The 144179-nt window shown below is 36.8% G+C and overlaps 1 protein-coding gene across 4 annotated transcripts; it reads right to left on the bottom strand.

Annotated features, from left to right (window-relative positions):
- Positions 1–35984: 35984 nt before the first annotated feature.
- On the bottom strand, positions 35985–135717 carry LOC145673741 (beta1,4-N-acetylgalactosaminyltransferase A-like). 4 transcript variants are annotated; one of them, XM_081743484.1, is made up of 6 exons: positions 135601–135717; positions 79334–80031; positions 66727–66963; positions 62637–62820; positions 58263–58481; positions 35985–53575 (listed from the first exon to the last, which is right to left on the bottom strand). In XM_081743484.1, exons 2-6 carry the CDS (start codon positions 79737–79739, stop codon positions 53443–53445), a joined length of 1179 nt encoding a protein of 392 aa, XP_081599610.1. In that variant the 5' UTR covers positions 79740–80031; positions 135601–135717; the 3' UTR covers positions 35985–53442. The 4 variants fall into 4 exon arrangements, with proteins under 4 accessions (XP_081599610.1, XP_081599608.1, XP_081599609.1 ...); XM_081743482.1 differs by lacking the exon at positions 135601–135717 and adding an exon at positions 112723–112776; XM_081743483.1 differs by lacking the exon at positions 135601–135717 and adding an exon at positions 112350–112683.
- Between the last annotated feature and the right edge of the window lie 8462 nt (positions 135718–144179).

Raw genomic sequence — 144179 nt, 5'->3', positions numbered from 1 at the left:
TAAACACATTGCATGCGAACGTATGATTTACATCCCTCTCATACTGTTACAAATAATAAGGATTTGAAAAATCAGAATGTCCATTTCGTAGTGCACAACAACTATATTTTTGGTGGAAACATGAAAGATCGACAGCATTAACTAATTCATTTTCAGAGCTGTAACCCTTTTCATATTTCTTTTGTTTTTTTCTTGTAAATAAAAACAGAAAATTTAAAATTGTAAATATATTTTTTTAAAAAAATCTAATCTACTTGTTTTTTTCTTTTTTTAGTATATTGGTTGCCTGGCTAAATACAATTTTAAAATTCTTTTTAAGATTATTCTTGTCAAATAATTTTAAACATGCTTCAAAAGATTAAATGGGTACAATATAATGAAGAAAGTATAATACAAAATACCGACACAAGATTGGATTTTCATCTTGATATGCGTCGCTATTTGTAACTTATTTTTTATTTAAATACGTTTTATTTATTTTGGAATAGATAATGCGAGGCTATCAAATTAACAACCTCTTTGATTTTCATCAATGTATACACATACCCAGTGTGATCCCGTAGAATTTGAACTGTCCAAGTTTATGATAAGTCCAGCTGATGGTTGTACTTTTAGGTATTCTGTCGAATTCGCAAATTCTATTGACATTTGCACCTATGAGTTTATCACAAAGTAACAGTTTTAATATGCTACCGGTATACATAGTTTCATTCACAGAATGTATGTTCTGATTTGTTCACATAAAGCGTTGGGGTGCATTTTTAAATATTCACCATAGAATAATCCTTCATTTAGCATACAATAGTATTTTGAAAATCGGTGTTTATAATGCGAACACTTGGATACATAGAAGGCTAATGATGAATACTTGGAACACTGCAAATCTTCGAGGTTTGTAACATCCCTCTGTAGAATGGCAAAATTTTTAACGAACTATGCCATAAGTATAAACGGTAGTAAGATTATTGTGAAGATGTGATATACTTTTTAAGATTATTATGAAGAATGCTACATTCTACGTCACCTTCATACCAAGGAAGCAAGTACGATGTATCTGCTAGGTGATGGTAGGATTGTATCTATGGCTCACTTAGTTCGTTTGTATCATTTGGGTGCTTGAATATCCAGTTTTAATGATAGTTAATTCTTTTATAATGAAATCAGTATTGTCTTCTTCAGTATGAAACGCAGGGAAGAGCACTACAATACCCGTACCCAACTGAAGAAATTTTAAAATGTATTGTCTGTATGTATATGTTTCGTTCTTTATTAATTTGAATAAGAGAATCAAACTGTGCATATATATAAGTTCATACTCAGATACGCATACCCATACCCTATTCTTTCAGTATACGGCCCTGTCCAGACCTGTAACCAGAAAATCAGTCAAACGTACACCAGATAATTGAAGTTGAAAGAAGTACGAGCGATAAATATTAACATTTATATTGCGAAAATAGTAGCCGAGTTACAAATCCGGAAGTTGCAGCCAGAAAATGAATTCACTTCTATATAGGTTAAACAATGATTTTAAGAAAAGAAAAAGAAATATTAATTGAGGCAAATTATAAGATAATAATAGACAAAAGCTTTACGCCCAAGATAGTGTCCCAGTGACACAGCCATGAAAAACAGCGTTTTTCTACTGTGCTGAGATAGAAATCAGAAGAATCCGGGTTTGACCCTCAGTCGAGCGCCGTGCATATCGGGAAAACTATGAAAGAAGAAAGTAGATTGCTAAGGATTGACACAGTCTGAGTTGTGCTTTGCTGTATAAACGCAAATGGAATTCTGGAAAATTGTATGCATGATTGTAACTAGTATGTGAGAAATGTCAGAGGTAATGGGTTAAGTCACTGGCGAGCTCTAAACAGTCCTAAACTTAATCTGGACCGGTTGGACCTGTGGTTTCCAAAATTTTGCGTTAGGTCAGAAATGAAATGCACAAAGTAAGGAATATCTCAGACAAGGAGAGACGAATATTTAAGTGATGGCAATCAGAATTGATGGCTATTTCTAATGTTTGCAGAGATAGGAAGAAATATGCTGTACTAAACGCTAATTGCACTACATGGATAACAGTTATTTAATTTAAATTCACTGTGGTAAACCTAACCTGATTGTTTTTAAAGAGTAAATCGCGACACCTCGGCTCGCGCGGGACCCCTATCCCGATTCTCATACAGTGCAATTCCTGCACGATACAGGTTTTGGGGGCTTAAAACTGGAAAACTTAAATAAAGCGCAGCCTCAATTAGGGGATGATGACGGAGGTAACGCATCTATACCCGAAGATGCGAGAACGGTGACAGAAAATACGCGGGAGACGGCAGGACTGATAAGCGGCGTGGGGAATGCGCTCACCCTGGTGTCAACCAGCCCGGCCGTGTAGGCCGCTCTCCTGTTAACATGCCTACTTTGGAATGTGATCATAACTACGACTTTCAATCTGCTACACTCACTTGTACATACAACATAGGCTCTTCAAAGGACAAGGAATCGCTTATGAACGAAGCAATTTCTCCAGATTTCCCAGAGAAAACTGCTCTTTCATCCAGGAATACGACACAGGACTTAACCTCCGTTACTACAATTTTAGGACGATTAAGGAAAAAGTAAAGAGAATGGAACCAAAAACATTTATTACGCGGTCATTACAAACAGACGAAGTAACGTGCAATTGTCCGGCAGGCGACAATCATAGATTCGTTAATGAAGTAGATTTTCAGATAGCGAAGCGGGACTTGGGCACAGGAGCCGAAAACTCTGAATCACTCGTACGTCCGGTCGCAGTCCGTGTGTGTGTGTGTAAAAGAAAAACTACCAGTGTTTCTTACCTGTGGGTTCGAAAACTATTTCGTTGTTGGTTTTCTAACAGAGTCTGGATAGTGATCTTACGAAGAAATCACAGTCAGGCAATGATATGGTAGTCGCGATTCCGAGTGCTACATTGCCGCACCAAGAGAACCCCGAACGTATCACTCCTTCGTTTGAATATTCCGTGAAGAACAAAGTGCTTGTGCGTAAATTGGAAATAACTGAGGGAGAAGTAAACAGCAAACGGCTCGTCGAAGCTTCGTACGCCGGTGCGGCGGGCCGTTGTATCCTGAAATTCGTATCAAGCCACCACGGGCATATGACATAGGTCTTTTCAGGTGATCCCGTGAACCCCCCGTAGCACCTCAGCCTGAAGAGAATGTTCAAGCATTACGGACTACTCTAACAAGTCAGCAAGGGGGGCAAACACTGGCGGATCTACGTGCGGCGCGACCGTTCCCCCCAAAACGTATTTTTTACTTCCAGCATTTATCTTTGAGAAATACAAATATGATCTTTTCTCTACCTATCCAATCTATGTGACAAGTCTAGCAGAGTCTAATCAAAATGTGTGGTACTTAATAGTATTTTATACAGACATAATTGAATTATGAATACTTCTGTCGCTAGTTCCTTGAGGCGGCCACAATAAGGCTCAAAGGAGTGAGAATATGATTCATTCGTCGAGGGTAAGACGGCTCACTCTTTGAACTGAAAATGTATATTTTAAAATTGTGTCCTAGAAAAAGGATGTAGAAATAGAATTCTGTTCTCGAAACTTCAGTTACTTTTACCTTGAATAAAGGGAAATATAGAATCTTCAGCGCTCCTTACCGAAAAGCTCTCTGAATCTGAGATGAGACTTTTCGGTTGGTTGATTGATTGATATGTATTTACGTCGTTTGTCAAAAGCGATTCTTTACAGAACGAAAACTAGAGTTTAAAGTTGGATCTGAACCACTGTAGTGTGTTAGATGCTCATTTACCGGGAATCAAACTAGGAACCTCATACATCAAAGTACAAACGTACGTTCGCTAGCTACTAGATCAACAAAGAGAGTCGCCAACACGGAAACATTAGAAGGGGACCAGAGATTCGTTGACACTTTTAATGGCATTCATCTTTTCTTGGAAAAGCTGTTATTGTAATTCCTATATAAAAGACGATGTCCTGATCTTCTCACAGGCCAAACTGTTTAAGCTAGAAGCTTGAAATTTGGACAGTAGATAAGATTTCTAACGTAGGATATCACTAAGAAAGGAAAGGGGTGGAAATTATTCTAATAAGATGATCATCTCTCCGAATCCCTTAAGGTTAGAGACTTGAAATTTGGTATTTGGATTTTTCATTTAAAATAATTTGACAAAGGTTTCAACATTTTTTAATCCTTTAGTAAAATGGAGGAGAAAGATGTGGCAAGAAAAAGGGGCGAGGATTGCAATTATTATAATAAGATATCAATATCTAAGAATCCTTGAAGGTTATAAACATGGAATTTGGTATAAGGACTTCTCACATACAATAATTCAATACGTATTTCAGCATTTTTGATATTTTGCATAGAAGGGGAAAAAGGGATGGGTATTATTATTATTATAAGATGACCATATTTCTCGATCCCTTATGATTAGAGACATTAAAATTATTACGAGTAGTTTGATTTGTCATTTAAAATAATTAAACATGTATTAGGGCGTTTTTTGTCACATAACGGAGAAGGAAAGGAAAAGAGTTGGGGTGGTTCACACTTTCGAGGTGTTTGAATTTCGTGATAGAGTTTTAACTCAATCCAATTCTATATTAAAGACACAGAAGGAAGAACGCGAAATATTGTGTCACAGTAGCACTTAGGAACTTTTGCTATATTGTGCGAGGCCGTATGCCTAGCAAATTGGGTGGCTGGGGGCGAAGTTCCACCTAGGCGAAGGCTAGTGTAATATAATTTTATTGTTGTTGTAAGCATATCTATAATTATACTATGTTCTAAAAGCTATATTTAAGAAATTACCTAATAGATCCAATTTCTACCTCCTGTTCCTAGTCGTGTCTAGAACGCTTTTCTTTACATACTCAATTATACCATTGCAAAAGCGGTGTATTTGGACAAAATATCCTATACGGTGCTCATGGTCCTGGGTTGGATTTCACTCTAATCAGTAAGTGCACATCTTATTTAGCCACCACGTCATTACCGTGGAACGTTAAACTCAAGCAACAAAGCAAAATACCTTATGCATACACTTTTGTAGCAGTGCCCTCATGTTTAAGTGAAAAATTCCTGAATGCACCAGCAATTAAACTCATGATACATTTATCTTTAAATGCATCAATTGAGTACAGTTGGGAGCTTTTCTTGAGAAACGAACAATTCCATGGACACATAACGTCAAGGTTTATCAGTGACTCCCAACGTCTTGTGAATCCTGGGTTCTATACCAATCATGGAAATATTTTCTTCACCTTTGATACATTACAAGATTTTGTTACGATTTACGTAGCCGCAAACTGTGCACATTTAAGAGAATGTCAATAATATTGACAAGCTAAAATCATGGTGAAATATTGAGTTTCACAAAACGAAACGTAACGGAAATCCAACATTTTGCCTTCAGGAAGTGTTCTTCACATAGCGCCATCAATCAAAGATTATGTCCCTTTCAAAGAGGACACTGAAAAAATGTCATGGTTAGGGATCGATGACTGGAAAATACCCTCGAATTCTATTGGATAGTGAAATCGAAGGATTTAGTCAAGTTTCATATTTTCTTGCGACCACTTTAGTGCAATAAAAGGAAGCTATATTTATCTACACTGGGAAGAAATGGAAGGGGTTTAGTAGCAGATAACAAAAGACAGATGGATGTCATCGTCAATGCAGTATTTTCTTTTGTACAAGTACTGTGCAACACAGCGTATCTGATATATCGCGGTGACTGTGTGTGAAGTAAATCGTGACACCGCCAAGCCCCTGAAAAGAAAGTACTATTTAATTTAAATCCACAGAGAGATGCGAATCACCAACCAAACGATCTTTCTGGATTCGCTAGTGGGGACAAATATTATTGAATTACCAACGATAACGAAACTTCAAATCCGAACATTGAAAATAATAACCAACCACCAGTTAAACATAGGGACGAGACCTCGTCCGGGTCTCCAGTTATGCACGACGAATCTAAACCAAAACTACGAAAGGAAACACCGCCTATACCGAGTCCACCGCCTTATCCAGATCCTCCTCGAATTTCAGAAATATGACCTAGTTAAGAGTTTCCTTGTGTGTACCCCGAATTGAAGTTAGCAAAATTTAATGGTTCTCCATTGGAAAGTGCAGATCGGTTCCTGAAAGTGTACGTAGCACGTATATATGGTTGGGATGAGATATGTAAAGTACGCTACGTAATTACTTACCTACCTCTGGTGCTTGGGGTCTCGGGTTCGATCCCAGCCCCCGCCAAGTGAGCTTTCTGGTGGACAAACACCGTGTGCGTGGGTTTTCTCGGGGTTCTCCAGTTTCCTCCCACTTTCTTCATTCTACCATTTCATTCATTACTCATCATCACCGTATCCTTTAGTCTAACCGGCATAACCGTGGGACGTAAAACTTAAAGATTTAATTTCATTTCATTTTTAATTACTTACCTCTCCGGAGCGATATTTGACTGATATTCGTTAGAAATCGAACCGTTATAATCCATCATTTAGGACGAGCTCTAAAGACGCCTAAGGGAATCGTCTCTGTTATGAGTACAAGGATCGTCTAGAACGAAGTATAAAGACGAGACAGTAAGCAAGCGGAGAATCGAGTCAAGCATTTATTTATCGATTATTAAGATATTTCCATAAATTAGATCGAAAACGATTGAATCTTGAAGTAAATTATGGATTTTTTTTCAGGATGCAAAAATCACAAACTGGAAACTCTGGATTCCTCTTTTCGAGAGAGCATGATCGTGGACTTCTTAAGTCCCTAAAAACTAAGTAAAACAGTGTGGTGTACACCTCGGATAGATGAATTAGAGGAGGGAGACGTTTTTCTGGAAGAAACAGTTCAGGACCATGTCCAAACGGGCAAGAATAAATGTATGAAAACGAAGAAAAAAGAACATGGCCTGGGATATCGATATGGGGTGTTGCCCACTATTCCAGATACGGATCGGGAGTCGCACGGGAATCGCTCTGGTCGATACTAAAACACAGTTTTGCATCCTGAATCCGAGGGTTTTGCTCCACCGTTTCCCTAACCCCGACAGTCTGCAGGGTTACATCCGAGTAAAGAGGGTTGGTCTATAGCTTTCAGATTACCTGCTGGTTATTCGGATGTTGCGTCTCTAAAAGAGTCGACCTGGTCTCTCGGTAAGCCGGTTCATTAACATGGCTTTACTAAACACGAAATCTCCCAACAGCAGCGAGCAAGCAAGCAGATTACCTATTTGAGGTGTAGACACCCTTCTCATACAAAACGCGAATGTTGGGCTGGAATGTAAGAAACGGGGCTGCTTTAAATGATCCGTCTCCTGTTGTCAAACCTCAGTTTGGAACCCTCAAAAACGATAGAAGGAAATTTGGTGGTTCCCGAAACGGGGCATTCAATAGATGAAGAAATAAACCTCTTCTTGCGAAGACATCGACACCAGTTCAGAACACTCCAGCATCTCAACTTAAGGGAAATGAAGAGAACTGGAATTAAAAGCAAAAAAGTGTATGGGTCAGGTAAACATGAACAGTGAGGCGTCATTAATGATAGTAGACATGAATTAGAGTAATTCAATCATATTTTTAGTGAGTAAATAATGTTATGATCTTATTACGTTACAGATTTATAGATATTAAGTACCAGTCATAATAAAGACTTATAATGATGGCGAACCATTAAACGCCATCAATCTCTGTTAGCGGATTCTATGATGCAAACAGTTAGCCTACAGATCGCCCATCTCTTAATAACTTGCTAATTTACCCGTTGGTTTCTAACCTTCAACGCTAGTCTCAGGAACAGTTTAATATAAGAACTAGATTTAGGCGGGACACCGATAATGACCAGCACACACACCTCATTTGTTTCCAGATTATGTCTATTGATGTTACGATCTTCTTGTTATGGCCATGGATGCCGATCTACACCGCTGCTGTACCAGCTAGTCATCTTCCAGTGCTAGCAAACGCAGGAATTTTCTGGCAATACTTTCGGGACAAGGTAGTATTTTATAAGTTTATGCATATTACTTATACACTGTCAATCTTACAATATGAGCTTCCTACGTGCAGAATTACAAACTTTTCGGGAAAAGTTTGCGTATGGGATACTGCGAGTAGTCGCGGAAAGTGACACGTCATTTCAATGATGTGTTTGACACCATGAACCATGAACTACATCTACAACGGACTATGGAAGCACAACTAGAGACTGAATATATGAACCTTACGCTCTTCCACTGATGTTGCAATCTTACTACTAATCAATTTAAAAATTATCTAGTTAACCAAAGACGATTGAATGAGATTACGTGAAAATTGGCCTTCCGATTACACGAGAATCACCAGGATATTTTGCTGTCTCGGGAAATTGCAAATAAATTTTCCATTTAAGTATATAATGCCTTTCACGGTCTACAATACCAGATTGAAATACTAGAAGGGTACCTCAAGTGAACTATTGGAAAAATTAGAAATCCGGAATCGGCCATCTAAGTCCATGTTTTAACGCTCACCAAACTAGAGGCAAATTTACAAGAGAACAGAGTGAATAAGAAGAGTCATACCTCTTGGGTTCATAATAACCTCCCAATTACTGCCGTTACCCCATGAAATTATAGCTAGATCTTGCCTTACTGGAGAGCAAGTTAGGAAGATATCAATTTTAGATTGCTCTATCCCGAGAAGAGCTCTTTCGTTACTATAACCTAAAGACCACCATGTGTCATTTTCGTGAAGATAATGTCCCCCTAATTGTCAAGATTCCTATCTAACGAGGTTCGGAACCATTCCGTCTTATTCTCTATTCGACCTATTCCATTTCATTATCATGGGCAAAGCTGTCAGTTAACTCATGAGGAGGTAATTTTGGCAACTAATCAGAAAAACAAAGTAATCTTAACTACGGAAGATGTGCAATATTCCCTAAAGAGGCCAGATAACCTATGCAAAATTCCAGAAGTAACTACTACCTCCTTTCAATTTTCGGATTGCCTGCCACATTTATGGAGAGCTTCTTCGCTTGTCGAGATTAACGAATACTGTAAATTCCACTGTCAAGCTCATTGTAGAACCCTAATAACACTGTTATAGAAAAATGAGTATATTATTACTAATCCACCCTGACAAATGGAGTTGGTTTGCCCAGATCTCCGCGAACAACTACAAGGTAGCTCTGCCACCCCAGGCACCTTTACGCCTTAAACGGTACTGCGAGTGCACACTGCTCATTGAGAATGAAGTAAGAATTCCAACACTATTTCCCTGAACAAAGTACTCTCCTATCGTGTCAACTCTAGTAGCAAAACTGCTTTCTTCGGTTAACAAAGGATGTCGCACTGGTACTAGAAACTGGTTTCTTAATTGGTCCCAGTGGTCATTATAATATTAGCTCCCCTGTGATGTAGAGGAGCCATGGTCGAACCGAGGGTGGTAATGAGACAGTTTTAACATCTTTTGGAAGGGTTTGATGTCCTTTGAATTTCTTTTCTCGATGTTCTCGTCATTTTGTTGCCCCTATGGAATTAAATTGTCTTGACCAGGATGGCCGCTTTTTAAAATATTCCCCCAGCGCCCCAAGACCCTTCTCAGTGTCCCTGGTTTAAAACAGTTGAAATATGCCCCCCAAACATCGTGTATATGCGCATGGGACATATTTTCGTAGTCCCTTCTCATGGCCCTCAGGGGCATTCAGGTCGCAGACCAGTGTCTCTCTTAGTTAGCATTGTCCCTGTAAGGATTCATTTGTTGTGAAATGGTTTGTATAATGTAATATTCATTAATCGTTTACTCGTGCATGTTTTGAACACGTGATCTCCATTGCCGCCCTTGCATCGAACTCGTAACCATGGAGGGTCATCTGTGCACCCACCGTCAGCGGAATTATTATTACATATATGAAATGATATTCTATGAAACACTTTTTTGCATAGACGATGTAAAATATTTATCCATTCATGCATAGAAAGAAAAAGTTTCGTATTGATTTTATTTGGCATCGTGAAATTGGTAAGGTATGAAAGCTTATACCGGTATATATAGCATTGAGAAGAAACTATAATAATAATAATAATAATAATAATAATGGAAAGAGATGGGACGGATAGAGAAAGGATATAATAAATATTTTTATTTAATCATCACTTACATTTGAAAAGGAAGAGCTTAATGCATCTGCTGTTTTCCCGACGAACTTGGAGGTAAACTAAGACAGTCATTTTGACCCTGGTACAAATGAAAGCGAAGGTGTTTCCGACACGCTCCTTCCCGAGACACACAACTAGCCAATGAGAGAGGGTCTTCCGTATGAGGCCCGTAGAATTCGATTCAGTGAAAGTTGAAATAGGTCTGACAGTTCTTGACCCTTTGCAACGAAACAGAGAAGAGTGGGGGAACTGATGTAGTAGTTGAAATGATTTTTCTTAATGTGACATGAGGATGATAAATGGACTTGTAGTCCCTAGCATGTAACTCAGAAGGGGGCGTGGTGGCTCAGTGGTAGAGCGTTCACCACCGGTGCTTGGGGTCCCTGGTTCGATCACAGCTCGCGCCTGTGGACTTTGTGGTGTACAAACACCGTGCTCGTGGGTTTGTCGGGGTTCTCCCGTTTCCTCCCACTTTCTTCATTCCACCATTTCACTCATCTCTCATCATCACCGTCTCCTTTAGCCTAACCGGCATAAGCGTGGGACGTAAAACTTAAAGATTTAATTTCATTTTTCATGTAACTTAGTCACTAGATTCGTTGAAAAAAGACGAATTTGATTTTGTCATTTGCAAATTGAACTTAGAGTGTAGATCTCATACATAAAAACCGTAGGTGAAATGTTACTAATAACTGATAAATATATCGTCTTGTCTGCAAAATATTGTGAACTGACAGAGCCTGTCTTGAGATGTAAATTGACAGATGGAGCCCTATTAAAAATAATTTAGATAAGGCAGAAGTATTGACACCTTTCCTGTCTTACAAAGGAACGCGTATTTTGAACATTGATAGAATAATTACAAAATTATCTTGAAAATATTTTACGGTCATTACAAGAGAAATTTTAAATAGTTTACTCTTGGGAATTTATTGTTCTTAAGAAATAAAGAAGAAATGGTTGTTGAAATATTTTCTAGAAAATTTGTTTACAGGCCAATGCCAAACAAATACAGAGTCTCTCGCACTCCTACTTCCTAACCTGTAATTAGCTGGACTCATGTCGTGTCTAAATGCAACACCCATTTTGTAAAATGAAAATGTATCCTATACAGGAATAAAATATATTGTACATTATGGTGAGAATAGCCTGTAAAAATAATGGCCTCTGCCCTCCCATATAGTGGAAATAAATGAATTTGATCCACATATTTGATTCCTTATTATTCCCTGCTCTGGCAGTTTTGTGTATAATTGAGGAGTTCTATGTAATAGGGTCATATACTGGCATAGGTCCTTTTAAGGGAGACTGCATGTTTAACCTTAACGAGTTTTCGTTACCATTTGGCTACACATTTTTTGATCTTGCCTTTTGCATTTGAAGAGTATTATTTTCAGGTATTGTTCATTGCGGTTATTTATATACATACTTTCCGCGATGGTAGAGCAGCTATTGCTTCCTGCTGACAATTTTGGTGAATTTTACGCGGGAAGTAGTCTGTGATATGTTGTTTTGCAAGCAGTGCCGGAAGCAGACAGAAAAGGTAGTGAAGCGTTAAGGGTTAAATTCTTTGGTAATAATTCTACACATCTGCAAAATTTCATTTTGATATCTTAAATCTTGATGTTGGTACAGTGAAGGAATAGAGGTCATCGTGAGACGAAAGCAAATGTCTGCTGCAGTTATGTTTGGTAGGAAAGTTGTTTGAAGAACGTTCAACACGTCACAAGGTGCTAGCACGAGTTCGATTATAATCTGAAGAAACAGAAAAGACAGTCAAAAGCGATCCTAATGCAAAGAAAGAGAAAAGGAACTTAAATGAGAGCTATACGACCATTAGGGGCAAAGATATTAACGAAACGCAATTTGCATTAGTGGACAGGTGCAGTAAAGGTAAATGTTGCAAGAATTTAAATGCTGGGGAACAAGAAAATTCGCTTGCCTAATTCTGGAAATAGTTCAAAGGAACAACAAGATGCCCTACTGTCACGCCTACTACAGAGTAGACGTACGGAGCCAAAGAACGATACGTATCTAGTTTATTCCCTTTTCTGGATACAGATGCTGTTGATTGGTATGATGAAATGTTCTGTCAAGCCCAAACCTTAAACCAAGAACCAAACAGTGGGGATGCAGAAGATGATCCTCACGGGTATCTTTTACAAGCCCTACATAATTCATAAACTGTTTCTAGTGTCCAGAACTGTTACATGTCCAGTTTCTACATAATACATAGAGTACTTTCATGTATTATTATTACACATATATTGTCCTGTTTACTTTAAACTCTGTTTCTTACTTTGCAATTACGTTTCTTAAATATTTGCACAATGTGGATCATACGACTGCTGCGATACATATACACGAGAATCCTGCCAAGTCGTTCTCTCTAAAAACGGCCTATGTAAACTTTTTAAAAAGAACATTCATACTTAAGTTATAGTCAAACAAATTGTTAGTTTCTTTGTGTTTTGTATGAGAAAAAGAACCAGTCTACGTTTCTCTTGTAGGGTGCACATGTACACACGTTAAATAAAAATGTATTTATATTTGAAATGTTTACACTCGATTTTCTCAGAACATGGTTTCTCGTTATGGGCCATTAAAACACAGAACTTCTCAATTGTGGAATGTGAGCTTTTTTTAAGTGCACTGTGAGATGTAATTTTGAGTTTTTTCTCTTATAATTATGTTTTGACATGCAGAACGCTACAAGTTACTGGTAATATTACTTTGATTGCTTCTTACGCGAACATCTTGTTAACTTTAGTTCCTTCGCTTCCTGGAGAGAAAGCTCTTTGTTTAAATGACGAGAACCTGATATGAAAGTACCGTAGCTTGGTAGTTTCCGCGCTGGACTCAAGTTCGCACGATTTCGGGTTCGAATTCGGCTTGAGTAATTTTTATTTTTACCTTTACTTCTATCTTTATTTTCATCTTTTATCTTTATATTTTATTTTTATCTTTTTAAAGTTTTGCTTTTTATTTATGAAAACATCTACACAGTTTCCTTAATGGTCTTACTCGTTAAAACAGATTTTAACTGTAACGTCTTAAAAATTGGAATGTATCAAATTCATTCAGTATGCAACTTATTTAACACACTCGTTCCCTATGTAAAAAAATCTTGAGAAGCTATGTTTCGAAGTGTTATATTAATCAAATTTATTAATATTTTATAAATATTAATATAAATTTTAATTAATTTTATTAATACAATTATATTAATAAATAATATAATATGTTAATGAGTAGTGTGATAATGATTACTTTAATAATTTTAGAGCTAGTAATTTTTAAGTGATTTTGCCCGTGCTGTATAGGTTTGATGGGTTTCGTCTCGTGGATGTTGTCTTGTTCGAGAATAATTGGTTAATAAATTTTATTACTAGTATTCATAGCTGGTTCGCCGCCGCAGTTTCAGTACAACCGAAAAGTTATAAACTGCATGCATGGACAGACATTACCTCTGCAAACCATGTTTACTGTTGAGAAACTGTACACAGACGAGAACTGCTTTTGAAAGCTGGAACTAGTTGTAGGAAGACGCATGCATGTTTTGAATGTTGATTTCTTTTTAATTTAAGAAAAAATGTTGTTGGATGTAATGCTGTGTGTACCTTATGGTATGATCTTTTCTGCATAGAGCACATAACTATAATATGTTTAATATTTTAAATAAAGTGTTCATCTTTATCGGATCCAAAACAAGTTTGACCTACAACTTTTTTCTTGAAAAACACGAAAATGTGAAAAGATATGATGGATAGAACTTCGCTTCAGTAGGTTTAACTGTTATTTATTTATACTTTGTGTTGAACTATTTGTTACTCAGTGTTAAATATTGGTGAAGCGTCTTTTTTCGGCTGCATGATGAATGCTATAGGCCCTTTCCAGCAAAAAATTCTGAGTGCATATTGTTTTTTAAAACTGTTGAATGTAAAATGGTTATTGGATATTTGATTTAACATTATTAGTTATACGCGTATAAGACACGAAAACAATATTTAGTGAGAAAATTCTCTTCTCGATACAGAAACCGAATATAAATTATATACTATTTCCCCCTCCTTGCTAGAAAGAAACGTAGCTCACTTGGTATTGTATAAATGTTTAACTCTTTCGCGATCTCCTTTCAAATAGAATCTCGTTAAGAGTTTAGTTGATTTTGGGTTTAATGTCCCATTCAGCAGCGAGGCTATATGAGACGTGAACCTACTGATTAACGTGAAATCCGAACCAAATGAGCTCCCGCCGGGAATTGGAAAATCTCGTTAAGAGAAACCTAATTTTATAACATATGGATTTTTGTGAAGATTAACCACATGCTTTTTTCATTGAACAATTAACATCCCAAGAATATTTTTGTGGTTTACTTGTTTCAAGCACTTGTTAGAGAAGTTTGTTGACAGTTACACAACGTGGCTCCCTGGAAGCGTGTCGGACTTACGTTCCAGAGGTCAGTGCTTCGAATCCCGACCGGATATATTTACTTGCTTCTTTCTATTCTTTATTTCTGTGTCGGGAATCTTCAACATTATAATTAATTTATTGGAAAAGGCCAAATACAGCCGCACTGGTTAAAAATTATTATTATCACCATTATTATTACTGTTTAAATAAAAGCTTATCGAGATAGGAAAAGCTGGATCAGTCGTTATGATAGTAGTACGGATATTGGGAAGAAATCTTTTGATAATATTTCTAGCAAAAGCGTCGGTGAACTTGACTACAGTGAATGTCTATATTACAGGGGGTGTAGGCGAAATTGTGGCCGCAGAATTTGCTTTGTACAGTTTGCCGGACTGTCGCAAAGGGTGTTGAGAGGACGGGTGCGGGCTATGTATGGCCCCTCTGGGAGGGAACTGGCTAGCCCTCTCGTAAACGTTGCTCGGACGATGCGGGAGGATGCGATGACACCTCCGGAAGGGAACGGGCTACCGACACCAGGAACGTCGCCCGGGACTTTCCGAGAAGTTACGCTTGACCCTCCCGGGCAGGGAAACATTAGGGAATTGGGATACCGGTCGGAGGGACCTCGCCCAATCACCCCACGTTTTGGAGGATGTTTTGCTTTTGTCAGCAACATTTTGGATGAGAAGATAAAAATTAGATGTATGATGGTGTTCTACATCAGGATTAATGGGTTATATACTGAATGTGTTGGCGTTATGTCTTGCAAAAAAAAACGCATGTAATGTTATGGGATATATGAATATCATATTGTTTTAATACTAACATTTAAATAAACATAACTTACATTTATAAAAGTATTACACGAAGCGGTATAGCACGCATGTCTGCCTTCACTCACTTTCAGAAGTCAACTGACAATTAGTTCATATTTCTATTGATAGGTGGCAGGATCAGCGCAACATTGCATGATATGATTTGATATAATGGAATTTGCTTACGTGTACGTATCAGTTTTGTCTACGTAAAACATATAGGAATATCTCTCCTGTATCCTTAGCTCTTTTTCATATATATGACTCGAACGCATTTTGAATTGAAGAATGTTACATTTTAGCTGCATATCAACCCACTAGTGTGCGTTGAAGAAGAAGCAGTAGCATCATAAGCAGTAGCACAGAGAATCATTTTTGTACTTAGAAGAAAGAAGAGTGCTATCCAACTCTCTTGTGGACCTTTGCGGCAGAGGTGAACAAAGACATTGACATCTATTTTATATTCATGTTAATCAACATTTATCGATTAAATGTTGTATATTTTTAGTCATAACGTATCTAAAATCGCGCACCCTTGTTCAAAATTATTTTATTTTCTCGCTTCTTTTGGAAATATGTTGATAATTAGTTATTCGTTCCTTTGTACTGTAAATCTGTAGAATAGGTTTCTTAAATGAGATTATAATAAAAGTCAGTTAAAAATTATACAGAGAAATCATTAAGGGTAGTTGTTTGGAATATATTAAAATAACAGTTTTGAATGTGCTATAAAGGGATTGTTATACCGTAAAAAATAACTGTGACTGGATAATTTAATATTTATTCTCTCGTATTAAATTAGTGATTGTTTACTTTGATCGATTCCAGTCTTTTCTCATATAATTTAACTTGATTAATTGCCCTGGAAACATGTTCTGAAAACTTGTGAATTGATAAATAGTTCAATTATTTTATTTTATTCATTTGTTTAAAACTTGATATTAAAATTGTTATACATACAACATGAAATATCAAAATAATTCTCCCTTTTTAGATGCATTTCTTCTGCCCCATCGAAGAATTGAACCTCATCGATGAGCTATACGTACCTCCAAGAGATTGTACGGGACCTGAACGACTACCGGCGTGTGTTCAGTGCTTGGAAGGGGTTGATGGAAATGCGGCGGCTGGGACATCGTGGTTCCGAAAGATATGGGGGAATGCTATGCGAATTACATGACAGTATTGACAGTATACAAGGTATTGACAGTATACTATTAGATCTTTGTGCATCTAGTACCGACATTCTAGATGTTTTATACGGATTCTTCTGTTCTTTCGAAAGTGATGATCGGGCTCAGGATACACATGTACGTACCTAGTGAGTTTTGGGGAACGTCAGCTAGAGAGGATAAAAGATACAGAGCTAACTGAATTATTAAATTTTGGAACGTGATTTTTTCGGCACAATACACAATATCATCTGATAATAATCCCATAGTTCATGACCCTCAAGAAAATCATAACTTGAAAAATAATATATCTAACAAATCTTGAAGATTTGACATCTTTAGATGAAGTAGATGGAGTTGGCAATCAAAATTCCGTTAATATACCATCTGAAGAAGAAACGGGGATAATGGTTGAAAATAGGATGCCGTTGTAGTTGAAACTACACAAATAATCTCGGGAAAAAATCATGTACGCAATGAATAGCAACTTCCTGAAAAGTGTGCATAGGATAATCATGACTCTGGGGCTTATTTCTTCCCTCAACCTGGACATCACACATAAGTGTAACACCAATGGTTGGACATGGTGGTAATGATAGTAGTAATGTTAGTAGTAGTAACGGTGTTTTTCGTTCAACAAATAGTAACTTCAAAGTTGTACGAGAAAGCAGAAAAAGGTTCCGTGAGTTTCATCTTACTAGACATTAAATTGTTTAGGCATGTAGGGGTACAAAATGCATGGAACCCAGATGCTTATATTGAAAGCCTAGTCGATTTTAAGTTGTAAAATGTAATTTCTGATGATAGGACATTGGATTATATCGGGCTAATATAGATAGTAGTAACAGTAACAGCAAGCCCGTATATATTCCATACCAACGTTCCACCAATATTTCTGCTGGTTCAATATAAACTTCACTCGAAAATGTATTAAAGTCGAAGGAAGCATTCCTGCTCGACGTTGAAATATTCTTTGTCTCCACATTGTTGATGCCCGTTTTGGTAGAGGGAAAAGTAATAAGACCAGGGCTGTTATTAAATATGCAAATATAGAAACCTTTTTAGAGAAGTGCGTCAAACGTATAGAAAACAAGGAAATATACTGCTTGCCCGTGGCCATTGTATGGGGCCAAGTAAAGCTCCACGGTACCAAAGATGATGTTTACAATTGAACAAGAAAGGATCGAAATACATGGCTTCCTAGAGCTTAAGCACTTTGTAATATGGCAGGCGTTAACATAATATTAAGGCAGACTGTGACTACAAATGTTGATACCTTCCAGACACATTTGAAAGGGGGTATCAAATTGTAATTTATGAAGAAGATTAAATCAAACGCAAATATATAGTTCGTTACCTTGGAGATCTTGATGAAAAGATGTTTATTTCTTATGAAAGAGGTAACACTGTTGCCCATTTCCAACCTCTTCGTAATATTGGAACCTTTTTTAATTCAGGAAAGTATTGTTATTGTTTGGAACCTTATGATGAGAGGTATCATAAACAATAGTTGTGAAAATTCAGTGTTTATCCTGCGAAAATAAATGCGAACGGAATTATTCTGTAATTAAAATTAAATGTAATGCTTGCAATAGAATGTTTGCTGAGGGGGTGTGTGTTCTGAGAATCATTTGGAACGTAATAAAGCTGGTATATTTGTATACGATAATGTTAAGGTCAGCATTGATTGTGGTCTCATGGGTAACAGGCCTCGAAATTCTGATCACGTGTGTGGTGAACATTTCTGCTAAACGTGTCGTCTTCATATTGATCCTCAACACACATATTTTGCTCAGACAGAAGCCTGTACATACCAAAGGTTTATGTACATCGTCTATGATGTAGAAACGATGCTGATGTGCGAATGAGCGTGGTGAAAGGAAACATAAAGTCACACTGGTATTCGCACACCATGTTTGTCATGACTCCATACACAAAGGCATCGACGCCTCGCCCTTGAAAGAAAGGTTATAAAATACTTAATATACACGAGATCTGGGAATTCGAACTTATGCATTCTGAAGAGTTGAATTCGGGTGTTCTGTTCGGGAGCTATGTGAACTCCAATCTTCAGATAAAGCAGGAAGCCTTTGGTTTTCCTGCTTATTGCAAAACTGAAAAAGACAAACAAAAATGTATCGAGGAATATTATGCTCATAGAGGCAAAAACTACCACTGAATATTCATCCTTAAATATCAACCTTCTTTAGCTTGATATGATTTATCGATCCTACAAGCAGGAAGTGATGTAACTGTAAAAAGCTAACATTACAGGAGAGCAAAAACAAGAAAAGTACACACACAGCTCCACAACGTTTTAAAGCACGTTATAAGACGTCTCTACCCGTGGGATCAGTGAAATCATATTTTTCAGTTACGTCACTTCGTGTTCCCAGGTTCAATTTGTCTGATCTTTGAACAACATTCCAGTAAACAAAAATTAATTATAACGTTGGGTGATATCTCATTAACCATACAGTGCATTGTCTTCTTGCTAGTGTCATAATGGAAAGCTTGAAGAGGGTATACCACAATACTGGGTAAGTCAAAAAATACTTTACAATTTAAAAGCATACAGAAATTTGTTGAGATTACTTACAGGAACGAGTGAAGTGTCAATTTGTAGCAAAACACTGTGAGTTTAACATCAAAGTTTCATTTTGGTTCGATGTGACTACCGTTGGATGGTAGCGTCGGAACATACACTAGATCTTTAACAAAACCACACAGGCAGACAACCATAGGTGCCAAGTCTGAGGAGCAAGGTGGCCATGCAATTGAACCTGCACTGCCAATCCACCGACGTGGGAAGTGAATATCAAGGAAATATAGAACTTCCTTGAGGAAATCAGAAGGTGCGCCGTCTTTCTGGTAATAATAAGTCATGTCTTGTTGTTGCTCGTCTTCATCTATCTCAGGATTTTTTAAATCCAACATATCGAGATATACGATAGCAGTGACAGTGTTATCCATGAAGAAAAAGGGACCGTTCACTTTATTTTTTTAAGAGCACAAAACATATTTACCTTTGGACGTGTTGAATGGTTTGACGTGGGTTCGCTGCTACAGATTCTACAGATGTGGGTGTTCACGATGACACTGATACGAAATGTACTCTCGTCGCTGAAGATAATTGTGTTCTAGAATATCTCGTCTTCCTCTATCCGATCCAACATTTCTACACAGAATTATCCACGAGCAACCTTGTCTACATCAGTAATTTGTTGTACCATTGTTAATCTGTATGGTTTCAAGTGTAAACGTTTGCTCGCCAAACTGGCTTTTGTTGAATGCCTTTCACGCGAGATTCACGCCACTTCGATTTTTCGGGACCACAGGCAAAGCTTTCCCCAATTTGTTCGACAACAGCAGCAGCAACGAGCGGGCGACCTGCTGATTTCAAATGATGAACAGAACAACCAGTCTCAACAAAGTTCTTCAGTAAATTGTAGGTTCCCTATCTTGCATGGAGGTTCCTTACGAAATCTACGCTGAACAGCCATTGAAGTTCGTTTCATGAAACAATAACACACACTGAGCACGCTCCGCTCCAGTGAAAGTCACAATTTTAAGAATGCACTATGGTGGCGTTCGCAGTGACGAAATGTGATACTACGACACTACGCGAGTCGAACTTGAAGTGTTTTGCCACAAATTGACATTTATATCGATTCTCTAACTAGGGAAGAGTCCGAATGGGATACTCGAGTTACCGAACGACATGCATCAGATATGAAAGAGTGTGAAACTATATACATATGCAAATTTCTAGCGCCTGAGGACAACATGGAGAAGCATGAGAGCAGTAAGAAATATGGCCGACCGTAGGAATCAACAACACAGAAAGCTAAGGAATCATTGAATGGCCACAGAAACGAAGCTCAAATGTTTAGTGGTAGATACATGATAAGATCTGCTATATGTTGGGGAATATGAACATCATGGCCGTTATATTAAAACAGCCGTCTTGAATTTGGATTCACAATGTAAAAGAGGAAGTGGGTTATGTGGCACATCAAATAGCAGTGAAATTTTACCATCAGTTTATTGGTGTTAGCCATTCTGTAGTAACTATTATGAGTTGAGAAGTGACATGCAAAAATCACGCATAGAAACTCTGTGAGTCTCACTAGTATGACGCAAAAACTAGAGCTTGGGGAACTCTGATTTGCATACAGACCAAAGGAAAAGTGTGTTTACATGCAGAATATTTGAGAGTAAGGGAAAGATCGTCAATTCCCTGCAAAGATGCCTGACATCCCTTCGAATATGAAGGCAGTTGCTAGAAAATCAGAAAATATGTGCGATGATGATTTGAATGCGTTGGACATATTCAATCTCTCGACGTTGGATTCTTTAGCACATTCAAACAGTACGTGAGATTCATCACGGATACTGCGTTACATATTGATGGGTTTCATGTATGGCATCGTGCCAACTTCACCCATCTCCAAGCGTTTACGTACTTCCAGTTTAGTGCTCCCCAGTCACCAGTTCCAAATATGCCTTCTACATGGCTGGATATCTTGAAGAGCATCCAGGAAAATTCCAGATTTCAATGACCTTTTATTTTGGTTTTAAAACATCATCGGATTGTCAGCAGCAACAGGCAATAATCAATGTTTCCTCAAGCGTTGACACTGTGAACACCTCTTGTGCTTTCATCACAATCTTATAGATACTCTTCATATCAACTGCCCTTCATAGATTGGTAATCACCTTTATCAGTATATTTGTTTATGTGATGATATACTTGTATGAAGGAACTAATCGTAATTGTACTTATAATCCCAGCTCTCATTTATTTTGTGTGTTTTAACGTGACTGTTCATCTTTAACACTGCAACATTACCAACTCTTTGCACGTACGAATACTCCTTCTACCCCTTTTCTACAATGTACATCCCGTGCCAACATGTTACAGATGGTTTAGAGCATATAGGATTTTCCACACGCTCATTAGAACACACTGGTGCTTGTCGCTTTTTTGCACGTGGATATTGCTGGTCATTTGTCTTGTATCTTGCCAATGCACCAAACGGCAAACAGGTTATTTCGACGTTTGTGCAAATAACCCCTCACGACTTTCTTTCACGTTACTTTTCAACTCACAACAGAGTTACTACAGAATGGCTAACACCAATGAACTCCTAGTAAAATTTCGGTCCTATTTCATATGCCACAAAATCCGCTTCCTCTTTTACATTGTATATCCAAATTTAAGATGGCCACTTTCAACATGGCGGCCATGATTTTCAGGTTCCCCAACATATAGCAGATCTTATTATCCATCTACTATTAAACATTTGACCTTCATTTCTGTGGCCATTCACGAACGGAACGAGTAATCCCTTAGCTTTCTGTGTTGTTGAGCCCTATGGTCGGCCATATTTCTTCCGGCTCTCATGCTTCTAAATGTTTCGCTCAGCCGCTAGAAATTTGCATACGTACATAGTTTTACATCCTCTTTCATACCTGATACATATCGTTCGGCAACTCGAGTATCCCATTTGGGCCCTCCCCTGGTAAGTTATTTCAATACATTTTTATATGCTTTCAAGGTTGTGAAGTCCTTTCGGACTTACCCTGTATAAGTTTCGGTTCTCCTACAGCAACAAATTAGGCTTACAATAATATTTGTATTTCTCAAAAACTACGCATGATGATTTGCATTCATTCATGTAACTTATCGTTTGGTATGCCTCACTTTTGGACATTTTCTTTGGTGCACTCTAATATTTTAGAAGTTACCACTTTTGAGGATGTAAGACTGGAAAAGAAGTTTTAGGACACACTCATCTATAGCAAACCCCCGTTGAGGAGTCACCAAGAAATCACTCAATATATCCGTTGGAAATGAACACACTCGTTCCAAAATACTTCCGAGGTAAGTTTTCACCGATAGTGCAATACAAAAGTTCACTCCGTCCTACAGATGGACATAATCGAGCAAAACGTCTCGAATATATTTATCGCTCGAAGTGTTCAAGAGGCTCCGTTCCAAATACTAGACCATAGTGTAGGCGTACTATCTTTCGAGGTAGAACTAATTGGTATAAAGCTACCTTTTGTCTTATTTGATGCAGAATTCATTCAAGGTTGCCACATTAAAAGTCCACTGCTATCCTAATAGGGATAATGTACACATGGCGTTCCAAAATTACTGAAATTACCATATAAATTGTACAAAATGTTGTATAAAATAACATTATGCAGAAAAAATTGACTCACATGAGGACTTTGATCCCTTCAAAATGGAAGACTGCACTGTTTTACATAAATACCTGACCTTTTCGTTCCTTTAAAGTTGCGTCATGCGCATATACAGAATGGCACCAAAAATGACAATGTTCTTTGAATGAAAACAGTTACTAATACCTTGAATGCTCTACGTCCACCTATCATGTGTAATTGAGCGAAGCTGATGACGTGTTCTGAAAGAGAATTTTGCAAGAGATATGTCTTTAAATTTTGAAGCCCAACCTTCACAGAAGTTGCAAATGTATTTCTATCTTTTGAGACTATGCTATAAATTAACATCTGCCATATGAAATGCCTACCTGGTGAGGATATTCAAACTTTACCTCATAGGTGGACATATCTCATAAGTTGCAGACCGGATGCCAACAAAAGAGGGATTTCAGAATGTGAGATCTAAAGCACTTACCACTTTTAACATTTAGTGAATGTCGGAATAATCATCTTACTCGTGATAGAATCATCACTACCCAGGAACTTGTTGGTGTTGCGAAAGTACGTTTCCGTGTTCCAACTGTTGATTCTATGACTAAATATCATCTCCTGCATTATCTGAATATCCAGACTCCCTATGCTCGCAGAAATTTCACTGTCCTAAAGTCTATACACAAGGTAGTCAATGGAGACTTAAGGTCTGAAGCCCTACTTCAAGAATTATCCCTTCACATTTCTACCAGTGTAGCACCAAGTACCTACCTCTTCCACCCTTCCCCGTTCTCGCCCCCTAGACTATCCATTATTCAAAGGTCCTTATTTCACAGAGCATAAATTTATATAATCAGATAACAACTGACGTGGACATTTTTAAAGCTACTCAGCTTTTGACAGAATTACACAAATTCAAAATAACTAAAAATGAATTACGAAATTTCATATTTGCTTTGTCTTCACCATCTTTTGTTTTATATTTACAATGGACATCGACAAGATTTACACTGCAGTAAAACTTTAATTTCCTGTAGACCTGTGGTTATATTAGTAATAAAATTTTATTCCAAATGCCACAGCAATAATTTAAAAAATAATTGGCTTATAGATTACTTATTAACCTCTACGGTCCCGAATTTTTTTTGCTGCACCAAAAAATTATTTCTGAATATTTTCTAGTTAGTTATATGTATTTCAGTGTATTAAAAGCAATTTCATATTAAAATGTGCCATAGGGGCAGAGGGAGGGCATGTGCTCATTTGAGTACTTTAGGGGCGTACTTCATAAATATAAAAATAAATAAAGGATGTTTTTGCTAGAAACGAAGCAAGTGTTAGAAGCCAGGTATGAATAAAGATTTAGTTGTTTTGTTTTGAAGCAAAATTATTTATTTGAACATCATTCGTGATATATTCAGTGTGAGTATAATTACTTATGAGAATTTAGTTGAATTCACTGAGTACCATAAACGACTTTTTGCAATTGTTAAGTGAAAAATCAAAAGTTAATGGCAAAAATATTGTTGCAGTGTTTACAACAAATTATACTATAATTTTGTAATGTATCTTAGCAAAATGAGAAATAAAGAAAATGTACTAGTTGTATATTTTTACCTTCAGTACCTTATAAGATAAGCTGCTAACATAATCATGTACATTCAATGTTTCATTAGAACAATCATGCATTTTACATCTCGAGAATAACTTTACATTTGCCATGTTTAATACTATCTAGCATGCACTGTTGTTTTCATAACATATAACCTTGCAAACCCGATGAATGGATTTACTTGGTGTGGAACGCAAGAAAACAACTTCTATTTTGCAAGCCAAGGAATGCTTCGCAGTTTATGCATTTAATCCTTGTTCTTTCTCTGCATTTTACAAACCTACATCGATATTGTGATTTACCAAGGACATGATCTGGCCAGTGATTTACTGAATCATACTTTACATGATATTGAGGCATAGGCATAACATTTTGTTCTCTTTTTTCACAGAAACCACATTACTGTTATTGTTACTTGGCCTGTCAACTTTGGGACTGTCACGCTTTCTGGGTCAGACGCTAATAGAGAATTAGAAATGTCTGATCTAAATTCTTAACAGATCAAAATCGTCTTTTTTGGTGTACCTGCAAGCTTACATCTATTTTATTCAAAATACAACAGCAAAATCCAAGAAATGAGTGTATACTCTTACAGTCCATTTCTTAGTCTTAATGGAGATTCTGTAGTACGAAATCAATCTATCTTGCAAATCTACACCCCAATTTTCTCATTATAATGTTTTACTGCAGAAGACCTAGGAACACAAACATGATACTTATCTTCTTTGCTGTATCTTAGGACTTGATCTTGTGGTAAACTACCAAAAGCCGTAGACAACAAGAGAAGACTCTTATTGTTCTTCCATTTAACTATAACTATTTTACCATCACTTCTACATACGACATCACTTTGCCTCTTACCATTTCCTTATCACTCTTCAGATTTTTAAATGCTCTTCCTGTCCTATTTCGCATTACTGTACCAGTACAATATGCATTTGCCTCCAACACTTTTTCAGCAGTGGACACACTAGTAAAGAACTTGTCAGTATAAACAAATTTTACAGAATCCATTGGTTCAACTAATTTTTTACAACAGCTCCTCCTACTCCATACACTTTCACTAACTCTTCAGGAAATGTATTTTTACCTTGATATTTTAAAAAATTTGAAACCAAACCATCACACGCTGCTAGAGCCATTTTTTTTTTTTAATCTCCAAGGATTGGGCTTAGAAGGAACATACTGCTTCACACCTTGAGTTATTTTCTGTCCTGAAAAAAGTATAACTTGTTCGTCGATAGCAACGGACTTTTGTTTGTGGCAGCAGGTTACAACCGTGTTGTATCTCATCAACTATTGGCTTCACTTTCCAAATTTTGTCTGGTAATTCGGAATCATGAGATAAGTTATGTACAAAATGAAGCATATTTATTTCTAAATGCAATTAAAATAAAACAAAACTTAAAATAGCTTTTGAAATATAAAAAAATATCTAGCAATATGAAAAGTACTCAAATGAGTACAGGGGAATAATATGTATACATAAGTCCCGAAGTACTCATCTGAGTACATGATAATTTTTACTAAGTTCTGAAATGCACAGAACGTCCAAATCACGAGTAATGTTTTTATATCAAGAAGTTTCTATTAAACAACAAGAAAATAATTTTTTATACCATACCGAAGGTAAATCAAATAATATACTCCCGTTTTTTTGTTAGGACTTTCAATCCCTTCCTCTCTTGCTGCAGCCATACTTTTGAATCTAACACTGTATGCTCAATGCTGCTATCTGATTGACCCAGAGTGCACTAAATTTGTTCTCGAATGAGTACTTGAGAAGCAAAACGTGTAACGGTGCGATTGAAATGAAACGACATATATTTACGTAATATTAAAATGAATGTACTCAAATGAGTACTGGGGGACCGTAGAGGTTAATACCATAGAGAGAGGCATTGGGAGTAAGTTTTTTGTATTTAATGCTTAAACAAATTGTAACAATGTGATCATGTGAAAAATCAGGGGTGACAAGGCTTCACTTTGGTTTGGGGAAGGAGATTATGGGAACGCAGCCATCTTTTAGGGTAAATATCTTAGAGCCCCCCCCCCCGCCTACTCAAAGACTACTTTACTCAGAGACAAAGACAATTCAGGAAGCAAGTCTCAGCAAAGAACATGAGCATAACACCAGACATGCATTCCTATTCCTATTCAAACTGTTCAGGATCTCAGTTCGAGTTGTCTCCCTGATTCGAGCATGAGCAGGAAGTCCGAGAGAACTGCTCGAGCAATTCACTCGATGTTTTCATAGCGAATGGGTAATTAATTATCATGACTCCTTGACTATGCCCATCTCTACTCTGTACAGTGTGTTAGCATCAAATAAAATGTCTAATTTAAGGTTCCTCAGTTATGTCTTTTAAGGTAATAATGATTATATTTAAGAAATAGCAGTTCTGGTTCTTCGCATATACGTGAAGTGTATTAACCCTAGAATTATATGGGAGGGAGTTCAATTTTGCATGCACGTTCAAGTTTTGATTTTTTTTTTTTTTTTCAGATAAACTGTTTCCTAAGAGTTCTTCGTTTGAAGGCAATGTTCACTTTTGTTAAGGGGTGAATTATAGAATGAGTTCCTTCTACTGTTTGACACTCATGTCTGTCTGTAATACGAATTCGGAGTGGCTGAAACATTGTAGGCTCACCGCTGAGTACCTTATGGATTATTATACAGACGAATTTCGGGCAATTTCTATTGTTGTTACCTTTTACTCTGTTGCGGCCTTTAAATGGATTGTTCCTACCGGTACTAGACAACGAGAGATGGTCAGTTATTAAACATTCTATGAATGATATATAGTTTGCCCCTTCGATAGTGGTTCCTTCCTCTTCTCTCTATATCGTTTTATTTTTACTAAAAGAAAAATCATTTGATATAAGAAGATTTGACCCCTGTTGGTACAAGATGTAACCCACCTTTGTTTTGCCAGGATTTCTTTATATTCTAAAACCTACCTTTTAAATAGCATGGTGAACTTTAATCTAAAACTCGTTGGGCCTTATGCAGAGTCATTTTGACGCATGATTAGTATCACACTAAAGAATTTGACTAATATATGTTGCCTGCTGTAGTCAGGCCTTTAGTACAACGCTAATCGTACGACAAATCGACTCTGCATAAGACCCATATTATTTTATTCTAAAATGTGGACGTTAGTACATACTTGTACAGCTCGCACCAAAAAATCTGCAACGTGATCGTGTTAGTTTATTGTGAAACTACGCCTAACAGCGTGGGTTCAGTGGTAGAGCGTTCACCTCCGGTGCCTGGGGTCCTTGGTTCGATCCCAGCTCGCGCCGTGTGGACTTTGTGGTGCACAAACACCGTGCTCGTGGGTTTTCTCGGTGTTCTCCCGTTTCCTCCCACTTTCTTCATTTCACCATTTCAATCATCTCTCATCATCACCGTCTCCTTTAGCCTAACCGGTATAACCGTGGGACGTAAAACTCAAAGATTTCAGTTCATTTCTTTTTACGCCTAACAGCCCAGGGAATCAACATAATGTGTAATTGGCACGAATCACGCCAGGACAAACTTCGGTTTCCTCCCCTAAACACACATTTTGGAGCAAAAGACTTCGTTGTTTCACAATAAACTTACATGCTCATGTTGCTTTTTTTTTTTTTTTTTGCTGCGGACTGCACCATCAATTCAACATGGAAGTTCAGATTGTAACATAATAAACGTTCGTGTCTTAATAATCTGAACAATCTCATTATATACTCCGAATGCTCAATGAATTGCGACCACCTACCTAATATTTTGTTGAGAGGATGGCCTGGACACGAGGTGACAAGAATTCTAGTAGTTGCTGATGTTTTCACGGGGATCTGACACTTTATATTCCTGATGGCATCTCACAATGGATCCACAGATGTCGGTGAGAACGATAGAAGAGGTCGTTCGACAAGATTCCATAAATGTTCTATAGGAGAGGATCAGGTGAGCTAGGGGGCCAACTCATATGTTACAGCTCCGTGGAAGTCCCTTAAGCCAAGCAAGCACAGTCCTAACTTGGTGGCACCGGGCATTGTCGTCCTGGAAAATACAGTCTTCGTGTGGGTAGGAGTGTCACATTGTAGGGTGTACGTGATCCTCTACTACATGCAGATACACAATGGATGTCTCATTGTGGTTCATGCACATTAAGATGTCCCTTATGCATACCCCCCCCCCAAAAAAAAAGAAAATCGAGATAATCACTGAGCCACCACTTATATTTTTTCATTTCCATACAAAATGAATTTGAGCAAAATTTCAGTTTGGTACGATAATAATTAGAGGTCGCTCAAGCTCAACAAAGTTTATTAGCTTTTCTCTATTGTAAGCCATTCATACAATTACAAGAGAGCCTTACCTGCGCAGGTCTATGTAACCGAATGGAAGAAAACATTTTATTCGTAATACATTTGGTGTAAATATCACTTTTTACACACACATTATATACAATACATAATTACACGCACTCATACATCCCTAGTGATTTTCTTTACTAAGAGTTTCTTTCTTGCAGTTGGGGAAATTTCGTCTGTGCTCTTGAACAACTTGCAGCAAAAACTGTCTTTGAGATTTATCACGAACAATCGCTCTGTTAAATTCTTGTATTAGAGCAACTGCTCTTTCAGCACTATCATTCACAACGTTCAAACGCCGAACAATTGCCAGTCCCATTTTAAAGTCTTCTCTTTCATCCCATGTACTTGGATCACTCTGCAGAAAGTTTGTAGGTATGCCAAACCACTGAAAGAACAGAATTGATTTTTTGGTCACAAATGAATCAATTTCCGCATGCAAATATTTGCTTGGGTCATCAATAATCTTGCGTTGAGACGGAGTATTTTCCCCTTCACGTTCTTTTAGAGCCTTTACCATTCTTCGTTTACCCTCTAGCGACAACGTTTGGTTAAAAAAAGCCAAAGCGACTAGCACCTCACTCAAATACCACAAATGTCTCATCAGCTTCTGAAGCGCAGCCTTTGCAACCCGTGGGATCTTACTCTTGAATTGAATAAGTCCTTGAAGTAGCTCCAGATCACAAGCGGAGCGAGTTCAGCATGCGTTGCTGTAAACCATGCTTTAACATAAAACACAGTCAAAAAAATGCAGACTTCTTGGATTCCCTTTTATTCCTGTTTGGTTATTGGAAGCTGGGAATTAAGCATGTAAATTTTGAAGCTGTATAGTGCCTTCGATAACCACCTGGCATGATGAATCGCACCTGGTCTTCTAAAGTGAACTCCTCTCTGTAGTTGCTGTCCGAGGAAAATTAATGTTAATTCTAGAAGTTCCAGATAATCATCTCTGTAATGATCTAACTGCAATTGACGTTGTGCAAAATCCAGAACAGATTCTACGTTGTTTCCCAGTAAATCAGATTTAACTTTAAGATATCGGGCTCACATTTGGTGAGATCGAGTTTGTCCCAAAATTGTTGTAATGTCTCAAACAATGCGACTTTGGGCTCAGTCGTTACACTACCACAAACGCAAATTTTAAATACATTAGCAAGCATTAATTTCAAAATGTGATGACGACATAGAACGTTAAGAATTTTTTTCTTTAAAAGACGCTGTAAGTGCGTGCAGGTACCCGATAGTTCCCTGTATTACTCGCAGTTGTGTCAAAACACAGTGCAGCTACTCTGTCGAAAATTTTCCAGTCCTTTAACAATTCAACAACTGCTGTAGTTTGTGCAAGACCAGTAGTTCTACGAGTCCCTAACAACCACAGGTAAACGTTTTGTTTTCTTATTGTTGTACTCGTCATCCATTAGTTTGCTGTCCCACTGAACCTGAAGTGGCCCCTCGGGTTGAAATTTGGCTTTCAACATTTCCGCTGATGCTTTACGATGATTTTGCCGACACGTGAAACTGTTGAGCGGTTTATAGCTAATTTAGTTGTATCATGTCCTGAGCTCTGTGCAGTAGCAGTTATTAAATACGCTGCTTTCCTAACGCTCACTTTAGTTCTATCTAATGTTGCACACAATTCAGAAGTAAACACACTCTGTCTTGCTCGTTTCTTTGGTGTTACCTTCTGTAGAGTTGGTTGAAAGTTGTGAGTAAAAGTGCCATTAGAAATTACATTTGAGTCGACACCTTCGATTTCAACAGAACAAATACTTGCATCCAAAGTCACCACTGTTTCCTTGCTTTGACGTTCCAGTTCTTTCTGTTTCATTTTGTTAAATCTTTCCTGTCTCTCTCTAGATCTCGACTCTCTCACGGCAAGTGTTTTACCCACACCACCCATTGTTCCTGGACGGCCAGGTTGTCGTTGCGCTATGAGGAAGTCTTTGTCTTCTTTATTCTTCATCACATTCAAAGCATTAGCACAAGCGATATCAAACATTTTTTCTAATTCACCCACAAACTGTTTTTCATTATTCACTTGTGTATTAGTTTTCCTACTGGCACTTTTCTTTAATTTGCACCACTTTTCAAGTAACCGTTCAACTTTGGTGACCGTGTGCTTCCTCGCACGAATTGGAATGCGTGCTCTTTCCCAAAATTCCTCTTCTTGCATTACACAGTGTGAACTTTCTCGTAAAGTCTTTTTCAACAATAGGTGATGATGGAGAAACAATTTCAGGACCTGTTTATTGGAAGGGAGTTTGCTACCTAGTATCACATGGTCTGTGCTGCCCAGAAAGTAAATTTTACTATTATTCCAAGTCGAGTAGGAGGTTTTCTTTTTCTGTTCCATATCTCACTCAAAATTAATGCACCGAAATCCTCTCAAACGCCTTACTGAATGATGGTATACCAAACACCACGATCTACTAGCGTACGAGATACAGTAGAACCAAAGCTTCCTTAACCAAGTTTAAATTCCCAGTTTGCACGTAAACGACAACGATAGTTTGGTTATATAATAAGAGAAAGACCTTAAAATTGATCTTTAAATATAAATTGGAACAAAATCCTGCACATAGATTAACAAGACGTTAAACAGCAAGGCAATTCTGTGCACATTGCACAACAAATTATTGTCAATGGCTCTTTTCTTTTGTTACAATAGTGCTGCTATCTGTTGGTCATCTCTTGAAGTATATATGAATAGCAACATTCTGTATACCTGATTTGTAAAGGCTTGAGCGACCAGTAAATATTTGAATATTAAATAAATTTTTGATGTGTAACCTATTCTAACGAAAATGAAAAGAAATAACGGGTGGCCCGCTAATTTTTCCAATTTTCGAAAATAAGGGACACCCTAATGCACATCAACGGTGCCAGTCCATAATAACAGAAGTATCTCCAAACCATACAGCGGCCCCTACCTACCTAGGGTTGTCAGATTTTATAAACGTAAAACCGCCAATCTCAGACTACATATATGATCAGGTTTCCTACTCGTTTGATCTGAGTCAGTTAATTACCTGTCTTTCCCGGTTACTACTCTCTATTCATAATTAACACAAACGAAGCCCTACAAGGGATGTATAAGGACTGTTAAAGGTAATATAAGAAGAGCTATCTGGTGTTCCTTATTCCGAATTAACAGGTGCTAAATATTGCGCCAATTGCGACACGCCCTCCCATTTATGATTGAAGAGATACTTTTTTCTTTGTTGCGTCATCACCTGTTAGAAACACAACCCGAAAAAGAATACAATTTTATCATTTAGCAAGAAAGAATATATTTAGGCTAAATTCAGAACGATAAAAAAAAAAAAAACTCTCTCTTTTGAAAGACTTACGCAGTCTCTCCAAGAGTTCGGCATAAAAAAAATCCAGTATCAAAATTAAACAAGACACACGTCTTTATGTGCTTAACTGGCACTTCTTGTACTAGAGTAAGTTGTTACGGAATTTTAGCCTGAACATTTTATCAGATAAAGGACAAAATATAAAACCAAAATTATTGAATGAGTGGTCAGTATCTTTAGAAATATTTAGCCACACATGAGAAAATATATTAAAGAAAACTCAGCTGTCAGAAGAAATTGTGCCTAAGACGGCACACATGACAAAATAGTTTAAATATGGTTAATATGCAGTGACTGAAAGCACTATCGCCATTGTTGATTGGAATTCCAAAACTGAAGCAGCTCTGCATTGTCAATTGAAATGTAAATAACTAGTCAAGTCCATCACAGAAAAAAAAAAAGTTCTGGTCCGGCGGTAAAGGGGTTCAACTCTGCATTTTGTGGCTAAAAGGTCACATTTCACACAAATATTCTTTGGGCTCTAGTCAACAATTTAAGGAGGAGGGCCAAGCTGAAATTATTGGTGGGTGGCTTTGCCAGGCATGGTTGTCTACCTACAGGAGTAGATCACTATTTGCAGCGTTTGATTTGGTATTGGGCATTCAAACGTATCTCCTACGATACAAAATGTATATCATCACGAGTCAATCATTAACTAAATCTACAAACGATGCCGGTGCCATTCGGTTAAAATAGAGGAATATTTATGGCGGATTGCCTACATTCGAGGATAATCTTTCAAATTTCAGCCCTAAAAGTGTTTGATCTTCACATGTTTTGTCAAATTGTATACCTGAGTTGGTAATCAGAAATCAATTAAACTGAAAATAATGACACTAGTGTCAGATTTCAAGAGTTGGTTCAATTATAGCATAAGAGTATCTTTAAAATGAGCAAAAAAATAAGTAAAATACCATCATTGTTGCTTTACAAGAGCAATCCATAGTTAATTGTCATTAACAACACTGTACGCTGACACAACGTTATTTACACTATAAAGTAATTGCTAAAAGAAAATACAGAAGCCAAAGAAGTTAAAAACAGTTCATTAGTTAGTTCGAAACAGTTCATTGGCAGTAACAAAGTGGTATACAGATCAATGAAGACTTCCGGCATTTGCATCGATTCTCAGAGAACATCCTCTTCCAACTATACTTAACCAACTCCAAACAGGTCTCTGCAGCAATGGGGATCGTGGTAACTTACCTTCATTTTCTTTCAAACTTCACGAAGTTTGTTGGGGAAGGTCATGGAGTGGCTTCAAACACTGAGCCCAAATCATAGACTGATAAGATGCTCTCCAAACATGTTGAATCAGAGTGTCTTGTGTTGGTGGGATTGATTTAATCGTTCTTTTCTTTGTAAACAAATGCTTCCTTACTTCATTTACAGAATCTATAATCGATGACTTATCGTATAGTAGCACAACATACTTCTCCAATGATGGAATCGCCTCATCTATGTCCTCGTTGGCCAGTGCAGCAAAAGCTCCAGTCACTTCTGGTACTGCGTTTTCTGGTCTCTTCTGTAAAATGATGTTATCACACCCCGTAAATGCGTGGAACATCGGAAGTGTTTCCGCCTTTGATAGTCCCAACGACCAGTGGCGTATTACGACTTTTGGGGCTCTGGAGCCAACTATTTCAAGGGAGCCCTAATTCCAGCGCATAAATTTCCTTTGCTGCCTTCCACAGGCTCATAGGCTTACCGAAACACCGAGAGCTATGCTGTAATATTTTAATAGGCTCCAAGTTTACAATAATTAGTTTAATTACATTCATTACTAACAGTTAAATGTTCATATACTGCAGTGTAATATACAAATGCCGAATGGTCAACCTCACAAAATAGGTATCGTGAAGACGCTGGTGAAAGAAGACTTAACTCTAGTGATACCGCGAGTGGAAAATAATTAACATGGGTCTTTCCCCCCTCCCCAGCTAAATCTGAAATGACGACGACCCTGAACCATGCATTTAAGAAATACTAAAAAACGACTGCACCCTTCACAAATGGATAGGTATAATCTAAAGAAAAATGTGAGAAGTATAACTTTTTAGCAACAAAATGCAGAATTCACCAAAATTTTGACTCGCCGAAATTTTCATTTTACTTATGTTTGTGCTATTTTTTAAACACATTCTTGTGCTATAATTAAAAAAAAAATCACTTGAAATGTAACAATAACATTATTTTAGTTTCATTTCTGATTACCTACTTATAATTCGACAAAACATGTGATGGATCAAACACTTTTAGCACTGAAATTTGAAAATCTATCCTCGAATGTACGTAATCCAACATACAGACTGCCTCTTTAAACCGAACAATGTCTATATTGTTTGTAGATTCAGTTAATGACAAACGCGTATCACTTTTACACATTTTGTGCCGTAGTGGATATGTCAAATACAGACTCAAATGCAGCAAATAATAATCCACTCCTATAGGTATGCAACCATGCCTGGGAATCCATCCGCTAAGAATTTCAGCTTGGCTCCCCTTCGAAAATGATTGGGCATAATCTGAAGAACATTTGTGCGAAGTGTGACCTTTTAATCACAAAATGCAGAGTTCACTAACATTTTGGCTCTTAATCACCGGACTATTTCTTTCCTATTGAAAGTGATATTCAAGAAATTATTTATGTAACATACGTCCCGTCTTTATTATCGTTTAAAATCCTTTTTTCCCCTCTGAAAGCCAAACAACACATAGGACCAGGGGCGGATCCAGGACGGACTTCTGCTACTTAGAGCTACTTTTAAGAGCTCCAAACTCTGGGATAGGTTTTATTTATATATAAAATAAGAAAGTTTCCTCTTCTGGGGGGAGGGGATTGCCTGCCTTCCTGGATCCGCCCCTGCATAGGACGAAAGAATGGATGTGATTTTCGAAGTCCTTGTTGTTTGTTTAGTAAAATTAACTGACTACACAAATATACCGAAAACCTTCCGTTTTTAGGTGAGATATTTTGAAAGTAGGTTTTTTTTTTTTTTTTTTTTTTCAATCTGGAAAAGGAAAACCTTTTTCGGGACAGTTAATTCTTTCACTGAAAACCGAGACATCTGGCAACCCTATACCTACCTGTACAGTAGGACCATTCATGAGGAATCCATAGCTTAGTGTTGTTGACGCGACACATGCACTCGCCTGTCTGAGAAAAGTAGCACAAACCGTGATTTATGGGACTGACACACCTTTTCGTAATCATCCATGGTCCAATTGGCGTGTTCATGTGCCCAAGTGCGACGAAGTTGGCGGATTGAGTCGTAAGGAATGGATCGTCTGCTGTGGAACTTCATGCGTGCCAGTGTACGCTGTATAGTTGCATGGGATGAGTATTGTGCGTCCACCATTGTATTGGTCACGTAATTCCCGGACACTGATGCTCCGTTGGGCTGTCACGGGCTGTTTAACGCTACGCTCATCCTACGTTTAGAAGTTTCGTACGTTTCTGCAGTTCTGTCTTTTGGGAGACCGTTGCCCCAATTTCTTCCCACTCCTTGTACACTTTCACTACATAGGAACAGGCGCACAGGACAAAGGTTTCCGGTCTGGTTATTGACACACCTATTGCTCGGGTACCCACAATCATGCCCTATTGGAATGCGGATAAATCCTGCCCAACTCCCATTATAACAGTGTGCTGTCTGCCAACATGTAGCCTCGAGTGTGTTTTTTCTCTGCAATATTACCAGTCGCGGTGGTCGTAATTGAGTGGGCACTCACTGTATGTAGCCATTTACGATAAATGTAAAGCACAATTACGCCAAAGGTTTCTATTTTTGGTTTAGTAAGAAACACTTGAAAAAAGCGCGGGCAAATTTAGCCCCGTTCCCCTGGGAACTACGAGTAGCAGATAGAGGTTTGGTAATTGTAAGGGTAACTTAAAAGAAAAAACTCTTGCAAATCAACGATGCAATAAGAGAACTAGGATTTATTCATATCTAAGCACACTTTGCATAAACCTGCACAGGCAGAAGTACAATATATATCACGGATTGTTCGCTGATCTACATTATTTCTCGATTTACAGGTACTACAACTACCGTACTCTTTTCTATAAAGAATTACAACAAACCTTTGAGGGTTACTGGAAGATCTAGCTACATATTGACACATTTTTTCTCACATAAAATAATGAAAGACTATGTCCAACTGGAGTAATATTTCTCTCAAAATATCACCCATAATATTTACCTATTTCTTCAGAAAAGAAAGATAAAAGTAAGCTTTAAAAGGAGTTTTAAAGTTTTGATATATATACATATTAAAGAGATCTATAGATAAAATGTCTATGTATATTTATATATATATATACAGGGTGTTAATGAACTATACCGACAAACTGTAGGAGGTGCTTCCTCACATCACAATAAGAGAAAAGTCACATAGGCGTGTGGGGAAAACTGGATGTATAATGAGTGTTGGCTGTCCCCTAACACTTCCGACTTCCCGTTGAAGCATCCCGTGTCCACTGTTGTCGAAGCTTACCCTCTGATGTAATATGCATTTTTGAACTGCGTATGTACGACTTTCTTCACATTGACATAGATCGCCACTCCACGTTTTCTCGAAATTGAAATAGCGCGTGTTGAAATGTAGCTTTTCGACAATTTTGGACAGCCCTAGCTCTGCCAACTACGCACTTTTCCCCACAGGCCCATATCAAGATTTTCTCTTATTTTGTTATGAGGACTCATCTCTTTCAGTTTGTCCATATAATGCGTTAACACCTTGTATATATATATAAGTATTAACACTAAATACAGCATTTTTGAGTATCTTTTCCTTATACACTAATTCAACAAGCCATCTATACATATGAACAATATGCTTAATACAAGAATTGTAACGAACACTAGCAAAATCACAGACACAACTAAAATACAGTAAACGATCCACACTCCTGAGCATTGTAGTCTCTAAACACCCTGTTTCTGATGGTTACGGATTTGAAGAGCACCTAAACATGAAATCAAGGCTTGACAATTGATTTCAGAGACTTGTCATGTAAAAGGATGATCCTTGTGTATAAAATGCAGGAACATTTAAAACCAATACAGACTATTTGTTCCCTTGAACACTGAGAGTTTGTTTTTGCCTTAATGTAATACAAATCCGTTTTTGGTACACGTAAGGGCAAAAGTATGTAAACATTTAAAGAATTTGTTTTAAAATCAAGTTCTAACTTCAATTTTGTGTGATTTCAGTTATTGATCTCTTTTGATTCAGAAAAAAATATAATTCCGTTATAACTAGTGTATAACCTAGTTAATCAAGACCATTGTTATTGTCTGAATATACAAACTAAATAGAAAACAATAAAACCCACTTCCACAGAGTTTTACTTACTCTTGCCCTGACTGTACCTATTTCATATACTGAAGTTCTCAAGATATTGCACTTACAAAATTCATTACGATTCACTTCATGTCTTCGAAGTATACATTACAAACGATATTTTGGCTAAACCTCCAACACATCTTTGTGCGCGTATTTACAATCTAAAATACTATATGAACAATTTTTGTTATAAATGCCTGAAAAAACTGCAAGAAGTCAATAGAGACAAGGATCCGTCTACCTAGACACGTACTTAACCTCGTGAAACCAGGAAAGTTATTACATGATTCAGATACGTTTAAAAATGATATTTAATTAGTAGTTTCTGTGGTAGCACCATTTTCTCGTAATCATTAATTAGTATTAAACATACATTTGGGTACTCAAACACACAAATAATGAATATATTTACATAAAAATTTGCACGTCTTTGTTCGAGTAGTTTTCAGCCATAATTTAACCTTTCTTATTCGTCTAACAATATTAATTACATTCACCTTCAATTTCGTGAATAATGCTCTATTGATTAACTTAGTAAATTGCATTCATATACAAACACATTACACACAAACGTGTTTCAACTGTTATGATTTTTACTTGTTTATCACTTTATAATATGATTATGATGTCATTTCTCTATTAGAGATATATCTTCTGGCAGTATTTCATAGTATTTTTTTTTAAAAGTAAAGATTGACAATATACGAGAAGCAGTCAAAACGTTCCCGGAATTTCGCTGTAACTATTTATTACCCCAGTGGCGTATTTAAGGGGGGCTTCCAGGCTTAAGCTCCTCCCCGAAATCTTACTTACTATAGTAAAGTATATGAAATATCTTGCAGAATTTTCACATTTTCAGGCAAAGTCCCTGCCCCGAAAGTTAGCAAAGCCCCCCCCCCCCCACGAAACAAAATCGTAAATACGCCACTGACTACCACAATATAGACACGCAGTCACTTAATCGCCTTCGGAATAGGCTTCTGCTGAAAGTCTTGTGTATCTACAGTGGCAAAACGGCTCGCAGAAACGAACATTCCCCTCCTCTACCAGTCTCCCTACTCACCGGATTTATCACCAGAAGATTTCTGGCTCTTCCCCAAGATCAAAAAGGGCCTCAAAAATAACGATTTTGCCACCGTAGAAGATATTGAAACCAACGCAACGGCTAAACTTCGGAAGATACCAAAACAAGACTTTCGGCGTTGTTTTCAGCAATGGCAGGAGCGGCGGAACAAGGAAGGTCATTGTGGTAATAAATTGCTACAAGAAAATACCGGAAACTCTTTGACTGCGCCTCGTATATTACATAAATTTATCTTAAATCATTGAAACTTCATGTAAGTTAAACAGTTCGTGCTGGAATAGGTTCACCGACATAATCCATCAAGGCTATACGACGACGGGATCTACTCCAAAAATGGGATCTTCACTGGTTGCGTTATCTGAAACTTGACACTCCACTAAGAATCAAACCTGGAACCCCGTTCAGAATGTTATATAAGCATACAATAATACATATAAAGTTCCTTATTTAAAAAAGCCCAAATTATGGAATTTGGCAAACGTATTTTGAACTTGTGGTAATTTTTAATACTTTGGTAACCCGGACACTATGATTCGCCCAACTAGTCAGGATTAATGTGTGTCATTCTTCTTTTTTTTTAAATTTGCTATTAATATTTGATAGATAACTGATACAATAAATCGAATTAATGTTGAACCGATAACCGTACGTACCAGTTATCGAAATATGAGACGATATATCATAATAAAAATATATCACTACCTTATAGAGTCAATGATGGAAAATAATATTGTAACCAGTGGCAGCTTTTGAGAAAATCACAGTGACAGAAAGTTAGAATTTTATCCCTACTTACTATACTTATTCCTGTATATATTACGTACATTTTCTTCCGTTAATTTGTAGCGGAAAATACTATTTTGTGGGACCTTGAACAAAGAGTTAGAAGTCTGCTCGGGTCAAGTCCGCAGGGTAGACTTAGGCCTACAAAGCATATATAACTTCGGGCCCGGGCCGCGCAGTAAATTTTAAATATATAACAATATTTCTCGAGCCTAACTTTGTAAATATACTGTACAACGATATATATTGTTCTTTCTGGAGAACTTTTAAAGCACAACTGCAAAATTAAACCCGTAATTACTTAATAAACACTTCTGACCAGAGTATATACACTTATTTATTAAAAACTAAATTACAGTGTAACAGTTTCGACAACGTTAAGTTGTCGAAACTGTTACACTGTAATTTAGTTTTTAATAAATAAGTATATATACTCTGGTCAGAAGTGTTTATTATTCCATTTAGTGAGTTCCAGAGTCGTGATGGATAAAGTTGCTCTAATTGCTGTAAATTAAAATACAACTTTGTGCTAATTATTAAGTTTCTGGAAATTGGGCTTATTTCGGGCTCATCTGATTATCACACAAGATCGGGCCTAAATGCTGAACATATTTCGGACTCGGGTCGGGTCTCACCTTATAAATTCACGGGCAGGGCCGGGCCGGGCTCGGGCTGAAAATTCCGTGCAGACCTCTACAAAGAGTTGAGAAAAAGACTCATAAAGTGTTTCGTGAGTAGTATTGTACTGTTCGGGTCAGAAACATGGACATTACGCAAAAAATGATCAAAAATGACTGGAAGCTTTCAAAGTGTGGATGTGGAGCAGAATGGAGAGAATTAGCTGGGTAGAGCGTAAAACGAATGAGAGTGTGTAAGAAATGGTGGGGAAGAAAAGAACAATTTTAGATATTATTAAGAAGAGGATGAGAAACTGCCTGGGACAATGACTATAAAGGAATTGTATCACGAGGGACGTGCTAGAGGGTATGGTGGCAGGAAAGAGAGGGAGGGGGCGAAGGAGACTACAATTAATGGACGATATCAAAACAGAGAAATCGTACGTAAAGACGAAGAGGTTAGCGGAAGACCGTGGAGCATGGAAGCTTCTCAGCTGCGGCAAGTGACATACGAATAATGGCAGAATACCTATGATGATGAAGAATTTGTAGCGATATGACTATAATTTTTTTTTACCAAAGTGGATTCCCCGAAGAGCCATTACCGACTGTAAGTTTTGTATCAATTTATAAATATTCTGACTTTTTATTGTCCCCTCCTGACAATATATAAAATTTCAGCCTCAATCAACATTTATGAAACCTTGCGTTCAAGATTATCTACTCACAATCTTTTAATATGTGGTGCAAATTTTTGGTTAAGTTACAATATAGATGTCTTAAGAGTACGTAATTAAAGTTTTAGTACGTCATCACGTATTTACTATAATCAATGTATATAAATAATAATAATAATAAACGTCCGATTGAATCCAACTTGTCAATTACATTTGCTTTCTTACACGAAAATAATTCTTCACAACTTACCCTAAAAATTGAGGGAAAAACAAAAGAAAGGCCACGACGAAAAGGATTGTGGCGGACATTTTGTTGTTCTGAAATTTATCCCCCTCCACGCTAATGGTGTACTACCTGTGTTATACTGTAACACAAACACAACTGCAACCAAGATTTTACGAAAACTACAATTCAAATGTCAAATTAAATAGTACATTGTTAAGCCATACGATACACCTCTATTTCTTTGTCACACCTAGCGAGATCTTCAAGATAAGAAAAGAGCAGAAACGGCAACGGTTATTTTGATTTAAGTTTGCGAATATTAACATGCCATAGTTGACATTTGGATATTATTTTACGACAATACGGTATTACACGAAAAAAAAAAAAGCCTTTTTAAGTTGACTTTCAAGCTTGATTATCCATGTTCGGTCAAAGAACTTAAAACGAAACCATGTTATCCTGACATGTTACAAAACAAGAATTTTAGGAATGATCCAAGAAAATGGATCAAAAGATTGCAATCTTGGCTAGGAACTACTTTTTGGATTAGGGGCCACAAAACTTTTGAGCGGCCGCTCAATCACGTTTTCATATTTTCTACGGAATAAGCACATCATACTGAGTTAAGTGATAGTTTGGGTCTGATTACACTATATGTAGTTCTTCAAATATAAGGCCTGCAAGAAAATTTTTGCTTGAAACACAGGTATATTGGATCTTTCGATCCAATAATAAAGTAAGGAATATGGAGAATTTAGATCGATGTAAAAGTTTATAAACACATCATACAAACAAGTATGCTCTGTTCTTCAAGTATTTTTTAAATGATTATTTTCTGACTTTCCGGGTTGAACAACATTAAACTCGGTGACACTGAGTATACGCATTAAATAAAATAACTGATATCAATTTCGTCTGCTAGACGTCTACCTGTCAGTTATCTAAAGCACTGAACACACTGGGAACGGAGAGTATTAATGCATGAAAAAAGTCAGTTTCACATCTTGTATGTTCCTTACAATAGTCCATTGCAACATTCATATCAGAGTACAGTCACGAAGTCACTATTTCAGATCAAGTACCTTTCCAACATCAAGAATTACAAAATATTTATCCATAAAACACTAAAATTCATCTTTGATCATCCAACATGATCCACTGATACCCAATTGTTAAGCCTTGATACAATTCTTTAAAATACCAACGACTCAAAATATTACACCTAAGAAAAGAAAAAAAGAACAAAAATGTAAATCTAAAAATGCAACGTGAATGTCGAGACAGACAGAAGAAGTGGTAACACAGTAATAAAACGACATACCTGATGAATTATACTTACACATAGGGAATGTTTAAGTCTATTTTAAGTACAGAAAGGAAATAAAATCAATAGTACATTCATTGCCTATCACAGAAGGTCTGTTATTGCTGGCTTCTACTAAATCTCTGGGTAATACATTTTTGGATGCGGCTGCATGCTATTTGGTGCATATTCAATAAAAATAACAGAAGCTCCAATGAAAGCACAAGTTAATACACAGTAGAATAAATATAAAATTCAATGCATTTTTTGGTACCAGAGCCGAAATTGGTATAATGAACACAAGTTAACAACCTTCTTGAGCAACAAAATGAATTGTTCGCAACAATAATGTATATTACAGTATTGAACTCTTTTTAACAGTTCAGTGCAGCGTTTCTCAAACTTTTCCATGGGGGGGTAGGGGGCACTTTTATTGAAATGTTCTATGGATCACGCTACTCATGGTCCCTTCGAAAGCATATTTTAATTTTCTTTATTTTTTAATGTTTTGAGCATATATCAGTATTCACGTAGAAGACTAGAAAATATTTAGCATAAAAAGTACGGGACGCTGTCTTTTAACAATCGAAATTAATTAGAATATTTCAGTTTAACGTCCCACGATTATGCCCGTTAGGTTAAGGGAGATGACGATTAGAACATGTGAATGATGATGGAAGAATTGGTGGAATGAGAAAGTGGGAGGAAACGGGAGTACTCCCACAAAACCCCCGGACACGATCTTGTTCAACACATACTTGGCCGGAGATCGAACCCTACGCACCAGAGAGCCACTGGGCCCCCTTTTAATAATCGAAAGTAGTGTGTGTGTGTGTATGTGTGTGTGTTGTGGTTCAATTGTTTATTTATTACAGCTGAGTTAATGAATGTAGCTATCTGGATGAAATTATTACGAAATCTAAATGGAACATATTATTCCAGTGTTTCACATTAATTCAGTATTTAACCCTTTTAGAACTTATGGTAACACAAGTTACCATAACGTAGTGTTGTATTAAACGCTTATGAAGTTCATATAGTACATATTGTGAACCCGTTTTTTTAAGAACCTTTTATTGGTCAAGTCAAAGCATGGACCAAAGAACACCCCAGATGCGTTTTGGAACCGGATGATCAATTGGTAGCAAGACAACACATTGAAATTCTGTACACGCATTGTGTATACCTCTAAGTATTTCTCAAGTCATTTTGAGATGTCTCGTCAACCCTGGCCCGGGACAAATGAGCTCAAATTTTCTGAAAAGAGGATTTTTCGGAAAATTTACCACATTTTCCCCTAATTTCCCGTTTCTGGTGCACGATATGAGCATGCGGGTGTTATCTTTTCAAAGGTTGCTTTACCCTGAAGAGAATGAACCATTATCCTATGGCAAATAGTAATGTTGTAGGAAATGTTTAGAATATATTAGATACATATATATATAATATGGATTACCTTCAGATATTAAAAAAAAGAAAAATCCGCCCTTTGTTTTCAAGATATTGAAATTTTGCACACGGATTGTGTACATACCTACGTATTTTTCAAATGATTTTCAGATCCCTACGTGAACACAGGCCCGGGCCAGAGGGGCGCATTTTTTTTCGAAAAACTTCCGGTTTCCCCCAATTTTCCCGTTTCTGGTCTATAATAGGACAAGCGAGTGTACCAATGGAAAGATTGCTGTATTCTGAAAAAAATGAGCTATGAACCATGATCCTACGATAAATAGTAAGGAAGCAGTAGCTATTTGACTGGAATTCTAAAATTTACCTCAAAAATTAAAAATCCTAAAACGGTTAATGGAAGGGCCTTTCTACTGCAGAATAGGTCCAGTATTTTCGCACTGAAAAGCGTGAATTTTTTGTCATTTACGAGGAAATTCACTGTCCTTACTTAAAAAAAAACGCTTATTAAAAATTCTTCGGAGTACATTCACTGTGAGAGCACTTTACCATTTTCCATGTTAATACTGCGTCCGGAAATATGCCATAAAAACTAGTGTAAAAACACAAACCAAAATGTGCTAGGTGGCCATTAAAAAGCGCGAATGCTATTTAACCGATTCAGGGAGGTGTGGTAGCGAAAAAGTGCGTCTGTAAGGAGCAGGCACGTCAGTGATAGTGGGTATACACGTAAAGGAGAATGTCGCTAATGCACTAGGTTTATCTTTTCTAATTCTGCACCAGCACACTCTAAATAATAATACCAGCTCTATCGGCAACTTTGTGTCCTCGAAAGAAATACCTTTCACTGCCGACTTTTGCCAATGGCATTTCACATCATCAACACGATGTTCACATTTGAAAATGTAACTGGTTCCTCCATTTCTTTATTTTCAATGCCCTCCCATATTTGCCAAATTTTCTACTCAATTTCAATAATTCGTGCTGCTCCACAAAACATAGCAACTTTTTTCTTCATCATCAAAATAGATGGTTATAAAATTCACAATTGAAATGTCACATGTGTCACATACAACTACCATCTTTGAATGCTGGGAATTAATTTCCTCAGTACACCATAATGTTTGACGTCAGCATGCCTTCACTCAAAATAGTACCAACAACAGGCAGCTTCTCCCACTTGAGGATACATTACACTTCTTTCCTTAGTATGAATTTCATGAAAAATTACAAATTCACCTTTTCTTTCCTGTAAATTTTACGTTTTTTTTTTTTCTTTCTTTTTCACATTTCTGGACCTACTCTCCGGCACTTAACCCAATAGAAAAAGTTACATATTAGTTTCTTTAATTGAAAGCTATTAAGAATGTTTTATTATAATACACAAGTTATGTGCTATTGTATGATTGTGATCGGGACACAATGAGAACAGTGTACTCTTTGGAGCAACGAGTATTTATTGTAAAACGTTTTCGGACAACGGAACCTGTTGTTGCTACGCAAAGGGCATTTAGAAACAAATTTGTCTCACGTTCTGCCCCAGACAGGAACACACTATTGTCGCTAGTGAATAAATTGGAAGAAACAGGATTCCTTCTTACTAAGACAGGGAAACACCTGACCCCGCAGGAGGGTGTTTTGGAAAATGTCGGTTATCGACTCCTTAAGTGCCCAAGAAATGTCTCCGTCGTTTGTCGCAAGAAATTGGTTATAGCTCTTCAACATGTCAAAAGACAGCGCTACAAAACTAAGGCCGTACAAAATTATATTTCGCATTCTGCTTCAAAAACCCAAAACCTCATTACAATTGCGAAGTATACTGGCGAATATTTGGTGTTTTTCTTGAGGCGTTACCGATATTACCCGGGATGAATTTAAACCAGTATACATAGTCCCATATATATATATCATCCTTTCTTATAATTTGTCAGTAATCGTATGAAAATCGGAGTTTAGTTAGAAATTCTAGACCCAAAGAAATTCCATGACTTTTTAAAAATCACCCTGTATATAATTCTCAACTATGGTGTATGTACGCAATTAAATTAAGTTTTATTTTGCTGTCTTTTTCTGGACTGATCTTCAATCTAAGAGGACCACAAGAGCATATAAACAAAGACCACTTGCGATCCGCGGACTACAGTTTGAGAAACGCTGGTTTAGTAGATATTACGGTTAATTTTTAAAGTGCGAGTGTTCAGAAATCTGTCTTTGATCTTGTTCTTTTCTTTTTACAATTTCCATTTTTAAACTAGTACTAAAATCGTAGTAACCTTACACATATTAGGGCGAACAGATTTTTAATAATAAGAATAGGAACACTTTCATATATCAGCAAAACCGGACACAAATGTATTACTGGTACCCAATAACTTAATAAATCAGACCTACATGCATAGTGGATGTTTGCAATCATCATTTTACATCTAAAAGACTACACTTAATTAAATCATACAAATAAATAAATAACTAAACTTGTAAACAGCTTTCTTCTAGTCCCCTAATAAAGATAGATTTTTTTTTTTTTTGTCACTTTACCACTGGAATACAATTTTTTTTCTTAACTGTTAACATCAACCTTAGCGCAATTACATGAACAATATGTAGCATGTAGTCAATTCTATTTACACTAAAGCATAATATCTACTGTTGAAAACGTCTTTACATTGATTAATTGGAGTTCAACGTCCCTTTCAGCGCCAAGGCTAGAATCCGAACCATGACTCGGGGTTTTATCTCAGGATTACACTCACCAGAGGAAGGCCAGATAAGTACAGGCAATCAGAATAAAACAGTTCAGAATTTTCCACGAGCACTGCTGGAACGAACTTAAAAAGAATGGAGAGATGGAACGGGAAGGATAACTGTGATTGTTCCTGCATGTAAATCTTTTTATCCGCAGCTTCTTCCGTTTCTCGCAAAATATAATTTCTCTATGACTTACAGTTCCCGAGACATGGCTCCTTAAATCTCCCGAAATTCGAACTCTTTTGGCCAATATCTTGGGAACGGTGGTCAGTTGTCCGGTGGCCACCAGTTACTATTTGGTACCAAAATATTTATCATCCTCTTAGGTATTGATCAACACCAATATCATCTCTTCATAACTTACAGTTCTCGAGATATGGCTCCTTAAATCTCGGGAAATGAGCCATTTTTGGACAATATCTACGGAACGGTAAGAGTGATGCGAAAAATTCCATCACTTTATCAGATAGTGTTTGATGCTTTATCGAATGGAGGGCTTACAATTGAAAAAAACGCAAATAGCAGACGTACATAATTCAGTAACGAACGTTTTAAGTTCGTTAGTTATGAGTGCATTGACTGTCACAACGTTGGATAGGCCTTTGTCTAGCCCGTGTTGGAGTTAATATGTAATACAAGACTTTGTTCCATTGTTCACAGTACTGAACTTTAGCTGTCCCTTTCTCTGATCAATATACGGCCCAACTAGGAACCTCCACCGAACAATGAACCTGAGAAGACGCCAGTTAGCTTCTTACCACGAAAAAAGCAAACTGTGGTCATAATGGAGTAACAGTTCCTAAGCATCTTATGTTGTCATTTGTTTAAAACAGAAACCTACAAGCCGTGGATAAATGGTCAGTGTTCTTGCCTTCTGGGACCGAGATCCGGATTCAAATCCCGGTAGGAGCTACTGGAATTTGGAAATGAAATCTTTTAAGTTTTACGTCTCACAATTATGCCGGCTAGGCTAAAGGAGACGGTGATGATGAGAAATGAATGAAATAATGGAATGAATAATGTGGGAAGAAAGGGGTGAACCCGAGAAAAAACAAGCACACGGTGTTTGTCCACAACAAAATTCACTTGGCGCGACGCTGTGATCAAACCAATGATCCCATGAACCAGAAGTGAGCGCTCTACCACTGAGCCATCGCGGCCCCTCATCGGATTCGGATCTCATGCAAAAGTGTATATAGCCTAAGTGCTGTAATGGAACATAAACTTCTCACAACCAGCAAGAAAAAAAAAAAAATGATTATTTTGAAATTATTAGTTTAAAAAAATGTTAAGGAAAGAACGTCTGATTACCCTATACAAAAATCATTTAAAGGTCTATAAACAAAAGTTGACTTTTGAATTCGTCATATTCATAATTATATTAATAATTAATTGATCAGAAAGGTCCCTCAAATTATATTTTATCTTCTTAAGCATAAATATCGAACACTATAAAGTAGTATATCTGTAAAATGATTAACACCAAAGAAAATGAGATAACTCGTTTTCTTTCCTTAATTTTCACTGCGGTAATCTCTATTTACACCTCACTAACTTAAAGAATTAAAAGAAGTAAATAAAATTCAAACTTTCGATACGGTGTACTCATGACTAATGCCAACATAACAGACGATTTCTTCTGATATACCCGAACCGGATTTCTATTTGACGGCTAGATCCATCACACGGTCTATAATGTTGGGAAATTGATTTAAACAATCTATCGACAGGAAAGCTATCGTACATCATTTTACACCACTGTAAACAAATTTAAAACAATTTTCAATTTAAAAAGAATAATAATATTAACACCATAGTTCATCACTTATATTGGTGATACTTTTGACAACGTGACTTGCACTTCAAGGTAACGTGTTACCATAAAACATTTGTGGTCCGCTGAGCGATAGCCCTGAAAAACTTCGAAGCACATCACTGATTGATCTCAACTAAAATCTTCACACATCTTAGTCACGCATTACACTTTGCTTAAGTATGTTGTTATTGTTAACAGTCATGAAAAATAAATAAATAAATTAATTAATTAATATAAAAAAATGAATTCAGCATTTGACTGTTCGAGTACATTCTATGTTTCAACTTGATTAAGATCACAAATGCATACTACACAACTTATCACGTTTTAAGTGTGATGTCTTGTTGAAATGGTTTCACTGAATAAATACAAAAAGGATGCTTGTACGGTCGTTGTACGCCAAAGATTCGTAGTATAACTAGCGAAGACAGAATGCTTTCACGTACATGGATCTTTCAATATGTAAGTTTTCCTAAGCTGCAAAATATTTCTTTTATAAGATACATTAATAAACTACAGATACAGGTGTAGGTTGGGCCGTCCTCACCTCTTTATACAATCCCCATTGAGATTCAGGCGTTTTTCTCACCACTGGACCAATTTGTCCAAAACCTTTGAAAAAAAAAAAAAAAAAAAGCTCTGGCTATTTAGCACTCGACTTACATTCCACTTCACCCCTTCGAAGGACCCACTTACACATGTATGTATAGTTTTCGAATGTATCTTAAAAAATAAATGTTTTACAGCTTAGGGAAACATATATTGAACGACCCACGTATTAATAAATTACAGGAAATCAACCCCTTTAGAAGCTATTGAATTCAGAGTTTGCAAATGCGTCGTTTTTTCTGTCTTCGATCCCATGCGCCTACCTCAAACACAAGAGTGAATAACAGAATGTGATAATAGATGAATACACATATGTCTCATATACTGTAAATGTTTTACATGTTAACACATTGTGAATAATGAACATAAGTTACACATTTCAAGTCTGACAATGGAATTCGCTTCAAATACGGAAGTTGAACCAGTGCACACAAAATAAACCTTAAATTTCCAACTTCTTATAAGTAATCAATAAATATACAATCTTCCATGTAAAAAACACTAGCCACTCGCTTCTCTGAAGAGGAAGTAAACCAAATAATTGTATATTTTGTTTTATTATTTAAGGATTTGTATTTCACGCTAAATCATAAATTGATCTAGACATGGTTCTTAGAATATGGCCTTTACAAAGCTATACAAAGGAAGCTTTTCACTGTATTACGAAACTACTCCACTAGTTTTATACTTACCAAATCAGTTCCCATTTTTGCGATTTGTGCTTATTTTACACACAACTGTAACCACAGTAAAATAATCACATTCCATCATTCTAGTCTAATATTAAGCAAAGTATCTACCAGTAAGTCGAAATATCATATAATCATGTTCAGAAGTCACAATGGAGTTCTGTTGTTACAAATATAAGCCAACTCACTTAGCTTTTAAAGCAATAAGCTTAGAACTACAACTGGAAGAGTGAAATTCTTTGTAGAAGATAAAATTCAGATACAGAATGTATATGTTACCACTCTTCGGAATTGCAATGGTAATGCAATAGTAGATATAGATAAAAGTCTAAAGCTATCAGTATAAGAGCTACTGCACGCATTTTAATTTATTTTTACAGATACTATGAAGCAAAAGCTTTATGTATAGAGCCAAGACTGTGCGTTAGTAACAGTAACAAGAACACCCTTTTATCTGCACAACCTTAAAAAGTACAACTGACTTTTCGTTATTAGTACTATAGACATATCTAATACTGTTCTGCGTATATAGTTCAAATGTTTGTAGTTTTTAAGTACCTGTGGGGATTAAAAACAACCCGTTTTTGTCTTTCTTTTTTTTTTTAAAAAAAAAAAAAAACTTTTTATCTGATCTACGAACAATGTTTTAGAGTATTCTTAAAAATCACCTGACTATCCGAAAACGTAGAGAGATTCATTACACAAATATGCTACTGAAATTGCTCACTTTGTTGTTATATATATAATTTCCATGAACTTGGTTGACGTAAGGTCAATTCTATTTCATTACCACATGGAGTGAAATCTCAAAGATTGCTTGTAGCTACCGTGAATGTATTTTAAAGATAGCAGTATCAAAAATACATGTGTTTTTGTATCAAAATACTGTCTCCTAAGACCCAAACGTGGTGGGTTAATGATGTACATGTTGTAAGATTAAATACTTCCTCAAACTTCACAAGTCTTCAATAAATGAGTTGGTGTAGGTTTTATTAATCTTACAAAGGAAAAGAGTAAAGTTTGTTCAAATGTCTTACTAGACAACATGGAATATCGGATATTACTTTACCACCAGAATATTAATTCCCAGAATATTAATTCTTACTCAACAACAGTCAAAGAAATGGATTCAAAAAGTACTTGATATTGATACGAACTCACACTTATGAGAATTTCGAACCAAGGGCGCAATATCTTTCCGTAAAAGAGAGGGTACCAAATGTAATTTTTAACTCATTACGAATATGATATGCCACTTTCTTTCGCTAGTAACTGAGGTATACTAAAGCAGGTCATGGAGTGAAAGTTTCAACAAAGAAAATTAGATATATGTATTTTAGTAAGGTTTCAGACAATCATATGAATTTGTAACAAGAATCGACTATTATCTGGCATAATGCTTCTGATATACAGCACTTCCGTTGCTGTTATCAAAATTACACCGGAAATTATTAGATATACACATTTAGCTGTAGTACACATTCATACCAGTATGTAGCCAAAAAGGAAGCAATTATTCATAAGTTCTGAAACTATATCTGCAGTGACCAACATTCACAATTACACTACGAAAAAAGAAGTGAAAAAATATACTACTGTACTTTGAGTGAAGCACATCATCCAATCTTACACAGTGAAACACCTGCTACACTGTAAATATACACATTTTTTTCCCCCAACATTTACGATTTCTAACGAGTTTGGTCTAAAATAATCTCGTTTACATAGTTACTCTGTCAGTCCATCCGGGAAACAAAAATCTCAAAATCTACTTGATGTATCATCATCAACTTTGACCAGGATGTAGAAGGTGAAATATTAGGAATCGAGTACGTTAATGGATGTGATCCATCGAGTTGATCCCAAGATATGGACAATCAAAAATCAATTCCCCATATATTACATATAAAAAAACTGCCCCTTTGTAGTATGTAACCCCACTTAACCTAAAGTTAAACTGGTTGCATACAATTCAGTTACTATCAACGTAACCAAACTCCTTCACGTGGCGTGCACGTGACACCGCAAGTTATTAATTTAAAGTCAGGACTTCCAAATTGAATCAGCTGCTCCAGATTTTGTTTGTCGTCTCCAATATCCGTTAAATGGAGGTCCTTGAAACCGAGGGACATAACATAATCACACACAATAAAATGGTCATAAGCGTTTTCTACAACGCTTCAAGGGACAGGAATGGGAAGAAGAGGAGAGAAGAGAAAAAACTGCAAACAGGAAAGTGCTTGTGAAGCCGTGTTGGAATGCAGAATGCCCATACTCGTATATAAAATTTTCACCTAGTTTACTATTCCTTCGGACCGACCCATCATTAATTTTATCTCTCTCCAGTATTCCCCCCCCCACTTCGTATTATCTTTATCTTATGAAGTGTTGATCGAAAGGGCTTACAATGTCCTTTTCCTACGTATATATACATATAAAATGTGAAACGATACATACAAGAAAAGTACTCACAGATGATGGCTCGCTCTTTTATCACAGAGCCAAAGCATTATTATTATTATTATTACTTCCTACAATTATTTTCTGTTACAAAATTCATATGAATAGCATCCAAAAACTATTCCAATCAACGAACATGGTTTGAAATTCTCATGATTATAAGTACTTTCAGAAAAAAATAAAAATAAAAAGAAAGCTTTGCCACAGATTACAAACAGATAAGGCAAAACGAAAACCAACAGGTATTGAGTTCCATTTGTAACATTTTCTAGATTGTCAGATTCACGATAGTATGTACCACACACATTTTAAATTTCTCTCGCGCCTTTTGCCGAGAGGTATCTCAAAAACACATTTTTAAAAAGTATGGCAGTTAATAATTAATATGTAACAATTATTACAGTAATTACATCTAACTAATTACTGTACGTAGCACTTAGCCAATGTCTCAGGTGCTTTTAATGCTGACATATTTCAGATTTATTCAAGAAGCGTAGTAGAATGTTCTGGGCATATCATATACACCAAAGCACAATAGTATTATTGATACGTTTTCAGAAAATGCAACATTGCATTAAGAATACACATATGTATCGGCCATTTTGAGTTTGCTCTTTAAAAAAAAAAAAAAGCTTAGTATCAAAATGGTTAAGAATCCTCTTCCTGAACTTCCAAACTTATGCAACAACCATTAATGTATTTCAGTACATTCTTCGTTATGAGCGAGAAATAATAATTAAATACCTTCAACACACAACCAAAACTTTTTATTTAAAAAAAAAAAATAAAAAAAAATAACCTCGATAACAATTAAAACAATTATTTTACTATTTCAGAAACAATTGTAACATTTCTGCTGCTTTGGCAACTCTCAACAGATATTTATATAGCATGACTTTTCTAACAAACAGATGTCAAACTCTGCTTGCGGGGAAAAAAAAATATATAAGAATATTTTGATCAACATAGCTAAAGAAACAGTGTATCGCATCTAACACTAATGAAAAAATATATACACATAAACATATTCGTATTTAAACAATTCATTGAAATACACTTTTCTCCCCTCCCCCCAAGAAAAAAAAAATATATATATTTTTTTTTTTTTTTGCGTTTCACATCCGCAAACAGGGACACATTGTTCAGTCCTACTAAAGATTCTCTGACAAATCACCCATACTTATTCGCTTTTTTTCGCTCTACCTAACACACTCACACATCATCTATATGTATATATATAATAGAGTAGTTCCCAGATTAACTGGAAGATTACAGTTGGAAGCTCACAGACTGAAAAGATATCTGACCAGAAAGTGACATATACATTTCGAAAACGCATCTTTTTTTTTTTTTTTTCTCTACAACATTTACAGGAACACCGTTATACAAGTACACATATTACATGATAGTACATACAGGTATGTACATATATAAATATATGTAAATATCGCTTAACATCTCACCATGCTTTTGAATTTAAACGATCAAAAAAACAACTACAATATGAAAAAAAAAATCTTCGTTTGCCTTATGTACTGGTACCTGAACGCGTTCACATTTTCCATCCTCTTCATCCCAGCCACAATCTGGCCAGAGACCGCCATCAGCTTGGAGGCGTAAGTTCCACATAGATCCATGTATACAGCTTCTTCAGCTTTAGTTCCTTCACTGTGTACTTCAAGCTGTTGAGACCATCTGTTTTAAAGCGCTTCTTTCCACTGTACAAATACTCATACCTAAGATAAAGACGACAGCTCATGAATATTAAGAGTTGATATTTTTCATATGCAGTACATACGAGGAGCAGTCAAAAACTTCCCGGGATTCCGTTGAAGCTCTTTATTACCACAATATAAGTACATATTTACATAATCATCTTCAAAGTTGGTACTTTCGGAACACACTAATACTTGTTCCACCGCTTCTGCGATTGGTAGAAGGATTTAGGATATTAGATTTCTGGGTTTTCGGCATGTAAGACCATTTAGCCCTTCATGATTTGACGGATGACGTACCTCGGCGAGCACACAATCCGGGGAAAGGGGAGGAAGAAAGGATTGGGGAAGGAAGGAAGCGGCCTGGGACCTTTAAGCTAGGTACCATCCCGGCATTTGCCTGGTGTGAATGAGGAAAACCCAGGAAAACCTCATCCAGCGTGGCGTGTTACACTTTTTCGACCGAGTGACCCCACCGGGAACCGAACCCGGGACCGCTCGCACCGAAGGCGGGAGCGTTAGCGACTACGCTACGCGGGGCCTGCGATTGGTAGAAACATCGATGAAAGTCCTCTTTTCATATCTTCCGAAGTTCAGCCTTCGCGTTAGTTTTGGTCTCTTCTACGTTGCCGAAACGAAAAAGGCCCATTTTTAGCTTTGGAAAGAGCCAAATATCCGATGCTGCTAAACTGTTTTTACGGTTTTCAAACTCTCTGAACCAGATTTTCTCCAATTTGTAACACGAACTTGGTGTTTGCGCGTTGCTCAATCTGTGAAATTGCACAGACTGATTACTACACACTTCCGTTCAGCTACATTACTCGTACACTGCCTGTTCTAACTTGTTCAAACTTGTCAAATTGATAATTAGGCAATCTAAGGACGGTACTGTATAAGATTCACTGTGATTGCGTCACAAATACCAAAACTACAACAGCATTGCGGCAACTTTTTGACTGCCCCTTGCACACAAATAGTCTATTCCAGTTCAACAAAAAGTCTCAACAGCATCATCATATGAGCAACCAACAACATAATCTTTAACGCTATAAAAATTTGTTTTGCTCAAAAACTAAGCATAAGAATTTGCTCTCAAGTATATGATTTCGTACAGCTCGATAAAGAGAGCATCTTTATTTGCGTGCAAGTAATTTTCTAATGGAGAGAGAACCAAAATCGACAGAGATTTTTACATTTTGAAACCACTTTATTATTTCAAAACTGAAACTCAATTTCGATTTTTATAATAGATACTTGATTTCAAAAACTGAAAATAGAAAATGTCACGAAATCTGAACAGTACTGAAAGAAGAAAAATTCACAGGAAAGTCTACAGTTCGGTATGAGCAGAGGCAGGCGAGTAGTATAGATGGTTGGAGCATCGAAGGTGCTGGGGCGGGCGTTATTCTGTTTTTGTTGATGCACTCTAAGGTATGTATAAACAGTAATAAACTCACGACAATTTTATTTAACTACATACTTAATGTAATCAGCCATGTCAGGATGTGAAATCGTTACCGTCGAAAAGAGAAGAGAGAGCGGGACGAGGAAACAGGAGCATAAAAAATAAATAAATAAAAAAAAAAAAAATCGCACTGGAATGCTTCGACATATATTTCACAAATTTGAACATTACTATGTCAGATTATAGAGATACCACCCGTTAAAATTACATACTACCTATTGTAAGTAATTTGCGAACTTCATTCAATACTGTCACTTTATTCATGTTTCAGAAACTTATTAGCGGGGAAAATTTATTCCAAAGATATCAAGTGGAAATACTCCCCAATCCCACCAGGATTTTGCACGTGAAGCAATGTAATGGCTATAAAAATGAGAGTTCGTTAATTGAAGACAAGTTTGTAAGCCACTAACTAGAGGATCACTTCTGCAATAAACAACGAAAAATATATATTTATAGGGATGTTTGCTGTGGCTTTTCTAAGCACCACCTGTACCAAATGAATGGAAACCTGTCATTGTAACTCTACAACAATTTTTATAGGGGTAGTTGGTGAGTAGTTCAGATTATATGCCCGTAGCCAAACTGCCTCTGTAAAGATTGTTACAGAAGTACTGAAGGATTCTGAAACATGTATTTTTGGATAGCGCACATATTAGTTCCTAAGCGAAGTCTAGACCCGATTGCGGTAGTGCCCATAGTTTTGGAGCTATGAACCTTTAAAGTTCATTTTCTCTTGTTTGCGGCAGCCTATAACTCCGAAAGGAGGCATTTGTGCACCCAGGTTGGTCTATACTTTTCGTCTTGTCTTGGTGTCAGGAATTAGCTCCCAAACGTTGACGGTGTTGTTTTGAAACACCGTGTATAATAATAATAATTGAATCAAAATCAAATTTTTACGGAAGTTATTGTGGAAAATTACTTTCTTATCACATTGTGTATAACCCTAAGTTGAGGATGAATTTACTCCACTACTTTTAATCCAAGCTTGTTTTCAGCTTTATTTCACAACCTGGCGCAGCACCAAAGTTGAGGACGGAAAATACCTACTAACAACGTGGGCTCAGAAACACGAGCGGGACTTCAATAAGGCTCAGTTGGCGGATGCACAGACGATTATGCAAGATCAATCTTCAGAGTGAAATAGACTCCCGAGTATTCGGCCTAATGTGTCGGAAGGGCAGGCTGGATAGGCCGGAGTTCAATGAACTCATTTCTTTATCAATATAAAGCATATCCAAAGAACAATTTACGAATACTGTACTGTACACTAGAGACCTGCACGGGCCGGGCTTGGGCGGGCCGACATTGATTTCTCTTCAGGTCGGGCCGGGCTAGGGCCGATTAATTGCAATTCTTTAATAATTATTGACTTTCGTTAAACGATAATTAGAATAAAGGCAAACGTTGAAGAAGTGTGCCCATGAAAAATGTTACAAAATGAAACTTTTAAAATTTACTGGGCCGGGCTTGGACCAAGAATGTTTAAAAGCTTATCAGGCCGGGCCGGACCCAGGTACATTCGGGCTGGATTGGGCTCGGGCCGGAAAATTCGGCCCGTGCAGGTCTCTATTGTACAGTTATAATAAGGAACAGCGGCAAGCGTACTGTATGGACGTCCGTTACATACTAATGATACAATGAACAAGGAACAGAACGCTGCTCTTTTCCTGTCACAACTTGTATTTTGCACACGACACGTAGGAGGATTGTAGCAGACGCCCGCTTCCAATGCCTTGACAATGTTGCCAATACAGCGCCTTGCCTTCCGCATTTAATTACGATTAAAAAAAAAAAAAAAAAAAAAAAAAAACTAGGTCGGATACTCGGGAGTCTACTGTATAGGCTATTCCCCACTATTTCACCTTTAGCACAGATGGATTACAGGACCACACCACTAGTCACTGCCCCAAACAATAGAGATGATTTTTTTAAGTCCTGTAGAAAATATATACCGTATAGCACCGAAAGAAAATATTTCTAGTGGCAGTTACTGTTTTTTTTTTTTTTTTTTTTTTAAATAGTTATATCATGTACACTCATGTCCAAAATTATTGTCGCATGTCTATAAATATGTTGTTGTAGGAATATAATTTGATAACGAATTCGCCCGGTATCTGTTATAATGTTAGTATGTGTATAATCGGCAAAGATATGTATGTGGCCAATTTCATGTCAAAAGAGCAGTAAATAACAATAAAACGAAAATACAATTTTCTTGTCCATTTAGGAACATTTTACTTTACTCATTCTACTTTTCGTATTTATAATTCTTTCCCTATGGAATTTACCACAAATATATATTTCCCGATTATACACATAGTATCAATATTAAAAGTGCCCTGCAAAATCATTATCAAATTATCTTCTTACAAGAAGACAGTTATAGGTATGCGACAATAATTTTGGACATGAGTGTACGCACGACTTAGGTTGATTTCATCCTAAACAAACGGCTTATTTCCTAAGCCTATAGAGAAAAAGAGCACATGCGTGTTGGGAATTGGAACGGACGTTACAGAATATTTGTACTGGGCTCAAAGTGCCACAGAAGGTTGCACATACTCTATATTGAAAGTTTAATTGTCCGAAATGAATCTGTGCATGTATCGTAGATTTTTTCTCAGGACTCTCATGAATGTTCTTGTTTGTCGATAGAGTACCTTATTAAGTGAAGAAGTACTCATATGGCATAGTTAGATCTCTTTTAGTAATGAAAGTACTCAATATGGAACATGGAAATATCGTACAATAAAGGAGTCATTATCGTTGTATTTAAGTTTAGAAGTTGCAGAGACGGTTTAAGCCTAAACTCTACAGTTACGTACGTAATTAATAGATTTGCGAGCTTACACATATTGGTCTCAGACGTCAATAGTAACTAATATTGGCACAAGTTACATTTTATGACATGCTAACAATGCCAAGTTAAAATATAACCAGATAAACTTCACGAGTTATCATTGAACGAATTAGGCTCACAAACCCATGTTAAGACGAATGACAGAAGCTCGCTTATACTCAGTTTAATATGAATCCTGACTGTCACACAAGACTGTCCAATGACAATATTTTGCACTACAGCGATCAACCTTACGGTTTCCTTGGATACTTAATTGTAATTTCGTTACCACTTATCCCAGATATGTACAGGTATTCCAGAAAACCTAGGACAATGCCTGTTTATTATCACCAAAACGGACAGAGTATCTATTTCCTAAACCTATGATTCTTTTTACTTACCTTTTAGGATTAGCCTTTCCCTTCTTATGAGGCAACATTTTGTATCGAGCGATGTTCACAGGATATCGGGAAATGTGAAAATGGTTGTATTTGATTCGGCTCGCCATATCGTCATCCTCACCACCCCAGCCCCAGAACATATTGCTGAAGCCATTCACCTTTTCAAACTGCGCACGCGTCAGGGCACTCACTCCGCCGAATATATCATCGTATGGAAGCCTAAAAGCAAAGCATTAATTAACAAAAGTATTCATACAATAAACAGTTTGTTCGCAAAATCGTAATATTTATTTATTTATTTCAAAGTATTTAAATAACTGAATGATTTCTCTGGAAAAACTAGTATGGTCTATATGAGAAAAGATTGGTATCATTTAATGGTAAGTTTCCCTACTGTAGAGGAAGGGCGCGGTGGCTCAGTGGTAGAGCGTTCACCTCCGGTACTTGGGGTCCCTGGTTCGATCCCTGCTCGCGCCGTGTGGACTTTGTGGTGGACAAACACCGTGCCCATGGGTTTTCTCGGGGTTCTCCTGTTTCCTCCCACTTTGTTCGTTCCAGCATTTCATTCATTTCTCATCATCACGATCTCCTTTAGCCTAACCGGCATAACCATGGGACGTAAAACTCAAAGATTTCATTTCATTTCATTTCCTTACTGTAGAATAAATAGTCCTAGATTGGTTTTCAGTGGGCCAATTTAGTTGGTTACTCTCTTGCTTTCGGTTCGATTCCCGTGGGGACACACGAACTTAAAGCCATATATTGCTATTTAAAAGAACAAATATAACATTCATTAGTTTTGAGGAAATCTTTATCAACAGATTTGTTGAGAACAAACCAAACTTTCGACAGCCTATAACTGGAGAACCATTTTATTAAAAGCAAATATTTATCAGTATAGTTAATCATCCATTTACTTTTCTTTGTCCCAAATTCACGTTCAATAACAGGTTTTGGTACGAACTATCATTTTTTTTTTCTGAAAATTTGCTACAGTCTCAACTCCAAATTCAATGGCCTATAAGTCGAAAACCAAATCCTCAAATTCTGGATAGAATCTGGTTTCCAGACGGTCATATTTTATCAGTGTCTTCCCGTTTCGCCTTGTCTGTTTTTATTACTTCAGGCTGCTAAGATAGTGTATGTTAATTTGATTATAAGGCGAAACGGGAATCCTCGTTTGGCCTTTTCCCGTTTCGCTCCACACCAGAAGAGGGAATTTTCAAATTATGATAGGAAAATTTAAGTGTCATTTTGCAAAACATTTGTAAGGCTAGTAGTATTTACGTTTGAACGAATAGGAGACCGTATAATCAAAGTAAATATTCAGAGTAATGTATTATTTCCGTCATTGCTTAAAAGATTGCTCATGCAGATTGTATTTGTACCTCAAATATGAAGAAGAGAGCGGCGGAAAAACCATCATCAACGATTACTAGGACACATAGGTAAGTATATAGTAATAGTTGTAATAAAGTATAAGTAATAATGACACTGAAGCTTCACTGCATGCTTCTAATGTTTATTCTTGCAACTTCTCGAAAAGTATTTTTAGAACTTTAGATGTGTAACTTTTTTTTTTTTTTTTTTTTTTTAATGGCATTCTACCTACCACAGAAATACAAAGTAAGATAACATATCCTTATCGATTGTCTGTCAAAATATATTTTGAAGACATAAGGCCAAATGGGCATAAATCATTTTAGCTATTAGGAACTTTCGATTCTCATAACAGGCGGACTTTGAGAATAAAAAAGGCACACATTTACAAAGGACTATAAGAGATAACACTACAGTAAAAAGTTTGACAAAGCCTAATACGGAGCAGAATTTTCAATTCATATTTCTTTGCTGAGGTTATAACAGTATGTGATCCTGTATTTATGTTGAAATAATTCCTGTATCTTCAGATCGTTGATCTGCAGCTTAATGGAAACGATCAACATGTGCTGCACCCTCACATTGAAGTTTAGATGGTCGGATGTCTTTCTATATCACTTCCCAGATCGTTGGATTGGGCGTAGTACACCAATTGGGTAGCCACCAGGTTCGTCACATCTTACTCCATGTGACTTATTCCTTTGCGGTTATATAAAATGTCATGAGTTTGCTACTCCAGTCAATAACCGTGCACTTACAAACTCTTTTCTGTCAGAACGAATATGTTAAAGAACTCGGAATTAATTTGAATATTCGTGCCTCGTAGAAAGATACGTTCGAGTGTTGAAAACATATTATTTTGATATGCATCAGTTCAATAGCAGTACTTTTTTCTTTGTTTTTATAGTAGCAGTAGCAGCAGTAACTAAGTAAATTTTAATACTTATTTTCAGTGTTCGAAGTGGGGAAAAAAAAAAAAAAACAGATGCGGTATGTTTTATTACGATTTTGACTCGACATACCGGCTATCTAAATGTTGAACTACAATGAGGGTATGTTGCCTAAAAGATTGCATTTCTATTTACATAATGATTGAAAACCATTAGAGAGATCTGTAGTACGGGGAAGGGGAGATGGAGAGACTTTGATTCCCTGCCAACTTTCTGAAAAAAAAAAAAAAAAAGTAAAAGGAAAACAATATGTCCTTAGGTTGTATTATAGACAATTATACACGAAAATGCTCAAAAGCCGAGTTTTTATATTCACGATTTCCTGCGGCGAAACTCCTGAACCCTCTACTCAACTGAGGAGTATTCGAAACCCCTGGAAGATTCGCCCTGCACAACAGACAATTCTAAATCCACCCATGCTCAAAACACGACATCTATATGCATTAAGGCAAGAAGACACACACACATATAAAAACCGATTCAATATGACACATCAAAATATAAACTAGATGAACTTCTTTGAAGAAACCTCATTTTAAAAACAAAAAATAGGAAAAAGATAAAAATGTCGGTGTTGTCAACTTAGAAACATTTGTCAATTACTGTGTATAAAATGGATTTATTAAAGGTATTTAGTATTTACTCTCCAGTGACGGAATGTCTGGATTACTAAAAAAACAGAGGTGGTATGCCTTCATCACTGAAAAACCAGAGGTGGTATGGCATACCACCGCATACCGTCTCACTTCAACCACTGCTTATTTCTGAATTTGCTGTAACATTGCGTGGAAAAAATTCAGTAGTATTTTGTGGCTGAAACCCGTTTTCATTGTGGTTGCTTCCTTGAGACCACCTATTAGAACAAAATAACTGTGGGATAATAACCGAAAAAAACATTGCGCAAGGGAATGCATTATAAGTTATTTTATTCTGCTTTTATTTCGTTCAGTATTCGCTGCTTCAGTTTAAAGCGCTAATTTCAAACTACTGACTCACTTTGGTGGAATCAGCCTGGATTAAACTGCGAATAAGAATATTATTTTCTACCGGTATTACTGTTCACTTGAGATATTTTTCTTCTAATGCAGAAACAGTGGCATACTGTGCTTGAAACTTTGTATATGTTTAGTAACAGGTGTGACAGACGAAGCAATTGTTTTTCTTTCTTTTTTTTTTTTTTTTTTTTTCATGGTGATATCAATACACGAAACTTCCGGTACTGGGCAGAAGAAAATCCTTGTCAGCTGAATGAAAGGCCCTTACACAGTCGAAAGATTATTACGCGGTGTGATGTTTGGTGCTATTGGTCCTTACTTTCTTGAAGTTAAAAAGGATAATACCCATGGCTGAATTCAGAGCCATATACTAACATGCTAACGACGTTTGTCAAATCTGAGTTGTGCCGACGTGCTTATGATTCTCAGACAATCTGGAATCTTCACAATGGGGGCACAGGCCCATACACGTATTCAATTCATGACCCTACTTCACAATATGTTCCCCGAACAAGGCGATCTCACATCGAGGGAACACTGAATGGCGCTCAAAATCTCCGGTTTGAACGCATGTGATATTTTGTCCTCTGTGGTTACATGAAAAGTGAGGTTTTCAGATATATCCGACTGACATCTACACGTCGAAGAAGCCATCCAGAACTCAGGTAAATCTACGTAAGGTTATGCACAAGCTTCGAGGCTGTCTTGAGGAATGTGTTCGCAAGAATGGCAACTACCTCGCAGACATGATTTTCATAAAATGAACATTTTAGTCAACGTCATATTCCCTGGCAAGACGCACCACTATTTACTTAAAATGTTTTGAGATCTATAAAACATATATTAAATATGATTTCCTGCAACAAAAGGTTGTATTTTTATTTACGGTGATAAATCGTCATATTCCCCTGCTGCATCCTGTACTATCATTCCCAACCTTCGATACCTTATACTAATATCATGATTACAATACTACTACTTTTTTTTTAGACCCTTCGTTGTAGTTATAAATGGGTTTAATTGTACTATTTTTCCTGCATGACACTTACCTATACCCCATCACATCCACAGCAACTGACATATGTCTCGGTTGTTCTGGGCATGTATAGAGATTCCTGTCGTCTTCCGGTAACAGATCAACATCGTGAAAAATAAAGCAGTCGTAATTAAATTGTTTTAAAGCTTCTTTATAGCCGATGTTCATTAACATCGCTCGATTGAATGGACTGTTGCCTGGAAAAGTGAATAGTTGTATTAGAAAACAAAGAATAATACGGCAAACAGAACACTGAGAAATAGGGTATGCAATTTTGTAAATTATTGTTCCATATAAAACCAGCTGAGAATACTCCAAGAGTATTGCCAGAACGAACTTAAAAAGAATTAATTTTTCTTATTAACTTCTACATTCTTTATACCAATTGTTCTATGTTAATGGTATTAGAATATTATTATACTCAAACAATTCTTGTAATATATCTATGCATTTATAATTTCCTTGAGTACTAAATTTTCTCCACGTGTTTTGTTTAAGGGTTCTGTTAAAAAGTTCTACCATATGTTGTTTTACGAAGACACGTGCTCAAAATTGGAAAAAAAAAAGGCAAAATACCATCTCTCTATGACTTACTGTTCCCGAGATATGGCTTCTTAAATCTCCCGAAATCCCAACTTTTTGGGCCAATATCTGAGGAACGGTGGCCAATTGGGCAGTGGCTACCTGTTAGTATTTGGTACAAAACTGTTCACCATCCTCTTAGGTATTAATTAACATTTGCTCCCGAAATATGGCTCCTGAAATCGGAACTTTTTTGGCCAATATTTCGGGAACGGTAAGAGTGACGCGAACAATTTCATCACTTCTTTGAGGTAGTTTCTGATGCTCTATTGAATGGAGGGCTCAAAATATAAAAAATCGCAAATAACAGACAGACAGACAGACATAGAGAATTGAGTAACGAACTTTTTAAGTTCGTTGAAAATATTTAAATAAATAAACAGATACTGAGAGGTATACAGTAATTTAGTTGAACTTCGGTTTTACATAACTTTCCATGCATTGCGGAAAATAGAATTTCGAACAAAGAAAAAAAAAACTTAAATGGGAATCGAACTCACAACCTTACGATTTGAACTCCAACGGTTTACCACTGAGCTAACACGGCCACTCTAGGCGAGCTCCTTCTAAAGAAATATAACTATTTACAAGACAACGAAATTCATATCCATTGCAAACGCTGCTTTTTGTTCTCCTTTGACTTTTATTTTACTATGCATGCGAGAATTGTGTTCAATATTCTTCCTTTCATTCTTCTTCTACATATGTAAATGTTCTTTCACGTATGTTACTCAAAATGGCAAAACCAGCAAATGAATACATAGTTTCGAAATATTGGATCACTAAGTATCTCAATCAATGTTACCTTTTTCTACACTTAATATCATTCCAACATGTATTATTACATTTAAAAGAAGAAAAAAAAAACATCTGCACAATTTTCCAGCTTGTTAAGGCTGGCTTGGAGGTTCGAACTAGGGATGGACAAAACAGATTTGTATAAAAAACGGAAACTGGTTTCTAGAAAAAACCGAAACCGGAAAAACTGCAGTTTCGGTTTTCTCCAAAACCGGTTCGGTTTTTCACGAAAACCGATTTCGGTTTTCTTCAAAACCGGTTCGTTGAAAACTTTTGGAAGAGACATAAATCTATTTCTATGGAAACAGATTCGGTTTCCGGAGAACAACGAAACACTATTCTGGTCAGCAATAGAACACATTTTGGAAATCCGGAACCGGTTTTGGAGAAAACCGATAACCGGTTTCGGTGAAAACTGAACCGGTTTTTTGAACATTTTCAAAACTCGGCTTCGGTTTTTCTTAAAAAAAAAAAAAAAAAAGTTTTGTGCCCCACTAGTTCGAACCAGCAGATTTGGTTTAGTTTTCCGAAGTTGGACTTAGAAACTTTTTACTCAAAGCAGCAATAAAGAATAAGGCCAACCTCTATGGAACAGTGTGTACCACCTTCTCTCTTAATCCTATATTCAAACGGAAAGTAGCAAAAGTCAACTACTTCCGACTTTAGTTCATCGCTATACAGTAAAAACAGTAACAGATAGCGAGAAGTGGTCTTCTGTAATCAATTAAGTATCCCAACAATATATTTCATCTCTATTCTCCGTATAGTAAAACCGGAAGTGGTACAAATCTACTAATACTTTCAGTTTCAATATTAATTGAAAAACTATCACACCATACAAACAAAACTGCTTCACGAGGTGTATACGTGAGACTGCTAATTGTTATTTACAATGTTTCTATTAGTTTCAACTTTTTGACAGCAACACATCCTCACTCGCCACCAGAAAGTACATGTCTCTTCACAGTGGTAATGGAATTCTGAGTGTATCATTTTAAGCAGCAATGTTCTGTGGTGATGTTAAGGCATCTGTTTTGTTTAGAACTCGCTTTGAAACATTTTGGTGGTTTCTTGATGTCTTTGTTAGTTCTAGTTTCCCCCGTTTTCTAACATAAGGATAAAGGAAATGTTCGACATGTCATCGATTTGTTATTCGCTATATCCATCTTAGTCTAGAGCAGTGGTTCTAAACCTAATTCTTATCACTTTGATTTGATTTGATTTTGAGTTTAACGTCCCGTTCAGCAGCGAGGCTATATGAGACGTGGACCTACTGATTAACGTGGAATCCGAATCACAAGAACTCCCGCCGGGAATCACCCCTAATTCCTATCACGATCCCCATTCCATTTTATCACATCCTCTAATAATTTCTGGCTTGTAACAAGCTTGTGTGGGATTTTTAATATACCTATTGCGGAAATCTCACGATATCCATCTATTTTTATAACAGTAGAATCAATTTCTTGTATATAGTGGATACAGTTACTTTCCTAAAAGCGAATGGATTAAAACCAAATTTGGTCATTTCATTCATGTTACAAATATCGAATCCGATTCGTCATATTGTTTCAAAATAGAGGCTATTTGAATATTTAAAAATTTCGTAACTTCCTTAATATTAGGTCATATGATAAGAAAAAATAATTTCTAATTTTGGTTTAAAAACTTGGACACTTGTAAGAAAAATTATTGAGTATTTGATAATGTCTATTGAAATTTCATCATGCTCAGGCTATCTCATTTGCTTACCTACTTACTTCGTCGTCGTCAAAATATACCCAAATATTAATGTTCAAATATAAATATGATTTGGTTCTGTTTTGAAATAATTAAATTGAAAGAATACAGTTTTAAGCTGCAATTAACTCGTTATAGTTATAAATCTGCAAATTCCCTGTATGCTAGCAACATCTATTAGCATCAAGCAGCGCAGTTAGCGGCAATCATTACCGCGACTCTCTATCATGCTTGTCTTTTATAATAAAGATTCTATGTAGAGACTGTTCTGGGTTTTATTTATTTATCAGTGAAAAGTAACTGGTTCCTGTGTTACAGTTTTTGGTTGTAGTTCTCCCGAAGAGCTCAATCGAGGCTAAGCGATTAGCGTACGCATCCCTGGCGTGGGAAACCCGTGTTCAATTCTCGGCGGAAGCTTATGTGGTTCGAATCTCACGTTAAGGTGTGGGTCCTCATCTTATGTAGCCTCGCTACTAAACTCAATATAAATCAAAATCTTCTCAAAATGCTGAAGGCATTTATACTTCGTTTCTTCACCCGAATTGAAGTTCATATATAAAGAATGTGCTTTCTAGGTGTGGTGGCTCGTGCCATAAATAAGTCTTGTGGAAAAACCACCGATAACTAAATGACAAACCAAAACCCCCATATTAAACTATTGACAGTCGCTTGTCAACTCCCCGTGGAGACTTAGTTGCCACAGTTCCAAACGCCGTCCTTTAAGTCAAGTGTTTCACTCCGTGTTCCCAATACCAGCTTCCTTGTTCTTATATTGCTTGACATCTGTTTCATATTAGCCATAGTATTGGGAAAAAAGCACACACACAATAGGTGTTAAGACGTTACAACCCTGCAAATGTGGTCAAAAGACGGATGGAGGGAGGAAGGGAAACTTGAACGCACTATAAATTCAAGAAAGAAAAAAAAAAAGTAAAATAAATACCGGTTTACATGACAATACTTTCAGAAACAAATTGACATACCTGCTTGCTCCACCACATATAACCCATACACTATCTGCTGGCGCTGAAGAAAAGGGTGAAGATTTCGAAGAAATATTCGCAAATGCTCTGCTCGATCTCGGTATGGAATTACGATTGCGACTTTGTAGCGAGCTTGACAACTACTCGGTGAATATCTGCCTCCTGGCTCCAGCATTGGAAACATTGCTTCCAGCTCCTCCATATCTGGCGCTCTCCGAATCACCTTAATAGGGCCTTCTGCAATGAGTATATTATGAGATTATAACATTGTCAATATTGTATTTCAATACTTCATTGTAAATGTACAAACTGTGCACCAAATATTTACTTAAAAATTTGGAATCATACAAGAAACTCTTAACGCAACGAACTTCAGCGAGATGATCGTAGCATTAAATGACAGCGTAGAGATGTTTTTAAAAATTTCAAAAAGCAAAACTAATTTTAAGGCTATGTTGGATACTCTTGAAGACTTCAGGTTTTTAAACGAAGAACCACACAAATTGTCTGTACGTTACTTCTAATATCTTTAAATCCCACCTAAATTAAGAAATTAATTAATCAAATGTAGCTTCCATTCTAATTGCCATAGGAAGGTAGTTTACATTTCCTTATTTTAGTAACCAGGAATGCTTTTAAACTACAATGTTCAAGGATTCTTCGAAACTTGGATGTTACAAAAAACCTTTATGTATTTTGGGTTGTTGAACGCAAAAATATTTAAATTAACCCCTTGCACTTCAGATGTCGTTTTCCTATGTGCGTGCTGTAATACTAGGTTTTCATTTACTCTTAAAAAACTGTCCTAACCGTTATATAGAGCATAGTTATTGTGCACGTGTGAGAAGTGCATTCACATTACTGATAAAAACAATTATTTGCATTGTGGAACATTTAGACTGAAAAACGAACATTTTGACGATCTAAAGGTATTTTATGCTGTTTCGGGTTGGCAACACTGACTAGAGTTCAAAGACAAAGTTTTCTTTTTCCGATCTCAAAGTTGCCACTTGTTTATCGTCAAAACAAACACATGTGTGTTGTAATTGAATGCTCCCTTTGGCTTGCCATCTACTGAGAAAAAACATTTTTTTCCTCTTCTGTCAGTAAGGTGCTGTCATCTAAGGAGAAATAGTAGAACTCGTGCTTTGCAACCACTAAAAAATTTCATCATCTCCAGGATTAATACGATAATTAATAAAGGATACGTTTTCATGACATCCACATGGATATCAATGGTACGCTAGTCATCTAAGGAGAAATAGTAGAACTAAGTGTTGCCTTGCATCCACTAACAAATTTCAGCATCTCCAGGATTAATACGACCCTTAATAAAGGATACGTTTTCATGACATCCACATGGATATCACTGGTACGCTAGTCACCTAAGGAGAAATAGTAGAACTAAATCTTGCCTTGCATCCGCTAACAAATTTCAGCATCTCCAGGATTAATACGACCCTTAATAAAGGATACTTTTTCATGACATCCAGATGGATATCACTGGTACGCTAGTCACCTAAGGAGAAATAGTAGAACTAAGTCTTGCCTTGCATCCGCTAACAAATTTCAGCATCTCCAGGATTAATACAACCCTTAATAAAGGATACGTTTTCATGACATCCAGATGGATATCACTGTTACGCTAGTCATCTAAGGAGAAATAGTAGAACTAAGTGTTGCCTTGCATCCACTAACAAATTTCAGCATCTCCAGGATTAATACGACCCTTAATAAAGGATACGTTTTCATGACATCCACATGGATATCACTGGTACGCTAGTCACCTAAGGAGAAATAGTAGAACTAAATCTTGCCTTGCATCCGCTAACAAATTTCAGCATCTCCAGGATTAATACGACCCTTAATAAAGGATACTTTTTCATGACATCCAGATGGATATCACTGGTACGCTAGTCACCTAAGGAGAAATAGTAGAACTAAGTCTTGCCTTGCATCCGCTAACAAATTTCAGCATCTCCAGGATTAATACGACCCTAAATAAAGGATACGTTTTCATGACATCCAGATGGATATCACTGGTACGCAAGGTGTCAACTCTTCGAGATAATGCCATTATTGACTGGAATTATTAGGATTTCGATTTCTGGGCTGTCGGCATCTAAGGCCATTTAGCCCGTCCCGTATATGAGAGATGACGTCCCTCGGCGAGCACATTATCCGGGGAAAGGGAAGAAAGGAAGCAGCCTGGGACCATATGTTAGGTACCATCCCAGCATTTCCCTAGTGTGAGTGAGGGAAACCCAGTAAAAACCTCACTCAAGATGGCTGGCCTGAAGAAGTTGTTACACTTTTTCGAACGAGTGGCCCCACCGGGAATCGAACCCGGGACCGGTCGCACCAAAAGCGAGAGCATTATCGATTACGCTACGCGGGGCCACTGGAATGTTTCTATGCAAAATTCTACATACTAGCAATTTTCATATTGTGTGTTAACTAGCAAGCTTGCTTAACTCAATTTTGCATTCCAAATATCACTGCCTAGCTATATGTAAGATATAATACAATAAAATAATAGAATATAAAATAGTTACTACAACCTCAGCTACTACTGATTACTCGTATTCAACTCACTTACCAGGCATTCAATAACTTTGCGGTATGTATTGAAATAATCTTCAGTCTTAAAAGAATTTCTAAAATTTCTTATTACTACTGGGATAATTCCACTGTTGTAACTGATTCCTAAAATTTTGTCTAATTTTAGGGAGTTCAAGATCTCTAATCAGATAATTCAGCTCTCTTCTTATCATTTGACGTAGGATCGCCCTTACGCCTATTGCGCCTAATCGGCTAGTGTAATTAACTCTCAGCTTCTCAAGTACTAATAACACTGAACGTTCACTGGGAACCCGAGGTTGACCAAAATCGTTTCCAACTGGGCCCGGCACCTCCTAAGACCGACTCTGATACCAGGGGTCTCTGCTTTGCAACTACTCTGCATTTAGAAAAGCTAATAACATTTGTTCTTCCTAATTTGAAAGGAAACTTGTTATTTTCGTCCGAGTTCATACAAACATTTTCTGGAAGTTCAGAAATAAGAAGTCCTTTGTCATGAGGGAGAAACCGAATCGCAGATGGTATATTTGAGTACACATTTTTTTTTTTTATTTTATTTTCTCTTAATATTTCTTAAAAGGAACCACACAGGTATATAATAATCATTAATATGACAGTTAGACTCCCACTACACACCATGGGTACCGCAGATGGCATACAAGGTCCTTTTCTATTAAACCTAGCGTTGAGTTTCAAGGAAAATGAAGTGCAGTACATCTGGGACCATTTTTTTTTCTTTTGATTCCCTATCTTAAAGCCAGAACATACACACAAAAAGCACTGCGATATTTTCCATAAGTAGAATCTTTGCTTTGTATATAATTAAATACACACTAATTATTTTTCATTATCTTTTACTCAGCTCAGCAAATAATGTGTGTATACAAAAAACACCATTTTTATAGATGACCAAATTGAACATTTCTTTGAAGCAAATGCTACTTTGTTGGTAAAATAGCAGAAAATATTCGGAAAACTGAAATATTTTTATATTTCTTCTATAATACAAGAATGCCAACTGAAACTATCATAACGCAATTATCATGGAGCCACATCGCAATGGCACTAACCACAATATCACAATTATATCATTTATAACTAACTCGATGAGCTATGAAACCCGGAGGTTCACTGTCCATTCACAAAAAGCTCTCCACTGACTTCTATCCTTAGCCAACTGTATCCAGTTTATCCTCTGTATTCCAATTTCTACGACATCCATCTTAATACTATACTCCTACCCGCTCCTAGGTCTTCCTAATGGTCGTTTTCCGATTGAATTTTGAGTTAAAACTTTGAAAGTGTTTCTACTTTCTTCTATTCTGGTTACATGATCTGTCCACATCAGCCTCTTAGACTTGATAACAATGTTTGGTAAACGGTATCAAGTATGCAGTTCCTCGTTATGAAGTTCCCGCCATTCCCCATTCCTCTTGGGTCCGAATATTCGTCTCAGGATCTTGTTCTCAAACACTTTCAGTCTGCATTCTTCTCTCAGAGCAAGCGATCATGTTTCGCAACCATTCAATTTATAATTAAATAATAATAATAATAATAATAAAAACCTCGACAAAAATGTTACGCATCAGGTGATAAATACATGTGCAGCGAAAGTAGCCGATAGTGTGAAGATACTGTATTATGAAAAATATATTTTCTTGCAGTGTTCCTAACTGATTCTAGGTGGAAAACTCAAAATTTGTTAAAAAAAAATAAAATAAAATAAATAAATAAATAAATAAATAAAAGTAATTTTTCAGGTCAAGACCGTAACAATGAAACTAGAGCTAACTTCAAATTTTCACGCCACTTTCGGTTCAGTGGCCCCAAATTAGAATTAGCAATATTTAGTAGTCTTGTTTGTATAACATTTTGTGTTTTGAGTCGCTGTGATCTGCCCGTAGCCCAATTGGTAATGACGAAAGAATATCTTATTCAAATGTACTGACAACAACTGATACGAGTTTCTGTAATTAGAGTGGCACTTACAGCTTGTTAGTGTTTTCAATTTGGGAAAATTTAAAGCATGATAGGCCCAAAACATGTTCACTCAGAAAAGGTTTAATTATTATTGGAACATACTCATAAACCCGTTAAAAAATCAACGTCATGTATTTAGCATGCCTGAAAAACACGAGATTCAAATGACTCCAAAAGCTTCACGAAGGTGTATTTTCCATTAGCGAAAAAAAACATCATCTACTCACCAAGTAGAACATTTTGTAATCTTCCAACATTTACAACTGGTTTCTGGTCTATTTTAAAGTAATCTTTACATGCTTACTGCAATGTTGCTACTTTCCCCATGCTTAACTGAACATATCAAGCATTTGATTTTTGTATTATCAACGTCGGTAGTGCCGCCAATATACTCTCTTATTTAGATTGTGGTAAATGGAAGCATTATAATTATGTGAAAAAAATGGACATAAATACACATGATCATTAAAGATAACAGTGAAAATAATACATATTGCAGAGATATTCCTTATTAAACAGAAAAATGGATATATTTGAAGCCTCTATTTCTTTATGACTTTCTTAATGTATGTGTAAAAATATTTATAGTATCTAAGTTACTATTACGAATACATATGATAAACACTTTTAATAACAAATCCTCTGCAGACGGAGATTCAATAAAACTCAAAAAGACAAAAAACATCACTAGGTCGAGGCTCGTGAATGGGTCCCCGGCTTACGAGATGGTAAGGCGGCAGCTACTAGGCAACCCAGTTCTTGCTCAGATCTACCACATATTTTTCACTCTTCAAGTTGATCAATTGATCAATATTTATGTTATTTTTAGCAGGGTAAAGTGGAATCTGAACCACTGTACTATGTGCGATGCGCTCTCACCGGCAATGGACCCTGGTATCACCTCTTGCACCAAAGGTATGCTCGCTAGCCACTAGACAACAGAAGACAGCTGGCTGATATGTATGTTCAGCCACTTAGACTACAAAGATTGTACCAGAACTCACAGGTATTGTACTTGAAAACGCCACTGACACTATCTATGCATACTGATTCACGCCTGAAGGTTGAATTCCACAAAGGTATGAGAAATACACAAACAAGTTATACTTTTACAGCAAATCTTTTGCAGAAGACTCACCACGGAATTTCAATGTCCAAGCCAGTCGGTCCCCCTCCCCCCTTCCCTCCAAAATCACTGAAATAATATTTTTAAAACTGAAAAAAGGTACAGTCTCCCTACTACTTTGAAATGTCTACACCAGTTTCTCCCTTCTTAAAACATAAATTTGGTCATGTTACAACAGAGTCTTCTCTCTGCGAATATCTGAAGACCAAAGAGTAGATTGCACCTACTTATTGGTTATTGAGTTTTGAAACAACTAAAATATTTCAACAGGTATTTTAAATTATATTGAATGTGATAAGAGAAAATTTAGATTTTTGCCGGGATTTGGAATGTGCAAAATGCATTTACTGCTTTTTGGCGTTGTAAAGACATACATACATTATTATTATTTATTCTGCCATTTGGTAGGTCCTGGGAGTAATGAGGTTTTTTTAAGGCTTTGGGCCTGGAAAAGTTTTTTCCACGTTTCTCTATCTTCAGCTTCCTCTTTTAACTTCCAAAATTTTCTTCTGTTTTTGAAACCATCGATCATATATATAATAGGGTAAATCCACTGATTCATTCACAAACAGTTCAACGAAAAAATAACCGCGCAGAACCTCGAAATTTTGTACGATGCTTGAGTCCTTGGCTGTAGATAAGACGGATTTCTTTTTAAATGCAGCTCCAAAGGGAGGATAAGGGAGCTTAAATGACTTTTTGCCGTTCGAAAGATTTTCGAAACCGTTGAGCGTACAACCTAGACATTTTGTATATTTATTTTCCTTATAGTTTAAACTGTAGATAAGATTTTTTTATTTTTAATACGTCCGATAAGGGGGGATAAGGGGTCTGAAATGACTTTTTGCTGTTTTCCCATATCTCCGAAATTATTAGGCATGAAACCTTGAAATTTTGTACAAAATTTCTTCTTGCATTCAAGCTGTAGATAACACGAGATTTTCTGAAATCAAGCTCCTAAGGGTGAGTAAGGGGCCTTGAATACTTTTTTCTGTTCGCCAGATGTAGTATCTTGAAAATTTGTTTGTTTGTTCTTCTATTCTAGGCTGTAAAGGCTTGTATGCAGAGGAAAGGGAGGCTTGAGTATTTCTTGCAGTTATCCAGATTTCAGAAACTATTTGGAGTAAAACCTTGAAATTTTGTCTATGAATATTTCCCATGTTACCTAAACTGAAGATGTAAAGTTTTATTTATTTATTTATTTTTTTTTTATTTTAATGACTAACTCTATGGCCTACGGAACCCAGAAAAGCTTTCCATTGACTTCTGTCCTTAGCCAACTGGATTCATTTTCTACTTTGTATTCCTATTTCTGCGAGATCCATCGTAATATTGTTCTCCTATTTGCGCCTAGGTCTTCCTAATGGTTGTTTTCTTATTGGACTTCCAGTTAAAACTTTGAAAGCATTCCTACTTTCTTCTATTCTGGCTACATGACCTGCCCACCTGAGGCTACTTAACGTGAACCTAACAATGTTTGCTAAACGGTACAAATTATGTAGTTCCTCATTATGAAGTTTCCACCATTTCCCATTCCCGTTCCTCTTGGGTCCGAATATTCGTCTTAGGATCTTGTTCTAAATACTTTTAATCTACTTTTCTCTCTCTGAGTAAGCGACCAGATTTTGCAACCATACAGAACAACAGGTATGATTATAGTTTCATCTATTTTAAGCTCCAATCTCCTCGACAGGATTGGCGACGACAAAAGATTTTCAACTGAATAACAACACGAATTCCCTGCTTTTAGTCGACATTTAATTTCTTCGTGAATATGGTTTTAATCTGTTAATGTTGATCGTAAATATTTGAAAGCATAAGCTTTATCGAAAGTATTATTTGATATTTTAATGCATCTATATTTTGGCGTATTACAAGCCCGAAGAACTTCCATTATTTAATTTTCTCTGCAGTTACTTCTACACCTAAGTCCCCGCAAGCGTTTAATAAGACCTCTGCCTTTCTTTCGAATGTTCTCCCATCATCCCCTATTAAATTTACATCATCAGCATATGCCATAACCTGGTGAATACCATTCAACTCTAGACCCTGGTTGCTATCTTTGATTTTCCTTATAGCTTACTCCAGGACAAAGTTGAATAATAATGGCGATAACGCATCGCCTTGTTTCAGGCCATTCTCGACGTGAAAGCTCGTGGACAAAAATTTTCCTACTAGGACTTTATTTTGGGATTTATTTAAATATCTTAGTTAATCTAACCAACGTTTTCGGTATTCCAAATTCTGTAAGAATGTTTTACAATGTTTCCTTTCTAACATAGTCATAGGCCTTTCTATAATAAAATCAATAAATAATTGATGAACCAGGGCATTGTATTCCCATTGCTTTTTGAGTATTCGTCGAAATATTGTGGAGTATTTTTTAATTCTTCTTCTTCATATATGTTTGGAGTATTGTTTAGTCAAGGTTTACTATTCAAGAAGGAGACCTAAACATTTTCTTCGACTTTTACTTTATCTTCGGAACTCTTGGACACAAGAACTTGAAATTTTGTACAAATGTTCTCCTTGAACTTTAGGACGAACGTAATGTAGAATATTACAAAATGGCACTCCTTAAAAAGCCTTCCAACAGCTTCTACTAAATTTTCAGAGCCCTTAGGTGTAAAATTTTAATTTTGTCCAAATTTGCTCATTGAATCCTAGGCTAAGAATGGGATGGAGTTTTATAAAAAGTGAATCTAAAGGTGACGCGGGCTTGGACTGTTATTTGCTGTTCATTAGATGTCCAAAACTGAAATTTGCTAAAAATGTTTTACTCAGACTCTCATCATTACAAAATTCTTTTAAAACGTTCAGCATACAACCATGAAATTTGTATACTATATATTTTGACATCCACAATATGAATATCTCATACAAGAAGACAATCTGGCTAATAATCGACACTGAGGAAAGAAGTAAGGTTGATTATTGGAAAATCCAGTTTGAGGGATATAAATTTTGAGTAACAATTTTCAGGAAACGGAGAAAATCTTCCGATTTTGGATGTAAGAAAGCGATTTTACAGCACTCCAACAAAATAGGCGCCTTTAAAAGATATATGTCGGCATGACGAAAATTGACTACAAATTTGGCTAACGATTTCAACGAATTTGAGTGAGTCTATTATTTTCAGACGCAAGAAAACTACTTGACTCGGTCCTGACGTAGTGAAAAAATATTAAGGAGCGATTTAGTGAACCCTTGTATTTGAAATCACAAAAACGTTGTATACAGCTTTCAAATATTTCCTATAAACCTTATTCTTTCTGTGCAAAGGCCGGACTTTATTCTGCTGGATTCTAATATATGCCTACTACAGAAAGCTATACATAAACAAAAATAGTATACACGAGATTCTTCTTCATGAACGCGATACTGGAAATGGCTTACTAGATAGTAGTTGTTTTGCCCGAATTTTTGGCTCACTGTACACTATAGGTCAATCGTTGTTTCTATTTAACGAATTTATTTATCTGTGAATTTTAACAACTGATTTTTTTTTTTTTTATGTCAACTGCAAAAATGAATTCACACATTTTATAACAGAATATTGTGTAACTTCTGTCTACTGAGTACGCTTAATTATGCTCCCATCTCTCTACCACAATATTCACCCTTTCACTGCGTAAGTCAACGGAAAGAAAATTTCCCTAACCAGCGAATGTCAACTATAGTCAATGTTTTAAAATTTTTTGTCCGTATCTTGGGCTTGTCAAGGCTAGTCGCCAAAGGTGTTCCGTGCGATTTTTTTTTTTTTCGTTCTACTGTTTTCGATAAACAATGAGAGGCGGGGAGGATGATAAGTAAGATCTGTGGAATGTTGGTAACAATAGGAACTAAGCATTCACCGAATAGTCAACTTACAGGGTTTAGATTTACGGCGCTAAAACTGCAGGCTTATTAACCTACAACAGTTACCTGTAATAAAGATTCACAGTTATACATAGTAGATCCTAAACAGTGTTATCGATCCTAAATAGTATGTCCAGAAATAGTGCATGTTTACTTATATAAATTCTTTCGCTACAAGGTACTACATAAAATAGTTTTACTTCACGTTGAGAGTAAATAATCGTTGTAAATCAGCGGAAACTCAATCAAATGAGCCCATTCGTTGCACTGCTATATTGACATAAGAACTTAAAAGGGATTAGGAACTAGATTTCTGGACTGTTGGCATCTAGGGCCACTTAGCCCGTCACGTACACGAAGGATGATGTCCCTCGGCAAGCACACTATCCGATGAAAGGGAAGGAACAAAGGACTGGGGAAGGAAGGAAGTGGCCTGGGACCAGTTAGGTACCATCCCGGCATTTGTCTGGTGTGAATGAGGGAAACCCAGGAGAAATCTCATTCAAGATGATTGGTCTGAAAAAGCTGTTACACTTTTCTGACCGAGTGTCCTCACAGAGAATCGAACCCGGGACCAAGAACATAAAAATGAATACGAATAATGCTCTTTTGGTACCGACTGAACAATCTACTTCGCTTACGAAGTGGTTGTATGAGTGTAAACTTCTACCGTCTGCAAGTCTTTTCTTTTTTTAAAAAAAATTATTCTGTAAATTGCAAAAACGCTGTCTAGAGAAAAGAAAACAAGCTATTTGCCACCAACTGTGTTTCTTTTATTAATTACTGTATTTAATATGGCTGATCACCTCGAAGTGGCATTCCCAAGCAAATCTTAATTATCGAACGAATATAACCATGTTTTTAACACTAGTTTCCTGGAAATGAAAAGTAATTTTATTTGCTTAAAAAAAGTACAATGACCACCAAAATAGCATACTATGTTTTCCCAACTTATTCTCATACCAACAACTTGGGAAGGCGTTGATCAAATTGAATATATTTTTCGGTAAGTTACAGAGATCGCAAGTTCTCTCTGTGCCAAATAGAACTGTACTCAAATTCGTATATTGTTTTTTTCTGAAATTAATGACAAAAGAACTTTACAAGGGAAACATGCATTTTTACTGGCGACTGTATAAGCACAATTCCAATTATCAGTTCTTTCAAAATTTACTGACAAACCATAGGAACAACACTTCTGAGCATAAGTATATATAAGATAATTTTGTTAATATACAGGGCTAGCATAAATGGTTTACTGGAAAACCAAACACTGTCTTTTTTTTTTTTTTTTTTTTTTTAAGTGTAAGACTTACAACAACGGCTGACACATAAAAGAGATATGCACTTATCAAAAATGAAATGAAATCTGTAAGTTTTACGTCCCACAGTTATGCCGTGTGGGCTAAAGCAGACGCTGATGATGAGATATGAATGAAAATGGTGGAAAAGAGAGTGGGAGAACTCCTGCAAAACCTACGCACATGGTGTGTGTCCACCACAAAGTCCACTAGGCACGAGCTGGAATCGAACCAGGGATCCCACACACCAGAGGTGAACGCTCTACCACTGAGTCACCGCGGCCCGAGTTATACTCATCAAATTTAGATGATGTGACGTGGGTGCGCTCACACGGTGTACGGAAGTTTATAAAATGGCGGCAACGCAGGAGAAATTTTTGTTTGTGTTCGAGTATGTGAAGTGTTCATCGGTTACGAAAGATCCAACGTAATACGCTAATACGGAAAACATGCAACTGGTTTCAAAAGTACTCTGCATTAGTTTCGTGATACAGGTTGTGCGTGTAAATAGAAAAGCAGTGGGTAACTACTTGTCACATAGGTGAGCGTGAAGCGAAACAGAGCTTGACGCCCACTTCGCCCCCCTTCACCTCAAGTCTCTAGATCACACGTCATATGATTTTTTTTCTGTGGGGACGTGTGAAGAACAGTTTATATATCACCAATACCAACAACACTACAAAAACTGAAGTAACGCATCACTGCTACTGTGTCGAACACTGAAGGGAGTTTACTACTCAACGTATGGAGTGAACGGACTTACTGTTTGGACGTGCGACCAACGGCACACATGAAATCTTTAAGTTTTACGCCCACGGTTATGCCGGCTAGGCTAAAAGAAATGGTGATAATGAGAAATGAATGAAAATGGTGGAATGAAAAGTGCGAGGAAACGGGAGAACCCCTGGAAAACTAATACACATGGTGTTTGTCCACCACGTGCACTTGACACGAGCTGGGATCGAACCAATGATTCCATGCACCAGAGATGAACGCTCTACTACTGAACCACCGCGGCCCCATGGCACACATATTGAACATCTGTAGTACGTTCCAGAAAGTTAGTAAATGTACGTATCTTTTAATTTATCATCCATCTTTCTAGATATTACACTTCTAAATACACAGATGAATTATCTATTCTAACCCTGTATAGTGACAGAACCATTACTTTAGGATAAAAAAAAGTATTTTTTTAACTATGTTACCTATTTGCATTTATTGGATACCCTTTCAACTCTTATTATTTACTAAGTAACACCACAAATATGCAATACAGCAAACAATTACATGGGGTGGCAGTGCCTTCTGCAAACATACTGCTCCTCCATTCTTGTCTGCAGATAGAAGTTTAAAATGATGGTTGAGTACCTCAATTCCTCTTACTCAACCACAAAAGAAGGTAGCTGTATTCCCAAAGTACAAAATATAACAAAATAGCCTTGTCTCAATATTATCTGGTGTACTTTGAGAGCATATTAAATATTTCGGCCGCTATCTGCAATCTTTTTCATAGATTCGAAGCTTACGTTACAAAATAAACATAATACCCAAATAACAGTGGGGTGAAACATATCCTACCCAAAAATCACTTATCCTTTTACACCACTGTTTTCTAACTTAACAAGAATTCTTAAACCTGTAAGAAAGTTCGCAGATAGCGACCGAAACACCAGATATTCATAAGTATCACAGAGAATACTGAGAGAATTTTATGTGTTCTCAAGGACTTACGAACTAGATAAAACAGAACATAACTTACTTAAATCCGGTGGTATTGGCGGACATGGTGACACCTGTGGCTTCGTGGCAACAGGAGCTAGCGACGCATTCACATTATTAACGCAGCTTGCGGTCACATTAAGATCATTATCCGTTTGAGTTTCATTACATGCTAAATTAGTAACACTATTAATATCCACAACTCCAGCAGCTTTTCCGTAATTCGCCGTTGCCGATTCATCGTTGGCAAACTGAACACCAATCTGCTGCAGACTTAATCTCCCAGATCTTCTTCCTCCAGTCGAGTTAATTGTAAATAGTGGTTCAATCCTCCGAGATTCAAATATCGTAGTAAACGCATATTGTAATATTAATAGAACTAACACAACTAACACAATCACTTTATATAGATGAGAGCGCAGCCAAATATTACCAGGACTAGTCATACCTCCTTTTCACTGAAATGTTGATAATGACGATGATAATGGTAATAACCACAAGAGTAAAGCTCCATTACCGGAAATTATTGCAGGTGTCCATTAAGCATTGAGAGAGGATTCATGGGAAGATAAAATAGTGATGGAAGAGCCTGGAAGCAACCAAAATGGAATGTAGCAACGGAAACAGATGATCCCAACCACTTGGAAACAGTTACAGAGAGAATGGAATTGATAGTGGCACCAGACAATTGGGGGTAGGCCAATTTCTACATTGGCCTAGGCCTTTGATCCCCCAAACCTGAAAAAGAAAAAAAAGATAAATACTCGATTAGTAACAGATTTTAACAGGGAGTTTACATCAAGATTACAGTAATTGCAGATTTATTTATTTATTTATTTTACGTTGAACCGACCACCGTATTAATACAGAACATGTCAATGTATTTCTATGTGAATTAAAAAAAAAAAAACTTTATACAGGGTGTTACGTAAATATGTCACAATACCGTATTTTGGGAACAGATTCAACACATGAAAATAAGAACGAAAAAAGTTAATATGGACTTATGCTCAATAATGGATAGTTTCGGAGTTATAGGTCATCAAAAACGTAAAACAAGTGAATTTTGAAAGTTCACGACATCACTGAGGAACTGATATGTGAACTATACAAATATCCATGTTTAACAATGCTCCAGTACTTGCACACCAATGTTTCGGGAGGTAGATGGAGAGTTATCAAGTACTCCCAAACAGCTTCTCTAAAAATGATTGTGAAAGTACCGGAGGTTCTGAAAGATGAATACTTCACATGCTAGTTCCTCAGTGATGTCTTGACCCGACTACGATCGGTCCTATAATGCGTAATATGTGAAGACAAGGTAGTGGAAGAATTTTAAGTTTTCTGAATAGTTTCAACGAACTTAAAAAGCTCATTACTGAATTCTCTATGTCTGTGTGTCTGCCTGTTACTTGCGATTTTTTTCAATTTTGAGCCCTCCATTCGATAGAGCATCAAGAACTATCTGAGAAAGTAATAGAATTTTTCGCGTCACTCTTAACATTCCCTATATATTGGCCAAAAAAAGTTCCGATTTCGGGAGATTTAAGGAGCCATATCTCAGGAACCGTAAGTCATAGGGATTTGAACCCTCCATTCGATAGAGCATCAAAAACTATCTGAGAAACTGATGGAATTTTTCGCGTCACTCTTACGGTTCCCTATATATTTACCAAAAAAAGTTCCGATTTCGGGAGATTTAAGGAGCCATATCTCAGGAACCGTAAGTCATAGGGATTTGAACCCTCCATTCGATAGAGCATCAAGAACTATCTGAGAAAGTAATAGAATTTTTCGCGTCACTCTTAACATTCCCGAGATATTGGCCAAAAAAAGTTCCGATTTCGGGAGATTTAAGGAGCCATATCTCAGGAACCGTAAGTCATAGGGATTTGAACCCTCCATTCGATAGAGCATCAAAAACTATCTGAGAAACTGATGGAATTTTTCGCGTCACTCTTACGGTTCCCTATATATTTACCAAAAAAAGTTCCGATTTCGGGAGATTTAAGGAGCCATATCTCAGGAACCGTAAGTCATAGGGATTTGAACCCTCCATTCGATAGAGCATCAAGAACTATCTGAGAAAGTAATAGAATTTTTCGCGTCACTCTTAACATTCCCGAGATATTGGCCAAAAAAAGTTCCGATTTCGGGAGATTTAAGGAGCCATATCTCAGGAACCGTAAGTCATAGGGATTTGAACCCTCCATTCGATAGAGCATCAAAAACTATCTGAGAAACTGATGGAATTTTTCGCGTCACTCTTAACATTCCCTATATATTGGCCAAAAAAAGTTCCGATTTCGGGAGATTTAAGGAGCCATATCTCAGGAACCGTAAGTCATAGGGATTTGAACCCTCCATTCGATAGAGCATCAAAAACTATCTGAGAAAGTGATGGAATTTTTCGCGTCACTCTTACCATTCCCGAGATATTGGCCAAAAAATGCCCGACTTCCGGAAATTTAAGGAGCCATATCTCGAGAACAGTAAGTTATAGAGATGATATTGGTGTTGGTCAATACCTGCGAGAATGGTCAACATTTTGGTACCAACCGGTGGCCACTGTCCAACTGGCTACTGGTTTGACCAGTGGCCACCAATTAATATCGGTACCAAAATATTTATCATCCTCTTAGGTATTGATTAATACCAATATCATCTATGACTTACCGTTCCCGTGATATTGACTAAAACATGGCAGATTTCCAGAGATTTAAGAAGCCAAATCTCGGGAACCGCAAGTCACACAGAGATCGTATTGGTGTTGATCAATGCCTAAGAAGATGGTAAACATTTTGGTACCAAATAGTAACCGGTGACCACTGGTTAAGGGGATCTTCTACCATCTCCGCTTAGGTTTCTAACTCTCCATTTGATAACATGTAAAATTTAATATGGTAATTTCTAACAAAGTATTGCAAGTAATAACTTGAAATTTTTAATACAAATACACAAGACCCATATAAATCCAACCACGGTCTCCAATTTACGTTACATGCGTTAGATTAATTGCAATATATTCTTCAGTAAGTTTGGCAACAGAGAATAAAAAGTATGCTGCAGAGGGGAGAGGGCTGACCATCTGTTTGCTTGTTAGCTGCTTTTAAAAGGACGCTCTTACCAGAAAAATCACGTTATGATTCTCACTTCTCAGTGGTTAGAAAGGTCTGGACTGGAAGAACCCAAAACCTCTTCTTTCTTCCTTTCACGGTTTGTTTGTTTCTTCCACCCCCTACTGTCACAAGAAGACAACTTGTTTCGGAAAGCACTTTGAATTAGTAGCGAAAAGCCAAACTGAATGACACCACGGACGGATTAAAGGGAGGGGCGGTCACTCCCTCCGAGAACATTTGAATACTTTGAATAATCGGAGTAAGAAACTAGAAATTGCGTAATCTAATAAGAAAAGTTTGTTGAAGTATACAAATCAAGACGCATTTTAAGTGTCACAGCATTGTACTCTCATCCCCTCCCCTCCCAATTCCCTTCTGAAGAAGTTCTCTTTTGTTTCTCTGTTCCATATTAGCCTTTACACTTACACTTTCATTATCCAGTATTGATTTTTACCATACCATCTGCACAGAAGGCGAATAAGGTTTACGAGTCCTTCCTGCCCCCTTTTTTAAAAATTGCTAATTATAATAAAATTTATCGAAAACAATTCATCTCAACGATAAAGACTTATACACATTCATTATTGCAATTTTAAAATAAACTCGCCGCCTGTCGCGTATGCTAGCGATCTAATATATACGAATAGATGAAAAGTTAGTTTGAAGCGTATTGTTTTTCTGTAATTAAGTTCGAATTCATATTTGTTTCTATTGTTGCATCGACAAAAGTGAGTGCTAAATCGATTTAGGCTCGTTGGTCTTTGCGAGGTCCCTCAAGATGCAAGGCCGTGGGCAGTCGCCCACCACTTGAAACGCCTCTGCACTAGAGGTCTGCATGTGCTCGGGCCTACAAAGAATGTATCACTTCGGACCCGGGAGGGGTTCGGGCAGTAGCGTCATTTCAGATTTGGCTTGGGGGGCCAAGACCCCTTGATATATGTAAAATTTCGCGTTTTTCACTGATTTACTACTATGCTATTGATAAAATTATATAAATCTCAAACTCGGGAGGGGGGCAAATGCCTCTCCCTGTCCTCCTAAATGACGCCCCTGGGTTCGGGCTGTGAATTTTTAAATATACAACCATATTTCTCGGACTTTTTCGGGCCTAACTTTGTAAATATAGTGTAAAACGATACAAATTGCACAGTTCTTTCTGGAGGACTTTTAAAACACAACTGCAAAATCAAACCTCGAATTGCTGTAAATAAAAATACAATTTTGCATTAATAATTAAGTTTCTGCAATTCGGGCGTATTTCGGGCTCATTTGATTATCACAGAGCTCAGTCCGGGCTAGGGCCTAAATGCTAAGACATATTTTGGACTCGGGTCGGGTCTCACATTGTAAATTCACAGGCCGGGCCCGGGCTGAAAATTCCGGCCCGTGCAGACCTCTGCTCTGCACCCGCACACATTCCTTCCTAGTCCAGAAAATCTCCTCCCCTCCGCATCGTCAATAATGGTAATAAATTTGTTCCTCGTATATTTGCTTATTATTGTAAGAGAAGTTCAAACCAGAACTCTAAAATTTGTTCGTTCTCTGGGGTAATGTGAGTAATGCAAATTAAGAAAGATATGCGTAATATACAAATGTCAGAAAAACTTGATATCAATTTGAATAACCTTTTACGTAATGTTTATTTTAGAAATAATAAACTTATGCAAGTATATCGAGACATCTGAAATTTAATGTTAAATAGTGGCGAGTGAGCCAGAAGGGGCGTGCACTATTCAGTTAGTCAAAGAACTCATATATGTAGCTTGAAAACTAATACTATTTAAACCAATATTGAATTAGAAAATTTGATAGGCGTCACCTTCTATGGCCCACCCATCGCATGATGGGAATGAAAGACAGAGGAAAAAAAACAAATTTGTAAAAAGTAGGATAACCATAATTGGAAATAGTGTGTGTATTTTTTAAGGAGGAAACCCAGAACTACATTCTCGATATAATAATAATAATAATAATAATAATAATAATAATAATAATAATAATAATAATAATAATAATAATAATCTTTCTCACTTCAATCAAAGGTTGATGCGCAAGAAGGAAATTTTAAAACTTTTCTCTCCCCTGGGAGAGCTGTTTTATAATTTGATAAGGTCTCTTCTTCGTAACTGCATCTATCCCTAATCGGGCCGCGGTGGGTCAGTGGTAGAGCGTTCACCTCTAATGCATGGCGTCCTTAGTTCGATCTCAGCTCGCACCAAGTGAACTTTGTGGAGGACAAACACCATGTGTGGGGGTTTTCCCGTTTCCTTCTACTTTCTGCATTCCAGCATTTCCTTCTTTTCACAACATCACTAGCTCCTTTAACCTACCAGGCATAACTGTGGGACGTAAAACTTATAGATTTTTCTATCCTTGATCTTCCACTTCCTGGTTTTTCTTCTGCCTTTTCCCCTATCAACATGGTGATCCAATCGGAGTGCCGAATAAGATGTCCAAGCATGCTGTTTCTTTTTTTCCCTATTATCTTCATGATCTGTCGTCCTTCATTAGCTTCCTTTAGTACGTCTTCATTCATTTTCCTTATACAGTATTATTATTATTACACAACCACACAAAATAAATAAAAGTTCTGTGCACTGGATCCCAGGGTATTGATTCGATGTATTTTGGTACCCAGAACCCAAATTTCGAAACTCCAGGACGATTTGACCGTGTCAACTTTGTTTTATGGGCGAAGAACGTAAGTGCTGTTTTACGTTTGCTTATGTTTATCGCCCATTTAAAAAAATATCACGGTCAATCGTCCTGGGGTTTCGAAATTTGGATTCTGGGTACCAAAATATTTTGAATCCATACCCTGGGGTCTGGTGCACAGAACTTTTATTCTTTTTGTGTAGCTGTGTTATTATTATTATTATTATTATTATTATTATTATTATTTTCCATGCGTACATTTTCTCGAAAATATCCTCCCCCTAAGAGATGATCAACAATTCATTCCTGAATAGTACTCAGCTTCTTTTCCTACTAATGACTATTTAGGAGTTTTTCCTTAGCTGAATCTCGTTATATTGTGTCTCCATTGTACGTAGAATAGGATTCGATTGCCAGTGTAAGCTCACAACTTCCGAAGTTGAGTCAACATCGTGAAAGAAATGGAGAACTATCCGAATAAAGTGGTAGCGATCTCTGGCCAAGAAAGACGAAAGGATTGTTTGATGTCATTGCACTGATCACGATCTTCTAGGTTGTGAATGTTTACCAGCTGGCATGTCCAGGCCCCTATGGGCTGTATTGCTGAGTTTAGATTTTAGACTAATAAACAGCTGTCTTTAGAAAATAACCTTGTAACACAAATATGATAGTCATGAGTTCCGAACCATAGTGTCAAGTGGTATAAATCTCACTTGGGTGGTAAAATTTGTTATTAGACATTCGTGGAAATCAACTGCTCTGTTAAAATATTTCAGTTTTCTAACATTGTTATGCCTAATTATTATTAAGCATGAATAATTACTTATTATTAAGAAGAAGCTGAAAATCGAGAAACATGGAAGAAATATTTCAAGGTCCAAACTGAAAATTAAGAAGAAACGAAAAAAATCTCATCAGTCCCAGGACCGGCCAAAAGGCAGAATACTTAATAATAATAATAAGAAGAAGAAGAATTTTAAAATTTCGTTCTTGATTATAAGAATACATTATACATTATAAAAGAGTAGCAGAGGGAGGCAGAGAAGAAAAGAAAAAGAGAAAGAATGAAGAAAGATAAAGGATTGGAGGAGAAAGGATTACTGGATAATTCAGGAAATATAGTAATGAACTTGAATGGTTATTAACGAAGGATCAATTCCGAAGTGATCCGGAAATAGACACATGTCCATAAATACGAGCCTGATCTGGGTCCAGGCGACTGCACAAGAGGGAGTTGCCCAAACCCAGCCCAAGCTAGGTGAAAATGGAATTTAATTGGTTGTAAGGTAATCCTGATTGGTAAATATTAACTATCCAGTCTCTGAACTCCATACTCTGAGATCGACCACACATATGAATTAGCTTGGCGAGACTTCTTTTTTGGAAGGAGAGAGTACCAAATTCTTTTCCTCTTTGATTCCTTCATTTTGTCACACTTCTTGCAACACAGAAATTAAAGCACAGCGACAGTAGAATTTCCAGTAAGTGCACTTTGCAGTTCGTTTCAAGACTATTCTAAAACTCAAGGGTCACAAAATCACCCTCCCCTCTTTCCCTTTTCGAAGGAATCTTTCGGGGGGAAAGGTGAAAAATGTGGAAACAATTGGATACAATTATTAAGAACATTTTCCTTCACAAGTCTCTTTTTTATGGTCATTTCGTCTTGTGTGATAAGGCGGACTTCAGAACACAAAATTGCAACGCTCCAGATTCCCTACCCAAATTGTCACGCGGTTCGTATGTTAGTCTTCGAGTTTCTTCAAAGAATGTTACATTATCTGCTATGAGATCTGCAAACGATCTCCATTGTATAACTGCTATCTCGATAGAGGCAGTGGACAAAACTGAGGACAAAGCTGCCCAAAACAAGTTTTTGACAAAAAAAAAAAAAAAAAGGAAGAAACAGAGACAACATTTGTTTTTAGCCAGAAGCGCTCATAAATCACTACCACGTGACGCGAAGACTATTAGGGCTAGAGGTTCAGCAGAGAGCTCTCAATTCCTGGAGAAATTCTATCCTCTACGTTGCCAAGTGTAAACGGAAGTATACATTATAAGTAATCTAAATTGATCTGGGGCATTAAATCAAAAACAGAAACCATGAACATATAGGTATTGCTGTTGGAAAATATCATGGAAAATTTTGAGACGGTAAGTGCAATATCTTGTTAAATATTCACATAGAAATATCTACGTGTTATCTTATAGGGATCCTGAAACACTTGCAAGTGGGTAGACATCCCCTTAACTGGCCACCGTTCCCCAAATATTGGACAAAAAAGTTCGAATTTCGGAAGATTTAAGGAGCCATATCTCGAGAACTGTAAGTTACAGAGATGATATGTTGCTAATTTTTGCAAGAAGAAGAAGGTGCGGATAAAAAGATTTACATCTAGGAACAATGACAGTTATCCTTCCCGCTCCATCTCTCCATTTTTTTAAAGTTCATTCTGGCAATGCTCTTGGAGTATTCTCAATTGGTTCTACATACAGCTGTTCATTTAATACCTTGTATTGTTCGTATTACTCTTTTCAATTTTGAAACTTGTCTGACTTTGAGCTGCAATTCCCCAATGTATTATTTCATATGAAAGTAGTGTTTCATACTACACCGGTGTATGATAAATTATCTTAAGTATTGATATATCGAATGAAGTTTTCACGCTTAATGCATAGTGTACTTTACAAAGTTTCTTCTGTAGTGTGTTGATATGCTTATCCCACGTCAGGGTGTCATTTATCCAAAGTCCGAGAAATTTAGTTTCATTTACAGCCTTTATACTTTTATTTTTGATGTGAATGACTGGATTATTTACGTTAATGTTTCGAGAATGATGGAAGTGATTTACTGTCGTTTTATCAACTTTTAATTTTAATTTGTTATCTTCAATTTATAAGTTCAATTCCTCTACAGTTTATCTGATATTGGCTTCCATTTCCCTATCGGTGTACTCAGTAATAGTTAAACTTGTGTCATCAGCGCACATTGTTGGTTTTTCAGTTTCAACATACACTGGAACCATGGGTGCCCGAGGGAAGGGGGCAGACGTCCACCTCCCCGGCTCATGAAAATGTATACGTAATATAGGAAACCACGTATAATAAATACTGGAAATACCAGACGTAATACAACAACCATGGGGATGCACCCCTAGAAAATTTTCTTCGGGCGCCACTAACTGGAAGGTCGTTTATAAAAATAATAAACGCGTAATGGATGGAACGGGCATAACGTATTTCTGCCTGCACTTCCGGCATCATTTCCTTCTGATGGGTTAGAGAGAGATACGTTATATATAGACTTGATTTCACAGAGCTTTTTTTGGATCAAAAGATCCAACATATTTCAGACAAAAGTTTTCTTGTAGGCCTTATATCTGGAGAACTACATATAGTGTAGCCAAACCAAAACTAACAATTTACTCAGCATGATGTGCTTATTCCGTAAAAAATATGAAAACTCGATTCAGGTGCCGTTCAAAAATTTTGTGGCCCGTGACCCAAAAACTAATTATTGGCCAAAATCGCAATCTTCTGACTTTTATTATTATTATTATTATTATTATTATTATTATTATTCCTAAAATTCTTGTTTTTGGTGGTCAGCAGTATCGGCACACTTTCTGAAGTTAAAAATATGTGATTCTCTAACAATTATTTTCATTTGTGTGTGAGATGAATTTTTCAACTAAAATCAATTTGAAGACTAGTACAACAGTTTCTTATATGCATTTGAAACGTAATACGATCAAATAGTTTGCAACATCTACTAATTTCTTTGCAGCATTTACTAACTTTTCTACATGTTGACACTTTAGTTCGCAGACGCTAAAATGCCGCTTAAATGGAAGAGAATAGTTTCTCTGAGTAACTTCAGCAAGATGAAGTCCCTTTGCAGAAAATATGAAATTGGCTCTTGCATATTAATTTTACAATAACTTTATCTAGGTCATCTCTCCTTGTAGGGACATATTGTGCACAGGTGTTCATCAGGATAGTAATACTGCCTCTTATGCACAGTTTAACCGTAGCAAATATGTGGACTAACGGCTACTTCGATGTCATTCTGTGGTTGATAACGTAAGTAAAAAGCGATTTGGAAAACACGAGGGAATGTTGGACGATATTTTAAAAATATGGAAGTTCCTGTCATCGTACATCTAAAAAACTAACTCTATGGCTTATGGAACCCGAAGGATCAATGCCGCGTTCAAAAAAGTTCTCCACTGACTTTTATCATTAGCTAACTGCATCCAGTTTCTACTTTGTATTCCAATCTCTGCGAGATCCATCTTAATATTGTCCTCCCATCTGCGCCTAGGTCTTCCTAATGGTCGTTTTCCGATTGGTCTTCCAGTCAAGACTTTGAAAGCGTTTCTACTTTCTTCCATTCTAGCTACATGACCTGCTCACCTAAGCGTCCTACACTTCACGACCCTAACAATGTTGGGTAAACCGTATAAATTATGTAGTTCCTCGTTATGAAGTTTCCGCCATTCCCCATTCCCGTTCCTCTTGGGTCTGAATATTCGTCTCACGATCTTGTTCTCAAATACTTTCAGTCTATGTTCTTCCCTCAGAGTAAGCGACCATGTTTCGCAACCATACAAAACAACAAGCATGATTGTTTTATATATTTTAAGCTTCAAATTCCTCGACAGAATTCGCGACAACAAGAGATTTTGAACTGAATAATAACACGAATTTCCTGCTTTGAGTCGACATTTAATTTTTTCGTGAATATGATTTTCCTCTGTTAACACCGATCCTAAATGTTTGAAACTATCCACTTTATCAAAAGTATTATTTAATATTTTAACGCATCAATAATTTGCTGTATTACCGTCCCGACGCACTTCCATGTATTTAGTTTTGTCCGCATTTACCTCTAAACCCATGTCTCTCCAAGCGTTTAATAAGATCTCTGCATTTCTTTCTGTTGTTCTCCTATCATCCCCTATTAAATTTACATCATCAGCATATGTCATAACCTGGTAAACCCCATTCAAGTCTAGGCCCTGATTGTTATCTTTGATTTTCCTTATAGCGTATTCCAGAACAAAGTTGAATAATAATGGCGACAACACATCTCCTTGTTTCAGGCCATTGTACATCTACATAAATAAAAATAAATGTAAAAATGTTTGACGGCTAACTTCTCCAAGACCGCTCCATTCTATTTATTTATTTATTTATTTTTTTGGTATATGAGTGGAACATGGCCTAACTTTTATATAATTTTCGACACGAGAGGAAGGGGTGACAAATGAGCATATAAAACTATTCAAAAAAGACCGATATTCTCTCTGATTTGAAAATGACCAATGGCCTTCATTTGGTTTGTTGTTATTATTACGCCCAATGATCGGATTTAGAAATTCAATTGTGCACAACTTGGAAACTCAAAGCTTGCATTACACGGTCACATAAGTTCTTCAGCACCCCTTATAAAATGAAAGCGATTATAGAGAGCCAGGGTTGGTAATTGCATGGACACGTTACGCCGAGGAGGGACCTTTATGTTGCGTGTCAGTTGAACGGCCTCCATTCTGCTGTCCGCCATTTTAAATCTCGCGCAAAAAGTTTAAATAGGAAAGGGGTCATATATAATATATGAAACAGGGTTAGAATTTTAACAGAAACTTAATTGTGTAATTACACTTAACATAACTGTAATAACTATGAATTTATAATCATATGAAACTCAGATTTACCTCTTACAAAATGTGTGCAATGTGCTGGCCGTGTAGCGCTATGCATGTCTACAGACGTGTCTCCCAACATGTATGAACACGGAGCAATGTCTCAGGTGTGATTTATACACATGCATCCTGTATCCGTTGTTCCAAATGATCCAGATCCCTATTCTTTTCGCCTAATTCCATTGCCTTTAGGTGCTCCATAGGTTTTAAAAAAAAAGTCCAATGCTGATAAATCAGGTGACCTGGCAAGCCATTCTACTGGCCCACGTGGGCCAATCCATCAACCAAAAATTGTCCATCCAGTTATTGACAAAACTGCAGTCCATAATGAGGTGGCGCCCCATCATGTTGGGAAAATAAGGAAAAGCTGCCATTCGGGGTTCACACTGAAGGAAAAATGAGTTCTTCTGACATGTTCCACTAACACACTGCAATTAAGGTTGCAGAGATGAAAAAAAAAGAAAAAAAAAGACAATGATACGTGTCCCCATGTCGATGCTCACAGCATAATTTTCTCTACACCAACAATTATACACGGATCTGTCCACTCAGAGTTATCTGGAAACCAGTAGTGTAGATTTTGTTTGTTTACCTCCCCTGTAAGATACAAATTTGGTTTATCGGTGTGTAAAATTTGTATTGCTAATTTTGGGGGTCTTGATACCTGTAAATGGGGATTTGGCTGACGTGACATGCCTGTGATAATCGGCGTGTGCTGTGCTGTGGAAACTTAAAACGATGCGAGCACTGCCATAGCTGTGCCTTCATCAGTGGCAATTCTATGTCTACTCAATTGTGGCCTGTCCTCGACTGTATCTGTCTCTTCGAACTTGGTCATCAAGTATGCCATTGCAACGTACGAAACTGGAGTATGCTGAGGATGCATTTCATTGAAATCACGAGCTACAGCACGGGCACTTCTACCACCCCACATCTTGACGATCCCGATGCGGTCAGCTTTGGCTAATGGCATGGTTCAGCACCTGGACATAAACTTGTGATTCACGAGATTATAACTTCGAAGTTATTAGAGGTATGTTAAATCTGATTACACCGTTGAGTGTCCCTTAAGATTCTAGCCTTGTTTCATATATCACATGACCCCTTCTCATTTAAACTTTTTGAGAGATATAAAATGGCGCACAGCAACATGACGGCTGTTCACCTGACACGCACCATAAAGGTTCCCCCTCGGCGTAACGTCTCCCTATAATTACCAATTCCGGCTATCTACAATTGCTATCATTTTATCGACTCACCCTATATATCCACGAAATCATTTCAATATGTTCAAGCCGTTTTCCCGTGATACGGCAACACACAAGAATAGTTTCATTTTTGTATAATAGAATATAGTCCATCTCCAACTTAAAATAATTCTTAGTTAAAAATATATAAATATACAGGAATAGATGGAAGTAACAAACGTAAACACGTTCGAATATTTCCGTAATGGTGTTGTGCCTTGCCAACAGATGTAGGCATACCGCGTGCATGCTCAGGATAGCAACTGCGGCGATGCAACGCCCGAATTTCTAAGAGAATATGCCTCGGATAAAAGTAACAATGTAATTCTGTATTGTGATCTGACTTCCGTTGCTGTGCTAAATTTCATCAATGTAGGATTAGGATTAGGAATTAGATTTCTGGGCTTTCGGCATCTATGACCATGTTAGCCCGTCACGTATGAGGGATGACGTCACTCGATGAGCACACCCTCTGGGGAAAAGGGAGAATAAAGGAGTGGGGAAGAAGGGAAACGGCCTGGGACCTATATGTTGGGAACTATCCCGGCATTTACCTGGTGTGAATAAGAAAACAAAGAAAAATCTCATTCAAGATGTCTGGTCAAAAAAAAAAAAACTGTTACACCCTCCTTTCTGAGTCCCCCCCCCCCCGGGAATCGAACCGGGACTGCTCGCACCTTTTCATCATTGTATGACATCAGGAAATGAGTTAAATTAACGTTGTAAATTTGATCTCTCGGCTGAATAATTGAGTTTGAAAAAAAGGATGTAATAACAATAATTTTAAATTTGTACATATTTTTTCTGTCAAAAAAAAAAAAAAACCGCAACATCGCTTTCTTTTTTAGTAGGTAAACCGGAAGACCAGTCTGCACTAGAAAGACTTGGAACTAGTGGTGGGCACAAAAACCGGTTTTTCGGTTTTCACTGGATCCGGTTATCGGTTTTCTTCAAAACCGGTTCCGTTTTTATCCAAAATTTGTTCTATTTCTGACCATGACCAAAATAGTGTTTCGTTGTTCCTCGGAAACCGATTCCGTTTCCACAGAAAGTTTCATGTGTTTCCGAAAGGTTTTGAAGAAAACCGAAACAGGTTTTGGAGGAAACCGAAATGTCGGTTTTTCGGATTTCGGTTTTTCTAGAAACCGGTTTTGCCCATCCCTAGTTGGAACATCCCTCTCATGTAAGAAAGGTAGATGTCGGTTACTTCAACGGTGTTCTGCCTCCTTTGAATCGCCTGAGAATAATTTGACAACATGGACTTTATGCAGTGGTAGGGTGGACTGTTCCTTTACCCTAGTATGCATCACACTGGTAATTACAAGCTGGAGTAATGTGACTGGTTGAAAATTAGAAATAAGTATTACACCACGTATGCAAGAAATAATAAAACCATTAATTACAGAGTTTTTATACTTGTGTTATCCCTGATTCTACTTTTAACGAGTTACTCTACCGGTTCTTGGGGGCACGGTGGCTCAGTGATAGAGCGCTTAGCTCTAGTGCATGGGTCCCTGGTTCGATTCCCCGTCAAGTAAGTTTGTGGTGGACAACATCGTGTCCGTGGGTTTTCTCGGGTAAGTCCCACTTTCCCATGGCACCAATTTTCCCATTATCATTCACTTGCCTTAATCAACGTCTACCTTAGCCTAAAGGGCATAAACGTGGTACGTTAAACTCAAAGATTTCAATTTTCTACCTCATGTTAATTTCAAGTTTATTAAATAACTCTTCCCTTTCAGGGCAAACACCCTGGCCACCTAGCTACGTTAGAGAAATGACTTACACCTACCTTTACGCAGAACACTTCATTAAAAAAAAAAAAAAAAAAAAAAAAATCAGTTCGAATTCTAGATCATGTGTTTTCATGACACTGCCTTGTCAGTACTATCAAAGATTTTAATAGGATACAGAAAAATAACCAAAATATATAACTTACTGTACGATATCCAATGATCACAGTTTAAAATCTACGTATGTCCACCAAGTAATTCAGCACTTCTCTCACATAGAAAAAAGCAGTTCTGATATATGTTTCTCCCACGAATATTCACAATTAATAAATCAGTTATACTCTCTACAACGTAATAGGCAAACCGCAATCCTAATTTCCACATGAAAACTTAGTATGTATTTCACTGAATAGGGCCGTTACTTCAACAGAAAAAAAAAAAAATCGTGTTTCTTCAAGTTTCCACGAATTAGTGACAGCTGTTAATTACTAAGAACAAACCTGTAGCGGTTTCACTACTTCATTTGATTCTTGTAATGCATTTTCCCGTTTTAGTAAAATGAAAAAAAAAAAAAATCTTCGTAATATATGGCCTCATTTCCATTTGTTCGCGCATTGCCCTCATGTTAATTAATTGTGTTAGCTCAGCTTTCTGGAATGTCAGAGCCCTCACATTAGTCTCCTGTGTACCGCTAAGTATATAGCAAATTCAAAACGAAGGTCATTCCTTTAATAAAAAGCCTGTTCGTAAAATATTACGAAAGCAATCTCGTTTCATGTTTCTTTTTGTTATTTAGAAGTATTTAAACAATTTGCCCATATATAATTACAAGTTCAGTAGGAATGTTTATGAATCATATTACAAAGGTCACACACAATGTGTTCTACAATTGACAGGAGCGTATATCTTTTAATATATATAATATTGCTATGTTGGGCTAATTTTTAAGTCTTCCTTCAACAAAAAGGACAGAAAGTAAAGGGTGAACTGGATTAACTTATTTAGTTGCGTTTCTATTAATTCACTAACAGAATATCTTGTTGCTCGCACGCGAAAAATTATATCTATAAAAAAATAAAATAAAATGTGCAGGATGTTCGAAAATAACATCAGAAACCTTTGCGAAATGAATCCTCAGATGAAAACACGAAAAACATTATAGACCAATGTGGGTACACAAATGAGTCATTTTGGAAATGAAATCTTTCAGTTTAACGTCCCACGATTATGTCCTTTAGGCTAAGGGAGTCGATGGTTAAGGAGAGTGGATGATGGAAAAATTGGTGGAATGAGAAAGTGGGAGTACCCCGGGAAAACCCACATATACGATGTTGCCCATCACAAATTTACTTTGCCGGGATCTGACCAGGGATTTCATGGACCAGAGGCAAACATTCTACCACTGAGTCACCGCGACCCCATGGTTCATTTTGGAGTCATAGGACGGCAAATTGGTCGGAGTAATATAAAAAGAGTCACAACTTGAGAACGAAAATGTCGGACAAAAGAATATAGTGATTATTTTCAGTTCGTTAATTAGATTCCATTAATGCAGTGCTTCCCAACCTTTTTGGACTGACAACATGTTTTACTGAACGCATACTTGTTTGACTTTTGTTACTACTAACCAGGGTTGGCAAAAACCATGGTTTTTATTGAAAAAAACAAACAAAAAAAGTTTTTTTGGGGTTTGAACCTGGTATTTTTGGTTTAAATAATTTGCTCTATGTATTTATATTACATATGGAGAGAAATAAGTTTGTTTCGCCTTGTTGTTATTATGCAGCGACAGGGTTATGCTGGAAGGGGTCTTATAAGCTTAAAACGGGATCCAAACAGCTTCCCGGCTTACATCCAAGAGAAACTGTCCTCCATTTGGACTCGAAACCGGGACTAATTGGCCACAAATGCAATGAGTCTGCCGACTCACTCACGAAGGACTCGTAATAAAAATACGTTATACTGATCTTTACATACTTCTTAATATAATTGTCAAGAGTCATTTCAGGACAAAAAGATAAATAGTTGCACAAGTGAAATCATTATACAGAATTACATATAAATCGGGAAACTCCCGCGCTAGCCGTTGGCAAAATCCTGTTATTTCTTCAAATGCAAAGCAAATCCTGTTATTGCTTTGCATGTAAAATCTACGGTCAACGTATCATAATCAGTACGCTAAAACTGATGTATTAAATTCCAAATTTAGTATGTAGATATCATTCAATAAAATTAAAACGAAGTCCAATCCAAGCTAATGTTGGAAGCTACGTAGGCAGTTGATAAATTTTGCCAATGTCTATGAATATATTTAGGCAACCTTTGCTTCTTTATAAAGCAACAAGCATTCAGGCAAGCAAAAACATTCAATTTTGGCTTCGTTTCGTATGTTTATGCTTTACAACTTTATGTAATACCGAGGTTATAAAGAAGACATTCGATTTAAACTGACATCCAAACCGCTACTTGGTTTACACATGAAAGAAGGGTAATGGTTCGACCGAGAATTGAACATGGGACACCTTGATTAAAAGGTGAAAAGGAGATAAAACTAATGCAGATGGTTTGATATGTGGAAACGTCACCATGAAGTTCACACGATTTAAAGAATTTTTCGTTTTTTCCCCCCCTTTTGGTTTAAACCACCTTGGTTTCAACCAGCCAACCCTACTACTAACAATAATAATGTAAATTGATAGTAATCTAAAACTATAAGTTGCTATGAGGTAGTGGTTCGGTGGCTTAGTGGTAAAGCGTTCACCTCTGGTGGGTGTGGGCCTTGGTTTGTTTCCAGCTCGTGCCAAGTGGACTTTGTGGGGACAAACACCGTGTCCGTGTTTTCTCCTATTTTCTCCCACTTTCTTCATTCCACCAGTGCATTCATTTCTAATCATCACTAGGGGCACGAGTTTCTCGCACTAAGAATTTGAAACTTTCGTTCTTCATATTTTGCGTTTTGTCGCATTTTCCAAATAAAGTTTCGCATTTTGTAGCTCTTGTGGAAAAGATATTCCCTCACATTTTTACAATTGTTCCTTTTAATCATAGATCACTACAGAAATAAACCATTCATTAAACAAAAACAAAATACACTGAATATTTTACTTGACATTGTAAGTTTTACTTATAGAAAATTACATTCTTTTAAATGAAACTGAAGAAAAATCAGTAACTAAACTTAGTATGAGTAGGAAAGTTTTGGTGTCTTCTAAAAATACATAGGAACAAGTTACATTTAAGCATTAATCAAAAGCATGATACATATTTCCAAATTTTCCTCCCTCTTCGTTGTACGATTGTCACTTATCATCAGCCCATACTTGGGAAAAACCTCTCTCAATTGGCATCGCTTGATGGAAGCCACATATATGAAAATGTATTTACAACAAACTTCAAACAATCATCACTTCGGAACTTTTGTCCATTCAAAACATTTGCTAGACTGCACATTCCAGACGAAAATGAAATGAAATGAAATCTTTGAGCTTTACGTCCCACGGTTATGCCGGCTAGGCTGAAGGAGACGGTGATAATGAGTAATGAATGAAACGGTGGAATGAAGAAAGTGGGAGGAAACGGGAGAACCCCGAGAAAACCCACGCACACGGTGTTTGTCCACCACAAAGTTCACTTGACGGGGGCTGGGATCGAACCCGGGACCCCAAGCACCAGAGGTGAACGCTCTACCACTGAGCCACCGCGGCCCCCACATTCCAGACGAATCACTTGTCAGAAAACTTTGTAATAGAATAGGCCACTTTGTAAAACTCCAAATATGGCACTTCATAATCAGATGTTTGATTTTTTTTCTTTTTTTAATGAAGACAAAGCTTTAAAAGACTTCCTTAACGCAACAATGTCTGGTTCACTACTACATGCAATTACAAAAAGATAAAAAAGCCTTCCTAAAGCATTATATATTTCTGTAGTTTGCAAGAATGATCTTTCTGCACATTTTTTGAAGTCACATTCAACAGTAGCCCTCATTTCACTTGGTAACAAACGTTAAGTGTGCTTTAGTTTTTTCACCAAAGAGGCCCTGCCGCAAAACGTTCAATCGAGTACTGAATCATGCCATATTCTACCGTTCCGTCAGCAGAAAACTGGTGTTTTTAAATTAATGAAATGTATTTTTAAAATTTCCCGTTATTTCGCGTTTTAACGCGCAACAGAAACCAACAAAAATACACACAGAATATCATAAAACGTCAAGAAACTGAAAATTACTAAATTCTCCGCATTTCGTTTTATCGTGTTGCGAAAAACTCAGTGCCTCTAATCATCATCGTCGCCTTTAGCCTAGCCGGCAAAATCGTGGGCCGTAAAACAAAGATTTTCAATTCATTTCTATGAAGTAGTGACTGTATGTAGTACGGAGCATTCTTGCTGCCACTGGAGACGTTGAGCGTACAGTCTGTCTCGAAATTGATTTTAACAAATTACAGGGTACATAATGGTCTGGTCTCTTGTAAATAGCTGAAAAGTGACCAAAAGCACACGAAAAAGTGACCAAAAACTCATCGTGTCCCTTTTCTCCTTAGTCAGTTTCTCCATCACTTCTCTCTCTGTTTGTTGTTTTGTTTCTTCCTTTTGAGCTTCCTCCTTTTTTAGGTTTTCTAAGTATGTTTTGTAGTTACGGTAAGCAAACTTAGCAGATGTAAAAAGCTTCTGTGTAAGTGGAACCAGTTCTGGCCTATTTCCGAATTTCTTCATCCCACACATTATATTGAACTTACCATTGAGAGTTCTCAAAAACGTGAAATATTCAAATTCATCACCTACTCTTACGAAGAACATACAAGAAGCATAACACAAGACGAACATGATGAACCACACAAACACACACACAACCTTGAGCGGAGCATTAACTATTACGAGAGAAAACTAAAAGACTATTATGATAGAAGAAAGAATAGACACAGAAGGGTTCTCAACCTCACCTTGAGAGCTTAAGCATTCACCAACCATCCATTGTGCTTTAGAAAGAATAAAAGCTGAAGTGAGAATAAAGCTGACTGTTTCACACGTGGCAGGAAGTTCTGAAGCTTTCAGAAGAGTAATGATAAGTTTCTGCCTTTCTCCATTTATTTTTAATTTTTTCTTAGAAAACTGCCAATGCAAAACATAAATCACACGAAGAAGTCACTTTACCTCCCCCAAAAAAGTAAATTTTAGTTAAAAAAAAGTGACTCGCTATGAGCCCTGAAAATTATTAAATCCTTCATGACTTACATTTAAAAAAAATCGTGGACAATCACTCCTATTATTGTACGAGTGGATATTGAATGTGTACTTGTTTTCAGGACCAAATCTATCACTTTTCGTTTTTACAACATCTCATGAACTTCCTCCTATGCTCCGAAGCTAACCCTGTTTCTAGCCCTGTTCCACATCCACTGGTGCATTAACGAAACCTAGGCTCAAGAGAATCTCTATATCCTTTTATCCGACATTCTCGGCTCTGACATGCCTGAACCCCTCTTAACCAATGGAGAATAATTTGACATGGTAATTTGAGAGCACACGCTGAGTGTCGTAAGGGGTAGCATGTCCCGATCCGACATATTGTTGAGGAATAATAACCGAAAAACGGGATGCCCATACATTTAACATTGGAAAAAGCAAAAATAAAATCTTTGAGTTTTACGTCCCACGTTTATGCCGGTTAGGATAAAGGAGACGGTGATGATGAGTAATGAATGAAATGGTGGAATGAAGAAAGTGGAAGGAAACGGGAGAACCCCGAGAAAACCCACGCACACGGTGTTTGTCCACCACGAAGTTCACATGGCAGGGACTGGGATCGAACCCGGGACCCCAAGCACCAGAGGTGAACGCTCTACCACTGAGCCACCGCGGCCCAATTGGAAAAAGCACTTGGCGCGCGAATTCTCATTGTGACCAATGGAAAATAAAATTTTCTGCATTAGAAATAGGGCCTTTTCGTTTTGTTCCCGAACACAATTTTTCACAACCATTATGCTTTTCGATAATATGCCAAATTCAACCATTTGCACTCGCTGATTTGATTTTATCGTCCCTTTTCAGCATCGAGGCTATATGACACGGGGCCTACTGAATAACGTGGAATCTGAACCACATGCCATTTGCACTCGTGTGCGTTCACGAAAACAAATGATGCACTTAATTATTCTACGATAAAGATTGATCGCTTCGGTCCAATATTGCATACCTAATATAGCTGCGATTTTGTGCGCTCTTTTTCGTGTTTTCGTCCAAGGAATCATTTCCGGAAATACTTTCCATCAAGTTTCTGAACACTTCGAAGAAAAAAGGCCTTGGCCATTTGACCACAAAGGGCCACAAAATGTTTCATATGTATTTTACAGGACAAAATGAAATGAAAAAAGCAAATAGATGATTTCAAAATGCGGTTTGTGGAGAAGAATGAAGAAATTATCTGGGTCGGACGAATAACCAAAGAAACTGTGAATAATGGGAACGAAGATACAATGAAGTTGGATGTAATTAAAATAGAGGAAGAACAACTAGAGATGTCTGAGAAAGGAATGTATCCCGAGGGACATGATTCAATATATGGAGCAAGAAAAAGGGGAAGAGGTGAAATTGATAGAGTATTTTACACTTGGTCGCGAATGGGCGTTCTGATTTCAGATTATTTGTTGATTCCATTTCACTGGAGTTAAGTAAATTCTCACACAAGTCCCTATTAACAACTTTTCACATAAGGTCAAGATCGAGTCAAACCTTTCCCCGCACCCCAATTCATGGGAATTGTTAGGGAAAATATCCATCCATCCATCTACATTAATTTAAGGTCATATGGCCAGTGCTAAACAAATACCAACATGAATTGCTTGATTGTTGTCAAATACAAGAAATAATTCTAGAATAGTAACGAACACTTGTTCCATTTAGTTAGTTGTCAGAGTTTTGATGTGAAAAGTAGTCTTGTCTTTGTTACAAATAAGTTCCTTATCATTGAAGGTGGAAATAAGCTTTTTTTAATTTTATTTTTTAAAAATTTTACCATATATAGAAGGAAAATCAAGAAATAACGATAAAAGAGCTTGAACGTGTGTATTCCACCTGTACCCTCGGAAAGTATGCGAACCCCGCCCCGGTCACCCTGTGGTGGATGAAACCCTTCCTTTGCTTAGGGAAAAGAAGTGAATGACTTCGGCTGTGTTGCCAATTTGTCATTCAGTCGTTTGATCTTGACGAGTGAAGATCATAGACTACTTATAATGGCTAACAAGATAGAGCACAGCGAAGTCCGTGAAATAATTCATTGTGGCAACCTGTCCATATCCAGCCATTCAAGGATCTCGACCACAGCAACTTGTTCTTCCTCTTTCGAGGGAGGTACGGGAAAACACACATCAACAGCAGCGCCAGAAGGGGCACAGATAAAATAGAAAGGCTCTAGTTGCACTTGAATTGCAAACTGATATATTGAATTCTATAGAAAGGATTACCATCTTTCTTCTGCAGGTGTGCTTGCTTATCTTTCACTAACGTAACAGATTATTATTTAAAGAGAAAAACAGACATGAGATCGTGTTGTCTTCAGGCCTTTCTGAGTGCGAGTGCTCTTTCCCTCCCCTTCGTTGTTCATGATAGGGTAGCATACTTAAAATCGTGGCTTTTAAGATTTGCTCTTTCTGGAGAAAGGGTGAGCGACAAATGATGGTATTGCACGCGACGCGATGGCCGGCCCTGAGAAAGAGCATTGAACACTTGCATAGTCCAAAGTACAGTACCTCGCTCGTCTGTAGTGTCCATTGGTCAACACGCACCCGGCCTAAGATTTCCGATACGAATTGCATAGTTTGGAAGTCTAACAAAAATGAATAAATAAAGTGAACTCAATGGCATTCTCGTAATATCAAAATGAGAAGCTGAATTCAAAAGTACAACAAAATATAGAGAGAGCTAATCATCAAAATGTATTAAGTCCTAGCAATCATCAAACAATAAACAGATAACGGAAATTGAACTGTCCAGGACTGATAATCTAACAAACCTTCTCTACACCGACGTTATATAAGACAGCAGTATTGCTCAAAGTGGGGATCCAAATGAGTCCAGCACCTCGACCAAAAATCGAAGTCCGAATTAGACAATGATAACAACGGTAGCCTGAATAACTTCACTGCTGATATGAAAGCGAAGAGCTCGGTACAAGGAAACCGGATGTAAAAATCTTATCTTGATTCAACGGTCTAAATCACGGATAGATTACGTGAGGTTCCTGTCCCCATTGCTTTTCTTATATTTTCTCTGGGATTTCAAATGTTACAATAGGGGTCGCGGTGGCTCAGTGGTAGAGTGTTCACCTCTGGTGCATGGGGTCCTGGGTTCGATCCCAGCTCCTGCCAAGTGAACTTTGTGGTGGACAAACACCGTGTGCGTGGGTTTCCTCGGGGTTCTCCCGTTTCCTCCCACTTTCTTCATTCCACCATTTCATTCATCACTCATCATCACCGTCTCCTTTAGCCTAACCGGCATAACCGTGGGACGTAAAACTCAAAGCTTTCATTTCATTTTCGAATATTACAACAAATTTGTGACTAATATATTCAGAAAGCTAGCAATAACACAGTGTATAGAAAATTAAAATGAAATTTCAGTTTAATGTTCCATGGTTACGCCCTTTACGCTAAACGAGACAGAAAGTGGATGAATGTGAAGTTAAATTTCGGGAATCCTCCTAAACACCGGGAAAGTGGCTCAGTGGTAGAGCGTTCACCTCTGGTGCGTAGGGACCCGGGTTCGATCCCAGCCCCCGCCAAGTGGGCTTTGTGGTGGATAAACATCGTGTGCGTGGGTTTTCTCGGGGTTCTCGCGTTTCTTCCCACTATTTCATCCATTATTTCATCATCACCGTCTCCTTTGGCCTAACCGGAGTAAGCGTAGGACGTTAAACTCAAAAATTTCATTTAGAATGAACGGTTACGAGAGATAACAACTATTCTTAGATGCCTAACCATATTCCAAACCTACTTCTTGCTAGTTCTTACCTTTTTTGCAATATGAATTGAATCCGCAATTTGTAATGTACTTCTATCGTTTCCGATTTCGGTGGAAAGATAAGGATGGTAACTAAAGTTATTCTTGGGATGTTTAATTAATTAAAAAAAAAAAGAACGCTTATCTCTATTACAGATTTTACTTTATAGTGATCAACGTTAGAACCGGATGTGGTTGATTTCTGCCATTTTCAGTTTGAATAGAAGGTTAAGAGTGAATGTGAGAACTTTTCTTAGAAAACTAATCGATTTTTTTTTTTTAAAAAAAAAGTCACTATTTTTTTTTAAAAAATAGTTTTTGATCTATGTAGATCAATACTGAAACTGAAAGTTGTAGTAAATTTATATCACTTCCGATTTTAGTACATTGTTAAAGATGGAGATGTAAGGTCTTGGGACGCTGGATCAATTGCAAGAATCCATGTCTCGCTATATGTTACTGTCTTTGCTCTATAGTAATCAATGTTAAACCGAAAATGGTTAATTTCTACCTCTACCCAAGGGTAAATCATCTACATTAACGAACTTTTCGAAATAATTATTTTAGCTATCGATCCCAGGAGATGGAATTCAATAATTCACTTGCATTTAGTAGTTCGCGTGTGAAGCAAAAGTTGTATACGCGTACGAACTAATATTACAATATTGTATATCCCACTCGGATGATCCTGATAAATCGACGTGTTTGTCATATTTGGTTGTATTAGATAGTAATCCTGTGGAATAGAGAACGTTGAAGTATTGAAAGTCTAGGTCGTGTTATATGAATAGTTTTCGTTATGTTGAGAAAGTGGTATCGGTATACCTTGATATTGAAAACAAGAAAACATCGAAAACTATCCAAATACTGAAAACTATCGAAAAATCGACATCGAAATATCGCAAGTCCTACCCACGACCCTGTGCACCAAAGATGCGCGTGCTAGCTAATAGGCCAGCGTGAAGAGCTGTGCCCAAACTAACGAAATCGGCGCTCACGAGTTCGGAACTCACGCTTACTCGACGTCATCCTCACGAAGTGAGCGTGAGGTTGAGTGAGTGTGAGGTCAGAATAATGATGTTGTGAGCGTGAGGTCAGACTGGTGAGGTGAGCGTGAAGTCAGACTAATGATGTGAGCATGAGGTCAGACTGGTGAGGTGAGGGTGACGTCAGACTGGTGAGGTCGAAATGAATTTGTGAGCGTGAGGTTGAATGAGGTTAGGTCAAAGTGGTCACCTCTGGCCTACCCTTGATTTTCTATACTTAGATAGAAACTTACTAGGGGGAGTGGGGACAATGGAATGAAACGTTCTCGGTGTTATGGATACAGTTATAGCCTATTCAGAGATACACTCAATTTCATTCAGTGGTAGAGCGCTTACCTCTGGTGCGTGAGGTCCCTGGTTCATTCTCCGACCAAGTAAGTTTGTGGTGGACATCATCATGTCCGTGGGTTTTCCCGGGTACTCCCATTTCCTCGCATATTCTCATTCCACCAATTGTTCCATCATCATTCACTTGCCTTAATCACCCGTCTCTTCTTGTACCTTCAACATACTTTCCCAAAACATTCACCGTCTGCACTCTGCTCACGTTTGTCTGTCTTTCTCAACTACGTCTCAACTGAATAAGTTATTATTGGCTTTTAACTTATGCTGTAGTATATAACTTTCTTGCATTTTACAAAAATATACTTATTCCATACCAATCCTAAAATCAATATTTTAAAAACAATTTTAAAACTTCCAGGTTCCTCGTCCAATTCCAGGCTATTTCCAGGTTTTCCAGGTCCAAAAGTAAATTCCAGGCTAATTCCAGGTTTTCCAGGTCAGTAGACACCCTGAGAAAAGACAATGTTGCATCTGATACATCGGAATCATCATAGCAGGCAACAATAAACTCAGTGGCCACCTTAGAAGTAATCTTACGGCCACCGATAAACGACCCTTACCCTTCGTAAGAAACAGCCCCTTCCGCAAGCATGACCACAAGTGACCACAAAAGCGTTTCCTGCACGTGCTGTGGGACAAGGTTGTAACATTTTTCTTGAAAATGTCTGGACACCATATGTTCTTTCTTCTAAAGAAAGCCATTGAGAAAACCGTACTAGAAACGTATTGACTCGTGAATTATGTAATAAAAAGTGATCTAAGAAAAATGTTAAATCATCGAGTGCTAACAACATAATTCAAATACGGCGAAAATACCAAAACTGAACACGAATTATTTATGAGTTTTAAAAAGATATATACACTATTATATTTTAAAAATTAGAAAAAGATTATATCTAAAGTGACTTACTCATCAATACCTTACTCAAACTACTACACTGATCAACAGTGAATATGCTTCGGAGATAAAACTAACCAATTATTACTAATTTTAGGGTGCTGATAACGAATATGAAATTAGTTTTTGAAGATTGGTTCTGGTTTCAAAGAAATACGTTATCACCCGATGTGATCTGCTGGGCAAATTAAGGGTTCGTGGCAACAGGAGCTGTATACTTATTTCAACAAACTTCCATTGTTTGACGGTTAGTTTCATTGCTATCCTCAGGGACATACGCAGGGGTGGGTCCTGCGGGTCTTGACACCCCGACTTGTTTGTAAATTTAGTTTAATTTCAGGTGCAATTTTACAAATTTTAATACAATTTAGCTTCAAATTGTATTTGGGCCCCCGAAAAGCTTAGGACCCCTCACGAAATAAATTCCTGCGTAGTCTCAGGCTATCCACATTGCTCGCACTTCATCGCTAACAAAGAAATATCAACCACTTCAGTTTGTATTGAAAAGTTTGCCAGAGAAAACATGTTGGGTAACGTTCTTTTGTAGTTACAATTTGCCATCTCGGACGTATCCGTGGTGAGATATTGGGTGGGTGGGTGCTGTTATTATTATTATTATTTATTGTTCTATGACTATACTAAGCAGAAACATGTCGCGTAAATGTGTTTGCAGTGCAGAGCAAATTGTTGTTTTTAACGAAGTGAAGCGAAAAGTGGAATTTCACTCCTATCATAAAGAAAGCCTATCACTTGTACTTTGGCTGTAAAGTGGAAGATGTGGACAAGAAGTGAGCACCACACATATGTTGTAATACTTGTTCTACAAATTTGCGGGACTGACTACACGGAAAGAGGCCATGCGTACCATTTGCAGTTCCAATGATATGGAGAGAACCGACAGATCATACTTCAAACTGCTATTTTTGCATAGTTCTTCCAATTAAAGGTCTATCCAAAAAAGAAAAAAGTGGACTGCTACTTATTCAAAAAATATTCCTTGAAGTATTGTGTTCGCCACTGTGCCACATTCTGAAGAATTAAAGGTTCCACAACTTCCCGTACCTTACTCCAGTATTTCGCCCAATGAAGAGCAAAAGGCGAACAATGTCGACCCACACTGTCAAATTCTGCTGCAGATTCATCGTCTTCCACCGATCCTAACTTCACAAAACCAAAATATCATTATCTATTCACCATATGGCATCCAAACTCAAGAAGTGGAGAGCTTATTCTGAAGATCTGAAAGTGTCCGTATTTTGAACACGTCAGAATCCCTAAACAGTAGTTTCAATGGAAAGTGACATATTACGTTGTAACAATGTAGGGCTAACTGGTCTTATGAGTAAAATTAACATGGACGATAATCTCGATGAATGGCGACTATTCATAGACGCATCAAAACTATTCTTCAAATATATTTTGCGTAAACTTTCACAAATTGCTGAAACTAAAATCAGGTAAGAACCCTTATTGGCACTCAAATTCACTAACTCCTCAATGATCCTGAATTTGATGCAGTGTTAGAAAATGAGGAGAAGATTATATGAGATTCTTTCCGAAAAATGGTGACGAAAGTTTTCGGAAACGAGCGGTCTCAGAACTATAAGGAAGTAGAGTTGCACCTAATACCTTCTACCAAGCAATTGGGTGTAATGTATCACTAAAAATGTATATGTTGCACTCCCACATAGATTTCTTCCCAGAAAATTGCGGAGCAGTCATTGATGAACATGGGAAACATTTCTACCAAGTTATATCTATGATGGAGAAACGATATCAGGGCTACTGGAGCAACTCTGCTCTTGCCAATTTTGTTGGACGGAAAATTCCCAATTTTACCCCAATATCCCCTTTACTCGTACAACACACACACATATATATATTATCATGATACCATTTGAAAGCCTGTCTTATTCTGAAGAGAATGATGTATAAGTCATGATACTCAAATAAATAATACTGTTCGGATTCTTTGATTTTATAGTTATCTCAGTTTTTCCTGTTTGAAATTTGGTATTGTGCAGCAGAACTGAGAAATATTTTTTCCGTCTCAAATATTGTAGGTATTACAATGAAACTTGGCAGATGTATTACTTATAAACTACAGTAGTTTTTAAAGGTATATTATATTTGGGTGCCTTTAGTCGGAGCCGTACCAGGGGGTACTACATTTGAAAAAAAGAGACTTTTAGACGGGAAATTTCCAATTTTATCTTAAATTTTCCTCTTCTTATACATCATGTACACATGCGCATAGTACCATTTGCAAGTTTGGTTTACTCTGAAGTGAATGACATATGAACCAAGATAATCGGATAAACAGAATTGAAGCAATAGCTACTTAAGTGAAAGACCAAATAGAAAATTCAAGAATCTAACATAAGTGTCAACACTACATAATACACATTTCTATAGATTACACATAAACTCGAACCAATTCATCATTTTTATTTTTATTTTCGTACTCAGCATCCTCATTTGCATAAGAAAATGTACTTTTCCGAAGCATGAAAAAAGTTAAAATTTGTTGTCCAGTGTTATAGATAGAAACATGGATTTGTACAAAATATTTCTTTGTCAAAAAGCAAGGGCTAATAAAAGATTTTTAAAAATGTATGTCCTATAGGAGAGTGAAAGAGAGTTCAAAATTTTTTTACTAACAAGTAAGAATAGAATATATCACAAATTCTTGAAGTTAAGAAGATGGAACTAGGGGATAAATTCTTCATTAAAATTAACCGAAAACACGTTTGAACGATTTCGAAAACCTCACTCCTATAGGAAAAAAGAGGGAGTTTGTATTAATATTCAAATTTCCGATTATTTGTTCAGAAAATGCCGAATGTGAGGATTTGCTTAAGAAGGCGTAAAATTCAGCACATACACTTCTCATTAAAAATTACAGACCGCGAACTTCGTTTTTTTTTTTTTTTTTTTTAATTCCGTTCCTAAGAAGGGAAAATGGGGTCAATTTCTATAGTATTATAATTTTAGTTTTATTAAAGAAATATTCTCAGGTAATTAGAAACAAACATTAGTGCAAAATGTCAGCAAAATTACAAATTTGATTAGCACTCGGTTAATAAATCTGTCAGTATCAAAACTTAAAATAAAACTGAAAACAAACTGCTGAGAATGATGTCTGTAAATACTTAACTTTTGTATTGAAATCAATGTAATTCAATAGAGTGTAAATATCTTACATGAAAACGTATCCTAAGGTTAGTGACGTGGGTTGGGTATATGGTTTCATCATTGAAGCCAATAAACTGGTAATATTAAATAAATGCTGTTAAGAATTATTTTATATTATTCCGATATGGAATTTCCTTTGATTAAAATACGGCACTGGTTTTGGGACGCGCAAAAACGATTTAGCTCAGCCTCGACTAGTGTTGTCCACGAGACGAGACGTCTTGTTAAGGTTGAATAAGCTTCGTCTTGTCTCGATTCTCAAATAATTTTAAATTTTCTCGTTTTTTAAGTAATTTTATATCCTTGACCTTTGAAAGTAATATACGTCAATTTTAGCACTTAGTAATGAGAAAATTAAATGCTTTATGGGAATAAGTGTTGAATAATTAACATTAATTTAAAAAAAAAGACACATATCGCCCGGATTTCTTAACCAATGTTCATATCGAAACCAGACACGATTCTTCTATTTGATACTTAGACTTCTCTGGCCAGAAGGACCAGGTTGCTTATCATCTGGTACCGTCGAAAGAAATTAAGACATTTTCAATCAGCGAGAAAATACGTACACACTCCCAGCATACTACAATCTCTTCGGACAAAATGTCGAGGAAAAGTAGAGAACTCAAACTTAACGAACTGACAACTGTTGAAAAACATTGGTGGTCATAAACAATAAATTGAGGTGTTCTATCAGGAATGAAATTTATTGGGAAAGCTAAGATTTTCACTTTTTTCTCTTCGTTTCTTTAATTTCAAAACAATACAAAAAAAAAAAGTTTTAACTTTTAGCCCTTTTATGTATGTTGCTATTCAATCGTGGATGAAGACATACGTCATACTGTCTTTGTTTTCTTTCTTTATATATAAACTTCAAAAAATTCATGCTTAAATTTGCAAATACATGATTCATTTTATTATGGTTTGCAAAAATCGGAAAACTATAAAGGGAAAATCACCCTACCACCTGCTTTAAGTTGTAAACTATAGCGCCAAAGATTAGGATCTTGCAGAAATTGAGAATAAATATCTACCTTTTAAGTGCATAAATTTTTCCCCTACCCATACTTTGTTTTTCTTAAAAAAAAAAAAAAAAAAAAAAAAAAAATGCCATCCTGAAGAAAATAGAAACCGTTTTAAAAAATTAGATTCTTCGTTAACTCATTTTCCCTACAGGGTAATAGTATACATGAGAACCCCCTGATCTTTGTTTCTTCTGTGTTCTATTACCACTTCTACATGAAATACCGTAAATTTTCTACGTAGTGCAATAGTAAGAAGTATCCATGTGCACAAGACATGCGATATGCGTTAAATCCCCCCCCCCCCCCTACACACACATAGTCTTAGATAAAGTACAAGGGCACTACACATGCAGATATAAAGTACAGGTACGTTCTTTTTTATTTTCGTATCAGTCGATAAGTAAATAAAAGTCGCTTTGTTATCCCCTTTGGAAGTTCGTACATACTCAATGAATAATCCCTAAAAGTATGAGCGTCCTGCTCCTTCGGGAACTGATGCAGCTTCATGTATAGTATATCCCAATGGGTGAATACACGTAAGTTCATCTTAACGAACACTGTTTTGAGCTCTAGAGAATTCACTGAAAGTCTCATACACAAATTGTTAGCCCTCAAACAGCACGAAAAGCTGTCTGCGAATTTAAGGGAATGTAAGGCCAACCTCGGTGATACTGACTGCATACTATTGGCCAATTTTGCAGAAAATTATCGTTCGTAATTCAAGAAAAGATACCTTTACATCGTTCTTCGTATTATTATGTTATATGGTCCGTTATTCAATCACAGTGCATGTGTCATACGTGATCACTTACAATACGACTTACTGTGTATACATTCCAGATGCAACTCACAAACCTTCTGAAGAAGGTTTTGCCATTGGTCAAAAATTGATTTATTTTAGCGATAGGGCAGCACAAAAACAAAAAGACACAATCACAGACGCACCTGTTCCCTACAGATGTACCCCGCGCAGGGTGACTAGCTTCGACCTACTCTAACTCGGGTAGGTAGCATTCGTGCTTTTCAATGACCACCTATCACATGTTCGTTTGTGGTTTTCAACAATTACTTCTGATTTCCCCTTCAACTTCACCTATGCTACGTGTGGTATTGTTATGTCGCCCAGCGCAAATATTTCTGGTTAACTTTAGTGATGCCCTTCCTTTTTAACTAAACATTTGGGAATTGGTAATAGTTAAGAAAAGCTACTTCTCATCTCCCGTGCACGAGGATACATCTTAATGTTGCACTACCTAAACACCCTAAGTACAAGGGCAAGAACTCAGTCTATTACCTACTTTTTAACATCCTAGATAGTCACTGAATAATTCCTGAAAGTATGGCGTTTCTCGTCCCTCCCTAAATGGGAAGTACGGCTCCTTAACTATAACCTGGGAATTTTACACGAGAAAGAATATGGTGATTTGGAGTTCTTGTGATATTTAGATGTATAAGCTTGGCGTAACGTTATGTTTAACACTAGAAATTACACGTAAAGTTGGTACTATTTGGAAAGTGTCGATGCCTCAGGAGCACAATGGGGGAAGGTTATAGATTACTGGTCCCCTTATATTTTTCATAAATAGAAGTTTTTGCTTACCTGATACATGCTCTTTCGTCTTTATACTTGCGGTGATGATGTTTCTTTAGTTGCTGTGAACACTATTTATTATAAATTATATTAATCGTTTTGGCAAGTCATGACTTCATGTTGTTCTTCCATTTCTGTTTGTGGAATAACACTAGTCAATCACACTATTAACACGCCTACGTTTTTAAAATAAGAATATGTTATTCTTTTGGGTTAGAGGGTTTGCGCCATACGTGTGTAGAAATGTTTGTTCTTGTCGGGGGAGTGAGGGGGGCTTGTCCCCTATGTTTTGAAGAAGTATTTAACTTTTTGTAAAATAATAATATAGGTTTTTTGAAATAGCCGAAGGTTATCCTGCTATATTTTTATAGAAAATTTTGTTGTTGTTGTTGTTGTTGTTGTTGTTGTGTGTGTGTGGGTGGTGGGGGGGTTGGAAGATGCGGGTCAGTGGTATAGGTGACCCGGAAAATCCGAAAAACTGTATTATTTTCTTCTGGTCATCTAATAATACAGTTTTTCGGCTCTTCTGGATCATCTATATCACTGACTCCCATCCAGGGAAGGGGGACCGGTAATCTAAAACCTTGCCGCACCACGGTAGTACGTGTTTTAAAAGGCAAGACCCCTAACCTACATATTTTTAATGTTTTAAGCTCTTGGCAATTTTTTCTCCTAGACAATTCATTCATTTCTGATTCCGATTCAAAAGAACTAATTCCTCGCAACTCCTCCTTAAATGTTCCAAGGCACCCGTTCCTCCGAAACGGAACCGGTTTAGGAATCACGGTGATTCCTGCTGTCATTCTTTCACTAATTATTTTAAACATTGCTTCTTGAAAAAACGAAAAAAATATTATAATCCTAATTTTCATTGATATAGTAGTCCTGAACTAATCAATATTTCAAATATTCTATGTACAAAATAATAAACTAAAATACCGTACTACATCAGGAACGACGATATTTATTAATTCCACGAAGTTCGTGAAAACAATTTATAGAAACTTAGAACATTATATCGGAATTCCTGTAGCGGGAAGTGAAATAATGTATAAGTTTTTATTCATTTGAGGAGACGGTGGGTGGTTTTTTTTTTTTTTTTTTTAGGCGACAATAAGAAAGAAACTAGTGAAGGAATTACAATTTTTCAATTATTTCGAGCGCCGAAACTTGACCTGCATGAAAAACTTAACAAACGTGCTTTGTAGAAAATTAGGCGGGGGAATTAAAAAAAAAAAATCATCTTTTAACATTGTAATTTTCCGTGTAAAGTAAGTTCCAGGCAATTCACTGAAAGGTAAGACTTTGTACCTTCAGAATCAAACTCAAAATTATTGTATAAAACGCAAATTCGTGTATATACAGTAATGAGTTACATAGTTCATATGTATAGACATGGATTTATACGTGATATTGTGTTGTAGTTTTAGCAGAGTACAAAGTTTATAAACTGTGCTAATCTGTGCGCAACTGCACTCATGCAAATCGGCATATGGAAATACTCACGGACGACCTAATTTCCAACAAACCAAGGCTCATCCCTAACAATCAACAATATATTACTGAATTGCACTTCACACAATTGATTCTTATGTGTTTGTTTTCATATTCACATCACGAACATCATCCGTCCTTTTGTTTTCGTTTTATCTTTTACAGTGACAACCTTAGTTCTATTTATGGTTAAAAAAAAAAAAAAAAAAACGCAAATGATAGCCTCTTCCTTCCAATCGGGCACAGAAAATATTTCAAATTTAAATGTGTAATACAGTTCTCTAGGACATATAAAGCCTTTAGAAACTCCTTTGTCAAAATCAGTGTTTTGCTTAGCATGCATATAATGATTTCCACTTAAAAATTGAAGAAAATCGAGGCCTACCTGCAGCATGCCAGGCACCATCACAGTGACAGAAAGTGATGTGTTGAATTTATTCTATTTTTCTGTTCGGAAACGTAAAGTTTGCTCAGATTTCATACAAACGGAGCGGAGCATAACGCAACGCGAAACGTGAAAGCATCAATTACAATTCTTATTCCTATTTATCGCATAATATAACGCAGATTTTTGCGATAATAGGTATAATAATTATAATATATTTTTGTAAGCTTTATATTGTATTACGTTTCACATTGTTTTACTGCTGGCACAGAGTAAAGCCCGGTTGAATGAACGATAGTCTTACAGACACTTTCCGTACCGCTTTGCGTCGACGCAACGCGATATTTGCGTTTTAGTTTGTGAAAATCGGCATAGAATTATAATGGGAATTTCCACTAAAATACGGGTTTAATATTTAAAATCAAAAATAATTGTAAAACTGACAAAATTTTCCTTAAAATATTCTATGGAACACTTTTCAATATTTGGAGATATCAAGAAAGGAAACACCGTCCAAATCATCTGCGAGAAAAACGGAATTATGTTTTTTCCATGTCATAGGTGTCTCTGCACACGAATTCTGCCTTTCCCAGCATAGATAGTGTGCAAAACGGCATAAATATATCTTTGTACGATACAGCAGACAACGGATATCTATGTGTAAAATTAGATCAACGACATTAAATACATACTATAATATAATTATCGGTCTCTCGTTTCCTTCCACTTTCTTCATTCCACCATTTTATTCATTCTCATTATCACCTTCTACCACTGTCATTACCTTGCGCAGCATAAGCGTTAGAATTCAAACTGAAAAATTTAATTTCATTTAATTTTCTTCGGATATCTGTACTAATACGTATTTGAGGACAAATTCATTTTTGTTTGGTGGATGAATAGGTATGATTTACGACATAAACAAGCATTTTACGAATGATAAAAACAATCTATCAAAAGATTGCGATCTTGGCCAATAATTAGTTTTTGGATCAAGGGTCACAAAAGTTTGGATCAGGGGCCCCTAAATCGAGTTTTCGTATTCTTTACGGAATGAGCACATCATGAGTAAAATGATAGTTTGGATTTGGCTAAACTATATGTAGTTCTCCAGATATAAGTCATACAAGAAAATGTTTGATTGAATGAAATATATTGAATTTTTTGGATCAGAGGTCACAAAATTTTTAAACGATCCGTAAATCCATTTTTCATTTTTTTTTTTTTCGGAATAAGCACACCATACTGAGTAAATTGTTAGTTTCGGTTCGGCTATGCTTTATGTAGTTTTCAAAATATGGGGCGTACATGAAAATGTTTGATTGTATGAAATATATTTAATTTTTTGGATCAGGGTCCACAAAATTTTTGAACGCTCCCTACATCGAGTTTTCATATTGTTTACGGACAGAGGCGCCCGAAGAAAATTTTCTAGAGGGAGCCCATCTCCATGGTTGCTGTATTGCGTCTGTTGAATATATCCAAGCTTCGCACGGGGTCTGTATTTGAAAGTCAACGCCTGTGGGAGTATCACCATTGATCTCAGCGACCGCGTAAACTATGGTTTGATACTAATATCGGTCATTTTGGGCTACTTTTTTACATGTCTCGGTATCCCCTCCCGCTGCTGACTCCAGACCCGCATGCAATTGTAACTGAATTTGCAAGTTATCGCTAATGGAAGTGTCACCATTGATTTCAGCGACCGCGAAAACTATGAATTCAACACTAATATCGGTCATTTTCTACTACTTTTACATGTCCCGGTAAACGCCCCCCTGAGACCCCCCTGGTTCCAATTTTGACAAAAACATTTAACTCTGGTCTGGAGCCTGGACGAAGGTATTCGTGACTAAAATTTGGTAACTCTCGGTTCACTCGTCTGGTCTTCAGGCCACACACAGACAGACAGACAGATAAACACACAAACACTTTATTTTATTCATATTAGATTAGCTTAGATTAGATTAGATACTTATTTGCTATATTACGCATACATTTTCGTGAGCCAGAGGGGGGCCCGGAACCTGTGTTACAACTTCTCATTTGGTTGGCAACACTGACAAACTGGAGCACTTGGGAGAGGAATACGTCCACAGTATATTTTCTCCAATGACTAACGATGTTTATGCCACGTTTCATGGATATACATACAGTAGTACAGAAATCATCTTCCAGATTGTATTTACAGTTCGTTAACAACTCTGACCAAATGGGTACGTCAGGGTGCAAAATGATATTATCAAACCCTTACCCAAGTCACGTTCTAGCAATGAACCGGAAAAGAACATGATGAGCTCAGGCGCTTTTGTGTGATACATCTAAACATTAATTTTTATTCTGTCGAATATGCCTTACAAAATCAACAAAGCGGATCCTTATAGGGTCAAGTTGCCCGTGAATTGAAAACTTTTTCGTACTCCTCTTGACAAGAGCTTTCAGACGATATATACGTTTTCCCCAGGTACTTGGTCCCGGTATGGAATCATCTCTAGTGAGTAAATTGTTAGTTTCGGTTTGGCTACACCTTGTGTAGTTCTCAAAATATGTGGCCTAGAAGAAATTCTTTGATTGTACGAAATATATTGAATTTTGTGAATCAGGGGTCACACAATTTTTGAAAGGGCCCTAAATCGAGTTTCCACATTTTTACGTAATAAATATATCATACTGAGTAAATCGTTAGTTTTTGTTTGGCTAGACTATGTGTAGCTCTCAAAATATGGGGCGTACAGGAAAACATTTGATTCAATGAAATATATTGAATTTTGTGGATCAGGGACCACACAATTTTTGAACGACCCCTAAATCAAGTTTTCATATTTTTTTTATGGAATAAGCACATCATACTGATTAAATTGTTAGTTTTGGTTTGGCTACACTATATGTAGTTCTCAAAATATGGGGCGTACAAGAAAATGTTTGACTGTATGAAATATATTGATTTTTTTTTTTTTTTTGGATCAGAGGAAACAAAATTTTTGAACGGTCCTTAAATCGATTTTTCATATTTTTTTACGGAATAAACACATCATACTGAGTAAATTGTTAGTTTTGGTTTGGCTATACTATATGTAGTTCTCGAGCTATACGACCTACAAGAAAATTTTTGCCTGAAGTATATTGGATCTTTTGATCCAAAAATATACATATATTTCAAATTTAAAACATGTGGGCGATGTGATAGTGAAATAGTATATTTGTCCTATAAACTTTTGCAAGTATAAAATTATAAATACTGAAGGTAACTGTGGTGTTTATAACCTAAATTATACCATTTTCGATAGACTTTTGGGCACCACTTACATCATTTCTGCAGAAACCTGGCATGCGGTCGTTTGAAGTGGGCCGACTTACAGGGCTTTTCGAAGTCAAATTACTTCGTTAATATTGCATAATAAAAGATATATTTATGACGCACACTGTTTCTTTTTTTCTTTTTCTTTTTTTTTAATGTTGAAAACTCCATTGATTTCTGCTTGGTTTGGGATGGAGTAGCCAAACGAGGAGTGTTATGAAAGAATATAGTAGTTTTCCAGTAGCCATGTTAAAAGAAACTACAATGATTAGTATTGTAACTTGTACATTTGTCCCAGGAGTAGTCAGAATGACCTTCACAGCTGGGATACTGCGGGGTGGAAGCAGTGACGACGCCAGCTTTAATTTCTTAGGGGGGCAAAGGAGAGGCAGATACATTTTGGGGGCGGCTTTTTTCATACCAAAAATGATAGTTTTATTATGTTTGATTTACATTCCAGTACAGCATGTATTTCTTGTTGTTCGTATATTATATAATTATAAATTAAACTTATTTCAAGTAAAATTTGTAACTAACAAATAAAGTAACGCCTGCACATGAAATATTTTTCAATGCAACTTTTGATCGCCTAACTTAAATTCAATGACTTGCGTATACTACAAATAACACATTCGTTTATATCATACCTAGTTATATATTACGTATATATATGTATATATTACGAGTGGCTGCTGAAAAATTCGAAACTCGTAGTTTAGCCCAGAAAGAGTGTAGGTAGAACGATGAAATTGTAGTTTTGAAAAACGTATCTCTGTATGCATTACAAATACAAATTTTCATATTAACAACGAAATTCTTACTGTGATTTTCAGACCTTTGAAGTGATTATGTGTGCCCAATCAGCGAATTTCAGGAACATCGAGATTACAGCTGTCATAAGTTTTTTGTTCCATCAAGGAAAGTCACCGGAGAAAATTCATGAGGAAATCCGTGAAACACTACGAGACTCTTCTCCATTATATACAGTGGTGAAGAAGTGAGTGACATAGTTTCAACCTCGCGATTTCTCAACAGATAATGCTTTACATCCAGAATGATCAAATGTAGTGACTGTCCCCGAAATCATGGATACAATTCGTGATATTATAGTTGAAAATTGCAGAATTTCACTGAAACGTGTGTCAGAGGTTGTGGGCATTTCTCTGGAATGCGTCGGTAGCACATTTCATAATGACTTGAAAATGCACAAGTTCTCGACATAATGGGTTCCAGAAAATCTGTTAGGAGATCAAAAGAGCGAAAGAATGACAGGATCAAGGGAAGCCGTTTACTATTTTGACCGGAATGCCTATCAATTTCTATCATGAATTAAAATCATGAAATACCACTACAACTCAAACAAAACAACACTCAATGGAGTGTTAGCACTCATTTTCCTTTCGCCCCAAGAAGATCAAGAGGCAGAAGTAGACTGAGAAAGTATTCGCAATATTCTTCTCAGATAAGAATGGAGTCGTACTCATAGACTACCTGTCCAAGGGTCAGACATTTAATGCAGAATCTCTGCATTACTTACAAAAATTGAGAGAAAAATTGAAAGTGCAACACCGTGGGAAATGAAAGGAATTCAGTCCCTTTAGGGGAGTGCACCTGCCCGTCAAGCACTGGAAACAAAACTGACATTGCATGCACAATCCAACTCTCAATGTTTAGATATGTCTAGATCATCCTCCTTGTTCCCCAGATTTAGGTTCATCTAACATTACTTATTACCCAAAGTCAAATAACACTTGAAAGAACGTCATTTTAGATCTGATAAGAGTAGTGTTAAGAAAAGTAGTGCGAAGATATCTCCAGATTTGTTTAACTGGTCTTCAAAAACTGGAGCACTCTACAAGGAAATGTATTGAACCTTGGGAGAGAGGGGAGTATTTAGAATAACTAAAATTTTATCATTCAACGTCCATTCCTTCTGGGTTGGGCTACGAATTTTCAACAGCTCCTCGTACATTTCTACTCAATATGGTAGACGTCACTGGAACATTACTAGTAGTTTGAAGCAAAATAACTAAGGGAGCATTAGTACATACCAATTACTAAAGATAAGAGCTCTGACAATACATTTTATTGGGAGCTAATCAATTTAATTCCATACATTTGTTATTATTACCCTTTGCAGTAAAGAAAACCACAACTCTTTTTATCTCCTCCAAAAATTAAGCTCTGGTTATCGTAAATTAAGCTGTTATAGGATCATCCTATGAATATTAAATGCCTCGAATAATGTTTCAGAAAAGAACTATAGAACCTTTAAATAAAACAAAATTTGTAACTGGAAACTTCAAACCTGGATAAATACGCAGGAGTTATTTAATGTATATAATTAATGGTTTTGTCTTTCTTTTGTCTCTAATCAAAGTTGATCCAATGCGAAGAAAACAAGTCGACCAACTCTACTATTGTTGTATGCTAGGAACAATGAAAGTTCTGTTTTCAGCTGAATTTGATCTAGAATGTTACCTATTCTCAGTGTTAATTAAAAATCAAAAGAAAGAACTAAGATTGACCACAAAAGGCGCTGAAAGAGGAACACAGAAATATTTGTGTGTGGCCAGACGCTCAAAGAAGAAAGCTTGAGCCCTAATCTGCCACATAGCAAATGCATGGATAGTACAATTTGATAATGAGATTAATTATGATACTGACCTATAAAATACCATATGTAGAAATTTTTAAGATTTTAGGAGTCTGGGGGAGCAGTTTGAGTGGTAGTCAGGGGAATGTGAATAGCCTCCAGGGGGCGCTCGCGCCCCTTGCCCCCTCTGGCGTCGTCACTGGGTGGAAGGCAACGGGAACCACCACTGTGCTTTTCCCCAGTTTCCTAACAGCAGAATCATATGTATACTCATTTCTAGTGTTGTAAAATTTCCGGAAGTTTTGAACCTGCTGGTAAAAAAAAAAAAAAAAAAAAAGTTTTCTCCGGTTTCTCTCCGGAAAAATTGGGAAAATAACAAAAATCTTTGTATTAGGTTAGTTCTAGTAATTGAACAGTTTTCTTTTTCGAAAGCGTGAAAATGTAAGTTGAGAAATTTCAAAACTGTGAATATTTAAAAAAAGAATCATTCGAAAATAAAACTGTTGTAATTATTTCTGAAAATTAATAGTCTGCACTCATTTCCTTTATGTGCCTTTTAGTCGTTTGCTCCTGGTTGTGCATTAATTACATAACGTTTACAATTGCATACACATCTACTATTATGAAGCGTTTCTGTTGCAACAAATAGAGCTCTAGAATGAAACAGTTCTTAATGTGCCCTTTGATCTCGTTAAAGTTTGTTAATTTTAACAAAATTACTTCTTAAAAGAAAGAGCAGTAGGAAAATTTCACTAATACTCATGCACTAAGACATATAATTACTATTATTTAATATTCAAACATAGACTTTAATATAAACTTTATGTACAAAATTTTGTGTTAACAAATACCTGTTTTCTAGCGCGATAAATTATCTACATCTCTCTCTCTCTCTCTCTCTCTCTCTCTCTCTCTATATATATATATATATATATATATATATATATATATATATATATATATATATATATATATATCTTTCAATGTATATTATAAAATTGAAAGTTACTATGTTTGTGACTCTTAATCTCTTGAACCGCCCGACAGATCTCGATCAAATTTTCAACGTAGATGCGGTGCTGGGCTGGGAGTGTTTTTAGCTATATACTTTGACGGTAGAACTTAGGGTTGGGGGAGGGGGACAGAAAAAATAAATAAAACTTAATAACTCTTGATCCACCCGACTGATCTTAACCAAATTTTCAACATAGATGATGTTCAGATATGAGGTGTTTTTATCATATCACTTTAACTGTAGAACTTATGAGAGGGGGAGGGGAGGGGACAGATATATAAAAGTAAACAAAACTTATTAACTCTTGAACCACCCGACCGATCTCGATCAAACTTTCAACATTGATAGGGTTCGGGCGTGGCATGTTTTCTTCATTTCACTTTTACAGTGCAATGAAGGGGAGGGGGTGGGGGAAGATATATGTAAAAAAAAGTACAAATAAGTGACTGTCTTTACGTCTTCATCACGCTTAAACCACCCGACCGATCTTTAAAAAAATTAACATAGATGAGGTTCGGACATGAGGTGGTTTTTATTACATCACTTTAACGGTAGAACTTAGGAGAGGGGGAGGGGAGGGGAGAAATCTGTAAAAATAAATTAACTTAATAACTCTTGAATCACCAGACCGATCTTGATCAAACTTTCAATATAGATAGGGTTCGGGACTGGGATGTTTTCGTCATTTCGCTTTTACGGTGCAGCCTAGGGGAGGGGGAGGAAGGAGATATATAAAAATCAATTTATATAAGACTGAAAGTGACTATTTTTTTTTAAACTTAATAACTCTTGAACTATCCAACCGATCTCAATCAAATTTTCAAAATACATGAAGTTTGGATCTGAAAACATGTTTGCAATTTCACTTTAACGGTAGAACCTAGGGAAGGGGGTGGAGAGGGGGACATATAAATAAAAACTAATAAAACCTAATAACTTTTGAACCACCCAACCAATCTCGATCAAATTTTTAACATATATGAGGGTCGTGCCTTGGGAGTTTTTTTGTCGTTTCACTTTGACGAGCCAACGTAGAGAAGGGGGAGGGGGAGATATATATTTAAAAAATAAAATAAAAATGACTGCCTTTGTGACTTCATCACTTTTGAACCACCCGACCGATCTCAATCAAATTTTCAACATACATGAGGTTAGGGGCAGGAATTGCTTTAGGCTATTCAGTTTGACGATGCAACGTAGGGGAGGGGAAGGGGATAGAAATATCAAAATGATCAAAAATGACCGATATTAGTGGTTAATCCATAGTTTTCGGGGTCGATGAGAGAAACAGTGACACTTCTGATGCTGTTTTGAATCCAAGTTCAGCCCTGATAGTTGGGGAGGGGGAGGGTACAACGTAGGGGAGGGGGATGAACATTTAAAAATGATCGAAAATGACTAATATTAGCATTGAATCCATACCTTTAGGAGTAGTTGAGATTGACAGTGACAGTTCTGATGCTATGTGTCGCATCAAGGAGGAGGGGGAGGGGGAGCTATATATAATAATGATCGAAAATGACCAATATTAGTGTCTAATCCATAGTTTTCGAATCATTCAGATGAACAGTGACATTTCCGATCCGGTTTAAATCTAAAAGCAGTCCCGCCACTTGGGTGAGGGGAAGAAAGAGATATATATAAAAATGATTGAAAATGGCCATTATCAGTGTCGAATTTATAGTTTTATGGATCAATTAGATGAACAGTGGTACTTTCGATCCTGTTTTTACGTGATTCAAAAGGTGTCGAGGTAGCTGTAAAATCTGTGAGTTCGACAACATACAGCTACACCATTCAACCGATCATCTCTGCAAACGGTGAGTTACTTTCATCATTATTCATGGTATTACAGGAACCCAATGGACAATTTGGTCCTCGTGTACAGGGAATTATGTTCCGTCCTGCAAATGTGTATGTAGTGGCGTCACATTCAGGGAAGCTTACTAAAGAACACTTTCTTCTGTGGCTGCAGAATGTGTACTTTCCGCACACAAACAACGATAGTATGCCTCTGTTAGATTCGTTGACCGGACAGTGTGAGCGAACTGTGCGGAATGTCACACCAAATGGGATAGACTTAACATTTCGAATGATATCAAAGGGACTCACAGGTCATTTACAACCACTTGATGTATATGGTATTCGACTGTGGAAGCAGTTTGTGCGTCGATTCGCAGATTTACTGATGTTGCAAGGATATGACATAAATTTGCATGGTCAAAACAACATTATAAAGTTACAGTCACTTACACGTCGCCAGTTCTCGTCTCCACGATTTCGTCATGCTTTGCAGTATGCATGGTACAAAATTCTTAAAATTCTCAATATTCTTAAAATTCTTGTATTGGATTAAAGCCTAATAGTTTCGTAGAATCTCTAGATACTGTATGTGTCCGTCAAATAAATGTTTTTCTTGAATCTTTTATATATATCTACTACTATATTTATTATTATTATTATTATTATTATTATTATTATTATTATTATTATTATTATTATTATTATTATTATTAGTAGTAGTAGTAGTAGTAGTAGTAGTAGTAGTAGTAGTAGTAGTAGTAGTATCTGATATATTCATAAAATGCTGTACTCTGAATTGACCACCCACTCCAATACATCCCAAGACTTGACAAATTTCCTGAAAGGAGGCTCTGAAAGCCTTACCCCATATTCATGCTTTTTGCTTAATTCATGGCAGGCAAACCTTCTGCAGTCCAGAGAACAAAGTATATAAAATTGATTTAATATATCATCTCGCAGGTTGTCATTGTAACGCCTGGTGGACTGTAATTACTAATATATTTAGAGAAATGGAATGTGATATCACCCCATGTTCGAAGTGTCGGTCTGTTTTCTAACATTTGACAGCGTATATCTCAAACAGCGTAACTAGTTATGGTCTTCTTAACAGATGTAATTTAGTATTACGCTATCTTCGCAGTTTAAGGGAGTGTTTACTCCCTTCATTCCCCACGCTGGCCGATATAAAAGACACGTTTGTCCTACCTTTTATTTCTTCATCCACTGCACAAGTTTCAAGCAAATCAGCGTTATATGTTGCTAGTTACGGCCTTAGTAAATAGTGTCATATTGCCCTATGTTCGTAGTTTGGGGGACTGTTTAGCCCCTTCATCCTTCCCGTCGACGGGACGGGAAGGATGAAGGGGCTAAACAGTCCCCCAAACTACGAACATAGGGCAATATGACACTATTTATATATATAAACGTATGTCCTACTTTTGATTCCTTCAAGCATATCAGCATTGTGCATTGGTAGTTATGGACTTGCTAAATAGTGTCATATTGCCCTATATTCACAGTTTCGGATGCTATTTACCCCTTCATCTCCCACGTTGACTGATATAAAAAACACGATGTCTTACTTTTGATTCCTTTATCCACTCCAGGAGTTTCAAGCAAATCGTAGTGTGACACTTGGAAAACCGTGTTTGTCAGTCATTTTAACGAGAGAGTATAGAATTGCTATCATGATCTACATTTTGAATAACACTTAGTGGACACTATCTTCACTTTTGCTTGAAATGGGATATTTAGGTTTGAGAATAACGAAACAGGACAACAGCTAAAACGGGATGCTGGTTACCTTCGGCTCTTTAGATATGACAACCGCTCAAAAAAAGAGATATTATTGATCGTGCTGCTAATGGCGAAAAGTTGCTAGAGATTTTGGTTGTGATCCTAGAACTGTGGGAAAGTGGATGGAGGTGACAGGACCCAAGGAACTCAGGACCCAAGACATTCGTCGCGCATGCATGGAAAGAGGAGACGTAAGAACCTCTGTGTATGTGTGATCAGCGAAGTGACAACAACGAAAGTGGCCAAGCCAGTGGTGACAACGAAAGGTAGGACCCATGTAAATTATTTATCTTATATATAAAAGAGAACGCACAAATCCTTTGTTCCCTCATCACGCTAATACGGCTGAACCAATTTCTTTCATTTTTGGGGGGTTATTAGGATTTGGACCCTAGATGGTTTTTATCATATCACTTTAATTTTTAATTACCAGTGTCTTGAGATAATTGACCATTCAAGTGTCCATAACGTACAAATCCTTTGTTAGTTCATCATAGGTAAAAATAAACGTATTTATATGCAACCCGCATGACCGTGTCACTCGGCGGGTTAACATAAATGACAGGCGATATAATGTTAACATTTACTGGAATCTACTATGGTTTTTATCATATCACTTGAAAGCGAAAAAGTAAAAATTATCTAAGTAACAAAGTTTATTGCGTTCCGGGGTGACCGCAGCGAAGCGGGGTGAACGCTGCTAGTTCATATTAAAAGGAAAATTGTCCGCATCAAATAAAAATGCAAGACGTTTTCTGTACAAAAATTAAAGACCGGAAATAGGTGAGACTTCCAAGCATAATGTCATCGCATTGAGAATAGATATTATAATTCAAACTTTAGCTATCAAAGATTAGATTTCTTTAACCCTAAAGTCAGCCTTCATTGAACTGTAGAGACAATGGCAATTTTACTTATATAGTACATGATATTAGTAACAACATCATTCTCATTCAAGATATATTAATTCCTATATTTTTTGTCACTTATGAAGCACTAGCAGCGTTCACCCCGCTTCGCTGCGGTCACCCCGGAACGCAATAAACTTTGTTACTTAGATAATTTTTACTTTTTCGCTTTCAAGTGATATGATAAAAACCATAGAAGATTGCACTAATGTTAACATTATATCGCCTGTCATTTATGTTAACCCGCCCCGCTTCGCTGCGGTCACCCCAACCCGCCCCGCTTCGCTGCGGTCATCCCGGAACGCAATAAACTTTGTTACTTAGATAATTTTTACTTTTTCGCTTTCAAGTGATTTATAGCGCCTGTCAGTTATGTTAACCCGCCGAGTCACAGGGTCATGCGGGTTGCATATAAATACGTTTATTTTTATACCTATGATGAACTAATAACAAAGGATTTCTACGTATGGACACCTGAATGGTCAATTATCTCAAGACACTGGTAATTGAAAATTAAAGTGATATGATAAAAACCATCTAGGGTCCACATCCTAACAACCCCCCAAAAATGAAAGAAATCGGTTCAGCCGTATTAGCGTGATGAGCGTACAAAGGATTTTTTGTACGTATGGACACCTGATTGGTCAATTATCTCAAGACACTGGTAATTGAAAATTAAAGTGATATGATAAAAACCATCTAGGGTCCAAATCCTAATAACCCCCCAAAAATGAAAGAAATCGGTTCACCCGTATTAGCGTGATGAGCGGACAAAGGATTTTGTGCGTTCTCTTTTATATATATAGATGAAGCATAATTGCGGATAAAAAGAGATAAACTAAATGTAAACAAAATAATATGTAGACTTTTTAGTGGTTTGAATTGTACAATTTTTGATAAAAGATAACAATCTAAATATTCCAATTAGAATGTTTAAATTTATATGAAGTGAAAGTGCGTTATCTAAGTTATTGACAGGCACTCTTTTAATGCAAGATAATTAAAGACAAAGCTTGATACTTTTTTAACCCTGGAAAGCTAACATGTTCAAAAAGTTACGTTAAGGCTAACGTATCGTAAAATTTACGACTGGTTACAAAAACGTAACTACATACATATCTTTTTTACAAACTGAGACTTTAATGATTACAGTTGGTAAGAATACATATGAGTGAACATTTTTGCAGCCAGTTTGGTTGTTCAAACTTTTTCCGCGCAGTACACACAACATTTCCCAAGATGTTCTCCGCAGATCGGCCTGTTGCAGCGGCAGCAGTACATTGGCGACATTCTCCTCTTGGTTGATGGACAAATCCCACAAATTGTGCGAGTCTGTTTTTTGGACTGAACAACATTCTTTTCTGGCACCGGTATTTTCAGGAAATCAGAAATGGACTGCCTAAGTTTCCGGGGCAAATTTGTGTATTGAATCCGTTCTTGGAGAAATGGCTCAATAAGAGTGCCGTGAATTTTCATGGCGAATGTTCTTCTAGAAAGAGGCTTTTGACTCATTTTCACAACGTTGTGAACATAAATGAAGTAATTATTAACCAGGGTTATGTTTATCATCCCAAAGAAGACACACAAGGCCCATCGTTTGGTCTTACGGCTGCACGACACATTTCGTCCAGTGCATCAACGCCTCCTTTCGTTGCATTATAAGTCTCGATAAGGCCACTGTCACTAATACCCGTTTGATTCATTTTTTTTAACTTTCCTTGAATACACACTATAAAATAAAACCAAAACTTTCACTAAAATGTATCTCTAAGTTCACTCTAGAAGTAGAAAATAATAGTAAACAATATTTAAAAATCCAAGCGTTATTCCTAATGTATCGTAAATCTTACGACCGGCTAACGAGTTCATATAGAAATACAGTCGGAAAGTAAGCAAAGTAAATAGTGCCCAACAATGCAGGCTTAGTTGAAAACGGAACTCGCCGGACTAGTCCATTTTCGCCGGGCGAGAGGGAAGGAACATCAAAATAATACAACTCGCTCATAAAATTTACGAGACGTTAGCTTTCTCGGGTTAAGTATAATCAGTGTATTGTGTAAATTATATGAAATCACTGTTTGTAAAGTCATTTACATAGGAGTTGGTAACTGATTGAATTTATTTTAATCAATATGGTAATAGGAGCTTTATAAATAATCTGTAGTCGTGTCTCAATGAAAGTATTCGACGCAGAAAGCTTAAATGTTAAATTAGTAATTAGAAAAACGGGAATAATCTCACGATCAGTCATTTTTGTGTTAGAGATACGCAATCCGTCAATAAAACGGAACAGCTATTAGATTCTGTCATGAAAAGTATGTATTGGCAATAATCATGAAGTAGGCTAAGCAAAGCCGCAATTAATGAATTATTCTGATCCTCCAACCAATAGAGCGATCAGAAGTCTATGCGCATAGATTACACTAATGACGACAACCTACGGTTCAGAGTTGGCGTGGGTCAATGAAAACTTGACCCACGACCCACTGAGCCACCACAAACCAGACCCACTCTGACCTACCGTGACTCACTCCTCCAAGAACCACTCTCATCCCCTGTGATCTACTCTGACTCACCAAAATCCATCGCCATCAACTCTGAACACGATCCACGGCCTCTTCTGTACTGACTAAAGAGTTTACACTTGTAATAAAACAAGACTGTGAAATTGTCGCTAATCGGAGTTTGAATTTCTAGTCAATCGCTCAAGCACCACTCTGTTACAATAACGGTGGATCTGACCTTTACGATATAAAATGGTAAAGTTTTTATCAGTGAGGAAATTGAAACAGTTCGAGGTGGGGGGAAATTAGTGTGTGCCTAAAATATACTTGTACTAAAAGAGTATTCTTGCAAGTGTTAATTTCTGAACACATTCCAAAAGAAACTTCCATTTGCAGGAAAATATACCTGTACAATATGGAAAAGGTTATGGTTTCTCAGTTCACAGTATTTTTCTCACAAAAGACTTGAAAAATCAGTTTTTCATAGTGTATAAAGGTGCTCGGGTACCCTATGTGAGAGCATCTCCATAAAGTATGCTCATAATTGTAATTTGTGTAATTACTAAAACATCATGTTAAATTTAAGTTACAAATATGCATAATTACAATTATTATGAATATTCATTCAAAGTAGTTTACCTAAAGCAAAGAAGAGACTTACTAAAAATTAGGTACAAAGTTGAATAACACAAATAAGCCATTAGTAATACAAGTATACATTTTCCATAACTCGTAATTTTCCACCTTAAAACAAATCTGAAATCGGGTTTATTTCCAGTTGGTAAGTTTTTCGTGGTAAATCATCCGCAGCGGAATGAAGTCCATCCTTCAGCCAAGAAATAACTAGCTCGTCTACTTTGAGCTTATCTAGCGGTGGGCCATAAACATTGATGAACAACAAATTAGAGAATCTTTGAGCACTTAGTCTATTTCTAATATCAGTTATCTGAAATTTATAAGGGGGAAATCCCCGTTAGCACTCTGTCTTGGAAATTGATAATACTTCTACCCGATTTCTGCAACTCCTCATCGACAATCTACTTGTTAGACTTAAGTCTGATAACGATTTTTCTTGGTCAGTTTTGAAATACTCAGCAAGAAAAATCATCTCCCTATCACCATACATCTTTTCCATATCGACCATGTCAGTTGGCAATGTCGACTCATGGAGAACAGAAACTTCATCTACCACGCCTTCGATAGGGAATCTTGTGAATAAATTATCAATTAAAGCCTGATAAACTGATAATTTCTTATTTGTTTATAAATTTAATTTTTGTAATTACACATGAAGATTTGGTGCCATTACCAAGTTCCCTACACCGTCTAGAAAGCGAAATAGAGCGAGGTTCCTGGAAAGTGTTGAGAAGTGAACGGGAATTTCCCTCCTTCTTCCCCTTCAATTATCATATTGCTGCTTGCCATGTGCCAAATTACGATGAATTTCAATTAAATTATCATAGTATAATTATTTCCTTGTTGAATTATCGATACTTTTCAGTGGAAAAAAGGATGAAATTTGAAACTTCCAAATCAAGGTAAGTAGACCAACGTAAAAGGGGAAAAAGTGTAACATTTTCCATATAATTATTCATAAAATCCAAACTTCAAATTTCCGTGTAATTAAGCTTACAGTATAAATTTTATGCCTATTTTTCTCACAACTTTATGGGTTGATTGCCCTGTGCTGTAAGCGCTCCATATAATAAACATAAGCTTCAGCAATTATTATAGTAGAAAGCAATGGATATATGAAGCCAAGCACTGTATTTTTTGTTTCTGATTTTTTTTCTTAAATAACATCGATCGTTTTCGATCCTTTTTACAAACCAACTCACTACCAATTTTCCATATGCAGAAAGTGCCCCCCCCCCCTAAAGAATAATTTTTAAAAAATGTCAGGATGTTTATTTTCAATAAAGAGTTAATATACTGAATTTCAGCTCCGCAAGCTTAACGGCTTGTGAGATACTCATTTTTTTCGCAAAAAATCCGATCCTCACTACCTCCTTAGGATATTATGCATTATAATGAAAGCAATATAACATCCCAGTTTGGAAAAAAGACCTAATTATATACCAAAAGTAATTTCATTTGACTTTGCAATTTGACTGTGATGATCAGGCACGCATAGTTACATTAATTTTTTTTAAATAATTTATATATTACAGTAATTCAAAAATGTATTTTTTCCAGTAGTTAGCTCCTCTAAAAACTCACAGGTCTCGAAAGCCAAGTAGTAGTATAAGTCCTATTGCTATTAATACAATTAAAAATATCAATATCCAAAAGTACCTGAAGTTCTTTTTTCACTTGGTTAGATTTACTCACCTCAGGTAAGTAGACAGAAACAAATGGAAAAGGAAGGGAAATGAAGATCTTGAAAGTAAAACGAAGACAAATTTACCAGTCTTCAGAAGATACTGTCAACAATTCAGTGAGCAGAGTGGTCGGTAGATCATACTGACTCGGTGTGTCGCAGTGGGTCATGGTGGGTGATGGGTCGCAGTGGGTGGTGGGTCACAGTGGGTCACGGTGGGTCATGGTGGGTGGTGGGTCACAGTGGGTCGCATGCTATTGACCCACGACTCACTGACCCACTCAGAAAACTTGACCCACTGACCCACCGACCCACTGACCCACTCCATCTCTGCTACGGTTATAGGCGTACGTTGCAACATAAGAAAAACCCTGGAAAATATATACACTTGTCTGAAAATTCTTTTTAAAAAGACGTCTTTGCATTTATTATGTATATTTGAGTATTAATGGTATTCTGTGTATGTATACATGCCTATATTTATGATTTATCTATGTATATTTGTGTCTTGATATCTTTCCGTATTCGCGAATATGTGTACATATATGTCTTATGCATGGTTAAATCACAATATTTAATCGCATTGATATTATGTATGATGTATTCTTGTTGTTTATGTTAATATCAAATTTAATATCAGGTGTAATTATCTCCAATTCTCAGTTATAATTAGAAACGATTAGAAGTCCGACATAGGTTTACTTAGTTTCTTTCGCTCATTCTACTTTTCTTTCAAACTTTTCACTAAATCCTAAATCAAAGTCATGATTTATTTCAACTTATTTCGACTTATTTCCACGTATTCCAACTTATTCTGAACTATTCCACTATATATATATATATATATATATATATATATATATATATATATATTTCTTTATTTCGCTTAACTTATATCGTAAGTAATTAAATTCAAACTCCATCAAACTATACAAATCTTAAATTCATAATTTTAGGAATATTATTAGTCATGAAGCATCAGCTGATCGACGCTAATCATATGTTTATTATCCAATGGTACGCAAATAAGTATTTTCAAATGTAAGGTTGTAGATTAACCAGCTCGTATTGTGCATAGTGTAAAGATTTCTCGGGTAGAGCAATAAATGTACTCGGGATTTTGACTTTTCCATTCACCTTTTATTATAAAAAGTTTATGTACACAAATAATAAGAAATTCCACTAATATTAGGTAAGATTAGATGGGAGCCCGGTGACCAAGCGTCGTGAGAGGGGTGTAGATTAGGTATCTCTCTCTCGGTGACCGTGCGTCGTGAGAAAGAGGAAAGGAACCCGGTGACCAAGTGTCGTGGGTATAAGGATAGGTACCTCTCGGTGACCAAGCGTCGTGAGAGGAGTTTTAGGTGTTGTGATCAATCCGGGAAGATTGATGTTGGTCGAGGTGTGCAGGTCCTTTTTATTCTGTCTTGTCGGCTTCCATCGTCGATTCTCGTCCTTCCGATTGTTGGAGATGGTGATCGACTCCTCTTCGGGAACGTCGTCTGTTTGTTTGTGTTTATTATCAATACATGTAGTTCACACGTGGTTATTGCAATAGTACCAAATAGTACCTTACAATAGTTACAAGAGGTCATTATGTAAGAACAATCAATCGTAAATTTCAGGTAGAACGGTTTATGGATATCGATTTTACTAGTTTGTTTATCTATGTCAAGTTACTTATAGTAATTCATTCAAGATATAGATCAAGAAAGAAGACAGGGATGTAATTCACTTAAATTAATTTTGGTGCTAAGGGCTTCTGTCTTACTCTTCATATCTGTCATCAGAATACTCCAAATTCAGTGTTAATTTTCATCCTACTCGATTTTTAAAAAAATACTTTTTTATTTAAACATTTTTGTTTGTTTTTACTCATTAAAGCTTTCATTGTTTTGTTAACCTAAATTCGTGAAATTTTTCTTTCATAACAAATTGTATCCCTAACCTCAAGAATAACATTTTTTTTAGAGTCTGTTAGGCTAAACTATTAAGGCAACGTAGGCAATTTTCAGCTTCTATCTACCATGGACTGAATTGAACTGATTTTCATGATTTTCAATCAAAATTTCAAATTCAAAATGTTTATTTCTTGCAATATTATTATTATTATTATTATTATTATTATTATTATTATTATTATTATTATTATTATTATTATTATTATTATTATTCAATTTTTAATGGGAAGTGAAAATCAGTCTAGTTCGTCCCAACAAACCTAAAATTCTTTCTCAGCAATGCAGCATGTGAATACACGGATACAGGTGCGAATAAAAATAAATTTTCATTTGCTCTCGGTTTAGGGAATCTTATTTCCCTAAAGCCCTGGGATACCGCGGGGAGATAGGATTTTCAAACCGTGAAATCAGTCCTCATCGAGTCGTAAAACATTTTAATTCAAAGAAGGGAGACTTCAACGGTGGTGCACATGATAGCAATGGTGACACCCGGAGTACGAACCCAAAAGCCCCACTCAAATAATTTTTTAACGTTTACACATTTGGCGTTCCGAACAACCACCCCCGTACATTTCTCTCTCTCTCTCTTTTAATTTTTAATTTTTACAAATTTGACGGCCCAAACAGGGTTCTCTCTCTTTTAAATTTTTAAATTTTTATAGGGGGAAGAGCTCAAACCACAAAGGGTTGATCTGCACCCCTGATGCAACGTAAACATAGTTTATAAATGTAATATGCAAATAGACGGGACCAATTAATAAATTTAATATCAGCATCAGTGTTTTTTCAGGCATGTTTTTGGGGGACAGTGACTCCGGAATTCTGAGAGTGCCCCCGGCGGAGATTTCAGAATGTAATAAATAAATAAACATATTCCGCCTTATGCAGAGTCGTTTTGACAAATGATTAGCGTCATGCTAAACGCCCGACTTCTGCAGGAAGCAAATATAAATCGAACGTTTTAGTATGGTACTAATCACATGTCAGAATGTCTCTGCATATGACCCATTAATATTTCTACTTTACAAGCTGAAGCTGAAGCTATTGCTTTTTTCATATTAGAGATTAGGTGGTACCGTTTGTCTGTATCTGCTAACCTTGAATACGTAAGTGACAATTGAACTTCTTGTTGCGCATAATTAGAAAAAAATAAGACAAGTAGCTGTATGCTTTGTTAATACGTAGTTTTAGAGCCCCCCAGCCAGGGGTGTAGCCAAGGGGGGGCCCATCGGGGCCGGGCCCCCCAAATGGTTTCCTGCCCCCCCCCAAATGACCAGCTTTTAAAACATCATAGTAAAATTATCTCGCTTCATTCATTTAAAAGTAACAAAGTTTATTGACAATTAATAATTTATGGTAAAATAGTATAGAAAAATGTTGTTTTTCCATACCGATCGAAAAATAGTATAGTATCTCTTCCTTATACCGATCGAAAAATAGGATACCTTTTTTGTGACAGCAGATAACACAATTTACTGCGATTTATATTTGACAGTTTGAAGACAAACGTTTTAACAAGGCACTACAAATACAGCCATAAAACAAAGGTACTAAACTGATTTGTAAGTACAGTATATTTTTATATGCTTTAACAATGTTTTAAAAGACATAGAGGATGGAAAATTTGGTGAGAAACAATGTTTTTATTCAATTTGGATTTCATTCGCTCTCTCTTTTATTTCTACTCAATGTAGTAATATATATATATATATATATATATATATATATATATATATATATATATATATATATATATATATATATATATATATATATATATATATTACTCACGAATAATAAATAAATATTCTCGTCAGGAAACCGTAAAGAAATTAAGTGAAATTTCAAAGAAAATCGATCTTGTGTAGGTAAGTTCTGTATACAAGGTCTTAAATTTAAATATAAAAGTAACCAAGAAAAGTTTTGTTGCTTTTTCACCCACCACCTTCGAACATCGATATGCCACCTAACCTGGAAGATCAAAAATAGTCCCCATCAGCATCGACGACCTTCTTAAAACGTTCTGGAAGCCCATGGAATCCATCGCGGTAGAACTTGGTGGGCCGTGAAACGAAGAAAGTATCAGGTGCATTTTGGACTTTTACTAGGGATTTGAACTGACGTCCTCTAAGGTGATTGTCCAAAGAATGGAGCAGGTGATAATCGGACGGTGCAATACCCGGGAAATATAGTGGTTGCAATATTGTTTCTCATCCAAGGCGGAAAATAGTGTCCTGAGTCATCCTAGCCACGTGGGACTTAGCGTTGTCCCGTAAACGAGGACCCATTTTCAATTCAGAAGTGATGGCTCCAGAGTTTTGAGTTTTTGTTGAGCACAGCTCAACTGCTGACACTACACAGTTGCATTGATACTCTGACCAGCTGGTAGCAGTTCCCGATGCACGATGCACCAAACACACAGAGGGACTTTCTTCTGGTACAGTGCTGGTTTCGGCTGATTTGAAATCGGTTTATGGGATGCTAACCAATGATGACGGCGCCGTGGAGCTTCGTATAAAACCCACTTTTTGTCACATGTCAACGCCCTGTCCAGAAATGGCTCCGAAACAGTAAATAAACACAGGCGACTGCCGCGTTGCCTTCTGGCCTGGGGTCAAAACATGTGAGACCCATCGACCCAACTTGTAGTGCTTCCCAGGTTGATGGATGTGCTGCCGAATGGTTTCTCCACACACTGAATTGTAGTCCCAGTTCCTCTTTGTACATGTGTTGGTCTTCTGGCATGTGGTGTTTTCGGGTGTTTCGTCATCGTCCTTAAACTTGTTAAACCATCGCTGCACTGTCCGCGTCGTCACGACACCCTCACCAAAGACCTGGCATATCTTCTGTCCTGCTACAGCGGCGTTTGACCTCCATTTGAACTCGTTGAGCATACATGCTCTTATGACGCTCTGTGGATGTCCCATATTAACTCTGTCTTTACGCAAGTTCACGGTGTATTTGAATTGCCACAATCAGGTAGTATGTTGAATATACCCACACTAATAACTGACGTTCGCCTTATCTCCACTCGCATTCAACTCACGGTGTGAGGTTCAATTCAACACAGACCTCCACGAAAAGAACAGAACTTTCTTGGTTACCTTTATAGTTCTGCACAAAAGTATAGCGTTTGGTCCTGGGCAGTAATTCTTGATTAAGCATAATAAAAACTATCTTGAATATAATTTATGGATAATAATAATAATAATAATAATAATAATAATAATAATAATAATAATAATAATAATAATAATAACAACAACAACAACAATAATAAGCTAAAATGGTGTTTTTAGTTTTCCAGAGAGAAACCAAAATTTTTCTTTCTTTCAGGCCTCAAAAACATTACCAGCAACACATTTTTTGGGGGCTTTGTACTATGTAGCTGCCCCCCCCTCAAAAACGACGGCCCCCCCTACACAAACCTGCTGGCTACACCCCTGCCCCCAGCACATGTTGTCTGAAAGAAACACTGATCATCATGAAGTTAGATTCGAACAGCAGATGGTTATTATACATTATTTTCATATATATCAATTTTGTAGTTTATACCAGTGTTTGGCCGCTCTTCTTAACTTGCTGCTCCGTGAAATGCACGAGTTGAACACAGGGGCGGCGATTAGGGGGACCGAGGGAGTACAGTTTCCCCCCCACTTTTTTGAAGTGACCCTTTAATGTGTATGGTTTTCATTTGGAAATGTAACGTTTCTGTATGTATTGCTGGTTCATAGAAAAAAAATGGTGCCATATATTTGCCGTTGCGTGAGTACGTGTTGGTTATTTGTCTTCCCTTGGAGTTAAGAAAACTACAGGAATTGCGTTTTACTTGCAATTCAAAGCAATTAAGATTGCAATCCCGTATTTCTTTAAACGTCGTAGCTTATTCTTGTAGTATTTACTGTCTTTCATTTTTTAAGAGCAATAATATACATTTAATGGCATGTGTGGAATTAAACATATAAGTTGTTCATTAATCCCCAGTTTCAATATAGTTTCTTCAAAATAAGCCTCATTTATTGCTATGATTAACATTATTCTTTCTATTTATTTGTTTTGCAAATTTGTTATTAAATAATCTGATCACACAATTTTCCAGGAAGAATTTTAAAATGTTCATGAGCAAGGAATCAAATCTCTTCTTACATTTTCGTTGTTTAAGAGTACAAAGGGCTAGTACCAGCATGCGTGGTTCTTGTCCATGTACTTAATATAATATGAAATTTAACTGAAAAAAGAGAGTATCCTATAATTATACAAACTTTCGTCAAAAAAAAAGAAACAATCAGGAAAACTAACATTGATATACAAATATTCAGATTATGTCTTGCCCCCCACACTTTTAAGGTCCAATCGCCGCCACTGGTTGAAATATGGTCCTTCCTACTCAAAGTTACTTCAACAGTGAAATAATTGTGGAATTTATTGTGCGGAATCTCTAGGCATCAAATTTTATTCCTTCTCTTTGATGTATTGCAGAGCTAGACTCTCTACCTAGATATTTATGTGTATGTAGTCTTGGAAGGGGTCTAGACCCGATGGGACACCTTTCCCCTTGAGTGCGCCGCTGACGAGAGTATTTTCTGCTTTAACTGTAAATCTAAATGTAAACTTACCTCAAAACAAACTAAATTTTTGCTCATAACTTTCATGCAATCAGTAACCTCTTTCCTTACCACGTTATCATATCACATGCCACCAGCATGTTAATGGCATCAACTCCCAGCATTCTTTGTATCCAGATATACACTTTAATAGCACAAACAAAATTTCACTTCAAAAACACGACTATTACACACACGTTTACTATTGACACTCAAAACATCAAAGACTTCTTAAACAAGGAAATTGTTCGTTTATGAGATCAGCAAATCGCTTTGGTGACGTTACACGGTTATCATTACCATATGACTCAACTGGTCAGTATGTATGTATTACTACTAATCCTTAAAGCTCACACTCACGTGCTAATGCGGAAAATACTGGTGGTCGCAAGGTAGCATTTATTACGGCCCATGAGTTCATCTATACAACTTCGTTGATGCAGTTAACAAAGTATTACGTTAGATATTATTTTTTATTATTATTGCTTTTAGGGACTAGGGTAGTGACTACAAAAAAAGAATTACAGCCAGGGAGAGCTGCTGAATTTCCTGAAGGACAATTGTCGTTATCTAACTGACACCTGCTGTCAAGCTACACTGGCTAACCTGGCAAGCGTCCTTGTTAACGTATTACTGCAAGGTTGTTACGAGCCAATTCCCTTGCATTTTTTTCAGGTGTCACTCAAAAGAGCACAAATGACTACACCATTAAACGACGCTTACGGTGACACAACTGACGTCCTATTAGTTCAAATGTAATTGTTAAAATAAATTTCTAATTTTACGATTACGCATTTTAGGATAAAAGAGACAAATGATTACTGAATTATTATGAAATATTTGATGGGGCGAGGATGTAGAAAGAAATAAGAGAACTCAGAGAAAACTCATATACACAATGATGTCCACAATAAATTTGTGTGGGCGGAAATAGAACCAGGGATCCTTTGCACCTTACATAAGTGCTCTACTACAGAGCTACCGTGACCTCAAATGTTAACAAATTGATCTTCCTACCTGCGTCTTCAGCTATCCAAGTTATTTCCGGTGGTAGTGGTTCTCGGCTCGGTTTCGTAATGATACGGCCAGCTCTGCCATACGTATGTGCAACACGTGCATTTGCACGAGGCGACAAGTTTAGAGGAGCGGCAAAAATTGTCGTAACTATATTACTTAAAATAAATATTTCTTGTTGGAAACAGACTTCATGATGATAGTAGTTAAATTTACTAAGCTGACCTTCTATTTGAATACTACATTCATAAATCATGTTTAGGTCGCATTAGTTTAAGGTCACATGGACAGTGCTAAAGCAAATGGTCAAACAAATCCCAGCATGAATTGCTTGATTGTTGTCAAATACAAGAACTCAATTCTCGAACACTTGTTCCATTTAGTTAGTTGTCACAGTTTTGATATGAAAACTAGTCTTGTCTTTGTCACAAACAAGTTCCTTATCATTGAAGATGGAAACAACTTATATATATATATATATATATATATATATATATAAAAGGAAAATCAAGAAATGAAGATAAAAGAGATAGTTGCACTGGAACTGCAAACTGCTATATTGAGAATGAAACTCGATATTGAATTCTATAAAAAGATTACCATCTTTCCTCTGCAGGCGTATGAAGGAAAAAAAAAAAACATAACGAGATTGTATTTGTAGTGTTCAGGCCTTTCTGAGTGCGAGTAAGTAAACAATTTAGGATGAGTAAGAATAACGACACCAACTGTAATTTCCTAGGGGGACAGATACATTTTTTTTTTTTTGGTGGAACAATTTTTTTATATACCGTAAATGAGAATACTTGACATACGGCAGTCGGGGAGGGCAGCATCGGATTTAGGATTTTAATTTTGGGTAGGCCTGCTCTCTCGCTTATGATACATATAAATATTTGAGTGAATAAATGATAGTAGAGAATTACTTTTTCAGTAGTGGTTGATGCTGTTTGTTAAATAATTATGTACCGTTAATATAAATAGTGCAAAATATATTTACTCTTTATTGTATCTTTTAGCGTTTATATAGTTTTCAAAATTTTTTGGGTAGTCCCATGCCTATATGGCCTACGCACTAAAGCCGCCACTGGAGGGCAGGTGTACACATTAGGGTTCTCGTCCCATTGCCGTCTCCGGTGTTGTGACTAATCTGACAGCAAATAGAAAATTAGTGGTGAAGCATTTTGGTTAAAAGATAACGAATGCGATAAAGATACACAAAACATTCATACTGCAAACTGTCTTGCGGTTGTATAGTGAACATATGCGACTTCGGGATAAGACAACTGGGTTTGATTTCTGGTAGGAACTCACGTATTTCGGATAGTACGTTAAACTGTAGGTTCAAGTGTGGCGCAAGCAGGTCTGACTGTCTTGCTGCAGTGATATAGAAAATGAATTCTGATTACATGAAGTACGATCCTATTTGTGGTTTTTGGCGCTACGGCTGTGAGTAAACTATTTATACTGAATTTGGATGACTGAAAATGATACTGTAGCAATACGGACTAAACGAAAAATAATAAATAAATAAATAAATAAATAAATAAATAAATGCATTATTAATACAAGTGAGTTTGGTTTAATATTGTGAGCCTGCACTAGACTTGCAGCCTATGAGAAGTTAATACTGAAACTTGTTGTAAGCGAGCACGGTGTCTTAATGGTAGAGTGGTTACCTCTGGTGCGTGGGGCCCCTGGTTCGATCCCTGGCGAAGTACATTTGTGGTGGACAACATCGTGCCTGTGGCTTTTCTCGGGTACTTCCTTTTTCTCCCACATTATCATTCCACCAATTCTTAATCATTATTCATTTGTCTTAATCATCGTCTACTTTGGCCTACAAGGCATAATCGTGGGACGTTAAACTAAAATACTTCATCTTGAAACCGATTGTAATACAGGAATAAGATCAGAGAGAGGACGGTGAAGTTATGTTAAAGAGTCATTTCTAGCATCTGTTATATTTTTTGCTCCATGAAGATTAAAACTCACCGGAAGTGGTATAGATTGTTACAACTTCCGGTTACACCAGAGAAACTAATTCGGAAGTGGAACATATTCTTTAGATCAGTGGTGTCCAATTATAATGAACCTGAGGGCCATAACCATCTTTGCTAGCAAGGTGGAGGGCCGCAGCTAATAATAATAATAATAATAATAATAATAATAATAATAATAATAATAATAATAATAATAATAATAATAATAATAATAATTATTATTATTATTATTATTATTATTATTATTATTATTATTATTATTATTATTATTATTATACTACAAAAGAAAAATATAAAAATGTATTTGAAATATTACATTCAATTTGATAAATGAGGGTGACTAGGAGAGTTTACAAGGGCTGGCATATCTACACCCAATCCTGTTGTTGCGAGCCGCAGAAGATGTAAAAGAAAAGAATCTCCAGGGCAGCTTCGGAAGCGATTCTTCACAATTTTCATGGTGAATTGGTATGGTTGGTTTGGTTTGGTTAACTGAAGTAATCGTTCCTTTCAGCAACGATGCCTTGCCTATAGATACATTACCGACTCCAGTGTTACCTTGGATGTCCGGGCCTTTTTGTTGTACAGTAGGGGACACTTCGGGATGGTACACTTTTGCCGTAAATTTCCATATGGTTGTACCATCCAGAAGTGTCCCTTACTGTACAGAAGCGCTAAATGGATGCCTTATTTCAAAAGAAGAGAGGAAACATTAAAAGAATGAACATAAATGAAAATATTATCAGTAATAACAATCGTATGTCGTGAAAGCTATGTTTACCGCAGAAAATGGTTTGGCGGGCCGCCATTTGGCTAGCTCTGCTTTAGATGGTTAATCGATTTCAGGAAACTGCTCCTCGTTATCTTTTACAGTTTTCGCCATATTCAAACTAGAAGTAGCAGTAAGACCCTACCACTTCCAGGTTTAGTAGAGAGATAGGGTTAAGATAGAGCTTTTCTTGAAACGTTGAATAAATTCCAGTTAATCATTTGTTCCTATCTGTATCCGTTCATCTTCTATGGCAATCCATGTTGAAACAGGAAGTAGTTATTTTTTGCCATTTCCGGTTTTAGTAAAGATTCAGTTGAAGATATCTTTCCTTCAGAAATTCAATCGATTCAAAAAAAGCACTTGTCGCTATATACTACCATATTTTTTTTTCTATGGGGAGCAACGTTGAAAGTGGAAGTGGTTAATTTCTACAACTTCCGGTTTTGACTAGTGTTAACAGAGGAGGTGGATTCTATTGTTGTGACGCATAAGTGATTCTAAAAATCTCTTATTATTTTTGCTTTAAGAAGATCAATATTAATACCAGAAGTAGGAGTAAGTTTCTGCTTCTTCCGGTTTTAGTAAAAAGAGATGGGTGAAAATATTATTTTTAGACACTGAATTGAACCGAAAAACTGCTTGTCACCATCTGTTAACGTCCCATACCGATTAACGTTGAAACCGAAAATGCTTAATTTCTACCACTTTCGTTTTTCAACAAAGAGTTAACAGATGAGAGGGGCCTATACTTGGGACCGTGAATCAGTTCCAAGAAAACGCTTCTAGATATCCCCTACCGTTTTTGATCTGATACGCGTTGACATCCAGGTGGCCATAACCGTTCTGCATCACTTGCGATGCTTATACATAGCATAATTTGGAAATCTAAAAATGGTTCCCTCCAGTATCGAATCTGAGATCCTTCTGCCTTCGTGCTGGTATAGTAGATCTCGTGCGCTCTTGGTGCAGTGGGTTCTGATTTCGATTTCCGGTGGAGGGGCATTGAAGGCATTTGAGGACATTGCGGTGATTCAAATTCCATCTTAAACTGTAGCTCCACGTCTCATGTAGCGTCGGTGCTGAAGAGAAACGCTAAACTTCAATAAGGACTGAGATGTCTCATATCTAAGGCAGGCTTACTCACTATTCACGGACGAGCAGATGCGAACAGTTTCGAAAAAATGATCGGAGCAGGTCCGAAGCCAGCGACGTTATAAGGTTATTCGCACATACGTGGGCGATTCAGAAAGCAATGCCTCCAAGCCCACTACTTGGCCAATAGTACTGCAAACATTCTGAACTGTTTATCATTAATGCACTGATGTTTGAACTATAGAATGTCGCTTGTTTCACCTTGCTATCTTTTCTTGTTTCAGAGTAATGGAGCAATCCATGGCATTCAGTGATGACGTCCAGGTGAAACTGGTCTGTCATTGAATTTCTAACTGCGGAAGGTTGTGCGCCGAGGAACACTCATCGCTGGTGATGAGTCGTTGATACACCATTACGATTTGGAAGCGAAGCGTCAGCCGATGGAGTACCGCCACACACCCTCTCGTCTGCCAAAAAAAAAAAAAAAAAAAAAAAATCAGTTGTCCCATCTGCTGATAAAGTGTTGTTGACATTCTACCTCATCCTGCCTATAGTCCGGATCTTGCGCTCTGCGACTTTTGGCTCTTCCTCAAACTTAAGGATCACGTTGAGGGCCAAAGCTACAGTTGTGACGCGTTGGTGGAAACAGCAGTTCATCAATGGTGTCACCAGCAGCCACCACAATTCTTCGCCAATAGCATAAAAAAAAACCTTGTTTCGTGTTGGCTCAAGTGTGTTGCCCGTAATGGGGACTATATTGGAAAATGATGCCTGCAATCTTTCCACTGATACTTGTATTTGTGCTATCTGTCAAACACAAATAAAGGTATACCTTGGAGACACTACTTTCTGAATCACCGTGCCGTGTCCATGCCATTCGCTCGCCATGCTCCGCCCGTGTCACAGCTGCGACTATTTACACATACCATGTCGTGCTGTACCGTGCCATTAGTGCTTTCTAGACTCCTTGGTTCTGATCAACTTCGTGTATCTTCGTATGCTCCGAAGAAAGCCGAAAGATCGCGTCCGATGAGCCACGACCGGACTGGTTTTCCTTCAAGGCCGCCTCTCGGGGCACTGTATGGGAACGGCACAGGCACGGTACGTCATGTGTGAATTAAAAAAAGACAGCCCAATGAATTTTCAACGTCAAAGTATGAAAAGAACCAGGACACGGCATGGGAACGGTACACTATGTGTGAATTAACCTTTATTGGGGGCACAAATATGCTAGGGGGCAAATTCGTTAAGAATTTTAAACCTCCGCTCTATATCAATACTTGCTCAGATCTTATATGTGTGGTAATCATAATATTCTTTAGATCCCTTCCCCTTATATCCCAACTTTAGTATTATTACTACCTAAAATGCCCGTTCTTCACACGGGGAGAACAGGCCTATGGACAATATTTGAATTTTCTTCCTTCTTAGGATGCGTATTTTAATGAAACTATAATTATAACAGTACCAGGACCATCAGCATTAAATAAAAGGCATGTGCACTATAAATTTGATTACTTAAGACTATCATTAAAGATTATCGGTAAGAGAAATAGCAAAATAATCTAGTCTTACTTATGTGAATCTCCTGTAATGTTCAGTGTGTGTTGGCCGTCTTCTAATACACTTAGGCTGAGTGTGTGTAGTTTGTGATTTGACACTGACGTATACTTGCTCTGCTTGCTGGAAATACTTCTCACACTATTATTACAGTCTAAATATTTTCTATACGATCTCAAAGAAACTTGAAAGTTTCACTTCGAAGAAGTACATGCATAGGTATGCGTTAATGTGTTGAAGTTAGTGTGTTTGATGGTCGTTTGCATAATACAGGCGCTCACTTTTATAATCGCTATTAAAGGAAAGATATATCTTCTTCAGAAGCAATCAATGTTTAAATGCGGTTACTTCAGTGTTGACAGCTGTAATATTGCATTGGCCTTTTGATCTGTATTCAAGATGTGTGGTTCTAAGATAATTTACAACTTGAGTCGTTGAGGCACTGGAAGTTTTGAATCATTAATTTTCTTCTGAGTCTTGAAGCATTCTCTTCCTGGAATTTGTTTTATGATTCAAGTTATTATATACTGTATAACACAAACACAATACACGTGACAAAATTATAACGTTAACTGTAACAAGTTAAATATTAAATATTTTAATAAGCCCGGGCTCCTCAGCACCAATTAATAACAGCACTACTCACGAGCTTCAGTGACCAATGTTGCCAGCCCAGGGATCTAAAATATCAGTAGCAAGCGTTTGAAAATTTCAGTAGATATCTCAAAAATTATCTTTTCATCGAACAACCAATCTATGGGCATATTAATATAATTTCTGAGCTATTTAATTAACATAATTTGCATGATATTGTTTAAATCTACTGCACCCATTTATATTTTATTCTCAACTAAAAATAACCCTCTTTTTGTCAATGAATAAAGTTTTAAGAAAGATGGAATATTTTATTTATTCCCATCATACATGTCTCCCAGTCATTCACCATCGTTGATGTCACTTGTTTAATCCTTCTTCGTCTTCCCTTCCTCTTCCTCACTGTCGTGCGAGTGTTATACAGAGTGGCCCAAAAGTACGTATACATCTCTGCATTGATCAAGTATAACATTTAAGTTTACGAGTTTATTTGCTTCTGCTATTCCGAGCGTATGGTATAACTAAAAAGACATTAAAAATAAATAAACTAAGTCTACCTGATGTATAATAATAAGAAATGGTATAAAATGGAATGAGCTGATCAGTACGGTACTGTATACCTACTTTTGGGTCACCCTGTACACTCATGTCCAAAATGATTGTCGCATATCTATATAACTGTCTTCTTGTAAGAATATAATTTGGTAATGATTTTTCAGGGTACTTAAATACTGATATTAATACTTCATTAATACTGATACTATGTGTATAATCGGGAAAGGTATATTTATGGTAAATATCATAGGAAAAGAATTATAAATACGAAAATTAGAATGAGTAAAACAAAATGTTGCTAAATGGACAAGAAAGTTTTATTTTCCTTTTATTGTTCTTATTTACTGCTCTTTTGACATGAAATTGGCCACTGAACTCTCTCGTGGCTAAGCGGTTAGCGTACGCGCCTTTGGCATGGGAGACCCGGGTCCGATTCATGTGGTTCGGATTTCACGTTAATCAGTACTTCCACGTTTCATATAGCCTTGTTGCTGAACGGGACGCTAAACTAAAATCAAATCAAAATGAAATTGGCCGCATACATGTTTTTGCCAATTATACACATACTAACATTGTAAGAAATACCGGGCGAATTCGTTATCAAATTATATTCCTACAACAACATATTTATAGACATGCGACAATAATTTTGGACATGAGTGTACATGTCAACTTAAACTCTTTTCCTAGTTGAACTCGTGACTGGAAGTGGGTAACAGGTGGAATTTGAAAAGAGTTTCTTAGTGTGTAGTAAATAGTCCCCACAATGCTTTTGTTCCCAGTATGCTTCTTGTTTTAGTTTTCAACAAGCGGATTGCAGAAAATACACGCTCCACCGCCGCACTTGAATTAGAAATGCTTACAAAGCACCATGCGAACTTAGATCAAAGAGGTAATACTGGTTTCGAGTTCCCATATTATTTGTTCCAAATACTAATCCAGAAGCGTTGTGCACTATTAGCAAGTGCAACATTAAATGAAATGAAATCTTTAAGTTTTACGTCCCACGGTTATGCTAAAGGAGACGGTGAATCTGAGAAATGAATAAAATGGTGGAATGAAGA

The sequence above is a fragment of the Thermobia domestica genome, chromosome 17, assembly GCF_964235325.1.
Source record: "Thermobia domestica chromosome 17, izTheDome1.hap1.1, whole genome shotgun sequence".
NCBI lineage: Eukaryota > Metazoa > Arthropoda > Insecta > Zygentoma > Lepismatidae > Thermobia > Thermobia domestica.
Note: the sequence above shows the minus strand (reverse complement) of the source record. Positions and strands in the feature narration are given on the sequence as shown.

Excerpts from the sequence above, each read along its gene's own strand:
- LOC145673741 (XM_081743484.1), bottom strand. The coding sequence starts at position 79,739 with ATGACTAGTCCTGGTAATATTTGGCTGCGCTCTCATCTATATAAAGTG. Across the intron at positions 62,821-66,726 it reads ATATGTGGTGGAGCAAGCAG|GCAACAGTCCATTCAATCGA; the intron begins GTATGTCAATTT and ends TCACTTTTCCAG. Across the intron at positions 53,576-58,262 it reads GGAAAGGCTAATCCTAAAAG|GTATGAGTATTTGTACAGTG; the intron begins GTAAGTAAAAAG and ends TCTTTATCTTAG.